Source organism: Spinacia oleracea, chromosome 4 (assembly GCF_020520425.1).
Source record: "Spinacia oleracea cultivar Varoflay chromosome 4, BTI_SOV_V1, whole genome shotgun sequence".
Lineage (NCBI taxonomy): Eukaryota > Viridiplantae > Streptophyta > Magnoliopsida > Caryophyllales > Amaranthaceae > Spinacia > Spinacia oleracea.
In genome coordinates, this window is record NC_079490.1 from 46,467,423 (window position 1) to 46,611,601 (window position 144,179).

A 144,179-nucleotide genomic window follows, 5' to 3' on the forward strand; every position below is an offset into this window, starting at 1 on the left:
AAAATTATCAAAAGAGACACCATCGGGCAAGTCTGGGATCTGTCCTGCCTCCAGATTGAAACGCTTCACATAGCTTCTTAGGGACTCGTCCTTCCCTTGCTGGATCCGTCCTAAATGCATGCTAGTTTTCCTTTCTTCCTTATGTGCCATGAACCTTGTAGAGAACAAAGTCTGTAATTCGCTAAAAGAGGCAATTGATCCTGGAGGCAGTCGTTCAAACCATTTAGACGCTACTCCCTTAAGCGTGGCTGGGAAGTACTTGCACCAAGTGGCTTCATTGGTTCCCTGTACGTACATGTGGTGGCGGTATGCGACAAGATGCATGTCGAGATCAGTGGTCCCATCATAAGCTTCAATGGTAGGGTTTTTACTTTGGGTTCCTTCGGGGCGTTCATGATCTCGTCAGAGAAAGGGGTACTCATATGCCTTAACGTCAGGTTGTTGAATCCTTGCTGAATATGATAGGTTGGCTCACGGCGGCTTGATAGCAGGCGGGGGCGCATGCTTACCCTATAGGGCGTCATCTGGGTTGGTCCACGTGTAGTGGGATAAAATGGCGGGTCTTCCATCACAGGGGTGGACCCGGTGTCTGATAGTTCAGATTCAGCCTCATAGTGCTCTTGACGCCTTGCAGCTGGTCGCAAGACGGCTGGGGGACTTCCCCTAGATGATGGTCGTATGACCGGGTCCCTTCGAGGTAAGAAGGTGGGTGGGTCACGGCCATCTTCTGAATGCTCAGGCACAGGGCTAACTCCCCTGCTTGCTTGTGGACGAGAACCTTCTCCAGCTCTCCAGACGTTGGACCTGAGCGGCATTCTGCTTATCCGATTGACGCCTAGACTGAGGGGCCTCTGCGGAGCCGTCCTCTCAGCGCAGTAGATCAACATGTTCTTCCGAATTTCATCTTGCAGTGTAGTTCTCATCTGTTGTCGGAAGGTCTGATTCATTTGCTGTTGGAATCCTGTTAAAATCTCGCGTAGGGAGCCCACTGATACTGGCAAATCTAGATTCTCATCCAACACGACGTCTCGGACGCTAGGGCTTAGATGGCCGCCTGGCGGAGATGCCTCGGTTATTGGTTCTTCTTCCACCACCACCTCAGCTTGCATTCGTCCTGGTGTGTTCCCTGCATTCGCAATTCGATTAGTCTCTTCAATGTGCCGTCTCTCTTCTTCACCAGCATGCTCTCTGTCAGGGTGTAGTTCGGCCATGACACTGTACCTCCCCACAGACGGCGCCAAATGTTGTGTGAATTTTTACGGTGCTGACGTGGCACGCGCTCCTCGGAGGTATCAAGTATGACCTGGCACGAACTTCTAGCAACCTGCAAAACAAGAATATTCCCGTAGGAATATTCCCTCCGATGCTTAAGTAAGTATAAGCTAGAGAGATAAGTAATTTGTAGAGAGAAGGCAGGGCAAAGATAAGTTTGCTGTTGTTGGGCAAGAATTGAATGCCCTTTTACTTAGGGATCTGCACTATTTATAGTGCTAGGGTTTCTCGGGAACTGGTCCTGCATGATTGAGTGTTTACGCAAGATTGGGACACGTGTCCTGCATTGGTTCTGGAGGCTTGTTTAGGCCCAATGTGGACCTCTTAATTGCTTGGGCCTGGGCCCTGTGAGGTTTGAGAAATGCCCGTAGGCAAGCTTTTGGGCTCTTTCTTCTGGGCTTTGATAGTGCAGTCAGGTTGCATTCTTTTAGGCCACATCACCATTGTTTACGGAATAAAACACACGGTTGTTCTCTACAAAATTTTCCTCTCTTCCTCTTAGTTTCACAACATAAATCAATCACATGATTTATTCAATCAGTCACAATCATCTTGCCGCTGTCCTTTCTAAATCAATCACAAGATTACTCTTGTAATTGAATTTAATTATTTTTATGTAAAGGGTAATTTAGTCTAATCATAAGATGACACTAAAAGTGAATTTACTATAATAACCTCAGCTATTCACTTATATAATAGAGATTTTACATCAATATTTTAAAAAAATTGTATGTCCATAAAAGTAATGTTTTAAAATGAAATGGAGGGAGTAGTAATTTTTTTTAAATAAATTATAATAAGTCGAAAAAACGGATGATTAATTTAAAAACAAAATTAAAAAACAAACAAAAACTGAGTAGGAAAGGACCCACGGGGTAGGAGTACAAGGTCGTACCAAAAATGAATCACTATCTCACAAACGGACAAATTATGGAGGAAATCAACGGCTTAAAATTAATTGAAATTAATAAACTCCTGATTTTTGTTTTCTCTCTCTTTTAGTCGAAATTAAAAAATTTAAAAAATTTAAAAAATATAAAAGAGACCAAAAAAGAGGAGAAGGCGGCTCTATTGGATTGCTGGAGCCAATTCTTCTATCTTTTCTTCTCTCTCCATTTTTTTTGCCCAAAAAAGATTTGCGATTGTGGAGTCAGAGGAGAAGTACGGAGATTCATTTCACGGTGTTCTTGTAATGATTGTCTACAATTATTGGCAAAAATTTGGATTTTTTAGGTATTGGGTTTAGAGCTTCTCTGAGTCGAATCTCTATTATTTTGTAAATTGCAAATTTCCAGGTAAGATTCCAACTTTCCTAATCTGGGTTTATTTTGATTTCTTCATTGAATTAGAATTTTAATTATGGGTGATTTTTTTTATCTGGGTCTTTGTGTTTTAGTGAATAAATTGTGTACTTTTTGTTGTTAATTCGTACTCGTATGGTTTATGCATAATTTTTTTTAACGCTATCTATTGATTAATCATGGGTATGTTTCTTCATGTAATTATGTTCCGTTATTGTAATTAATCTATTTGAAGTTATATTTTTTTTTGTTTGATTCTGTATTTCAGTCTGAGTGATTGAGAAACGGAGTGGGTTATTTTTTTATGTAGAAAAATGGAGAGGATTTTAGGGTGTACCTGTGGGGCCTACTATACTGTGCTAGAGTTTGATTTAGGGTGGTAGATGATAACTGGGATGATTTTGAGCATCTTGGAGAAGTTCAATTAATACAATCTTTAGTAGTTATCATGGTGTTACATTGATTGGAAATGATTTTGGAAGATTGGTGAGTTTGGGACCTTAGTAATGTATCACTTTATTCTCACTTTGGGTTGAAGATGGATAGAGAGCTTGGTCAGTTTTGAGTAGCTTGGTGATGTTCTGCTGTCAAAATATTGTGTCAGTAGCTTTTGTTGGGTAATGTTAATGGGAAGATGATATTCGTGACTAAGTGCCAGACCCAGGAAATCGGACCCCATTTGGGTTTGGTTGATTTTGAGCTAATATGCAGTCTTTTCTGTTGAAGGTCATTACGTAGTTTAATGAACTTTTGTGATTGCATATGATTCTTGGTGAATGATGATTGATGACTATTAATGATAGCAGTTGGCCGGTTTTGCGTGGAGAAGTGTCTGGAGAGGTCTGTTAAGTTTAGCAGCTGGGTGATCATTTCTGTTCGAATGTCATCTTGTATTGACTCCGTGCTACAAAGGGCGGATTGTAACTTTTTTTTAATCGCTTTTCATGTACTTTGTGGAGATTTAATTTTTTCTTATCCCCCTCCCTAAGTGAATTTCAAGCTCCACCGTTTTATTCAAAAAAGTTTGCCTGGACTATATTTGGATATAGATCACTTTGCTTTGTTGAGAGTGGGGGGGGGGGGGGGGGGGGGGGGGTCGAGTGTAGACAGCCCTATCCCTGTATGGCAGAGAAGCTGTTTACAATTTAAACAACAGAATGGTACCCAACGATAATTTGTTGCTTACAATTGATAGAAGCCACAGACAATTTAAATACCCATTTTAGATTAGTCTAATGTAATCCAAAAGCCAAAGAAGAGTGAATCTTGGATTACATTTGATATAGGTAGCAAGTATTGTTGATTATGTGCTAAACTTTATTTCGAAATACTTACCCTGACGAATACTAATCAAAAGATATCTGCATTTTTCCTGCAGATTCTGTAAGTTATTGATATGCCTGTTGGAAGTTGAGATATCAATGAGAGTCCATTGATTTGTTTATTTAGAACTGTAGAATTGGTTTTTTGGAGATAGTTGGTTAATTGGTTACTTTTGGAGCTGGTATTGCTGATTTATGGATGGAGATGAATATGCGTTCTGCTTTACCAATGCAAACGTCTAATGGAAATTGTTTCAATGAATTGAAAGTTCCTGGATCTTACTCTTCTGCCTTACCGATTCTGGCCAATCCTTTAGAAGATTTTCCAAAATCACCTGACCCATTCTTTGTATCATCATCAAGGGACATGATTGCAAGCCCTTTACAGATGCAGGCTAACCCTGGAGCTTCTCATATCGGGTCTTCCAGTAGTGATTCTCTATTTATAGGGGGATTCCCTGCAGATCTGCAATTCCCTTCATTCTCACCTCGTGAAAGCCTGCCTGAAAATGAGGCATTTATTTCTCAGTCAGTTGGAGGTGGAGCGAATTTTCCGTCAAATCATGGTACAGTGTCAGATTTGCAATCGACTGGGTTTATCAACTATCAAAAAGATGATGATGACAATTCTTGGAGTACTGGTCATCTTCAGGATTTACTTGATCTTCCTGAAGGCGTTTCCATTGTAAATGGTCAAGTGGGAAATAGCACAGAGGTAATGTCGAGTGACAACCATGTCAAGAGAATTGGCTGGCGCGAGATGGATCTCTATGCTGACTCCATCGAGCCTAACTGGAATGAGTTTCTGGCTGATTCAAATACAGTAGACCAGCAACCCAAGGTATGGTTTCTCTCTTGTCTAGATTGGTGAACTATTACTGTCTACATTTATTGTTGTCATTTATAACATGTTCAAAAGAAGCCACAAGCTTTGGTTGGCTAATGTTGTTTTTTCTGTAAGAATTTTAATATTGATTTTTGTTGAAAGACCTACCCCCCCTCCCCCACTTACCAAAAATAAAAAACAAATTTAAACCGGACATTTCTTGTAAGGATGTATGCATCACTCATTTTTCTGTTTCGCATGTGCTTGTTTCTTCATGTACTTTGCTACATTATTTTAGCTATTGAAAGTAAATATTTTCCACATGCGACTATTTTTAATCTTCTGTCACTGAAGGATGCAAACCAAATGAACCTTCTGTTATGATTTCTACTGCAGATGCCCCAGTCCTCCTCTGATATAGTAGTGCCTCAACCACAAACTCAGCAGCAACTCTTACCAGCAAGAGAAACATCTGCTTCTGCTAATCCAACATCTAGTTCACAAAATAAGCCTCGCATGCGCTGGACACCTGAACTTCATGAAGCCTTTGTTGATGCTGTGAATCATCTTGGCGGTAGTGAAAGTGCGTTCCTAACTTTCTAATGTTTATTATTAAGGGCATGGCATGTAGAAGGATTATTAGACTTACTGTGCTGACCTAGTGGTGGAATGTGGGCCAGTTTGCAGCCTGGGATGAGCCAGCTACGGGGTCAGTTTGGTTCATGACAATCGTGGGCAGAGCCAAGCTGCTCTGCGCTGGCTCAGTCCTGGGTCTGTTGCATCAACTAAAAGGGCTTGGTTAAAACTTGGCATGCAGTTCATTAGTTTTTTTTCAGCTTTTTTTTGGAGTTCCCTTGTATATTAAAATTTTGTAGTTTATACGAAAGAAAATTTGCAACATCAAAGTAGATAGTCTGAAAATTGAATTTATAATTTATACCAACAATTGCCTAAACAAAGCAGCACAAAGCAGCAAACTACCTTTTCTAGGAGCCAAACTTGGCCAGTATGCCTAATTGGGCCAAAACTATGAACTGACCAACAGCCCCACAAACTCTAAACCTAGCCCAGGTTACATGTTTGTCTAACTCTATCTTGACATTCGATTTGTATTTCAGGAGCTACTCCAAAAGGTGTCCTCAAGCTCATGAATGTTGAAGGCTTAACTATCTACCATGTTAAAAGCCACCTGCAGGTATAAGTTTGTGTCAGTTTCTTTGCTAGTTATATTCCATTGACTTCTATGACTCAGGATCTGAGTTGCTTCAATTTCAGAAATATAGGACTGCAAGGGTCAGACCAGAATCACCAGAAAGTAAGTCTAATGTTTTTTTTCTTTTTGTTTGCTAGTAGTCCTAGCCCTTTTCTTCTCTTGCTCCGTGTTATAATTTGAAATGCTGATTGCCAAGGGGACGGGTTTGCGGCTGGCCACACGGCCCATACCGCCATAGCATTATTACAGTCTTGTTTTAAAGTGATTGTTTCCTTATTTTCTGATAATTACGTTTATAATGGAAGACATTGTGACATTGTCTACTTATCCCAAAAGAAAACAGTACAAGTTGTCTTTTAGTAGAAGATGTAGAAAGAGCATGATTTGTATTTGGCGGCCTCAATGTTTCATTCATTAAGTCCTTGCAAACTCCTTTAAGTCACTTCCAGAAAAAAGTTGACAGTATGGAATAGTTTTTATATTGAAACTAAAAATAGGCGTGCTATGTGGATAGTCTTGCATAAAAATTGTTACCTAATTTGCTAGTATGATTGGGTACAGGTTCGCAATTCACTACCTAATTTGCTAAATTAGACCAAAAAGGTACCGTTTTCATGCTGTATTCGCTTTTTTGGTTCGCGATTCATGAGGTGATTAGGGAATTAGGCAACACTTATATAAACCATCATTTGCACCAAATGGTCGCAAAAAGGTGGGTTTCACGCTTCCACTGCTTTTATGTTGCCCTTTTACTTTTGTAGAAGAATAATGCCGATAATCCTCTTTCGCATTTCTAGTATGGTGATTCCTACCCTAAGGAATAATTTGGTTGGTTGGAATGAATTGAACTCATAACCATCTTAGCTCTTTGGGCATAAGCTTCTTAGCTCTAGATACGGAACATGGGCCAGATACTGCAATTTTCTCTAGGAAATGGCTAGAACAGGGAGGAGGGATATAAAAAAAAATGATGAACTAATTTACTCCACACACCATTGAATCTCGTCAACTTGGCAGATCAATTGTATGGAGAAGACAATTATTATGTAAATTTAAGACCTAGGGTTTTAGTAGTAAACTGCATATCTGCTTACAGAAGGTGTTATCTACGAAATATTATGTTGAGATGTTGGGGATGTTTTCTTTTTATGTTAAGTTGAGCAAAATGTGGCCATTTTTACTGTTGCTATCAATCTATCATGTACTTTTCTCGGATGACGGTAGAGGAAAGATATAGCAATAGGAATTGCCAGTTTATCTGAAATCACGTGGGGACTGGGGAAGGGGGAGGTAGTGGAAACCTTGTGAACTGCAGCTAGAGCCTAGATGCAAATTATTTGTGAGTTTATCTGCATGTGGAACTGGGGCTAGAGCTTGATTGCTTCGGCCTTTATCAAGTACTCCCTCCGTTCCATAATGATTTCAATTTTCCAAATTATTTCCATTATATAAGAAAAAACATATTCATCTGGGGTCTTTTTTTATTTGTTTCAATGAGTATTTTAATAATATCAGACTTTTGTAACTTTTAGCTTACGTTTAGGCGTTGCTGTATCCCCACACCCATGTCGAAGATATAGGATGGTATCTGTATTTCCTTTACCATTTAAAAAAAAATACTCTATCAAACACTTATTGTGTTCCTGTATTCAATACTTGTTCCCAAGTCCAGTTAGTGTAGATTAAAACCTGAGTTAGGTAGGAAGCCAAGCAGTTAGTAAATGAATTTCTTATATTGCGTCAAATTGAGAACATGAATTTTTCAAATTGATGACGTTGAGTGCACAATGTGCTGTAAATATGCCCCACTTGTTTATCATATTTTCTCTTGGTAAGGTAGCACGTTGACCTCTTTTGACCAAATTTTATGGTGGTTTTTTGCAGGAAATTTAGAGAATAGAAGTGGTTCTACAGAGCAGGTCTCAGCTGTAGACTTGAAAACGTAAGTGTTCATACACATTCCAAAAGAGGTTGTGGGTGGGGTTGGGGGGGGGGGGGGGTCTCCTTTGTCCCCCAAGAAAAGACACTAAATTGGGTATAAAATTAGTTTATTCTTAATGATATTTACATCAGCTTCTATGAAGTACGATGAAGCTTTGAGGTTCTTGGGTGACAATTATGATTTTAGAGCGTCATGTTAGCTACAAATCTTGAGAATATTCTTGAAATTGCAAAACATATATGCTTGGACACATTATAATAGAATCTAGAGGATATAATTCTAGTTTCTGGTATCAGGTGTCTTTCAAGGTTCAAACATCTTGGTTTTTTTATAGGCATATAGTTTTGTGCTTAATTAGTTATTATTCCCTTATGCAAGTTCCGAGCTTTCTGCCTGGTACATAGAGTTCTTCTGTGTTCGAAGTTTTAAGTCTTTCATTCTCATACAACTGTCATTCATCAAAGTTTTCTTGCCAATTACTGTTTACATCATGCGTTTCTAGCATTATATTTAGAGCTGGTTGATTCTGTCTCAACCTCTTCTTATATAAACACAAATACATGTCTTCGGCTGTGCTTTTTTTGTTTTTGTTGTTTGTCCAATATTTTCTGATGCAGATGTTTGTGGACTATATTTGGTTTTTCTGTACGACTGACCAGAACCATATTCTGATTGGGAAAATTCTATTTTTGAAAACAGGAGTGTTACAATTACCGAGGCATTGCGAATGCAAATGGAAGTTCAGAAGCAGCTCCATGAACAGCTTGAGGTATGCGCATTTCTTGGCACTCCTGTAACATGCACCATTATTAGGGAACACCCAGCAGATAATCCGGAAAATTAAGCCATTTTCAGTTTTTTCTGTTCCTATAGAATCTTATCTTTCTTTTAGGTTTTACATTACTCCTCTCTCCCATTTGATCTCCCCCCTCCTCTGGAAGGTGTTGTTATATATTGCTTTGTCCAATTCAGCTGATTACCGTCTATCTCGTCATAAATTGCTGTCACTTTTTCTCCGGAAGGTGTTTTAGTTCCTGCATCTTTTTTCAGATACAACGAAAACTGCAGTTGCAAATCGAAGAACAGGGAAAGTACCTTTTACAAATGCTTGAGAATCAGAATAAGGCGGAGAAGGAAAAATCAAAATCCTCTCCTCAAGACAAACCAGAGGCTTCTGCCAGTGAAGCTGGCGGGTCGGACTCTCCTCCTTCGAAGCGTTCAAGAACAGATGATTCGGTGCATTAGCATAAGTTATCTTCGGGCTCTTTCTTTTAGGTTATGACAATTGGTGAGGGGCTGTAAGCTGTGCCCATGATGATAAATCCGTCTGTTAGAATGAATTGTATCTTTTCTCTCTCTCTCTTACTCAAATATAGCAAGTAGAAATGGTTTTCTGCTTCAGATTTGTCTTTTTTTTTCTAGGTTCCTGATCTGTGAGAGAAATTGTCAGGTTGGATGTAAACTGATAAATGATGATTAATGAAGTATAATTTAGATCAAATTACTGTATATTACTGATTCAATCTTGAACATCAAGTGAAGTTTGATTGAATGTTCGTCCTAATATATCCTGGATCACGCTAACTAATTCACGCATGCTGCCTAGGATGTGTACAAGGAAGTATATAAAAGAGCTGTCATCTAATAATGGTCTGAAATATGATCCCATTCTCTGCATCACTTCATTAAACAGTTCGGCTGAATAATAATATCTAAATACACAGTCTATGGCTTTGTTACACACTTGTACACATCCTGCATCAAAATAAGGGATTGTTGATAATAGTATTATTGTATTAACATGATTTTCGTCTGAATTGACCTGATTTGGCCAGGAAGAACTCGAGAGTAATGATGACAACAAATTACTTGTTGAAAGTCGGAACAATTCAAACAAGATTTTACACGTTAACAACTTTTTATTTAATGTAGGCAATTAATCAAATACGGTTGTTGACCCATGATTTCTGGTTATTACTTTTTAATAAACAAGTTCAAGGAATTCTGGGACTACGAAGAAGATTGGTTTTTCACAAGGGTTGTAAGTTGGATAACGGACGTTGCGATAAGTCCTATCAGTTTTTGACAAAAAAATTGATATTTGGTCAAATATTCTCCTATTAGGATGAATTAAAAATGCAAGGGCGTTTGTTTCCCATATGTATATGGGAGTGAGACGATTTCTGATTTAACAGCCTCGATTCTCAACAAAGTATCAAAGGAGCAAGTACTACGAAGTGGGGATCTTAAAAGGAGCAAAACGAGTTTGGTGTTTTTTCCTTTTCCAGAATTCTAAGGTTTACTGCCCAAGTTTTGACAATTATTTAATTTAGTATCTACCACAATGAGGTCTTTGGCTTTGTTCTTTAGAGCTGAACCGAACAATAAGAAATAATAAATAAATGAATAATAAATAATAATAGTTACTAATTAATAATAATTTAATTGAATTGAATTAAATTCTCCTGAACTGAACTGAACTGCCAGATAAGTCCTAAAATTGCAGTTAAGCCAAAAAGAACAGAACCTTATTTTGTCTGAATTTATATTATCTAAACTTAATTGAACTTATATTAACTTATCTGAACTTATTTTATCTGAAAAAAAAAACTTAATTTGTTTGAAATGAACTTATTTGTGTATAAAAAGTCTGAATTTTTTTTAGAACTTATATTATCTGATTTTTAATTGAAATTACTTAACTTAACTGAACTTATTTTATCTGAAATAATAAGTTAAAATAAGTCAAAAGGAACTAAATCTTAGCCTAGTGGCGAAGACTGAGAACTTGTGTAATAAAAAAATTTATTCAAATGTTATAAATATATTGTATTGTGGATGCCCATTATACCCCTGACATCTGTATCCTATATAATACATGTATATGTACATATTATATTGATGATAATAAGATGATAACCGCCTGTTTTCTCTCTTCCTCTCTCCCCCTTTCTCCCTAATTTCATAACACGTTATCAGCACCATGGCTAACCGTTGATGGAAATTGAAAAAAACCGCAATTGAACAAACGAGAAAATAATTACAAGAATCATCATTATCGGTTAGTATCGCTACGTTTAATTACTATATTATTTGTTATTTGCTCGTCTTTACTTTCATGATTTGCCTTGAACAAATTCTTTGAGCGCACATGATATTTGTTATTATATACGCATGATTTTGATAAGAGTAATTATTTTACATGTTCATTGGATGTGTTGTAATTGTTTTCTAACTTGATTGATTGTATACTCAATAACCGCCGATAACCGCCAATAACCGCCGATAACCGCCAATAACCGCCGATAACCGGACATGGTATCGATTGTATACTCATTGATCATTTACATGTTCTTTAATCTAAGTGGAAGAATTTTTATAAACTGTCTACTACTCTTGATTCGATTTCCTTTTATATTTGATTATGATTAATTTTAGTATCACTTTATAATTATTTTGCATTAGCATTAGCATTTTGCATATAATAATTGTCATTCATAATTGTAATGTTTGATTCTTTGACTAATGACGGTTTCCAAAAAAAAAGGGGAATCATGATTACTGATGACGGTTTCAAAAAAAAAAAAAAAAAAATATTTGGAGTCATAATTGTCATACTTAAATTCAGTTAAACTTGTAATGTAATTCTTTGATTTGTTTGTTTTACATCTTGCGGAAATTTTGATGTAGTTACCCCCATTTTTTTGGTTGTTGTTACGAATATTGTGATGATAAAGTGGGTTTATAATCATGTATTGCAATTAAGTTATCTTCTTGCGGCAACTTTTGTGTAAGACCGTCTTACTGGAAAGACCATTAATTATATATTTATTATTAAAACTCGTAAATTCTATTAAATATAAATAACTATACTTTAAAATATATTAATAAAATTATGAATTTACGGGGGATTACAATCTACCCCTCTTAAAAGAAGTTTCGTCCCGAAACTTGACACGAAAATTCCCCCATTTCTCAAAAGTTTTCAACTTATTCCTATTGGAGAAGTACTTGTGCCACTCATGTGCACTCTTTTGCCAACTTAAAGTTACTTGTAATATTCACGAACACATTTTCTTATGCGGAGAATCTATGTACTTTGCATCAGCATGAATAAGTTGCTAAAAATAAGTATAAAAATGCATAAAAACACCATAAAAATAGGTTAAAGGCGCGAATTTCTATCGCATTCTACCCCCCTTAAAGAAAAACGAGTTACGCCCTCGTAACTCATCTCAGGGAATAATTGTGGATATTTCTAATTCAACGGAATCCTGTTCCCAATACAACAATTTCACGAAAGTCATTCCAGCAAGTGGGGCTTTTGCACTTCTTTCCATAAAATGCCTAAAATGTGACATCTTAATGCTCGCATGATAACTATTGTTGCAAGAAATTCAATCGAACCTAGGTGGTCTTCCCAATTACCCTTAAAATCCATAACACAGGTTCTCAACATATATTCCGTTAGTAATCTTAGTTTGTCTATCATTTGCATGGTGGAAAGCAATACTCATTTACAATGTTGTCCCCAAGATTCAACTGGACCTTATTGCCAAAATTTCAGACTTTTGTGCTCGGTAAGGATCTTACATGTTGCCGTATAAAGGTAATGTCTCCAAATATTTGCAGATAACACAATAGCAGCTAGCTTTAAGTCATGAGTAGGTTAATTAGCCTCGTAAGGTTTCAACTGACGCAACAACGAGTGCGGAGGTCAAATGCTACTTTAAAATTCTGGAAAGCTTCCTCACATTTCTCACTCCACTTGAATTTCGATTCCTTTTTCAACAAGTTGGTCATTGGTTTTTCTTCCTTCCAAAAGTCTTTCACAACCTCCTATAATGGTCATCTAGGCCTAGATAACTTCAGATGTCAGACCGTTCTTTGGAGTGGGTCACTCACTCACAACTTGAATCTTAGTAGGATCTACAGAAACGCTTTCTGCTCACTTTTCCTTTTTATCGAACCTCATCACGCCTTTCATGGATGTATAACTCTTGGGATTAACTCTTATCTCTTTCACCAATTCATATATTTCCCATCTTTTCAAGACAACAAATGATTTCTAACGATCCTGGACCACTAGAATCTTCTCTTAATTTTATTCCCTTAAGTAACGTAGTTTTCAATAAATTTAGTCTTCACTTTTCCGTCGGTGTCACTTATACACACGTGACTTCAAGATTTGTATACTTCATTCACATAAAACTAGATTCTTTCTAAGCGTCTCCAGAATAACTCACAAGTGTTCAGCATGCTCTCTTACACTCTTCGAATGGATCAGGATATCATCAATGAATACAACAACACACTTATTTAGGAATTCGTGGAACGTCCTATTCGTCAAATCCATAACTTATGGTAGGTTCATTGGTTAACCCAAAAGGCATTACTCTAAACTCATAATGACAATAACGAGTCCTAATGAGGTCTTAGGCCCTTATCAGCTATTCTCAATTGGTGATACTTCAAACACAAATCAGTTTTCGAGAACACACTCGCCCAATTCAATTGATCCAATATGTCATCTATTCTTGGCAAAGGATACTTGTTCTTGATGGTGTTTAGCTCCCTAAAATCGATGCATAATTCCATACTCTTGTCTTTTCCTTAACAAACAACATAAGAGCTCCCCACGGTGATGCACTAGGCCTAATATACCCCTTAACAAAACAACTCTTGCAACTGTGTCTTAATTCGCTCATTTCAGGAGGTGTCATTCTATATGGTGCTTTAGTTATAGGTGTCGTTTCAGGATTTAACTCTATAGTGAACTCAAATGCTCTAGCTGGTGACATACTCGCAATTCCACTTGGAAACACATCAATGAATTCATTCACACTGGGAACATCCTTGATCTTCACTCCAACTTCTTTACTCCAACTAGCACACTACAGAAAAATAGCTCACACTCCCTATTCATCAATTTCCTCACTTGCATTACCGAAATAACTAAGGGTTATTGGACTTCTCAAAACGTTTATATGAGGTCAACCTTCTAATGGGGTTCCTTAAACTTACTTTCTGAATTTCACAGTCTACCTTAGCCTTGTCCAAATTTAGTCAATCCATCCCCAGACTTACATCTAAGTCCCTCAGATCAAATCAGAAGGAAAACGCAATCTTTTATCTTCCAAGACAAGTTCTTAAACAACTTGATATACCCTATGGTTACACCAGCATTAAACTCTTTTCTTTTCTCCCCAACAACAATATTTTTCTTGTCCCTTCTAGACTGCAAACCATAAATATGAGCAGCTTCCCCATACACAATATCCAAAGATGTAGAGGTTTCCCCACCTAATCCTAAGGCGGCCATGCTATAAATCTGCTATAGTATTCATCGATGGTCATGCTCCCCATACTAAGGTTTATGAATTCCCTAACTTTTTGCTTTCTCATAAAAGGTAGAGTAAAACTTTCCCTTAAGGCAGTAACAATTGAATCCTAATTGAATCTCTCAACAGCGCTAAGCCTAACTCTATTCTCTCTCCACCGTAAATCGACTTCGACTTTCAAATACATGACAACTTGACCCACTCTCATATTCTCAGGACAGTTCAAAACCCCAAATTTTTTTTCTCAAACTCTCCAACCCGGTTTTCTAAAAAGGTAGGGTCAGCTTTTCCGCCAAGAGGCGAATAACAGCAGCTAGGTCATTGTTGTTGGCCATTCTAGAACGCGACTTGGAAGTAATATATATATTCTACTTTAGGTATAAAACATCACTTAATAGTATCCTATACCACGTAATATCGCCTCAACAGACAAAATTCACGTAAATCAAACAATCATTTATGAATGTGCAACAATCATTTACAAATGTGCAACAATTATTTCAAGGTAATCTCCTCGATCATTCATGAATGATATTCACACATAGGACATTCAACTGAGAAACAAGGAACAAAATCCAACCATCACGAATAACAAAGTAGCATAAAAGAAGAAAACATTCCCTTGCGTGCCCATAATAAACTCTTGATCCTTTGGATAATCAATAATCCAACCCTTTTTTATTTTTTTCCTCAAAAGAATGTTAACAACAATTTCTAAACCATAATAACGCACTTGTCCTCAAAATAAAATAAAGGTTCTATGACATAAACATAAACTACTACTGGGCGAATTATGGAATTCTCAAATTGGAAACGAATATAACTTTTATTGCTAATTCTATAAAGGTTTATTACATCCTCGAAAAGAATAAAGAATAACTCGAAATCATATTACTTTAACTTTAAACTGTTGTAGCTTTGCTACTTATTCTTTAAAACATAAAGGAACTGACTAACTATTACAACTTCAAATGTTTAAGGCATCTTGCCTATCTGCTCTTTCCTTGGAAACTTGTGGAGTGAAATCTAGATCTTCAGTATTCGTTGAACTCTTCCTCCGAATCCGAATATTCTTTCACGCCTTACTAGAGATCTCAATGGTAGGATCATGGACCTCTGGGTTAGGGTTTTCTGCCTCAATCCCTACATTCTCTTTCTCAATGGCTACATCATTTCCTTCTAGATCGTTGTTTACACCAACTCCCATAGGCTCCTCAATAAATGCGTCCCAAGCATGACTCCCTATGTCTTTACCCTCCTTGAAACCACTTTCTACTGCCTCGATAATGGTGGTCATAATCTCTGAGTCGTATCTCCACCTACCATTCCTAGTTCCATACTTGGCCAAATTTGGTATTTCATCCTCAAAATGCATGTCTCTAAACCTATCTTTGAGCTCTAGGTATGGCACTGTGTTAGGTAAGCAATGAACGATAGTGGATGCTATGGTGTCTTCCCTCATTAAGATAGGTTGGTTTTGTATCCTACCAAAATATTCACATCCAAACACGACTTTCTCTACAAATAGACCAGGAGTTTCTTCATCGATCTTCTCAAGGGATCCTATGTTTGTGTACTTGGAAAGAAGCATTTTATTCATGAACAAACAGCTTAAGGTCTCACTAATAATAACCAAACCATAATCAAAGTTCAATAAAAACAATAAGTTTGTTGGAATCAAACAATTTCTTCTATGCACATTTAAATGCAACACTCAAACATTTAACACATGCACATAACAATTAACTTCTTATGATAGAATTAACTAGCTACTAATGCACATATAATTCTATTCTATATGCCCTTTCCTATATTACCCATCTCTCATAATAAATTATAATATGTCAAACATTGAAAAATTTAAAGAATAACAAGAACGATTAGTAAGAAATAATTTTATTAAACGAATAAATAAAATAAAAGATTTTTTTTTTATTATTTCGAATATATTTAATTAAATTCGAAAAGAAAAAGAACATACTTAATTCGAATAAACGAAAAGTTTCAAAAAAATAAGTCAATTTCGAACTTACATAAGAAATATTAATATGCTTTCAAACAAAATAAAATGAATTTGGTCCCCCAAAAAAAAGTACGCATTTTTTAATAATATAGTGAGTAGGAGCTCAATCCTAGAAAATTCATTTTAGGAAAGTAGCTAGTTTAGGCGTCTAAAAATTATTGAATTAAAACCATAAGCTTCTAGATACCACTTTGAAACACCCCGACAATTCTCTCTTTTCTAAAACAACATTTTAATATAAAACGTAGAGAATTATCAAGGCATTATCGCCCGTGTGAAAACTTAATGGCTTATTCAGAATTTTGCAGCGGAAAACATAAAACTAACTTTAGGTTTATAAATAATCGATTACAGGTTTAATCCCAAAAATCATCCAACGAAAATAAGGAAATATAAATAGTACGACAAGTTTAAAGTCCCAATTAACAAACCCAAGTCAACTTAGCAAATCAAAACTAAATACAAGCTCTCTATTTCCGATCCCAATGATGCAACATCTTCAAACCTGCAGATGGACAATGCTTATTGATCCTTAGAGACTGCTCACCAAAGATTGGGTCATCACAGGATCAATAAGGCATAGCCATGATCAACATGCACAAGCAAAAGCACGTAATCACCAAAGCTGAGTACTACATACTAAATCAATAATAATCCTAACATGATTCTATTAAACGAACAATCCTAACATGGTACTAAATAAAACATAAGCAAGGATAATCAAGATATATTGACTTGAAGACTATATTTGACTGAACTAGACCTTTGTATCATTAACATTATTTTAATTGAAATAATCAATGGACCGAGTTGCTACTAGAAACTTCTTCTTCTTCACTAAGGAAGACGAGGTACGGGCGCGACTCCGTAATCCCCAATGACCTGCGATATCGAGGGACTTTTGAATAAAATAGAACCGGTGATCAATCCGGCCCCAGAAAAAGCAATAGGCGACCCATGACCCCAACTCCTGATTGTCCGTCACTTTAGACGTGCACAGTCTAAAGCTATTGCTACTCAGTTTCACTTTACATGATTTAACTTTTAATACTTGGTTATGACTCATCAAACATAAATATTATATTCAACAAGTAAACACAACTTCTTTTATCTTTGAATTAAACAAGTGATCACAACGTTCAACCAAGAGCCAATCCCAACTATTTTAATCCTTTCTTTATCCATACTTAAAAACCTTTATTAGGTATAAGGTTTAACTACCAAACAAGGTCCTCGGCCCTTATAAAGTAGTGAAAATCTAAAGAGGAACAACGATCAATAAAGATCTAGCCAATATTAAATAATATAAAGTTCCCCAAAACCAACATGCTTGCATCAATATTCCATGCTAACATGATTCAATTCTTATAAATAAAGTTCTATGCTCAAAGCATTAATTCAACGACATTGAACATGAAATTCCAACATAAGCAAGTTCATAAATATAGTCATCATATTCTCAATACAACACACATCCAAGCACACAGGTATGTACGTACCTTGTGTAAACAAACTGATAGGACACTTTAACACTTTCAAAAGTCGCCTAAAGAGAATTCTCCGCCTAAACAACCAACAAATAATTCCCAATCAATTTCTAATCGTTCGCAACCATAATAAAGTATTCTAAATACATCCTAACATATTTAGAACATTCCCCAATATCAATACTTGAGTATTTGATTTCCTAGCATCATAATTATTAAATTAATTATTGATTGAAAACTCTTCAAAGCATCATACTTTAAATTTCTAGCAATATAACTAATTTCAAACTACTCCAAAACATAATTAACGTGTTTGAAATCATAAAAACAATAACTTTAATAACTTATAATCATCCTACCATGGTTTCAAAACTATAAAAACCTTAAAAATCAATGCTTTAATAATTAAAACTCCTATGTTAACCAAAATATATAATCTGAAAATTAGAAATTTCGTTATGCAAAGCATATAATTTGGTTTCTGTATTTACACAATTAAAACCATAATTTAAAGCATGAAAACCTTAATTAAATTACATAAAATAAAATGTTAATTAGTTTTAGGGTTGAAGAAATTAACCAAAAAGAGAGAATAAAGGAAGTGCTGGCCGGCGGTAAGGTGGCGCGGCAGTAGGTTGGCGGTGGCTGGTGGCGTCGCACGGCTGGCTGTGCTCGGTGGTGGTGGTGGTGCGTCTGCAGCAACGTGAGAAGGGGAAAATCACGAAGGAAAGGAAAGAAGGAGCAAGAACAATGCTGGCCGCGGAGGCAGCATCGATGGTTGGGGCGCGGCGCAGAATGGTGGCGCAAGTGGTGGTGGCACTCGGTCGTTGTGCGGTGGCAGCACGGTGGCTGCGAGCAAGGAGAAAACGAAACAGAGCCATGGTTAAAGAAATCAAAACGAAAGACAAAACGAAAGAGATAAGAGAAGGAGGGGATGAGAGGAGTACCGGAACGACGGAGGGGGAGGAACGCCGGCGGTGGTGGCTCGACGGCGGCGGCAACAGCGTGAGGGAGCAGGAGGAGAATTTAGTTTTACGTGAAAGTGAAAGGAGGGCCGAGGGTTTGCATATTCACGTGAAGTTCAATGATGTTTCACGTGAAAATTGAAATTAGGATGGGGGGTTATTTGTTTTGGGCTTTATCAAATTGGGCTAGGATTAGAATTAAACTTTTACGTTTGAATCCAAAATCGATTAGGCTTATTTTCCAAATTTCAATGTGTTTTGGTAATTCAAATTCTTTTCAACATAAAATTCTAAAATTATTTTTAATTTCATAAATCGTTAAAATATTTAAATGTAATTAACTAAAATAAATATGCATTAATTATATATTTATTATTAAAACTCGTAAATTCTATTAAATATAAATAACTATACTTTAAAATATATTAATAAAATTATGAATTTACGGGGGATTACAATACCATGGTCATAAATGCTGAAAAACTCATGGATGCAAAAATTACTTGGTGAAACAAAGAGGAAATTGAAAAATAAGAAACGTGGCAATATAAGGACAAAACTATGATATTTATTTGTCCATCAAAGTCACAAAACTGAATATTTGATTGTTAAAGACCCACAAATTCTTTGAAGTAATCTAAAGGAAAGATACATATGACCACCAGAATGAACTCAACTACGTTCAGAATTATTTCTTGATTGAAATTATGTGGGGAGAAAATTACTAATGCAACTTTTTAAGAAAAAAATGCATGTATTGCATTTCTCATGCAAACAAAGTTGTCCTGCAGACACAGTATCGAAAAAGAAGGTAGTCCATATTAAGAAATATTTTAAACTGATATCTTGTTTTCTTGTGGGAGAGACAGATAATGAGTTATTAATGAAAATCATGAATCGAATTTTATTGGCTCAACTTCATTCCCTGAAGCGAATGTGACATCCCATATTGAGAAAAGAAAAAAAAAATAATGACCATACCAAAAGTACCGGTTGTGGCCAATTGCGTGATTGTTGATGTGGATTTATATTTGGTGGATATATATGGTAGAGATCGTGAAGATTATTTCGTGAACTCGCATTCCCACCTGAAGTGGGACTTCGAAAATGTAAACTCACATTCCTACCGAAAGCGGGACTTTAAATATGGTAAAAGTGAGAAAGATAAAAGTGATAATTTGACCAATGTATATATGTTATCATTATGGAGGTTATTTTTTTTTCGAACTCACATTCCCATTCAAAGAGGGATTTCAAAGATGGTAAAAGTGAGAATTTGTCCAATGTTGTTACCTATGTGGAGTAAAAATCATTGGTCTCATATGTGTCGCCCACCAAAACACCTTATTGAATACAATTTGTTAATCTCTTTACTACCCATGGAGGGAATAATTAAATTTCAAATGATTTATATTGATTTTAAGTATGGAACTCCAGTAGTTTACCTACGCTAATTGTGTTTTTATGTTGTGAACCTTGTAGTTGTATTATGAAAATTTTGGTTTATGAATTTAGAGAAATTGGTTTTGGACCAATTGAACATGGTTAATTGCTTGATCACCTCTCATAGAGGAAATAATTAGACATTATGTTATAAAAGTCTAAGAATGTCTCTCATATATAATGATAATAGATTATGAAGAGATATGCTTAGTGGATAGGCAAAATTGCTCTCACAATAGTTAAGAATAGAATATATGCATAAATCAGGGGGAGATAGCTTTTAATTTTACAAAATAGTGATATATGGATTAAAATGATACATGGATGGTAAATGTGGTACAGGTTTTTGTTCATAAATTATGAACACGGGTATGAGTTTATGATATTGATATCATCCTGAAGATTAAGAAAGATGAATATGTTTATTGAAATTGATATGTACCACAATTGAAACGAATACTCCAGAAGAGTATAAGCTATCTTTCCATAAGTTTTGTTAAATTGTCTTGCTATTACAAATGAGACACCAGTTTGTGTCGTTATATCACATCACAATATGTTCAAATTATAGTATTTTATAATTACAGTGATCACTTTGAGAAGATAACCAGTAGTTATCGAATGAAATATTTTATCTGATATTATATATGTATGATGTGATAATTTACGCCATCCGGGTTTAAGAACACCCGTCATGAGAGTTTATTGTCAAATAAAAGTTTATGTGTTGACACCCCCTCGTATGTTGTATATATATTCAAAGGCAAGACATATTGATGAGGTTGAGTTGTATTTCAATCGAATAGTTATAATGAATTGATTGAGAAAATAAATACAAGAGATATTAATAGCTTTGAAAACTTTTATAATGATAGGTGATATGAAGTTCACCATGATAGTAAGTGACCTGAAGTTCACCAGAATGATAGTAGGTGACTTGAATATCACCAAGAAGTTTACAAAAAAAAAAATGAAATATGATAGTAAGTGACTTGTATAATGGTATGATAGGTGACTTGAAGTTCACCATGATAGTAAGTGACCTGAAGTTCACCAAAAATGATAGTAAGTGACTTGTAGATCACCAAGAAGTTTACAAGTGTTTTGTGATTGATTTAAATATCGTAAATCTCTTGACTGGGGCAATCACAGGTCAGCACGAAATGAGAAAATATGAAAAATATACAACTGCACAGTGTATCTACTCCCTATGATCAATGTTAATCTCCAGAAGAGAACGAAAGTATGAAACATTTATTAAAATACACGCTGAAAAGTGTATTATTAGTTGGTGAAAGATTTTATGCCCCATAATATATTGAAAATATTTTCCCAACTTAGGGGGAGACGAGCTAGAATAAGTTGGTAAAATTGAAAGATAATATATTGATCTCCATATGAGTAAGTGTAAATGCCAACTGTATGTCCTCGAAGTATGTTTGGACATAAATATCTATGACTTGATTATGTTAAATTGTTACATGTTCAGATGCATAAATGTGTATAATGGTCATAGTGCTCGATGTTACTATAATGATCTTGCCAATATTTATTTAAATCACTGCACCTGAAGTGTAGATTATATATACGGTTCCAACGCAATGATGAGATATAGATTTATTTATATGAAAAGGGCAAGATAATGCAGTTGATGATATTATTGAAAAGAAAGAAAAACTAATATATAGTGTATGAAATACCATTGAAGTGGTATAGATATCTGATGTATAATAGATGGCCCATGAGAAAAGATGAATGGTACCTATTGAATAAGTATTCAGATATCATTGATAAATAGCATGCAAATTAAGTATATGTTGAATAATTTTGATGATACCGGTAGATGATGGAACCGAAATATAATGCATATGCGAGAAATAATGGATTGAATAAGGGATCATAAATCTATGTCTATATCGATGTAGATATCATTATAATGATCAAATGAGCTCATGGACCCGAAGTCCAAAAAGTTATGGATTTGAAATATCCACATTGTACAGTGTTTTGCATTTTGAGTCTTACATTCATATACATGTGTAGTTAATAGGTAAATTCATCATTCATTATACATTTAGTTTGTTTTTATGTTTTATCATGGTATGATGTAGATTATCCAGTTATAATTTCATATTACATGTTTCAAAACTATTATGATGTCGTATATGAATATGCATCCAAAGAATGGTAAGACGGATTTGCAACTTTATGAATATTATAAGAGGAGTTTCTTATTCCAATGGCGAATAGTGGCGAAAGAAGAATATATATAATGTTGATTTAACATGTTATGAATCATGCAAATAAGAAAAGTTCCTGAAGAACTTATACATGATGTTCTTAATATCTAACCCTTTAAGTTTTTCATATCAATATCACAACATTGATGAGATATTATCAAACTCTTAAAGTGTTTTTCCGATCAAACTGTCGTCTCAACCAGTAGTTTGAGTACTTCAGAATTATGAAATATACATATTAGTTTATTCACGGAAGAATTCTTGTACAATATGAGTTGATTCAAAATTATAAGATAAGAGTATATAATGTCCTTACATTGTGTTTTATTTTATGGTCCAGAAGAACCATAAATCACATTATACCCTAAGTTGGACAATGATATTGTTATTTATCATGTATTGTCATGAAAGTATGACTAGAGAAATTTTGATCAAGATTATTGATTACTAATACTTATAACCTCCAGAAGAAGGTTTACATATGTCCAATATGAAAGGATATATTTTGTAATATTATATGCAAGAATATATATATTTATTTCAGGCATTATTTTCAAAAGTCTGGTGATATAAATACTCACATAGTGCATACAAGTGAACGTTTGAAAATTCAACTCAAAATTTGGAGAATCAACTTCCAAGGAGCTTCATGTTGCTACATTTGGAAAGTTATCAACGGTATTAGATTCATTGAACTAGAAGATCTCAAGTGATGTATTCATCAGGGGGAGAAAATACGCGTTGCACTCTTTTTCCCTTAACCATGGTTTTGTCCCATTGGGTTTTCCTGGTAAGGTTTTTAACGAGGCAACATCCCAAGCGTATTATGATGAGTGTTGTACTATTTTCTTTCACTAGGTTTTTATCCCACAGGGTTTTCCTAGAAAGGTTTTTAATGAGGCATCATCTCATGTATATTACAGGGTCATTGTATTGTTTTAGATAATGGACATCCAAGGGGGAGTGTTATAAATATATTGTATTGTGGATGCCCATTATACCCCTGACATCTGTATCCTATATAATACATGTATATGTACATATTATATTGATGATAATAAGATGATAACCGCGTGTTTTCTCTCTTCCTCTCTCCCCCTTTCTCCCTAATTTCATAACATCAAATAATTAGTTAATTAGGAAGTACTTTTCATAATATCTTGTTCTTGAGTTAATTTCAACAAAATCCAAAAAAATAACATAACTCCCATAACACCAAATTATTCCCACCACCTAGAGGATGGCCTTTCAGACTTTTGACAGCTTTTTCTTGTGCATTTCGGTAATAATACAATCAATATAAAAATATGTAAAAAATTTAGCATATTTTCTCCAACACATCAGAGTTAGCTTCCTCTTCACCAACGAACAATCGGCAAGCTACTTAAAACCGGAAAGTCCACCAGAAAGTTTAGCGACGAAGAAGATGTTGTTCCAGGTGGGAGGGCAGGGCACTAGGCCCACATTCTTCGAGATGGCGGCGGCTCAGCAGCTTCCTTCCAGCCTTCGCGCCGCACTCACTTACTCCATTGGCGTATGGTTGTTTCTTAATTTTGCTTTATTATTGCATATTTCCGTCATCTATAATTCTATACAATTGTTAATTCATGAGTTCAGTTACTCGTTTGTTGGACTATTAATTGATGATTTTAGGTTGAAATTTTGAACCTTGGTTTCTAAGTGATGGGGTTTCATCAAATGATTCATTTTGGGAGTGGGGTGAAGATTTTCTTGATTATACTGATTGTAATTGAATTTTCAAATGAATTAATGAATTAAACTGACTGAAGTTTCGCGGTGATGAGGTATGATTACAAAGTGCTAGGGATTTCTAGTGTGTATTGATAATTGCTTAGTACTTGTATACCAATTTTGTTTCTGTGGTTTTTAGTTTTGGTCAAGTGTGTGATTTGTAGCGCTTGAATTATAGATGCAGTAGGTATTTAGTATTTAGTGGCGTCAGGAGTAGTATGTTTGTTTGCAGACATTTTTGAAATGATTTGTGGTTATCGGTGAAGTGATTGTATATTATTGACAAGATTTGTATGTAAAAACTACAAAGTACAATTACTTACGACGAAATATAGATGCCCATGACATTCGATAGGCGATGGTGGTATTATTTGATGGTTTCAAATATTTGGGAATGACGGTGGGATTTGCCCCGATACGACTATAGTTCCGACTGGACCTCGACTTTCCTTGTTCGAAAAAATGTTGGAAATATATTGTGTTTTCAAGGCTACACAAATAAGAAATATATGAACAAGAAATCGTTCATGAATAAACAACAATATGATTTAGTGCGTCGTAAAGATTTGGAACCACTGATTTGAAAACGATAATTCGACGCAACCGGATGCTCAATTGTATTCGCCGATTCGTTCCTTAAGGTTCACTCACCACTCTCACACTATAGATTTTTAGGGTGAGAGGTTGGAATCACATGTTTATGCCCATAGAAGAGGAATGAGTAGAAGAAAAGCTTAGGAAAAAAACGTAAGGATTATGTGTGCAATATCAATTATCCTCTTTTCATCTCTACCGATGAATAAATATGGAATAGGAGGAGAATATGAAGAGGATGTAGCTCAAAACCAATCATCAATTACAATATAATGAAACAAGCTTAAAAGCTATCATTAAAACAAGAATTGAAAAGTTGTAACCTTATAATCAAGAAGGAGAATAAAACTCAATGATACTCATTAAAATTAGGAGTTAAAACCATTAATCGACAAAGAGTTGTTATAAGAACTTGGAGACAAAGAGTTACAAAGCTCTTACACAAGAGGCGATTTCAAGAGACAAGAATGAGACCTTAAGTTTAAAGTGGGAAGCCTACTCCACGACCACCCTGCTGCCTTTCCTACTTGCCACAACCAACGTGTGGAAAAGCAAAACGAAAGGCTTTACTCCAACAGAAAAAAGTCCCACGATGCATTGACGGAACTTGTTGGCTCCATAAATTCGGGGGATGACGGTGGTGGAATTGGCCCGTGATACAACTAAAGTCCCAACTTGACCTCGAGTTATTGTTGTTCAATTGTCGGAATTTTTCGGCTACATAAAGTTGGGGGATGACGGTGGTGGAATTGGCCACCGATATGGCCATAGTCCAGACTTGACCTTGAGTTGTTGTCAAAAAATCCAACGATGCATTAACGGAATTTCCCGTGTTTGGAAACAAGAAATTCATTTCAAATAATAGAATTCAATTTGTGGAATTGAAATTTCGGAATTTAAATCCTAATTTTGTGTTCGAAAAACATGAGAATTTCGAATCCAGAATTTCAAATTTCAATAAGTTGGTTGGAAACAAAGGAACTTCAATATCTAGACTTTAATTGCATAAAAATGCTTGCATGTAAACTAATTATGTCATTAATAAAATCGAATAATCCCAAAATCAAGAACAGTGGCCTAATATGGTACGAGCATATTAGGCCACTGTACTTCCTCACCTTGTTTCTCCTTCTGACTATCATCATGGGGGAACTGCTCCCTACCTGTTCTTCTTTAAATACATTTTGTCTAACCGAATACTTATGTGTCAGATAATGATGGTGGTGGAAGTATAAGTGTTATTCCTTCCTTGACATGCATTGGATGATTTATGGAAGGTTATCCGAGGATATTCCATTGGCACCTTAATAATACATCTTTTTATCATTGCAATTCTTGACATACATTAGGTGTACTCTTTTGTTTTTGGTGTTATCACCCGGTTCACCCTTAGGGCTAATCCGGATTTTGGGCGAGTTTTGGGTGGATAGGTTCCAGTCCCCTCCCAATTGTTGTTGCGGGGGATCGAACACGGGTCCCTCCTACCAAGTTCAGTCCCAATCACCATTGAATCAAGAGGTAATTGGTACATTGGGTGTACTTTGATAGTCTTGAAAACTATCAGTGATACACTGATAAGTGTCGTTAAATTGGTGTCGCTCCTCTGTCAAAAAATTAAATGAGTTGGTGCTGCTGTAAGGGTCAGTCTTGATGTTACATGGTCAGTCTTGATGTTACATGATGCTTTTCTTGTCCCTATGGGGAAATACCATGGTCAATTTATTCTACTACATGGAAGTATGATTTCTTCTGCAACTTCCACCTTTTATGCATGTTCCAATTTGTGCAACAAGGCTTTTGGGGCTCTCACTGATGGGCCAAATGGTTAATAGAGTAAACTGTGTTGTCATAGCACTGTGCGCATAGTTAGTTACTCATTTGGTATGTTGATCAGCTTTGTACATGAATGCAAGTGTAAGAATGTTTATAATCTTGCAGGTAATGGCTTTAAGGAGGCCAATTCTACATAAAGTGTTAGACTATGAAGATGAATTCTTTGCCTTGTTGATGCTAGTTTTGGAGACCCATAGCATGAGAACTACGGGTAATCTTTCTGCGTTTTTGACATTTGTGCGTTCAGCTTACTTTCCAATGTGCTTTCACATGTATGAAGGAAATAGAAAATGGCATTGGAGTTTGTTGGAGGAGGACGGAGGGGGGTTGTGAGGTCCTGGATAGAGAACCTCTAGTGTGTGACCAAATATTTGAATGGATATCTTTTAGATGCATTGTCTTTAAATTTTGGAATAGAATTGTTTGGAAAGGTACCTAGTGCCATCATGTGGGTGTCTTTTGTTTTTTTCTAGTGTGGGCTGCCACTGTGATAGAGGGAACTGGAGTCTTGGTTTTGGATGAGGCCATTCAGGTACTCTTCGGCCATTTTCATGACTTTGAATAATTTAAACCTTGTGAGCAGAGTGCAGATTATCTTACTCAGATTTACGTGGAATTCAGGGCTTCACTTCAGGCACTGTTGTCATAGTCCCTACTTTTGGATGTATAAGGAAGGCTTTAAACTTGTAAGCACCTGAATACTGAAATGCAAAAAACTAGATGAAAACTTAAATAAAGATTTTCCATTGCATGAACAACGATAACCATCCAATGTGGATTCTTGTATTGACCCGGTTTAGATGTTTTCAGCCTGTCCATGAACCAGTTGAAACCAGTCTAGGGCTGTACCAGAGGGACACTATTAGGATACAGTGTCTGCGCCTTTGTTTTGAATGTAGATACATTGTGTGAGAGTATAGTCCTGTATGGATTGTTTTGTTTTCTTTTTTCTTTTTTGCCATTCTTCCCATTAACATATGTCATATCTAATACGGAGTACTTTGCAGCAGTGTTGTTTGACACTAGAATGTGTTGCTTTACACTGCACACGTTGCTTGCGAAGCCTGTCCACTTGAGGTGATTAATTGAACTGGTTGCAGATTATTTTTTTATTTTATTTTATACGATGTGGAAAGTATTTGTCAATGTATAGGAAGAGTCACAAACGTAAGAACTTTAAAGGCTAGGCTGTTATATTTAAGTAGGCCAGTACTCCAGGAGTCCAGGCTCTATGTAGGTGGGGCTCATTCCAGGTTGTGGGATTGATAAGGTTAGTGTGTCAGAAGAGTGACCATAGTGTTCTTGGTCGTAAGATTAAGCCTTTTGCTCAGGTGACTTTTGTTGACATTCATTTTCCTCTTAACATCGTCCTCATTATGGAGGATCCTGTTGGGGTCTTCGTTTATAAACTTTTCATTTCTTAGGTTTTCCTAAAATATTTCTTTTGCTTGGTTTATTTTCAGATGCTTCTTTCTCAGAGTCTTTATATGGCTTGCGAAGGAGAACAGTAAACTTTAAATTGAAAAAAGATGCTCTGCATTTCAACTCCACCGATGGGATTCAGAATTCTGGGATAGAAAAGCACCAAAGAGTCCTTTCAGTTGTCTTTCTGGTACGCTTTCATCTAGATCCTATAGATTTTTCAGAACTCATCTAATTCTCTGGCCTGGAGATCCAGACTGTTTGGAATCTCATCGTTGTTACATCAACTTGTATCGGTACTTGTGTGACTATTTAAAGATTGGGTGGTTGCAAGCACTCATTAACAGTGTAATTAAATTCTCATGCAATGCAATCCTCTCTAAATTGCTGCTCTTCTGTGTAGAGATGTGCATCATAAGACAACTTCATTTAATTCTATGGGGTAGGAGTACCCACTAAGTTGTACTAGTGTTTATGTACGCGATGCGTGCGTGACATGCTATATGGATAATTGTAGTTTTGTAGAAGTATAAAAAATGATCGTATGTAGTTTTAAAGTATCTATACCATATTATTCATAGTTCATATGGAGGATAATGATTAGCATTAATAAAATTAAATACTTGAAATATTTGGTTTGTTTCAATGCTGTAATTTGATTTGATTTATAAGTAATATAATTTGTAATAACTAGGGGTAATACAAGTAATTATAAGGGGACACCAAAAGGTCAAAGAACTCAGGAGTTCCCTTATAGAATAGAGATTTGGAACACATGTAGTGACCAAGTAATACCAAGTTTAGTTGGTGTAGTTGGTAGGAGTTTCACCATGTGACCTTGAAACCAACTGCGGTTCTTAAAGGTGTAGCTGGACTGACATGTGTAGCTGGACTGGGTTACCAGCGAGAGGTCCCGGCAATGAGATGCTGACATGTGTAGCTGGACTGGATACGTGCTAGAAGTCCCGGCAATGAGATGAGACTTATGAGAGGTCTGTAATCTAATATAAATATTTAAAGGGGAGTTTTCTCGAGAGCATTGAGTGTCCACATATGATTTCCATGTCATAATTTATGTATATATGTTTTTCAAACTAATTAAAAGAAGATAACGAAAAAGATATTGATATGTACCAAAAAAAAAAAAAACTTTTGCAATACTATTTTAAGATGGTTTTCTACTAGAAATGAACTTTCATGCTCGATATAGTGGTAGCCTATTTTGCTCACAATTGTCTGTTAAACAAACCAATAAGAAAAAAGGGAAAACTTTCGTCTCAGTGGTTTAAGGATAGGAATGGAAGGCAATGGTTGCATGCATCAAAGACATACCACAAAATAGAAGAGTTTAAGGATCAAGAAGCAACAATTGTGGCTGCAAATTAGATTACTAAGTATGATTTTCAAGAAGCTATTGTATTCATCGTTCAACCAACATCAACGCCAGTTCACATTACCCTTTAGACCTGTATATAATTTTAAAAGGGTAGAATTCTTCTTTTAGAGTAGTCAATGTAGTAGAGGTGTACTATCTCCATTTCTAATTTTCATTATTAATATTCATCAAACATTATCATGTGTGATCTTGTTCGATTCGTATCGATAATAAGGGATAGGTTCTTTGTTGTACAAAAAAGAAGTTTGTGTGTCCCGGGATGGGTTACTTATTTTCTACCCTCATGTTTATGTGTAAAAGAAAGCAGCTTACATAAATTAATGCACGGGTTTAAATCAAGTCAATTTCACGAGAGGGGTTCTTATTAAAAAAATTAGTGAGAGGGGTAATTTTAGGAGTAGCATTACTTTTCAGCAGTTAGTAGTTTGGGACATAAGATAGGTAGTTTGCTAGAAGAAAAGCTCTATATGTAGAGCATATTAGAGGGAGAGAGAATTATGTTGAATGTCAGAGAGTTAATAAGGAGAGAATCAAGCCTCTCGAAAGCTTGCATATCATTTACATTTTCTGTATTTTCAAGTATATTAGGTAATCTTCTCTTTTTCTAATTTCTGCCATTAATGGTCCCTAAGCTATGTTATATTTGTCATAGTGCTTTCTAAAAGCATGAATGAAGAGTTTTCTTATAGCTTATTGTATAAACAAAAAAGTAAAGGAGATAAAATGGGTTGAAATTTGATATTTCTGTACTGAGACAACTAACTGATCCATTGAAAAGAGGGTCTTCCTTTCATGTTAGTTCCTCAGATACTTGATATTGTTTGGATAGAAAAAACTGTGTCCGAAAATATAACTGTATTTCCACAATTTTCATCTTTGTAGGTTGTGTTACCATATTTTAAGTCAAAATTGCATTCAATTTATAGCAGAGAAAGAGAAAGTGTAGTGCGAGCAAGCTTATGGGGACCAGGTGATGAAAGATCTGATGATACTGACTATCTGGATATGGCAGAGAGTCCAGTTGAACAGACTAGAGCTTCTGGTCACGAAATTTCGTCAAGAGCACGCATCTTGCAAGGAGCTAAGAAAGTTATTGCTGCTTGTTACCCCTGGATACATACTAGCCATGAAGGTACTCCATATTCGTAAGATCCAAGTTGCTTATCACCTGTTGATGAGTGCATGCGATTATGTTACAGAATAAAAAAAAAGTCACTCTGATTCAGTTTTGCTTCTCTTGTAAAGGGCTTTTGCGCAAACATAAAACAGCGTAGGTCGTGAACTTGCATGGACTTTCCTTTCACTTATTGATGTTTATATATTGACTAGTCATCTGCATTTTGTCTGAGATGGCAATTTATATAGATGAAGTTAGGTTGGGTGAATGTTATGTTACCCCTTTTTTTTTAATTATAGTATATTTTTCCATATTTGAGTAATAACGTTTTGTGTAACTGATTGACTTGTGAAGAATCTCTAGTACCGTGGTATCTTTACTGATTAATCAGCCATCTAATGAATGATATTCACCATGCAGGATTAGCATTTGCTTATCAAACATTGTATCTGTTGGATGCCACTGGGTTTTATTCTCTTGGATTGCATGCTTTAGGGATCCATGTCTGTCGGGCTACTGTACAGGAACAGGTATATAATTCGCTAATAAGACTTATTCTGGAACAGCCTACGTGTAATTGTGTAGCAGAATTATCAGTATCTTCTTATGCTGAGCTTAAAAATTTCATGTCAAGGTAGATGGATGCTTCTTCGAGAATATCAAGGATGAGGAGTCGTGAACGTGAGAGACTTCGTGGTCCTCCTTGGTTAAAGGTAATGATCTATCTATTACATAGAAATGAGTAGGGGTTTAGCCGAGCCGAGCCGAGTACTGCCTGTTCCTGTTCCTGTTCCTGTTCATGTTCATGTTCATGTTCGTTTAACTTAGGGAAGCTCGGCCGAGCATAAAATTTGTTCAAGCTCAATTCGTTAAGGAAATTTTGTGTTCATGAACAAGTCTTGTTCTTATCGAGCCGAGTTCATCGTTGAGTCTTTTTCATAAACGAGTTTTGGGGTTTACCATTTGGAAATCTCAAGATTAAAATATGTTATTTTTATTATACACTTTACTTTTTTGGGAGGTTAAAATATGGGACTTTTATCTAAAAATCGAAATTGCATTATATGTTAAATTGGTGATAATATAATGAATAGTTTTTTTTCCAAAATAGAAGTTTTGTTTATGAACATAAATAAACGAGTAGTTCAAGAACTTAAATGAAAAAGTATGTCTATATTCATGTTCAAGCTCATTTATTTAACGAGGTTCATATTGTGTTACAAGCTCGTCTCAGGTTGGGGAAGTGAAATTACCATAATTCATTAAAGACAATAGCAAAAAGCTGCTCCTTTCCTAGTCACCCAAAAGAGGGAAAAAGTTGTCTATGGGAAGCATACCCGTACGTTCTCCCTTTGACAACATTGAATTGCATGCATAGAAAAAAAAAAAAAATCTTACGATGATTGTCCACCTGATATTCCGTTTGTTAGAAATCCTATTATTATGCTCACCTACAGCAGCTGAAGTAAAGGCTATTATGAAAATTGAGTTATTCATTCATCAGAAATATTTCACTTTCTGGTTTTTGCAAACCAATCAGTAATTCTTTTGACACGTAGTTCAGTACTGGAATACTCATTTATAGATCTTAGCAGAGACAGCACACTTGAATGAATATACAACCATACAAATTATCTTCAAGATAATCTGTCTACTAAAGTGGCCGAACAGTAGTAGGACTAGCAGATGCAATCCTATGAAGTTATCAGTTAGTAATACGCAGCTAAAAATGTTGAGTATCCAACACATGTTGTCAAGGTGTATTGAGGACTCTTGAGCAACATAGCTTATGGCCTGTATTGTGATATTTTTATGTTTCCATAGTTTGTTTTGGTGGGTTTCTTATTTCTTTGTTATATGGAAATGTTATGTGAAACATTTCTTGCAGTTGGTGATATGCCGCTGTATACAAAGTATGCATTAGTGATTAGACTAAGGGCTTGTTACTTGGCATGTGTGGTATTTCAGAAATTGCAAGGAGCGTTGCTCAGCTGTATGTATGCAGCACTTGATTATTCACAGACAGGCTTAATTGCGGCAGTGTTTGTATTCAAGGTAAATGTATTTCTGTAAGGTGTTACGACCGATATCTGTCAGTTTTTATACTCTTAACCCAGTAATAGTGTATTTTTCTCAATGATCATCATTATAGATGATGGAATGGTGGTACCAGTCGGCAGAGGAAAGGATGTCAGCGCCAACTATTTATCCCCCACCACCACCGCCCCCAGCCCCTAAAGTGAGCAGTTTTTTTTTTTAAACTACTTGAGCATCTTATTCGACCCCCCGCAAAAAAAAAGAAAAGAAAAGAAAAAAAAGTAGCCGGTGCTTGTCTTGTGATATTTTTAGTGTTTCCTTCTTACTCTTCTGTGAATCTGAAGTAGCTTACCCACTACTACTTTGTACAGGTGGCTAAGGAAGGTATTAAACTGCCATCAGACAGAACAGTATGTCCTTTGTGTTCGGAGAAACGTGCAAATCCGTCAGTTGTTACAGTATCAGGACTTGTTTACTGTTATGGTTGCATATTCAAGTATGTTTCTCAGGTGAGGCTGTGAACCTTTACATTGTGTTTCAGACATCAGAATTCTGCTTCAAAACACCCACTTATTACTGTCTTTTCTCTACTGTTTTACATAGAGCACTTTCTTCTGTTCTGATACGACATGCTTTATATATTTTAAAATTTGAATTTCAACAGCTTCTTTAGTTTGCTTGGAATTTTATGATTGTGAAATCCATAATTTACCATTTCGCTGGTACTTTTGCAGTATAAGAGGTGCCCAGTCACACTCATTCCCGCAGAAGTTGAGGACATTAGACGGCTCTTCCATGACATGTAGAGTATGGTATATGTTATGCCAAAATGCTTTTCTTTGGGCTTATTTTCTTTTGTTCTCTGACCTGAAAAACGCTACAACATCTATATACAAAATTACCAATTCTACATAATTTATGAATTTCGTTGCAAATCTGTGTCCCTTTGAAATCTTAGCTAAGCATATATGATTGAGCATAAATGTGAAATAGTTTTCCCTAATAGCATATTTGACTGCTGCCTAGACACTTTGTAGAGGAAGAATCAATTGAATTGGGGAGCTAAGTTGTTGATATATTTATTTGATCGCTCACACAACGATGATATATCCGTAGCTCCATAGCCCTGAAAAAGCTTGACCAGAATAACAGGAAGCATTGTAGAAGTCCCGTCTCGTCCAATGGAAGCCATGAAAGCAGGCCGGGGCTTTTCGTATGAAGAGCATAGCTTCCATTTTCCCTAAAAGTATGCGCCAAGTAAAATTACTTTATAATTTTTGGTTGAGTGAAGAAATCCAAAGTCCCTCACGAGTCTGTCTTTCGTTGCCAATGCTGAATTGATCTATCATACAATGTTAAACTCGAAGGTGAAGTATTTAGTGAATACTAAACTTTGCTTGCTTCCTAACTGCAATTTTAATTAGAAAACCCATCAATATATACAAAAGGAGACTGACTGATATTTGGTATGATATTGGAGTTTGTTGTTTGTGTCATTTTACACTCTTTGGTACTAAAAGAAGTCACGACTTGAAGTGATTCTAAAATTTTTCCAAATTTATGTTACAAAAGCCGGCCACAAATGGGTTCTCTTCCGTAATACAAAGGCCATCAATTGTTGCCATCTAGATATTCAATTCAATTATCTAGTCAGGGAGGAGAACAATAGCAGCAGCAACAAAGTATTGGAGGCCTTGGTTTCTATTCTTGAAATTGCACTTTCTTGCTCCACTGAGCTCCCACAAGAAATTGTAGTTGATCGAGCAAGCAAACAAGATGATTGTAGTAGACATGTAGAACAAGAGGATTGTCTCTTTTTTTCCGATTATAAATGCCAACTTTTAAAAAACTTATACACCAATCATAAAAATCTTTAAGTTCAATCATGGGTTCGCAAGCTCAGGGCTCGATACATGATTCTTGTCTTCCTGGAAATTTGATTACAGACATAAAACTACCGAGTGTAGACCAGTTTATAACAACTTAAATTTTGTACAGGTTAGTTTCACTAAACGTAATTACAACTGATTTCAAGTAGAACAATGACTGTAGTGCACAGTTCAATGCTTGAATACTCCAACTAAACAAACCATAATTCATATGGGAAGAATCCTGTTGTTTGATTTTCTACCGTGCATCACTCGTCCACCCGTGTGCACCTCAAACACATTCTGCACCATGTATAAAATAAACGCTTTGCACGTTCATTAAACTCGCGAATTACTTGGTCATACTTAGATTTTGTACTGATTTGCACTAATCAATCAATACAAAGAACAATAGAACACAACATCTTAGACTTGAATGGATAATCAATATAAAATTTAATGCAACTTTAACAATCCAATCAAAATAGTTACAAGGTTGGTTACACACTGTATTACACACACACACACACACACACACATTGTCACATCCACAGACCAAAGAATGAATGAAATGAAGATTTATTCAAGTGTCACACAGCTAAAACCTGTTGAGAATTGCCTTCTTTTTCGAGTGCTTTCTCTAATCTTGTTTCAAATGGTGTTGCATCCCAAATCACTTCAGCACTCTGCACATAAATTTTCAATTCACAGCAACACCCATAATCAAAGAAATTAATCCTCTAAAAAAATGATTGTGATAAAAAGACAGTTAGGTTTAGGTTAGGTTAGGTTGTCAGACAAACCTCTCTGAATCTGCTTTTGGTACTTGTTGTGCTTGATCCAGAATCAGTAGTCTGTGCAGTGTGACTCCAGTAACTCCCAACAGTGCCAATGATGGGCATCTCTTCAGGACTCTTACTAGGTGATTTTCGTGGCGAGGTAGTAGCCGAATGCTGCCGCAGTTCCTCCAAAGTTAAGGCCCCTAAAATGGGTCTATCCTCAAATTTGTTGGGTGAAACTGTTTTCCTATCAGATGGTGAGTTCCCCACTGAAACTGAGCTGTTTCTGCTGTTATTCTTGGGTGTTCCTTCTGAACACATTAGCCAGCTAGAAAGACTTGTATCAACTCCAACTTCTAGCTCTGAAACTACCGCCTTTTTAACAGGAAAGCTAAAATCTTGACCTGAAATTATGTTCTCCTTTGCTTGAGATTGATCTTTTGATGCAAGCTTTGATCTTGCCTTGATAAACTTCCACTGACTAAGATTCTCAACTGGGTTCAACACTGATTCAACGTAATTAACAGCATTGTGATCAAATTTGCCTGTATTGGACTCATTTGGAGATGAATTCTTGATGGGCATTGGGCTATTCACCTCTTTATCCCCTGTTTCTGATCCAATACCCTGCTTCCTAGAGTCTAACGACAGAGAAAACAGGGATTCTGATGACTGTTCATGTTTATCATTCTTAACTTCACTTTCCACTTCTTCATCTTCATCATCAGTATAATAATCATCATCATCATTTTCACTTTCATCAGATGATACTAAATCATCAAATTCATCATCACTATCCCTACAGTTTTGATACCGGTGATCAGTAGGGAAAGAAAATAAGCTTGATGAGCTTGAATCCGAATTACATTGGATACCAAAACCACCCTTTCCTTTTTTAATTTGCACTTCCTCTTCCTCTTCCTCTTCCTCATCCTCGTCGAAATCATCATTCACTTCCTCCTCGGTTCGAAAATCTTCATAGATTCTCACATTTAAATCAAATGTTACTTTCTTCCTCTCACTCGAATTTGCCTTTTCGAGTTTCTCTTCTCTAAAACAACACAAAAACAAAAACACGGTATCAAGAACCAGCAAATTAATCATCAAATAAACTAAAATCTTGGCAAAATACTACTCGTAAAAGGCTTACTTTGAATCAGGTGTAAGCTCAATTTGATTTTCACCCTTTTGTTCTGCTTCTTTTTCTTTTACTTCTCCTTGTTCTTCAGTCAATTGGGGTACTTGGAAACCTTCAACAGATTCATATGTCTGTAGCTGATTAAAAAACACAAAATTACAAAGTTGAATCAAAACAAACGGACAAAAAATCAACAAAAAACCCTGAATGCCAATACAAGTGTAAATGAAATAATCAAACATACATACATGATGAAGAAGGGAAGAAGGGCTGGTTTTAACAGGTCGTCTTCGACGTCGGCGAGAGCGCTTGCAAGTGCCAAAACAGGTGGTAAAACAGCCCATTTTTTATCAGAATTGATCAAAATGATTACTCCTAGTTGATCAATATCGGATGAGAAAAATGGTGAAGATTTAGAAGAGAAGTTTAATGTGATTTGGAGAGAGAAAGAGGCTATGAATCTGAGATTACGATCAGATTAAGAGAGAATTAGAGGAAGAATTACATTGTCTTTTTAGGAGGAGTAAAGTATGATTCTTCTGGGTTCAGGATTTTGAGGAAGGTTTTGGAGTTGTGGAGTTTGCTGGATTAATTTGTCTTTTTCTTGAGTTTAGAAATATTACCGTTACAAAAGTGTAGACTGTACAGGACTAGCTATTGAGCCGTTGGTGGTATGTATTTCATCTATATTCCCTTTGTTTGTTTGTTCCAGCTTAGCCCAGCCCATTAAGATTGACAATGAAGCCCGATCCAGCCCGACCTAGGCACCTAACCCGGCCCAATGAACCTGTCTAGTTGGAGTAGAGATGACCACAATTCGGACTCCTCTTTTCTTTTCTTTTCTTTTTTTTTTTTTTTGGAACTAATTATCCGGACTTTTCTAAGTTAACCACGATCCATCATCCTGTTTATCTCAGTAAATTGAGTCTGATCTAGTTATAGCCCAACACAATCAAGCTTCCACAGTGGATAGGTCGTGGTTCAAATTTTGCTCTACGGTTATGTTGTACCCATTTCCCAACCAAGACAAACCCTTCATGAACTCAGCACAACCCGATACATGACTCGATTAACCCACGACTCAGCCCAAAGCTAGGTCAGTCATTTTGAACCTACACCACCTTGCCCAAACTTTGTATGAAGCAACCACATATCCTAAACCCTCTAAAAGCAAGAAGTTCCTCTTTGGATAAGTGGATTGACTGTCTCGCCCTTCAAATTCTTCTTTGATAAAAAATTAGAAGTTTCTTAAGAAAAGTGTATTGAACTATTAACCCTTACACACTACAACAACAACTTACACCTCTACTTTTGACACCTCCCTTGCCACTGTTGTTTAGGCACCTACTTTTGTCTATCCTTTTTTTTTTTGTCTCCCATGAGTATGCATGAGTAGGGATGGCAACGAGTTGGACTTTGACATATCTGAATCTGACCCAATTACTAATGGGACCTAAAATCCAACTCCGACTTCGACCCCGAAACCCTCAAATCCGACTCTGTCAAGTCCGACTTCGAACCCGAACCGACTCGTTTCCATATTTAATCAACATTTTATATTCATTTAATTTGAATTTTATTTAACATAAAAATTCTCATCCACTGATATAAGCATAATTAGAAGGAGTTTGGACTAAAGAATTAAACTATGTAATCCAAGAAAAATTAATACTCCATAAAAATAAAAATATGCTACAGGTCACCGTTTCTAAGAAAATCCAACGACATAAATTTACATTTGAGAAATGAAATATAAACACGTACTTACTGTAAAAAAAAAATGCTCCGTAGTTGTAATACCCTGTATTTTTAAGTAATTATAATGTATTTGATTATATTTATTATGCATTTTATTATTTTTATAAATTAAAGTGGCATTTAAATATTTATTTAAATGTATTATATCGATTAAAAATATTTATTATTTTTAATTAGAATAAAATGATTTTTATTTTAGTTGGGGCAATTTAATTGGGTTTAGAAAACAAAACGATTTTAAATTATTCTGGCCCAATCCAATTTCAATTGTCAGCCCAAACAAATAAGCAAGCTCATTCTCGTTTGATGAAGCCCATCAGTGAGTTTCCTAACCCTAGCCCATCTAGGAAACGAAACCTATAAATACTCCCCTTATGTTTCATAAATCCCCCACACTCATTAATTTCATAAACCCTCACAAAATCTCTCCCTCACTTCTCTCCCTTTCACTCGGCCCTCTCCCTTCCGTCGAGCCGAGCACCCGCGCCCAGCAGCACTCGCTCCCAGCCCTCGCCCTGCCGCCTGCTTCTCGGTGCCCCGTGCCCTCGTGCCCTGCTGCTTGCCCCGCGCCCACGCCCTGCCTTCGCGCAGCGCGCACATCACTACGCACAGCACTGCACGCACAGCAGCACCGCCGTGCCTCTCCTCCTTTGCTTCTTTCCCGGTCGTCCGACAACCACCTTCCCCGTCTCCGTGCTTTAAGTCATCCGGTATGATTTACCTTCTTCCTAACCTATCTCTATTTAAATTATGTTTTCAAATTGTGATTATTTATTTGATTAATGATTTAAATTATTTTTGGGATTGGTTATGAACACCAAAGTTGAGGATTTTTGATGTTGGATTATTGATGTTGAATTCAATTATAGAAGTTGTAATTTTCAGATTTAAATTATCAAATAAAGCTTTAATTTTGGTTTTAATGAGGAACTAATGTTAGGGTTTTAATTAAACGCATATGATTAATTGATTAGCATAATTAGATGTCAATTAAATTATGATAATCAATATGAATTTTCAGAATCGTTATGATCATTAAAGTGTCCATTTTTAATGGATTTATGCATGAAATTAATTAAATTTCATGCTAGGGTTTTAAACGATTAATTAGAATTATTATTTCCATTAATAAAGATTAATTTCTAAGTAATTCAAGCGATTTAAAATCCAATAATGTTGCTGCAAATATGAACATGAAGAATAATTAAGTTTCACTTATTTTTATATAGGAGGTGATTTCTAGTCTAGTTGGCATTGAATTACAAAGTGACACCTCTACTTAGATATTCAAGGCACGTACAAGTCTAGGACGACCCAATTTAATTATGTGAATACATATCATGTTTATATTGTTCTGATTCATGTTTACTTGGATTATGGATTATATTTGAGTATGTGAGCAAGCATGTTGTTATTGTTTGTGTTTGTTGAAATTCGTAACAAGCATGTTATCCAAGTATATTTTATACATGTATGGTTTATGCGCATGCAAGCAAGTTGTTTATGCTATTGTATGCAAGGTCTAGCATTTTATGAGCCAAGTCTTTTATGCCATGTTGCATGTAATCCCCCGTAACTTTATACATTTTATTATTATATTTTAACGTATAGTTAATTATATTTAAAGAATTTATGAATTTTAGAAATAAATATGTAATTAACGAATATTTATTTGTATACGTTTTAAATATTTCAACGATTTATGAAATCATAATAATTTTAGAATTTTATGTTGAAAATAATTTGAATTACCAAAACATGTTCGAAATTGGAAAACAATCCTAATCGATTTTGGGATTCAAATTCTAAAACTAAAATCCTAATTCTAGCCCAATTGGGTGAAGCCCGAAATAATAAAACCCAAAATCCCTCCTCCCTTTTCAAAATTCACGTGAAATCAAACACCAAAACCCTTCCCTCCCTCACTTTCACGTAAAACCCCAAAGCCTCCCTCCTTCATGTAACTCTCTCCTCCCCTTTGCTCCTGCTGCTGCCCAGCCGCCGCCACCAGCCACCTATACTCTCGCCGACGACCACCGTTGTCTGTCACCGCAGCTTGCACCGCCGATAACTCCTCCCTCTCGTCTTTGTTAGGTTATGACAAATATAAAACATATATTTCATGCGGAAAAACCATAAAGCCAGAAATCCAAATTAATTGCCACAGTCAATTAGCATAATTTAGGATGCATACATTCGAAGCGTACCTTCCCTAGCTACTCCCGAACCGAACAAGAACAAGTTTAGGACTCCAAGTGTAGTCCCTCCGTAGATAGTCCACACTCCACAGCACGTTCAGATCCGCCTTAGATTCAATTAACTAGAATTTAGCCTAAGGTATTATGTTATTCGTACTTAATTATTTGGCAAATTATTAAGCTTAGTTTTTAACTTAAAACTATATGAATACTTGAGAGAATATAATGTGTATAAATTGTGATTTCCATCACCTATTTATAGGGTAGGATTATCGGAACTAGAAACCTACAAGGATTCAATTTATCTAATTCAATTAGAATTAGACTTAAATTAAATCTATAGATTTTAGTGTTTAGCTTAACAACTAACTCTAGTAGTTTTAGGAAAATAATCTAATCGGACAAATCCTAAACGCCTAAGGATTCGAAACACGCACGAACACAATGACACGCACGAACATCCCACGAGGAGCTGCTGTTCGCGCGCGGAGCTCGGCCCAGCAAGCAGCGACGCGGCCCATTGCAAGGGCGCTGCTGCTGCTAGCCTTGCCTTGCTCGCTGGGCCTGGCCTTGCTTCGTGCTCGGCTAGGCCTGCTTGCTTGGCGGGCTTGCTGCTGCTCGCTTGATGCGCTTGCGCGGGCTTCGCTAGGCGCGGGCCTAGCTTCGTGCTGGGTCTTGCGTCTAGCAAGCTCGTCCGATGTTTATTTCGTACGTCGCGCTTCCAATTAATTTTCTGATTCCGGAATTCATTTCCGAGTCGAACAATATTTAATATTTCCGATTGCGGAATTAATTTCCGTTTCGAACAAATATTTAATATTTCCGATTCCGGCAATATTTCCGATTCCGGCAATATTTCCGATTCCGGCAATATTTCGATTTCCGATAATATTTTCCGATACGTACCATGTTTCCGTTTCCGGCAACATCTACGACTTGGATAATATTTATATTTCCGATACGATCCATATTTTCGTTTCCGGCTATATCATCGTTTCCGGAGTATTCATAATTTGCCTTTTGACGGTTTCATCTCCCACTGGAACCGAGATCCGTCGATTCCGAATATCCATAAATAGAGTATTTAATTCACTTAAATACTTGATCCGTTCACGTACTATTTGTGTGACCCTACGGGTTCAGTCAAGAGTAAGCTGTGGATTAATATTATTAATTCCACTTGAACTGAAGAGGCCTCTAGCTAGGCATACAGATCACTTGATCTCACTGAATTATTAACTTGTATAATTAATTAATACTAAACTGCATTTATTACACTTAACATTGAATGCATACTTGGACCAAGGGCATTATTTCCTTCAGTCTCCCACTTTTCCTTAGGGACAAGTGTGCATTTCCTAATTCCTTTGTCGTTTGATGCTTGCTCATGAACATAAGGTAAGAGTTGGAATCCTTATTATGTCCAGAGGTATTTCTCGGTTTCAGAGTTCAACTGATCAAATAAACAGATAATCATAGCCTATGATTCATCTGAGCACGGGCATGCATTTTACAGTTTCTAGCTCTCCGAGTGGCCTTGTACAACTTTCAGCATCTCATCCTGATTTACGGGAGGACAATCCCAATCTTGCGATCTTGAGATTAGACTTCGTTTGATAGGTGATTACCCGAGATTAGACTTGTTTGAGAACTGGTTGCTTTGACGGTTGACAACGTCAAAGCAGCCAGTTCTCAAACAAGTAATCTCAAACCACTCAGGTATTGAGGATTAGTGTCTAATAATTTTAATGAATTTACATATGACAGATTTTTATCTCTTACAGTAAAGTTTCATAGGCCTGTCCGATACTAGTCTTCTCAAAGTAAGTATCTATGCAAATGATTGCGACATTGCCATGTCCACATAGTTCAAGAAACATAACTACTAGTCATCTTGCATTCTAGTCGTCTAGCGTTTTCTATGCGTCCATCTTTATAGAAAACTCCGACCAGGGACCTTTTTCAACTTTTGACATTCAAGTTCACTTGATAGACATTTCTTAGTCACAGGACTGGTCCTGACAGTCTATCTTGAATATATTGTCAAATTGAAAGGACTCATCATTTAATACTAAACCAAGATTAAATGGAATATGAAAAATACATTTCATATAAGATAAATGTTCAACCCCAGTGTTTTACAACCATGGGCCCTTAACCCATCTTTAAAACAACTAACGGAATTCAAAGCTATGCTTGAATTCCAGCGCCACAATGTGAGTGTTGTTTCTCACTTGTTACATAGGTTTAGTTATCATGCTTTGCCAATCTTAATATCCTTTTTCATCGAATGTTCTTCGAGATATGATGATAAGATCTTTTGAGTATGTTTATTTTTTTGATCTAGTTTTTCTTGCTACAATAGTGGTTCTACGCATTTTATAATGAAGAACCATCAAGGCAGCAGACATATGATCCACCCAAGTTCAGTGAAGAACTCTTTAACATAAACAGCTCTGTTTTATTGCTTCTTAGGCAATAATTACTTTTACTTCAACTGTATATGTTTCTAGTGATGCTTTGTTTTGGATTTTACTTATCCAAGCAGTTCACAGATATGTGGATGACTTTCCAACTATATCTTAGAACATAGAAATTAATATTTAATTTCCCACGCAACAACTCATGGTCTTCAATCAATGTTGCCATTTCAAAACACGATGCTCTATAGCTCGTCCTTGCCGATGGTTAACTCCAAAGGGATCTTGCTTGATCCTTTGCCGGTGTTTATGCGTGTAGCATCAATATTAGCATATCTGCATTTCCTTGAATCAAGAACTATTCCTATGTACCTTTTCAAGCACCATAGGTTTTTCTTGATCTCAATCCAGTTGATCTTCACTTAGATAAATAGAGATTGGTATTGCCGAAAGTCATACGATACTTTTATGGCGATCCTCATATTATATTATACATGATAAATTCTTTTGCAGAATAATTCCGAATTGAATTCTATTCATGTAACTTTAGCTCATCTAGTTTCAGTAGATACTAAATCCAGCTGAATTCTTTGACATATAATATAGGTTAAGAATCTCACTTAGATCCTTTGATGTTTAACTTAGTAAATGCTTATACATAGTTCAAACATCTATTACTTAGATTTATTCATATGGGTCGAATGTCTCCAATGGAGTCTTTCGTGTTTGATATAGTAAATGCCATTACTTAATCTAAAACAATATTATAAGATCCTTGTCTATAGATCTTAATACCTAGTATGTACTAAGTTTCGCCTTGGTCCATCATTGCTGAATAATTTCAAATCTAAGTCATTAGCATTTGAATGTCTTTTCACAATAGAGAGATATGTGTGATACACATAGGACCAATTAAGTTTTATGTACTCCCACTAAACTTTTTATATCTCTATAAGAATCATGTACATTTTATGAAACTAAAATACTTATTAGCTTCACTAAAATACAGTTCCAATTCCCAATTGCTTGCTTAAATCCATGCTTAGATTTCATAAGCTAGCATTCATTTCAAGCATTATTTGGATCCACAAATCCTATGACATGTCATGTACATAGTTTATTCCAACATTTGATTGAGGAATACGTTTTGTCATCCAATTTCCATATGTACCAATATGCAATCATTGCCTGATTTATAGACTTGAGCATTACGATTTTGCATGAGGTTTCAACACAATCCACGCCGTGAATTTGCTTGTAACCTTTAGCAACTAATCTAGCTTTGTGTGTGAACACAATTCCATGTTTGATGGTTTACATCCTTAAAACCATTTTGCAACCAATAGGTGTAAACCATTCTTGCAAATCAACAAAATTACAATTTTGTCATCAAAACATTGGTTATATTTTATGGCCTTTAACCATCTAAACATTTTAGTCTATATATGGCCTCTAACCATTTTAGGGAATCTAGGTTTCGTCACAGCTTTCTTACAAGTTCACAAACTCGTTAATCTACATGATAATAGTTTGACTGTAAGTTGTAGGTTTCTTCACTATCTAATAGAAGAATCTCATAGCTTCAGTGACCTGAACTCCATGTTTCTTCACTATCTAATAGAAGAATCTTATAGTTTCAGCGACTTGAACTCTATGCCTACTTGGGTATAGAACATCAAAAAATAGAATATCAATAGACACTTGAAAGTCTTTTGAATATTCTGTTTTTCTTGAAGCACTTGTGAAGTCTTCTAAGATATGTCTATTCTTTAAAGCCACTTCTAAAGTCCTTAAGGAATAAGTGTTCGGATTTTCTGAAGAACTTCGAAAAGCCTCCAGAATGTCCGTTTATGTTTGTTGTTCGCCTCGAAGACTTTCGAGGTTTATTTTCTCCCACTTGTCATTTTGGAAACGAATCTCCAAAAGGACATTATTTCGAGCAAACAAACATTATGTTCTCAAAATTCGTGGTAGAAACAATACCCTTGTGTCTCATTTGAATAAATCACAATGAAACATATATCTATACTTGGGCCTTAGTTTGTTGAATAACAAACACTAAGCTCCCACTTAGTTTAGCAACTCTTTAGATATATATATTATGAAAACATATTCTGAAATTACTTTTCAATAGCTTTGACGAATTTGGTTTAGTTTGGTGGTAGTTGAGCATTTTGTTTAGAAATTATAGGAAAAGTCTTTATGATTCATCATTGACCGAACCATGTACTAATTGACTTCGATCATTCCAACGTAGATATGCCATATATTATGGAGCTAGATCGTGAAATTACAACACACAATCATTGATGATCATTTTTGGTCTTAAAGTAATCATCGCCATGATCTTACCTAGATCTTTATGATTTCTTGCCAAGTGAATTTTATACTTCTGAATCTGTGAACTAGTCAAACATATTCAAACTTATATCACATTGAGTAATTAAACCAATGTTCACTCAAATCTAGGTGAAATAATAAAGTCATAAAATCTTTCTTTAGCTTTGAACTCTATTGTCTAGGCGTTCTAACAATAGTTCATATCTTTTGTTACTTTCAACAAGTAAGACTAGCTTGTCTTGAATGATCTAGAAATCAATCAACTTTCAAAAGTCCATCAAAATAGAGCGTTTAAATGTTAACTTGTTGACATGGTCTAAGTAACAATGCCAAAGATTAGTGGAACTCAAATCAAGAGGTTGATTTGAACCTAGTAAAGTTCTTATTGTTAAAGAGTTGTTTGTTTTAATCAAGCATATTGACTCAACCCGTAAATGACCATTTCATTCAAATAAACAAACAAACATTGTTTTTGTTTTTCTTGAATGTGAGTCTTTCTGTGTTTGAAAACAGAGATTTAGGTATGCTGATTATGGAACAAAATAGCCATTAAGTTCCAGCCTTTGAAAGGACTTAAAACAAACTAGATGACCCTACAACTAATGTAGCATTGCCATGCTTCATTTCCCACTTGTAGGCCATTAGTGAAGCCTAGCTTCCATTGTTTGAGTTATTATCGAAGTAAGAACCTCAAGCGGTATATGATACCAAGGAAGTTTGATTGCTATGACACTTCTCTTTAAACATAAACTTATAGGTAGAAACAGAATCGTAAATTCCTTTCATTTGTTCCTTGTTTTCCTATTTCTTGTACCCTTTCTTATAGTCTTAAGAATTGACTTATCTAGTGTTGACTTTTATACTTTGTTAGACATGTCCAATGTCACTCCAACAAGGTTCTTACCATTTAATTTATGTTGAATATTCTGTTTCAACTAGATGATCTTACCAGAAGCTTCTAAAGTTCTCTAAGCATCGATCTATTCGAATGTCTAGGGACTAGACTCATTCGAGAATTAAGTGGACAAAGATATAAAGTTGTTAACCATTGGTAAAGCCGAGTGTTAAACTCAATGCTTTATGATCTCAAAACTACATTGTATTTTGAATTCACAAGCACAAATCAGTTTGCCATTCGAGTTTGATACTCTAAAACAACCATAAAAGTCGCTAAAAGAAACGTACATTTAAATTGCTCACTTTCTCTCATTTCCGTGAATCGTTCTTGGATTCACTACCAACTGAGGAAATTTACTGTTACCTTCTAAAAGGATTTACTGCAGTGCAAGATATTTAATTATAAACAATAATTAAAACATACATTGAAGCATGCAAAGTCTAAACATTTATAATGAGTAATAACTTGAAAATTAAAGCAATTAATCATGCAATTTAAACAAGTCATTGCCATTTTATTCGAATTTATTGTTCCGGCAGGTGTGAATAAAATGATTCCTAGATCCTTAAATCATTGAAGAATTAAGCACATCATGTATTTAGACTCAATTCTAAAATATTTTAGGTAAGCAAATCCTTTGCTAATAGTCTAGAAACTACTCTTGGTTGATAGGTACGTCTAAGAACTTATTAGGTAAACCTATCCCATTTGCCACGACATAAAAGGACTCCTTACTTATATCGTTGAGTTTCACCAAAACTAACATGTACTCACAATTATTTGTGTACCTTACCCCTTTAAGGTCAATAAGTAACACCTCGCTATGGCGGAAAACTATTACTAAGATTGATGTTAAGGTTATCCAAGTTAGTGTTATTTTGGCATGGCACATTTTAACTCAATTTTTAAAGTTTGGAACTTAAGGCTCTTACTATGTTGGTTAGATTTTAAGTGAACTAAAATCCTTAATCATGCAACATAATCAAGCCACAATCTCATGCATAATTAAGACATATTTAAAGCAATAAATAACTTAAAGCATGCATAAGATATAAATGTGATCTAGTATGACCCAATTTCATCTTGAAGCTTCAACTCCAACCTCCGTCTTGAAAATGGATTGGAAACTCCGTCTTGAATTTCACCATGGGAGGCGCCATTTTCTTCAAATAGGATAAGCTATAATCGAAACTAATTACAACTATTTGATGGTACGCAGACCATATTTAAAATTAAAAACTTTGGTGCATTAGACCAATTTTACATTCAAATTAATGGTACGTAGACCATATTTTCTATCCTATTTGGGCCATACTAGTCACTTTCCATAACCTGCAAAACAGTGCATTTACAATATACCATTCACCCATTCATTTATCAATGAATGGCCCACATAGCTGGTTAGTAGAACATATTATGCATCACATAAATATTTGCATCAATTAACCAAGGCTTCCAATAATCTACAAAATTATTCAATCCTTATTAATTCTAATCGAGTTGTTTTAACCTTAAAGGAATGTAGACCTAATCAAGAGTTTATGACTAAAACTCTCCCACTAAAACCAAGAATTTTACATGCTTTACGAATTTTAAACATAAAAGTGTATTTCCTAGTCCAACCGGAAACTTACAAATTTAATTAAAATTTAAATATCATATAAAATATTATTTAAATCCTTTAATTTATTTTCAGTTGATTAAATTAATTAATTTAAATTTAATCAAGGTTTCAATTTTAGTAAAATAATTAGTATATAAATAAATTTATAATAATTAAATTATTCAAAATTAAATTCCGAGAAAAAATTAAATTACGAATTTAAATTTAATTAAAATCGTTTTTCAACCGAAAAATCAAAAATAAAACGAACCAATTGGGCCAAGACAAGGCCATGGGTTCGCGCCCATGCCTCGTCGAGTCCACGTAGCAGCAACGCCCAATGGGCTGCCACTCGACTGATCGTACCGCAAAGCCCGAGCGACCACGCGCAAACGCAGCAAGCCGAGCAAGCCACGCTTGCGCGCAACCCACTCGTCGCTGTGTCGAGGCATCCCTCGATGGGTTGGGCGACGCTGCTGGACGAGCCAGCCAACGCTGCCCGCGCGCGCAGCACACGAGTGCTCCATGCCTTGCTTTCCTCGCCCCTCCCGCTCACTGCTCGCAGCACATAGCGCTAGGCAGGGCTGCTGCATTGCGCGCATGTGCCACGCCCTTGCTCGTTGCATCGTACCGCATGGGCGATGAGCTCCCTTGCTCGTCGTCGCATACCCGCACTATACAACGCCCCTTAAGGGTAACACTTAGCTTCCATTGCTTCGTGCGTGCAAGATTCGTGAACGGATTTTATAAAAATCAAAACTTTTATTTATTTAAATTTATCGACGAATTAATAAATCATATTAATTTCATAAATTTTGGGCGAAAAATCGAAAATTTATTATTCAAATTAATTTCCGATTATATTTATTTTCATGGATTCAAATCTAGGTCATAAAATTTAAAACTTTTCAATTTTAACAAATTTTATGGTGGTTTTTAATCATAGGTTCCTAATTAAATTGCTAATTAATTATGAAAATCAAATCAAATTCTAAATTATTCGAATTTCAACAAATTAATTACAATTACAAATTAGGTTCTATAATTAACAAGCTTAGGCATTAAAATTGTTAAACATATACAGTAGGTCAATTATAGATTTACAAACAAGAATCGCAAATATTTAATTTAACATCCTAAAATTATAAATTTTGCGTTCGAAAAACTAAAACCTCCAAAAAGTCATAGTTAAAATTCGAATTTGGGAATTCTGGGTTCGGCATCAAATCTATGATTTTAGTCAAAATTTTAAAACATCGTTTACATGCGAAATTCACTATCAAATTATACGATTCCGACCATTATTGACTAAACTGCCGAAAATCATGCGAACATATAATTAATTAATCGCACGAATTGGCAATTAATTACATAAATCGAAATTAATCACCCCTTTAATTCATTGCAAATTTATAAAATTTAACCATGTTAACTATTATTGATTATGGAATTAATTAGAGGCTCGTTATACCACTGTTAGGTTATGACAAATATAAAACATATATTTCATGCGGAAAAATCATAAAGCCAGGAATCCAAATTAATTGCCACATAGTCAATTAGCATAATTTAGGATGCATACATTCGAAGCGTGCCTTCCCTAGCTGCTCCCGAACCGAACAAGAACAAGTTTAGGACTCCAAGTGTAGTCCCTCCGTAGATAGTCCACAGCACGTTCAGATCCGCCTTAGATCCAATTAACTAGAATTTAGCCTAAGGTATTATGTTATTCGTACTTAATTATTTGGAAAATTATTAAGCTTAGTTTTTAATGTAAAACTATATGAATACTTGAGAGAATATAATGTGTATAAATTGTTATTTCCATCACCTATTTATAGGGTAGGATTATCGGAACTAGAAACCTACTAGGATTCAATTTATCTAATTCAATTAGAATTAGACTTAAATTAAATCTATAGATTTTAGTGTTTAGCTTAACAACTAACTCTAGTAGTTTTAGGAAAATAATCTAATCGGAAAAATCCTAAACGCCTAAGGGTTCGAAACACGCACGAACACAACGACACGCACGAACAGCCCACGAGGAGCTGTTGTGCGCGCGCGGAGCTCGGCCCAGCAAGCAGTGACGCGGCCCATTGCAAGGGCGCTGGTGCTGCTGGCTTTCCCTTGCTCGCTGGGCCTAGCCTTGCTTCGTGCTCGGTTGGGGCTGCTTGCTTGGCGGGCTTGCTGCTGCTCGCTTGCTGCGCTTGCGCGGGCTTCACTAGGCGCGGGCCTAGCTTCGTGTTGGGCCTTGCGTCTAGCAAGGTCGTCCGATGTTTATTTCGTACGTCGCGCTTCCGATTAATTTTCCAATTTCGGAATTCATTTCCGATTCGAAAAATATTTAATATTTCCGATTCCGGAATTAATTTCCGTTTCGAACAAATATTTAATATTTCCGATTCCGATAATGTTTCCGATTCCGGCAATATTTCCTTTTCCGGCAATATTTCTAATTCCAGCAATATTTCCATTTCCGATAAAATTTTCCGATACGTACCATGTTTCCGTTTCCGGCAACATCTATGACTTGGATAATATTTATATTTCCGATACGATCCATATTTCCGTTTCCGACAATATCATCGTTTTCTGAGTATTTATAATTTTCCTTTTGACGATTTCAGCTCCCACTGGAACCGAGATCCGTCGATTCCGAATATCCATAAATAGAGTTTTTAATTCACTTAAATACTTGATCTGTTCACGTACTATTTATGTGACCCTACGGGTTCAGTCAACAGTAAGTTGTGGATTAATATTATAAATTCCACTTGAAATGAAGCGGCCTCTAGCTAGGTATACAGTTCACTTGATCTCACTTAATTATTAACTTGTATAATTAATTAATATTGAACCGCATTTATTAGACTTAACATTGAATGCATACTTGGACCAAGGGCATTATTTCCTTCAGTCTTTACTTTCTTTTTTTTCTTTTTTTTCTTCTTCTTCTTCCCTTAATCATGGGTTCTGTTTTTTCTCAGCCACCACCACGTGGTTGTTGTTGCTGCGTCTACCCCGTGCCGCGCCACCTTGCTGCATCGCCTTTTAGCCTCCACTACCGCGCCTACAGGCCAACTTTCTTCTTCCTGTTTGTGCTTCTTGTTTCTTGCTTCACACGCAGCCACCCAGCACGCAATTGCCACAGAGCCACCAGCCAGCCGCGCCCTGTTCGCCGGCAACTGCTACCCTCGCCGCCGCCTCTCCCCTCCGACCGACGTCCCACTCTTCCTCACTTTTGGTTATTTCTCAAACCCTTAAAACTAATTAATATAATTCATGTTGTTCTTGAATTAAATTATAGTTTCTATGAGTTAATTATGCATTTCATATTTCATGTTTTGCATAATTAAATTATTAATTTTCAGATTATACAATTTGATTGAAATAATGGTTTTAATTATTAAAGTATGAATTTTTAAGGTTTTAATAATTTTAAATCATGGTAGGATGATTATGAATTACCAAAGTTATGATTTTATGATTCTAAGCATGTTAATTTGGTGTTGGTGAAGTTTTAAAATAGTTTATATTGCTGGAAATTTTAAAAAGGAATGTTTATTGAGGTTTATGATAAATTATGGTCATTAGTGAAGTAATCACTATGCTAGGAGATTAAGTAGTCAAGTTTTGATATTGGGAAAGGATCTAATTATGTTTAGGATGGGTTTGAAGCACCCTAATGTTGCTTAAAATTTAATGTGAATTGATATGAGTCTATATTGGTTGTTGTTAGGTGGAGAATTCTCTGTAGGCGAATTTTGAATTATTAAAGTAGGTCTCGCAATTTGTTTACACAAGGTACGTAAATACCCGTGTGCTTGGGGATGTGTGCTTATGTTTAAACCATGTTGTTATGTATTTGAACTTGGTTATGTTATGCATTTGAACTTGGTTATGTTGAAATTTACATGTTTAATGTTGTTGAATGACCGTGTTGACCATGGATTTTATTATGAGAATTATATCATGTTAGCATGGATAATTGATGCAAGCATGTTGGTTGGGAACATTATATTATTTCATATATATTGGTTTAGATCGATTGATCGTTGTTCCCTTTTTAAGCATTTCACTACTTTATGAGGGTCGAGGACCTTGTTTAGTAAGTTGATCCTTTACACCTATATAGAGGTGGTTAACCATTGGTAAAGGAAAGGAAAGATTGAATTAATTGGAATGGGTTCTTGATTGATAACTTTGTGATCGCTTACCTAATTCCAAGATAAAAACAGTTGTGAATACTTGTTGATTTTATGATTTATGTGATTGTCAAGTAATAACAAAGTATTAATTGGTAAATCATGTAAAGTGAAACTGAATAGCAATAGCTTTAGAATGTGCACGTCTGAAGTGACGGACAAACAGGAGTTGGGGTTCATGGTGGTAGCCCATGGCCTTTTCTGGGACCGGATTAATCACCGTGTTCTATTTTATTCAAAAGTTCCTCGATATCACAGGTCACTGAGGTTACGGAGTCGCACCCGTACCTCGTCTTCCTTAGTGAAGACTTCTGTTTGGACAACTCGGTCCATTGACTATTTTAATTAAAATAATATTAATGTTATAAAAGTCTAGTCCATTCCAGTGTAGTCTAGTCTAGTCAAGCGTGGTATTCAAATTAATATGTTTGTTTGCCCTTACTTATGTTTTATTAGTATCATGTTAGGATTGTTCGCTTAATAGAATCATGTTAGGATTATTATTGATTTAGTATGTAGTACTCAGCTTTGCTGATTACGTGCTTTGTTTGTGTGTGTTGATCATGGCTATGTCTTATTGATCATGTGATGACCCATTTTGGTGAGCAGTCTACAAGGATCTATAAGCATTGTCCATCTACAGGTTTGAAGATGATGCATCATTGGGATCGGGATTAGAGAGCTTGTATTTAGTTTTGATTCGCTTAGTTGACTTGGGTTTGTTAAATTGAACTTTAAACTTATCGTACTAGCTACATAACTCTATTTTCGTTGATTGGTTTTGGATTTTACTCTGTAATTGATTATTTATAAACCTAAAGTTAGTTTTATGTTTTCCGCTGCAAAATTCTAAATAAGCCATTACGTTTTCACACGGGCGATAATGCCTTGATAATTCTCAGCGTTTTATATTAAAAGGTTATTTTAGAAAAGAGAGAATGTTCGGGGTGTTACAAAGTGGTATCTAGAACCTTATGGTTTTACTTCAAATTTTTAGGCGCCTAAACTAGCTAGTTACCTAAAACGAAGTTCCTAGAATTGAACTCTTACTTATTATATCATTCAAAAATGCGTATTTTTTTGGGGGGACCAAATTCATTATTTTGTCACTAGTGGAAAAACTACCTGTTGAGGGGGGCATTTTGGGCTTATTGAGGCGAACATTGCCCGCTTCGACAGACGGGGCTTCAACAGCTCACTGAGCTGTTGAGGCGGGCTTTGTTCGCCTCAACAGGCACTCTGTTGAGGCGGGCTTTCAAAAGTGAGCCTCAACAGCCCTAAACCAAAGGGGAAAAAAAGGACCTGTTGTGGGGGGCATTTCAAAAGCCCGCCTCAACAGACACCTCTGTTGAGGCTCACTTCTTAAAAGCCCCCCACAACAGACCTGTATTCTTGGCACCATAATTCATATGTTGTTGAGGCGTACATTAAAAGCCCCCTTCAACAACATTAATTTTTTTTTCCAAATTCTTTTAAAATATAAAATAGGTAGCAATACCTAAATCTAGATATATACTCCATTGAGTATTGAAACCTGTACACCAATCAATACCAGAATAGCAAAGGTATGAATCTGCTTATTTTTAATAAATAAATCATTACATTAACTTCATTTATAGTAACCCAAGCGTATAGTACGTACGTTTGCAATTTTAAACACCTAGCTAGTCTAACAAATTACAACTAATATTAACAAATAAAGACAAAAGGCTAGAGAGCTAGTCTAACAAATTTCTCTAATCCGGCCACTTAGCTCCCTTTAGATCATGCATTATAAACCTTAATTAAGGCAGTGTTGAATTTCTTCCAATCGACTCGATCCCTGCAAGATGGAAGGAAAATATACATGAGTACCAAAGTTTACACTCACGATATTATCTTTACATTCCACTGAAGCATAAAAACATATAGTTGCAGACTATAGAGATAATTAAGTTGTTGAAAACCATGCAGCTAAACATGTACTTCTAATTGCTCTGTGAGCATTCAAGTGTCCACGAAAGCTGATGCCTGTCAAACCATGATTAATTAGTTGGTGGAACAGCTCTAATTTAGACAGATCTAATGCATATTAATCATGTAATAAGAATCAAATGAGTCGTTAGGTTCTGTAGTTCAAAGTTGATAGCGGAAATGTCATTTTAGCTCTAAACATGACCTATAACGACATAATGAGCCTTAAATGTGCATAAATAGATTCGAATGAGTTTTAGCTAGTTAAAAATATGCATATTAGTCATGTAATAAGAATCAAATGAGTCCTTAGGTTCTTTAGTTCAAAGTTGGGAGCGGAAATGTCATTTTAGCTCTAAATATGACCTATAACGACCCAATGAGCCTTCAATGTCATACATAGATTGGAATGAGTTTTAGAAAGGTAAAAATATGCATACTAATCAGTTAATAAGAATTAAATGAATCCTTAGGTTTTTTACTTCAAAGTTGGGAGCGGAAATGTCAGTTTAGCTCTAAATATGACCTATAACGACTCAATGAGCCTTAAAATGTGCATACGTAGATTGGAATGAGTTTTATAAAGTTAAAAATATGCATAATAATCATGAAATAAGAACTAAATAAGTCCTTAGGTTCTTTTGTTCAAAGTTGAGAGCGGAAATGTCATTTTAGCTCTAAACATGACCTATAACAACCCAATGAGCCTTAAATGTGCATAAATAGATTCGAATGAGTTTTAGAAAGTTAAAAATATGCATATTAATAATGTAATAAGAATCAAATGAGTCCTTAGGTTCTTTAGTTCAAGGTTGGGAGCGGAAATGTCATTTTAGCTCTAAATATGACCTATAACGACTCAATGAGCCTTAGAATGTGCATATGTAGATTGGAATGAGTTTTATAAAGTTAAAAATATGCATATTAATCTTGTAATAAGAATCAAATAAGTCCTTAGGTTCTTTAGTTCAAATTTGAGAGCGGAAATGTCATTTTAGCTCTAAACATGACCTATAACGACCTAATGAGCCTTAAATGTGCATAAATATATTCGAATGAGTTTTAGAAAGTTAAAAGTATGCATATTAGTCATGTAATAAGAATCAAACGAGTCCTTAGGTTCTTTAGTTCAAAGTTGGGTGCGGAAATGTCATTTTAGCTCTGAATATGACCTATAACGACCCAATGAGCCTTAAATGTGCATACGTAGATTAGAATGAGTTTTAGAAAGGTAAAAATATGCATATTAATCATGTAATAAGAATCAAATGAGTCCTTAGGTTCTTTAGTTCAAAGTTGGGAGCGGAAATGTCAGTTTAGCCTAAATATGACCTATAACGACCCAATGAGCCTTAAATGTGCATACGTAGATTCGAATGAGTTTTAGAAAGTTAAAACTATGCATATTAGTCATGTAATAAGAATCAAATGAGTCCTTAGGTTCTTTAGTTCAAAGTTGGGAGCGGAAATGTCATTTTAGCCTAAATATGACCTATAACGATCCTATGAGCCTTAAATGTCATACGTAGAGTCGAATGAGTTTTAGAAAGTTAAAACTATGCATATTAGTCATGTAATAAGAATCAAATGAGTCCTTAGCTTCTTTAGTTCAAAGTTGGGAGCGGAAATGTCATTTTAGCCTAAATATGACCTATAACGATCCTATGAGCCTTAAATGTCATTTTAGATCATATGCAATTAGAGCCGAAAACCTGCCACTCTTGTTTACAGGTGGTGCAGGTCAAGAGAAGGGGCTAATCAATTTAAAGAAAGTGGAAGAAGCTTACAGAAGACATAGGACGAACATATTCAGCATATGCTTACTTTTTGGAAGCATAAATATTGTTTCCTGGTGTACTTGTTACTATGTTTTAAAGCTGACTTTAGAGAGAGAGTTCAATAAGTGATTCCAAAGAAAGAAAATTAGGAAAGGAAATGAGCGGTTCTGGTTCGTACATTCAGAAAACTTAAAGTGACTAACAGATAATCTATCAACCAAAATTTGATGATGATATATATGAAACCCGAAGTTTCTCATACTTCCTTGGACTGACTGTGCTGTGAAATTGCTAAAGTTAAAGACAATAACGAGCTAAGTGAATAGATTCCTCACTGTAACAACAATCTGTTCTAGCTAGTTCTAATCAGGAAGTGTCCTTACCTTGATGTCTGGATGAGTTAAAATATACTCTCCAAGGAGATGGATCTAGAGTGAAACCATTAACACCGCTTCCAGTACTCAAAACAAGCTGTAAAAACAACAAAAACTGTGATGTTTTAACCACCTCAATAAAGAAATAAATTAGAAAAAAGAAAGAAAACAGGAGGAGGCTGCCACATAATTTGATTTCTACAATTTTGCAAATTCAAACAGATAAAACAATTCAACACAATGACGGACCAAGCAAGTACGAAGGAAACAGTTAGCACACAAAATGATAATATTTTTTTCCTTGATTTGTTGCCATAGTTTACCAATCTGCTATAGTTAGCACCACAATACGTGGGCATAGATCACCGACAGTATATCTTAAGATCAGCTGAGGCCAACCTGAACTTATCGAAAAATGGACTATATTAGTGTTAAGTTAAACTGAACTAATTGGAATTCAACTGAGCAAAAGTGAAATTCTAAAGACCGTTACCACTACGGCACTACCTGACAAGCAGAATTGTAGCAGTTATTAATGGTTGTAAACAGCCAAGTAGTATAAGTAGAGGTGGAGAGGAAAGAGAAAGTTATTCAAAAAATTATAGAGAGTTAAAGAGACTTGTCACCTAATCAATCGAATTCCCCTTCTCCTATTTGTTTTGTTCAAAGTTGAGGCACGCAGATCAGTGCACAGAACTGCACAGTTCTGATCTGAGTTAAAGAGCCAATCAACCGAATTCCCCTTCTCCTATTTGTTTTGTTCTTGGTCTCGTTGTTTAGCCTTGTATTTGGGTGTTGCTACCGTGGTTCTTGTGTCTGCAGGAGAGAGTAAAGCTAGGGCTTTACACATTCTCAATCCAGAACAAGGGGAGTTTCTTTCAGATAAAATGGGTTAGAAAAAACATTCTCATCAATCTCTTCATTGCTCTCAGTTCTTCACCTATCCTATATATTGATTTTAGAGTTCAAACATTTGGAATTTCCTGAACACAACTTGTATTAAATGGCCTTTGCATGTCAGACTCAAAAACGGCTTGTAGCATAATATTCATACACATCAATAGATTTATGATAAGGTCAATTATTCACAGCAGCATATTAGTATTCACAGCAGCAGCAAGACCAGCAGATTAGTATTCAAAGCAATAAATTAGCAACATATCAGTAAATCACAACAGCAGCAGCAAGACCAGCATATTAGTATTCAGTAGCAAGACCAGCAGATCAGTATTCACAGCAGCAGCAAGACCAACAGATTAGTATTCAAAGCAATAAATTAGCAAATCCAGCAGACTTGTAATTATGGAAAAATTAAAGAACTTTACCAAATCCATGAAGATATAAACGCTTCCATCTTTGTGTCTAAACAACCTAAGTAAATAAATACTCGGTTGTAAAAAACTTAGCCCATTGCTCACGAACCACATCTATTTCCTCATCGGTATAAGGCGCATTTCTTGGAGTGTAAGCCTGAAATAAGTAACATGATAAGTAATGCTACTTGTAAATTAAGAATTCTACTACGTACAAGTACTAGTATTAGTAGTTCAACTAACATATGGTAAAAGAACGAACATTATCTAACCGCTCATCAGAGTTATGGTGTAACGTGACTATTTCATGCATGAACTTCATAATGTAATAGCCACACTCGCGGGCGCCGACTTGTTGAGCACACTGATTTGGAAACAAATCATAAATTACATGGGAATGCATGAAATGCATCGTGAGTTCTACGACACTCACGAATCATGAGCATTGAAGCAGACGGTTGGAAAAATCAAAGCAAAAGCCTCTGTTTGGGGAGGGGAGTACATGGGATTTTGTCTTCTTAGGCCAATACGGTGGGGATTCAAAGACAATGCATGCATTCTAATCATGAAATCCCCTGATAGTTTTGCAAGAAAAAAAAGGGTAACAATTAAGAAATATAGACCAAAAACAAAAAACAAGGAATCCCCACACTTACCGTCACTGAGGACCAACACAAAATCACTATCCATAACTGTTGGTATTCTGTGTGCTATCATCACAACTGTGCAGTCCCTGAACTCTGCCCTTATTAGAGTCTGGATAAGATTATCTGTCGCTGTATCAACAGAAGCAGTGGCTTCATCAAGAACAAGTATTCTTGCCTGCTTAAGCAAAGCACGGCCCAATGAAACAAGTTTTCGTTGTCCCACACTCCAATTTTCCCCATTTTCAAGCACTTCATGTAAAGCAAAATAAAATTTGGTGTAAAAAAGGCTAATTATGAATAACAGATCATAGATACTCTCAACGTATATGATTACAGACCTGGTGAATCAAGCTTTTCGCCTCTTTGACGAAGAAGGGCTCCAAGCTGCGATTTATCAAGTGCCTGCACCAGATAAAACATGTATTTAGAATAGCACACAAGTATATAAAGTTTCAGATTCCTCGAGATTCTGCTTCATGATATACAGCTATGTAGGAAGATACTATAATGGACCTAGAAATGAAATTAAACAGTGAGCTGAAAAAGGATACACACAATATTCAACCAAAAAGAGAACTCGTTGAACCTGGCAATACTAGAACTTGTTGCACTTGTAGTAAAACGCAAACAAAACAGGAATATGTTTTATCTATCTAATCCCAAAAATATGCTTTTGGAAGGAACAATATGCAAGGTTCATCAACAGCCAATGGAAGCAAAGTATTCAATCAATAATTCAGCAATGAAAGTTCCCCTTTTTATCCCCGGTTCAATATTTTTTTCCCGAAGGTCCAAAACTGGCAGTAACTAATGAACAAACTATAGCACATCTTGTTAGGACAGTAGGATGTTTCTATAGAAGGCCACTAAATGAAATGTGTTGATCATTCATTAAGCTTCTGTTGGAAGCTGAAATCTTAGTAAACGGATGCACTATATTTCTATCTTTTGGCATCTTATATATCTGGAAATGTTTCACATATGTATCAGTTAGCAAATGCCTATATACAGTAACCTTACCAACAATACAAGTTACAAGTTTACAACCCAAATCTATAGGTTTTTGTTTGTTGACCTTCTAGCCTATCATATTGTACAATTACTCTAGTGCCTCAAATGAGTCTCGCGCGTAGTCTGTTCTGATGGGTCAGATGTCTGCAGCCTACTAATTCTTGCAGAAACACACTTTTTGCTGATGTCTTATTACTGCGAAATGGTTGTTTCTAATAGATCCTTGACTACGGAGACAACTAACTTAACTACTACTCCGTAAGGGCCAAAGGGGAATTCAGCTAGATGTTTGATTTAGTTTATTGTAATACAAGAACGTCTGTTTGAAAGTGTCGAAAAAGGGGTAAAATAAAACACCGCTTTGGTTGACCAGAATACTATAGCACAAATTACTGATGAAGCTTCGAAAACTTACCAGGTGGCCTTGCATCTAAATGCTTTAGTAAACTAACCTATTTTGAACTAGAAAAACCACAAATATCAAAACCTATTTTGTAATTGAACTAGAAAAACCACAAATATCAAACCCTATTTTGTAACTGAACTAGAAAAACCACAAATATCAAACCCTATTTTGTAAATTCATCTAATATTGGAACATTAGCCTAAATTCTCTGCATAATCAACTCATTATGCTCAACTAATTGAAGGAAAACTGAATTTTAAGACCAAGCAAAACAAGAATCAATTATAAACTAACCTTGACAGATTGCGTGAAACAAAGTCGGAGATAGGAAAGACGACGGTCGGGGGCAACTACGTACTATGGAAGAGGAGGCGAGGAAGGTGGTGGTGGTGGTGGAGCCGCGCGGTGAGGAGCGGTGCGAACTCGCCGGTGATGCGTTGGAATAGAGATTTGAAAGGATTCTAAAATCTTATCTGTTTGGCGGTCATAGCGTTGTACGTGTTTTAAGTGTTTAAAATTTTGTGAAGACCTGTTGAAGCGAACAAAGGGAAGCCCGCCCCTTTAGACGGGTGTCTATTGAGGCGGGCAAATAAAAGCCCCCTTCAACTGGCTCTATAGAAGCGAATACCACAAAAGCCCGCCCCAACCTGTTAGTTAAACATTTGACCCGCGTTAACTAAGTGGTTATTGTGGCTCGCTTATATATGCCCCCCTCAACAAGGGGGCTACAACAGGGGTTTTTTCCACTAGTGTGTTTGAAAGTATATTAATATTTCTTATTTAAGTTCAAAATTAACTTATTTATTCGAAACTTTTTGTTTATGTGAATTAAGTACGTTTTTTTTTCTTTTCGAATTTAAATTAAATATATTCGAAATTAATTTTTTTTTATAAAAAAGCATGCTGCTACAATACCGTATTTAAAAAAAAAAAAAATCTTATTCTATTTATTCGTTTATTATTTATTCGTTTAATAAAAATTTCTTTCTTATTAATCGTTTTTGTTTTATTCCTTAAGTGTTTCCATGTTTTACTTATTTTGATTTATTACGAGAGATGGGTAATATAGGAAAGGACATATAGGATAGAATTATATGTGCATTAGTAGTTAATTGCTAGCATAAGAAGTTAATTGCTACGTGCATGTGTTAAATGTTTAAGTGTTGCATTTAAATGTGAATAAGAGAAATTGTTTGATTCCACCGAACTTAATGTTTTATTGAATTTTGATTATTGTTTGGTTGGGAAATCGTTAGTAAAACCTTAATTAAGTTGTTTCTTTCAAGAATAAAATGTTCCTTTCCAAGTACACAAACATAGGATCCCTTGAGAAGATCGACGAAGAGACCGCACGTCTTTTTGTGAAGAAAGTTGTGTTTGGATGTGAGTATTTTGCTAAGATACAAAACCAAACCATCTTAATGAGGGAAGACAACATAGCATCCACTATCGTTCATTGCTTACCTAACAAAATGCCATGCCTAGAGCCCAAGAATAGGTTTAAAGACATGCATTTTGAGGATGGAGCACCAAATTTGGCCAAGTATGGGACTATGAATGGTATGTGGAGATACGACTCAGATATTATGACCACCATTATTGAGGCAGTAGAAAGTGGTTTCAAGCAGGGTAAAGACATAGGGAGTCATGCTTGGGACACATTTATTGAGGAGCCTATGGGAGTTGGTGTAAACAATGATCTAGAAGGAAATGATGTAGTCGTTGAGAATGAGAATGTAGGGATTGAGGCAGAAAACCCTAACCTTGAGGCCCATGAGCCTACCATTGAGATATCTAGTGATTCAGATGTGGAGCCTGAAGCTGATGGTGAAGTGACAAGTGAGCCTCATCAAGATAAAGGCATGGAAGAAGACTCCGACCTAGAGGAAGAGTTCGACGAATACTGAAGATCAAGTTTCCAAGGAAAGAGCAGATAGGCAAGATGCCTTAAACATTTGAAGTTGTAATAGTTAGTTAGTTCTTTTATGTTCTGGAGAATAAGTAGCAAAGCTACAACAGTTTAAAGTTAAAGTAATATGAGTTTGAGTTATTCTTTATTCTTTTCAAGGATGTAATAAACCTTTATAGAGTTAGCAATAAAAGTTAAAATATTCGTTTCCAATTTGGGAATTCCATAATTCGCCCAACGAGAGTTTATGTTTATATCATAGAACCTTTATTTTATTTTGAGGACAAGTGCGTTATTATGGTTTAGAAATTGTTATTAATACTCTTTTGAGGAATAAAAAGTTAGATTATTGATTATTCAAAGGATCAAGAGTTCATTTTGGGACGCAAGGGAAATGTTTTCTTCTTTTATTCTACCTTATTATTCGTGATGATTGAATTTTGTTCCTTGTTTCTCAGTTTAATGTCCTGTATGTGAATATCATTCATAAATGTTCGAGGGATCAACTTCGTAAATAATTGTTGCACATTCGTAAATGATCGTTTATTTATGTGAATTCTGGCTGTTGAGGTGGTATGACGTTGCTAGGATACTATTAAGCAAAGTTTTGAACCTGAAGTAGAGCATATTAATTTCAGGTCGCGCTCTAGGATGACCAACAATAATGACCAAGCTGCTGCTATTTGCCTCTTGGTGGAAAGGCTAACCCATGAAAGAACTGAACGCCCCGATTCTGCAGGGGACATGTTTGAAAGGCTTGCAAAAGTTAAGCCCCATACTTCAAGGGGCAACCAGATCCGACTTTCCTAGAAAACTGGATTAGGGAGTTCGAAAAACTATTTGGGGCGGTAAACTGTCCTGAAAACATGAAAGTAGGTCAAGCTGTCCTTTACCTAAAAGATGAGGCCGGTCTGTGGTGGAGAGAGAATGGAACTAGGCTAAGTGCTGCTAAGGGATTCAATTGGCAATCATTTGTTGTTGCATTGAGGGAAAAGTTTTATCCTCCTTTTATAACAAAACAAAAAGCGCAGGAATTCATAAACCTTGGGATGGGGAGTATGACCATCGCTGAATATTATAGCAAATTTATAGCGCTGTCGAGGTTTGCACCTGAGGTTGTAGCCACAGAGGAGATAAAGGCTCAGAGGTTTGAGCAAGGGTTGACCGATGAGATCCAGTTGGGATTAGGTGGAGAAACCTTTACATCTTTCGATAATGTGTATGAGAGAACCGCCCATATTTATGGTTTTTCGTCTAGAAGGGACAAGAAAAATGTTGTTGGGGAGAAAAGAAAAGAGTTTAATGCTGGGAAAACCCAAGGGAATTTCAAGAAGAATATGAATGCGAATAGGAATGAGAGTGGAAATAGAAATTTTTAAGGAAGGAACAATCAGGGGCACAACAATAGGAACCAATCTAAGAGAGTGCATCACTGTAAGATGTGCAGTAACAACCATCTTGGTAGAAACTGCAAGGGAGAATTAGTGACATGTAACTATTGTCAGAAAAGGGGGCATAGGGAGTATGAGTGCTTCACCAAGAAGAAAAAGGAACAAAATAACAATGGGAGTGGTAACCAAGGGAAGTCAGGGTACAACCAATCCGAAAATCAGAGTTCGAAGCCCGTAGGGTCGCAAAATAACCAGGGAAACCACAATAAGTCTGCCAATGAGAACAACAACCATAATAAGGCACCGGGTAAACTGTTCGTGATTACTAAAAATGAAGCTGAACGTTTTGCAGAAGTAATTCATGGTACTTTTTCTATTAATTCCGTGCTAGTTAAAACATTGTTTGATTCAGGGGTAACTCGTTCTTTTGTTTCGTCATCTGTTGTTAAGAGTCTGTATTTAGTAGATTTTGAGGTGAATTATTTACATGTTAGTATACCTACTGGTGTAACCATACGGTGTACCAAGTTGTTTAGGAACTTGTCTTTGAAGATAAAAGATTGCGTTTTTCCTTCTTATTCGATAGAATTTAGTTTGGGGACCTAGATGTAAGTCTGGGGTTGGATTGACTAAGTTTGTACAAGGCTAAGGTAGACTGTGAAATTCAGAAAGTAAGTTTAAGGAACCTTATTAGAAGGTTGACCTCATATAGACGTTTTAAGAAGTCCAAGAACCTTTAGTTATTTCGGTAATGCAAGTGAGGAAATTGATGAATAGGGAGTGTTAGCTATTTTTCTGTAGTGTGCTAGTTGGGAGTAAAGAAGTTGGAGTGAAGATCGAGGATGTTCCTAGTGTGAATGAATTCATTGATGTGTTTCGGAGTGAAATTGCGAGTATGTCACCAGCTAGAGCCTTTGAGTTCACTATAGAGTTAAATCCTGAAACGACACCTATATCTAAAGCACCTTATAGCATGGTACCCCTAGAAATGAGCGAATTAAGACACCGTTGCAAGAGTTGTTTCGTTAAGGGGTATATTAGGCTAGTGCATCACGGTGGGGAGCTCCTGTGTTGTTTGTTAAGAAGAAAGATGGGAGTATGGGATTGTGCATCGATTTTAGGGAGCTAAACAATGTTACCATCAAGAACAAGTATCATTTACCTAGGATAGATGACATATTTGACCAATTGAATGGGGGAGAGTGTGTTCTCGAAGATTGATTTGTGTTCGAAGTATCACCAACTGAGGATAGCTGATAAGGATATACCTAAGACCTCATTAGGACTCGTTATGGTCATTATGGGTTTACAATAATTCCTTTTGGGTTAACCAATGAGCCTGCCATAGTTATGGATTTGACGAATAGGACCTTCCACGAATTCCTAAATAAGTTTGTTGTTGTATTCATTGATGATATCCTGATCTATTCGAAGAGTGAAAAAGAGCATGATGAACATTTGAGGGTTATTTTGGAGACACTTAAAAGAATTTAGTTTTATGTGAATGAAGTATACAAATCTTGAAGTCATGTGTGTATAAGTGACACCGACGGAAGTGAAGGACTAAATTGACTGAAAACTACGTTATGTAAGGGAATAAGTTTAAGAGAAGATTCGAGTGGTCCAGGATCGTTAGAAATCATTTGTTGTATTGAAAAGACGGGAGGAAATACATGAATTGGTGCAAGATCTAAGAGTTAAGCCCAAAAGTTATAAATCTACGAAAGGCGTAATGAGGTTCGGTAAAAAGGAAAAGTTGAGGAGAAGGAGTTCCTGTAGATCCTGCTAAGATTCAAGCTGTGAGTGAGTGACTACTCCAAAGAACGTGTCTGATATCTGAAGTTTCCTAGGCCTATCTGACTATTATATGAGGTTTGTGTGAGACTTTTCGAAGATAGCAAGACCAACGACCAACCGGATGGAAAAAGGAATCAAAATTCGAGTGGAGCGAGAACGGTGAGGAAGCTTTCCAGAGTTTAAAAGAACGTTTGACTTCCGCACTCGTTGTCGTGTTAGTTGAAACCTTATGAGGCTAATTAACCTACTCATTACCTAAAGCTAGCTGCTATTGTGTTCGCTTTGAGATTTGGAGACATTACCTTTATATGAAAACATGTAAGATCCTTATCGACCATAAAGGTCTGAAATTTTGGCAAAAAGGTCCAGTGAATCTTGGGGACGACATTGATAATGGGTATTGCTTTCCACCCTGCAACTGATAGACAAATTGAGATTAGTAACGGAATATATGTTGAGAGCCTGTGTTATTGACTGTAAGGGAAATTTGGAAGACCACCTAGATTCGATTGAATTTCTTGCAACAATAGTTACTATGCGAGCTTTAAGATGACACCTGTTGAGGCATTGTGTGGAAAGAAGTGTAGAAATCCCACTTGCTACGATTTTAGTGGAAATATAGCATTGGCGACATGATTCGTTGAAGTAGAAATATCCAAACTTATTCCCTGAGATGAGTTACGAGGGCGTAACTTGTTTTCTTTAAGAGGGGTAGAATGCGAGAGAAATTCGCGCTTTTTACCTATTTTTATAGAAATTTTATGAATTTTATGCTCATTTTTAGCAACTTATGCATGTTGGTGCAAAGTAAATAGATTCTCCGCATAAGAAAAAGGTGTTCATGAGTAACACAAGCAACTTTAAGTTGGCAAAAAGTGCACATGAGGGGCACAAGTACTTCTCCAGTAAGAATAAGTTGAAAACTTTTGAAAAATGTGTGAATTTTTGTGTCAAGTTTCGGGACGAAACTTCTTTTAAGAGGGGTAGATTGTAATCCCCTGTAATTTTATACATTTTATTATTATATTTTAACGTATAGTTAATTATATTTAAATAGAATTTACGAATTTTTGAAATAAATATGTAATTAACGAATATTTATTTTTATACGTTTTAAATATTTCAACGATTTATGAAATCAAAATAGTTTTAGAATTTTATGTTGAAAATAATTTGAATTATGAAAAAACGTTCGAAATTGGAAAACAATCCTAATCGGTTTTGGGATTCAAATTCTAAAACTAAAATCCTAATTCTAGCCCGATTGGGAGAAGCCCAAAATAATAAAACCCAAAATCTCTCCTCCCTTCCTTTTCAACTTCACGAGAAATCAAACACCAAAACCCTTCCCTCCTTCACTTTTACGTAAAACCCCAAAGCTTCCCTCATTCACGTAACTCTCTCCTCCCCTTTGCTGCTGCTGCTGCCCAGCCGCCGCCACCAGCCACCTATACTCTCACCAGCGACCACCGTTGTCTATCACCGCAGCTTGCGCCTCCGGTAGATCCTCCCTCTCTTCTTTACTTTTTCTCTTCTTCTTCTTCTTCTTCTTCCCTTAATCACGGGTTCTATTTTTCCTCAGCCACCACCACTTGGTTGTTGTTGTTGCGTCTACCCTGTGCCGCGCCGCCTTGCTGCACCGCGCTTCAGCCACCGCTGCCGTGCCTACAGGCCAGGATTCTTTTTCCTCTTTGTGCTTCTTCTTTCTTGCTTCACACGCAGCCACCCAGCACGCAACCGCCGCAGAGCCACCAGCCAGCCGCGCCCTGTTCGTCGGCAACTGCTACCCTCGCCGCCGCCTCTCCCCTCCGGCCGGCGTCCCACTCTCCCTCACTTTTGGTTATTTCTCAAACCCTTAAAACTAATTTATGTTTTAATTTATATTTTATTAATATAATTCATGTTGTTCTTGAATTAAATTATAGTTTTTATGAGTTAATTATGAATTTCATATTTCATGTTTTGCAAATTAAATTATTAATTTTCAGATTATACAATTTGATTGAAATAACGGTTTTAATTATTAAAGTATGAATTTTTAAGGTTTCAATGATTTTAAATCATGGTAGGATGATTATGAATTACCAAAGTTATGATTTTTATGATACTAAGCATATTAATTTTGTGTTGGTGAAGTTTTAAAATAGTTTATATTGCTGGAAATTTTAAAAAGGAATGTTTATTGAGGTTTATGATAAATTATGGTCATTAGTGAAGTAATCACTATGCTAGGAGATTAAGTAGTCAAGTTTTGATATTGGGAAAGGATCTAATTATGTTTAGGATGGGTTTGAAGCACCCTAATGTTGCTGAGAATTCAATGTGAATTGATATGAGTCTATATTGGTTGTTGTTAGGTGGAGAATTTTCTGTAGGCGAATTTTGAATTATTAAAGTAGGTCTCACAATTTTTTTTTATACAAGGTACGTAAATACCTGTGTGCTTGGGGATGTGTGCTTATGTTTAAACCATGTTGTTATGCCTTTGAACTTGGTTATGTTATGCATTTGAACTTGGTTATGTTGAAATTTACATGTTTAATGTTGTTGGATGACCGTGTTGAACATGTATTTTATTATGAGAATTATATCATGTTAGCGTGGATGATTGATAGAAGCATGTTGGTTGGGAACATTATATTATTTCATATATATTGGTTTAGATCGATTGATCGTTGTTTCCTTTTTAAGAATTTCACTACTTTATGAGGGCCGAGAACCTTGTTTAGTAAGTTGATCCTTTACACCTATATAGAGGTGGTTAACCATTGGTAAAGGAAAGGTTGAATTAATTGGAATGGGTTCTTGATTGATAACTTTGTGATCGCTTACCTAATTCCAAGATAAAAACAGTTGTGATTACTTGTTGATCTTATGATTTATGTGATTGTCGAGTCATAACAAAGTATTAATTGGTAAATCATGTAAACTGAAACTGAATAGCAAAAGCTTTAGACTGTCCACGTATGAAGTGACGGACAAATAGGAGTTGGGGTTCATGGTGGTAGCCCATGGCCTTTTCTGGGACCGGATTGATCACCGTGTTCTATTTTATTCAAAAGTTCCTCGATACCGCTGTTCACAACCTAAAAAGAAGATGTTGACAGGTCACTGAGGTTACGGAGTCGCGCCCGTGCCTCGTCTTCCTTAGTGAAGACTTCTGGTTGGACAACTCGGTCCATTGACTATTTCAATTAAAATAATATTAATGTTATAAAACTCTAGTCCATTCCAGTGTAGTCTAGTCTAGTCAAGCGTGGTATTCAAATTAATATGTTTGTTTGCCCTTACTTATGTTTTATTAGTATCATATTAGGATTGTTCGTTTAATAGAATCATGTTAGGATTATTATTGATTTAGTATGTAGTACTCAGCTTTGCTGATTACGTGCTTTGTTTATGTGTGTTGATCATGACTATGCCTTATTGATCCCGTGATGACCCATTTTGATGAGCAGTCTCTAAGGATCAATAAGCATTGTCCATCTACAGGTTTGAAGATGATGCATCATTGGGATCGGGATTAGAGAGCTTGTAATTTGTTTTGATTCGCTTAGTTGACTTGGGTTTGTTAAATTGAACTTTAAACTTGTCGTACTAGATACGTCACTTTATTTTCGTTGATTGGTTTTGGATTTTACTCTGTAATTGATTATTTATAAACCTAGAGTTAGTTTTATGTTTTCCGCTGCAAAATTCTGAATAAGCCGTTACGTTTTCACACGAGCGATAATGCCTTGATAATTCTCTACGTTTTATATTAAAAGGTTATTTTAGAAAAGAGAGAATTGTCGAGGTGTTACATTGCACTAATTAGTAAACCTCACGTGATTCGTCAATGTAGGGTATAATTTTCAGTTACCACATATGTAGGGTATACAATATTCTTCGTATTCCACACACGTAGAGTATATATTAAAGAGTATTTATCAAGGTGAAATGAATTAGGAATCATTCGTGCCCAGTGCACAACTCGCATGTTCACATGCATGTTGTGGGCTCGCATGTAGAACCATGTCGAGAAGGAACAAAGGAGTAATTTATTGGAGTCAATTGTATGTTACTCACAATTACTAAAGGATCTTTAAAAGAAGCATTGTTTGGTTATTTGTTTATTTAATTGTTACTTGATTGTTGTCTTGAGTCGGCTTTTAATAAAATATTATTAAACATAAAGTGAAATCGAATAAGCTTCCAAACTCTTGCAACGTATGCACCTCGAGTATGAATAATGGGGGAAGTACGAGACCAGAGGGAAGTTACTTCTATTTGGTGATACAAGACGTTGTATTGCTTTTTATATGCGCAGGGAATTCCGTCAACAGAGTTTGACATAAGGGTTACTATATTCTTTTAAGTGTTTGGAGGGCTTCCACACTCGTCCAATGGACATTTCTTTTTCAAGGACCCGTTCGATGCTTATTCTAATTAATTTATAATTCAAGAGTCGTGTCTTGAGTCGAGTCTTACCTTTATGATTAATTGTTTATTAGTTGGTTTTTGGATGTGATTTCAATTGTTGTTTTGGAATGAAGCATGTTAGTTTAGGAATCGTTTTAGCTTGTAAGTACTCAGTTTTTGTTGATTACGTGCTTTGTGTTTTTGGTCATGACCTTTGCCATAATGACCCCATGATGATCCATCATTTGCACTTTCATTGTTGGGGAGTAGGTTTTCCAATAAACAGGATTTCTAGAGGTGACTTGCAAGCCACGTAATCTTTCAAGATGGGATTGAATGAGAGAGTTTATTTTTACTTGCATTGTTTAAACTCTATTTATTTTATTATTAGTCTAGACTACTACTATTTCATTTTCGATTAATGGACTGTGTTAAATTGGATTTTGGTTTGGGCCTTTGTGTTAAATTGCGTTAAATTGGATTTTGGTTTGGGCCATTGTGTTAAATGCAAAATTGAGCTTATGTAACACACGTTGGTAACACTTTTTGAAATGCAAAATTACTAGATTTTTAAGTAACACTTTGGTAAATTTTTTTTTAAAATGTAACACTCAAGGTAACACTTTTAACATAGGTAACATTTTATGATAACACTTTAAAAATAGGTAACAGTTTATGACTTTATGGTAACAGTTTATGGTAACACTTTTAAAATAGGTAACAGTGTATGGTAACACTTTTAAAATAGGTAACATTTTATGGTAACACTATGAAGTGTTACCTTATTTTTTAAGAAGGAAATTAAATATTTGCAATAAAAATAAGGGCTAATCCTAAAAATCCCATATTGATAGAAAATTTAACTACTTGCCGCCAAAAGGAAAAATAGAATTTGGGTTTAATTTCTCTGAAGTTTCTGAAACCGCAAGAGACCAAAAAATAAAGGAAAAAAAAGTTGATCTTACGTTTAATTTTATGAAAATCTCTAAACTTTCCCCTTCCCCAACAATTCATTATTATATTTATCTATTTCATTTATTATTTTTTGTTAAAAATATAAATAGTTTGATGATAATTTACAAGTTTAGGTATGAGGATATTTTTCTATTTGCATTTATAAATAGATATGATTTATAAAAAAAAATTCACTTTATTTACATAAGTTTTCTAATATTTATGAGATTTTTACTATAAGTATATACTTTTTCTAAATAAAAGAGATGTCTATTTTTCTAAAACAAACAAAAAGCCCATCTCCGATTCTACGGTCGGAAACCCCCAAAATACTCCAATTAACGAAACCCCAAAATGCATTTCACACACACTCAACCCCACCTCTCTCCAATTCTACATACGGTCTCTAGCCACCATGAGTGCCCCGTGAAGCCACCAGGCCCACCACTTTTCCTCCATCACCACCGTCTTCTATCTCGCAACCATGAATTCCACCTTTAAGCCATCATTGAACTAATCAAGAATTGAAAATTCGAGTGCTCATCTCTACCTTCCCCTGTTACTTTTTACATATGGTAGCTATGGAGTCAATAATCTAACCCAATTTGCACCTTAGTTTTCAAGGTAAAATCGTCGATTTGCAAGTTTCTACACTTCTCAGCCCTAAAACCTTTATTTCTCTTTCCACTGTCCTTCTTCCAATCTCCAGGTCCAGGATTTCGATTTAATGCCTTGCTATTTATATTGAAATCGATTCATGTTTTTACTTTCCTCTCAAGTTCTGAGTTTCTAGGGTTTTAATTTTAATTATATACTTCAAATTGATTTTATTTTCAGATCTAGTTACTCATGTTCTTGATTCGAAGTTCATTGTATTCTTTTCATTATGTCGATTTCTTTTCATTTTTCTAGTTCCTTCTTTTTGTTATTTATAATTTAATTTTTGATTTTGTTTCCCTAATTTCTCTATCTCGATACCTCCCAACTTGCAGATCCTATTAGGTGCCTTGCAATTTTAAGTCTTGCCCTAGGTAAAAGTCTCCCATTTATTTTGTTGATATTTTCTAATCCATATTATATATCTTACTCTATATCTCTATCCCTCCTCCTCTCCAATGTTATACAACTTATGGCTTCTCTCATCTTTCAGATCTTGGTCTACCATCTGAAAGTATGAGTGGATTTTGCATCTTCTACCTCGCAATTTGAAGTCTTGTGTTAGGTAACATAAATTTATTTTATACGTTAACAATTTCCTTTTTTCTTTTGAAATTCATGCTTTAATATTTTGGGTTTTTATGTAATTAGGGATTTAGTTTTCTATTTGGGTGAATTTCAAGATGAGCGAATCGATTTTGATGTATCCTATTCAAAATTTTCATATGAATTAGGTTTTTTTAATAGCGCTAAATGCTTCTTTTGTGTGAAATTGATGTTAAATTGATCATATTCAACATATGAATTGTCAATAAGGAGTTCATGAATGAATGATTTGGCTCACAACATACCTCTCCATCTCTGGAATGAGTTGCATCTCAATTTAGTTACTAATCCTCTTTTCTATCAAGATCGGATATTTTACACTGTTTTATGAGTAATTGTTGGAATTCTAAACTGTAATCTCCCGTAAATTTATAAATTTTATTAATATATTTTAACGTATATTATTTATATTTAAATAGAATTTATGAATTTTAGTAATAAATATATAATTAACGTATATTTATTTATTACATTTTAATATTTTCAACGGTTTACGAAATTGAAAATGATTTTAGAATTTTAAGTTGAAAAGAATTTGAATTACGAAAATTGATTGAATTTAGAAAACGATCCTATTCAGTTTTGGGTTCGAATCATAAAAGCCAAATCCTAATTCTAGCCTACTTGGGAAAGCCCAACATCAAAACCCAAACCTCAAACCATCACCCAAACTATTTCACGTAAAACAAATCAAAGCCCTCCTCTTGTTCCCTCTCTCTACTTCACGTGAACTCAAACCTCATCCCCCACACTGCAGTTTTCTCTCCTCCCTTCACGTCCGTAGCGCCAGCCGCCGGACCACCGTCGCCTCTGTCAGCCGTCGGACCACCGCCGGTAAACTCCTTCCCCCTCCTTCTTCGATCTCCTCCTTTATATTTTGGTTTTTGTTCTTGCAAACCCTTACTCGTGGTGTCTGTCGAACCAACAACCACCGTGAGCCTCGCTGCCGCCGACACTCCGCCGCCGCCAGCACCACCCCGACCGCCGGCCCGGTAGTCTCTCCTTCCTCCTCCCTTTTTCTTTTATTTTCGTTCCTTTTTATTGCTTGTTCTCTTCGATTTTCGTGGCTGACCACCACCTATTCGCGCAGCAACCACCGCACGCAACCGCCGTGCTCAGCCCTCGCCGCGAGCCACCACCTGTTCGCCGGCCAGCCTCCTCTCTCCTCTTTAATTCTTGGTTATTTCTTAAACCCTAAGTAAACTAAATATTTTGATTTTATTTTGTTTATTTAATTCATGATTTGATTTAATAAATTTATGATTTTTAAGATTTAATTACTAATTCTCAGATTATATGTTGTCGAAATTAATTTAATTATTTTCAGATTTGTTAATTACGTTTAAATTAGGGTTTTAATTAAGTTTTATTAATTTAATTCATGTTTCGTGAATATAAATTATAAGTTTTATGATTAAATTAGATTTTCAGATTATACATTATGCTTAATTGATAATTTAATTTTCACATTACATAGTTGAATTGAAATAAGGAATTTAATTATTAAAGCATGGATTTTTAAGGTTTTAATGTTCTAAAATCATAATAGAATGATTATACATTATTAAAGCTATTATTTTTATGATTCTAAGAATGTTAATTATGTTTTGGAGTAGTTTGAAATTAGTTATATTGCTGAAAATTTAAAGTACGATGTTTGCAAAGAGTTTTCAACGAATTTCAATCACTAATTCAATAATTATGATGCTAGGAAATCAAAGGTTTAAGTTTTGATATTGGGGAATGTTCTAAATATGTTTAGGATGCATTTAGAATGCTTTGTTATGGTTGCCAATGATTAGGAATTGATTTGGGTACGTTTCTTGATTATTGTAGGCGGAGAATTCTTTGTGGGTGACTTTTGAATTCGTTAAAGTGGCCTATCAGTTTGTTTACACAAGGTACGTATATACCTGTGTGCTTGAAATGTGTGTGATTTGTTGAAACCATATTGAAATGATTGATGAACTTCGTTATGTTGAAATGATTGAGGAACTTGGTTAAGTTGAAATTGTTGATGAACTAGGTTATGTTGAAAGTGCATGTTTAATATTGTTGGATGGACATGTTAAGCACATATATTTCGTTATGAGAATTATAGCATGTTAGTATGGATGATTGATGCGAACATGTTGGTTGGGAACATTAGATTATTATATATATTGATTCAGATCGATTGTTCATTGTTCCCTTTTAGCTTTTCACTACTTTATAAGGGTCGAGGACCTTGTTTAGTAAGTTGAAACCTTATACCCATATAGAGGGGTTGATCAGTATTAAAGGAAAGGTTGGATTTAATTGGAATGAGTCTTGGTTGACATATCTGTGATCACGTACTTAATTCCAAGATAAAAACAGTGGAGAATAATTGTTGATTGTATGACTTATGTGATTGTTGAGTCATAACAGAGTTTAATGTGTAAATCATGTAAAGTGAAACTGAGTAGCAATAGCTTTAGACTGTTCACGTCTAAAGTGACGGACAATCAGGAGTTGGGGTCATGGGTAGCCTATGGCTTTTTCTGGGGCCGGATTGATCACCAGTTCTATTTTATTCAAAAGTCCCTCGATATCGCAGGTCATTGGGGTTTACGGAGTCGCGCCCGTACCTCGTCTTCCTTAGTGAAGAAGAAGAGGTTTCTAGTAGCAACTCGGTCCATTGACTATTTCAATTAAAATAATGTTATTGTTATAAAAGTCTAGTCCAGTCTAGCCTAGTCTAGTCAAGTGTGGTATTCAAATTAATATGTGTTGTTTGCCCTTACTTATCGTTTATTAGTATCATGTTAAGATTGTTTTTGTTTTAGTATGTAGTACTCAGCTTTGCTGATTACGTGCTTTTGCTTGTGCATGTTGATCATGGCTATGCCTTATTGATCCTGTGATGACCCAATCTTTGGTGAGCAGTCTCTAAGGATCAATAAGCATTGTCCATCTACAGGTTTGAAGATGATGCATCATGGGGATCGGGATTAGAGAGCTTGTATTTAGTTTTGCTTTGCTAAGTGACTTGGTTTGTTAATTTTGACTTTAAACTTGTCGTACTATTTATATTTCCTTATTTTCGTTGATTGGTTTTTGGGATTAAACCTGTAATCTATTATTTATAAACCTAAAGTTAGTTTTATGTTTTCCGTTGCAAAATTCTGAATAAGCCGTTACGTTTTCACAGGGGCGATAATGCCTTGATAATTCTCTACGTTTTATATTAAAAGATTATTTTAGAAAAGAGAGAATTGTCGGGGTGTTACATAAACTGTTTTAAATGTTATCAGGTTTAGCTGTTAGTGCATATATCTGTTTTTAATATCTCTGGTGACATTGTGAACTACATTTGAAACTTTTCTTGAATTTTCCAGAGATAAGAAGCGGAAGATGGAATTAGACTCTCCTAGTATGATGTAATATCTGTAGGTTAATTTTAATCAAGAGTTTTGTTTAATAGTTTGTTTCTTCTTTTCCTTGTTTTAAGGTTTTTATTTTTCCTTTAGGTCTTCTAAATACAGTAAGGTGGGTGTGTATCTTTAACTCACCAACTAAGTGTTACATAAGATTAGTAGTATTCTTCCTGTATAGAAGTATATAAGTTATGATTCACCAGTAAATGAAAGATAAATTAAATGGTTGTCCTGTATTTTTATGCAGACTAAAGAACCTTGAGGAGCCGAGGAACAAATTTGAAGGGAGCTAATTGCACCCTCAACAACCCAACTGGTACTGTCCCTAGCTTCCTCGCGACTCACTGCTGCTGTAGATGTTGTTGTCACTGTTGTTACCGCTGCTGCCTGCTTCTGTTACTGTTGTTGTCGGCTGTTACTGCTGTCTGTTTGCTACTGTTCGTTGCTGCATGTTTGCTAGTGCACTTACTGTTATTTTGTTTTTTTTTCTGTTTTGAAATTTGGTAGTTGACCATAGTTGACTTTCTTTTCGTTTTCATTATTAGATTGTTTAGCAAACAAAAAAAAATGGTGTTTGTGGATGTTTTTTTTAAGAAACTATGAAATTATGTCAATTTAAATTATTGTGTATCGTATATGTTAATTTCACATTCGTGTTTGTTGTACATGTTAATATTATTTTTATATTTAAAAAAGTAAAAAAATATTGCATATTTTAAATAAGCATAGTAGTAGTAGTAGTAATAATAACAATAATAATAATAATAATAATAATAATAATAATACGAAGCGAAGTGCGTGGATAACGGGTATAGTTTTATTGCTTTTGCCTTCTCTACTTTTGGAGAACTGGGGAGTGATGCCCTCGAGTTTATGTCTAGGGTCACACGAGTTGCCCAGAGCAACGCGGTCAATGCTAATATCCGCTCTTTTCTTTTTCAACGGTTATGTTTTGCTTTGAATAAGGGTGTCGGGGCGCAGTTGGTTGATAGGCTCCCATCCAACTTTGTGTAATCGCTTTGTTTTATAATAATAATAGATAATAATAATAAATTAAATAAAATTAATAATAATAATAATAATAATAATAATAATAATAATAATAATAATAATAATAATAATAATAATAGTCAAAAGAAGAAAATGTTACCTATTAATTAACAAGGTGTTACATTAGTTTGCAAAAAGTGATCCATAATATCAAATAAAGTGTTACTTTAAATTTATGTCAAAAGATGATTGAAAAATGTTACCTAATAATCAACAAGTTGTTACATTAGTTTGCAAAAGTGATACATAATGTCGAAAAAAGTGTTACTATATGATTGAAATATGTTACTATAGATAAGTAAGTGTTACATAAGAAATAAAAAGTAACACTTTAAAAGTGATACCAATGATATAAAAAAGTGTTACGTAAGAGGGTTTATAGTAACACTTTTAAAAGTGTTACTATACGTTACTCAAAGTGTTACATAAGACCTTAGTGGACATGAGCGGATGTATCACCCACTAAAGTGTTACTTATTCTCTATAGTAACACTTTTACGACTTTATGTATCACTTTTTGGATGTTACTTAAGGTTAATTAAGTACATGCATAGATACTTTGTGTTCTTATGCCTTTTGCTAGAAAATATATTTAATTGTTGCATAGTTTGATTCACATGTTATATATTAAATATTAATGAGTTAGAGCTAAAACATTTTAAACGAATTGAGAAAAATCAAATTGGTAAATGCCTTTCAATTTATATTGCATTTATAAGTAAATTTATCTACTAGATACAGATTATCTATGTCCAAGTACTAAAAGAAATACTACGTACTACATTTTCTCCCATAAACCTATTATGCAAATTGCTAGCATTTGTTTTTTTGCTAACTTTTCAACACCTTGAAAAACCGTACCACACTAGTATTACTAAAACCAAAAATACCTAGAATCAATTAGGGAAATGTACCAAAAGTATAAACATGATTTATGGAATTGAAGTTCATAGAAAAATTCACTAGAATGATATTCAAGTTTTATCTCTTCTCTATTTTATAAAGGAACTTTACATATCATTATGATAAATGACATTTTAGTGTCCCCCTATAGAATTATATAATACATTATCCTTGCTCACAATTGAACTAGCCAATTATATTACTTTAAAAAAAAGAGTAATTTGCAAGTTAAGGCAAATTTGCAATCAACAAAAAAAAAAACTAAATTAATTGATCTTTATGTACTTCGTATTAATTATTTGTTGACATACTTGACGGCTATTTAGTACTCCGTAACGTCTAAAATAGTCTGTTAGCAATAACGTTCAATTTTAGGGGATCCTAATGTATTTTCTGCTTACCTTTAAAAAAATAGCCTTCAATTTTAAAAAGCAAAAACATTCTTTTCAGGGCATAATATATTCTATACTAGTTAGCTCTCGTGCAACGCACGAATTCATTAAAAGTTTTTTAAAAGCATGTTGATTTAGAGAACTGGCATAAAAAATCTTGGAACTATTTTTTGTATCTTTCATATTTTTGTTTTTAGTTTTATAAAAAAACATAAAACCCGAAAAAATAATACCAAACCGGGCCTACAAAATTTTGATTTGCAATGCAAATGAAAAAGGAGTTGCATTTAAATGCAATAAAAAATAATGAAAATAATGTGGTCATTTCGTAATTAACCCACAATGAATACTTTAATATCATTTTTTATTTACAAGAAGAATTTAAACTTTTTGAGGAAAAAATAATTGTGCTTTAATATAATACTCCGTATATCTCTATTATATAAGTGGAAGTGCCTAGGTTATTATAGTAAATCCACTTTTAGTGTCCCCTTGGATTTCTAAAATACCCTCCACACTTAAAGAATAGAAAATATAATGACAACCTACTCAATAGGAAAATCCAAAGAAGCAATGTGGATTGTAACCTAGAAATCTCTTCTTTGTCATTTAGTTTGTTGTTGGTTCTTCACTATCTCTCCACGCCGTCGACTCCCTCAACAATGGTACCTCCCCTCTCCTCTTATCTCTTCGATTCAACAATCATGTCATTACTACTATTATAATTGTATATTAAATGTTGAATTTCTTCAGTACGAATCTAATTTAATCGACACATTTCCGATCCTAAATTAGTTTGATTCTTTGTTACTCGGAATGTCAAATGACTAGTAGTAATTATTTGCATGATGTTAGATATTAGTGGTTAAATCATTCAACACGAATGTTTAATTTTTTGTGTTTTTGATTTGATGTGGGGGTTTTGTATTGCCATGTACATGCCAATTGTGAGCTTAATTTTTGGCTGGAGATTTTTAGGGTTTATGCAACTAAATTTTGAAATTTGTGGATTTGGGTCAATTTTTAGGGGTTGTTGTCTCCGTGATTGAGATTCATGATTATGGAGTCTTTTTTTTAAGATTTGTATTTATATGTGGATACTATACGATGTTATCTTATTGGCATATATGATAATATTATTATCACGCCTCATTTTAGAAAAGTTTATGTTGGTATTAGTTATGGGTGTGTACATTGAAAAAATGTTCTAGGGTTTATGCTCAGACAATGTTTTTTAGGTTGAAATATGCCCTTGATTGAACTGAACAAAATAGTGAGAGAGTTGCAATATTTGCATTGTATTTTTTTTGTTTTTGTTATTGATGCCATTTGTTTGTTGTACAATTTTGGGTGAGATGAGTTGAGTTAATACTTAATACTTCTCATTAAAGTTGTGTAGATTTTTTCTGTTGGCTACTTTTAACTTTGAATGTTGTTGATGCATACAGGCCAAGAGAACCAAGAAGGTCGAGATTGTTCGGAAATACGATGAGTTATGATGTGATGATGTTTAAGGATGTCATATTGCATAACATAATGCCATTTGATTGGAATAGAGTCTGTGACATGAGTGAAGAAAACAAGAAATCATATATGACATTCTTGATTATTATGCATTAGATAACAACTTCATATTGAAAGGTGTAGGATAATGAGAAGTTAGTTCAAAACTTTCATGTTTAATTGTTTCTGTTTGATTATTTTGAATTAGGAGTGAGTTATGGTCTTACCTTTGTTGTCTGGTCTGGCTGAGTGGATGAAATGTATTATCACGATTAATTAGTATCATTATATTGTTTTGTTTAGGTACCCGGTATGGTGTCAGTCTGCGTAAGAAGATTAAGAAGATGGAGGTGAGTCAACACAACGAGTAATTTTGTGAGTTATGCGGAAAGGTAAAGCTCCATTATCAATCAATATTTATGGCCATGAATCAACTTAACTTTTGATCTCTGATTGCAAAACACTATGCTTGATTGTACATAAGCATATTCTTACCTTATGACTGTGAGTTGTGAGTACACACAAGCATAGTCTTACCATTACAAATTTTGAGTCGACATATACAGGTTGTACACAAGCATATTCTTACCATTAGCGTGTTGGTTATACCATATATAGCTGGTTTTTGTTTGACAATCTAATACGAATTGATAATCGGTATTTGATTTGTGTTTTTAATATGCTTGATTTCATGGATGTGGATAATGTGTTACATTTTTAATATTCAGTTGAAGCTCTCAAAAATGCAGTTGAAGGTTCATTTGCTATTAATGAAGATGATCGCTACAACTCTTGAAAGGTGATAGGGCGTTTTTCCGTCGTTGAATAGAAATTCACCTCACCAAACAAAATTTATAAAACACCTAACTAACCGGCTATATGGACTATAGCGGCAAGTATAGGGATCGTCCCATAGGAATGGATATGCTTGACTATTCAATCTATGCGTTCACAAGCTAGTTCGAATGGAATTTGAGTTTTTGAATTAATCTAATCTAAGCTAGAAATGCAAACAAATAAAGGAATTCTAGAGGATTAGGGAATCGGCAATGGGAATCGAATCAAAGAAATAACAAGGTCAAGACATTCATGAATATGCAACGACACAGCAATTAGGGGAATGAAAACAAATGACGTGCTCGCCACCTCTCGGATGGAGCACGCGAAGCAACCTAGCCTATGAAGGGCTTTCCCATAATCCTAAACTAGATAAGCTTGCATATAATAGGAATTATCATTAACTTGCACGAATTAGGCTCACAATGTCTTGCCAAACCTAATCATACATTCCAATCTAATCCAATCAAATAGCATTCGCGACTACTACTCAATTAGTCATGGAAATCCTATCACTAAATCACATTTAATCACAACATCAATCATGAGTTTTCCCAAAAATTCCCCAAATTCAATGCCAAAGCTTCATCCCTAACCTCTAGACTAAACTACTCAATTAGCATGATTAACATCAACATTAAACTAACATTAATCCTAATCATGAAACTAATTGAATTAATAAAGCTAATTGAAACAACAAAATTCAGAAAATTCAAACATCTAAAAATTGGGGAAAAATCAAGAACATTCAAAATGAGAAACTAATTCTAGAATTCAAGCATGAAATCAAAGCATAACGAAATTAATGAAGGAATTAAAGAACAAAATCAAAAGAAGAATTAGAAAAGTAAGAATTATACCAAAATTGGGGGAAAAACCTTGAAGAACAAATTCTGAAATTGAAGAACAATAGCTACGAATTTGATGAACTAAAACTGAAATCTAGTGTTTGATTTTTGTGAAATTAAAACCTAAAATCTAATCTAACAATACTCTAATCTATGCTACGCTAATCTTCGCTGCTGCTTCCCTACGCTAACTCTAATGCTCGCCTCCTAATTTCTCTACACGTCGCACACTGACTGCTCGCTGCCCTTTATAGTGCTGGCTGCGTGCCTGCTGCGTGCCTGCTGCGTGCTGCCTGTGCGACCACACGAGAGGAGCCGTGAGATCGCACCAACAAAGGCTGAGTTCCTGCCTTGATTTAGCCAATTCGTGCGCACACACGAAACTTCAGTGTGCTCGCACAGAAACAGCTCGATCGCACAGCCTGACCCATTCGATCGCACAAACCAGTTTGCTGTTTTGCGTGTTGCTGTTGCTGCTCTTACACTCGTGCATAGCTGCTGTAAATGTGCTCGTGTGTGGCTGCTATTCCTGCTCATGTACAGCTACCAAAAAGGGGCAAGCAAGGCTCATGTAGAGCCACGAACAGCAGCCAAACAGTGGCTGTAAAGCACGAGTGCATTGCTGTTTGTGCGCGCAAGTAGCTGCTGTTCTGCTCGCATAAAGCTGCTGTTCTTGCGTGTTATATGCAGTGTTGTGGCAGCTATTCCATGCTCGTGTACAGCCACTATCAAGGGGCAAGCAGGGCTCCTGAATTCGAGCCCAAGGGGCTGCTGTAAATGCTCTCAAAGTGAGCACAAAGCTGCTGCAAAGGCACGAATACAGCAGCTCTAAACTGCTGCAGTGGCTGTTGTTGTTCGTGTGTGTGTCCACTGCAGTGGCTGCCATTGCTTGCTCTTGTATGCACTACAATTGCTGTTGCTATGGCCTATTGTTGAGACAATGCAAGGCTCGTGGCAGCAACTAAATGCTTGCCTAGCTGCACACACACACAAGAGCAAAGTGCCGTAAAACATTAGTAAATCGTCAAGCATGTTATTTAAAAATCGAAAACATTATTATTAATTCGTTTATCGTTTTTTGCAAATCGTGAAGCATATAACTCGTCGACAAGCATAATGACACAATATTAACACGTTAATACTCAAAACGGACCTTACGCAACGAGAATGCGCGCAAAAGGCATATTTAGAGCAAAAACGACTAAAATATGCGCAAGACGAGAAAATGTAACGATTAATGCAAAAATGCGATAAATGAACTAAAAACGATAAAACTAAGCGAAAATAATAATAAAATGCTAATGAAATGAACTAAAATCCTAAACTAAGAGCGACATAAATGTCGCTCATCAAAAGGTTAGTAACATTTTTTTTAGTTTTATAATTTGGTTAAAAAATAATAATTCTAGGATTTTTTTATTTTAGTTTTTAATTGGGGATAAAAAAATTTGCAGGTTAAAATTGATATGGTCATCAAATTTTTATTTTTATTTTCTGCATTTCCCATCAAAAATTTTTAATTTTTTTTTCTGGGTTTACTTTATTGCGTCTGTTGTGCTATTTCTCTTCAATTTGCTGTTTAATTGGGTACTTTTTTTCGGCATGAATGTTTTGTTGCAGGATTAATAACATCGAATTTGAGGAGGTTAAAATTGATCTGGCCAAGCGTCAACATTTATCTCAAGAATTTGCAGGTATCTCTTTTCTTTTTCTAATTTGTTGATTGGTTTTATTTGTTGATTTTCTTATCCAAATTCATTGCTGAACGTATGGAAATTTAATTGGGTTATTCTGGCTTGAAATTGTGTAAATTAACAAAAAATAAATATAAGGAGGAGTGAAGTGCATACGTAGCCCTGCTAATTTGGTGGACATTCATAGAATAGGAGTGAAGATTGATCAGATTCAAAGGAGTGTGCAAGAAGCGGCCGGGGTTTTGAATGATCTTGAAACTGCTGGAAATGTCAGTGAGGAAGAGCATAGTTGTTCTAATATCAGATTTAGATTGTGGATGCTGAGGAGTTTGACGAACATTTTTATGCAAAGTGAGGAATACAATGCCTGAATTTCACCATAGCTCGGTAAGAAAGTTAATAATTCAATTTACATTAATTAAGATATTGTGTTTTGAACTTTGAAAGAAATTATATGATTAAGAATTAAGATATAATTCTTAGTTAAATACAAATTTTTGGTATACATAATACACAATTACACATCATAACTCTTTTCTGCTAGAGATAACAAGATACATGAACGTTGAAAATGTGTTTGCTGCTTTCTCCGAAGGGCAGTAACACGAATATCAATGGGAAAAAGTTTAAACTAAAGCTATGAGAGTAACATGAGAGTTTGACCCTCAAAAGTGGGTTGCTATAGATGGTACAAAGTTCAGATTATTCATGTTAATTTTTGGGGAACTTTGATAAGTTAGTCTCCGTTTGTTCCGAGGAAATTGGAATTGTATAGTGACCATATTTTCAATTAAACATGCATACAATTCTAATTCACAGTAACTCAAATTTCTCAAATTGTTTCCAATTAGAAAAAGACCTTTTAAAGTTTTTTTTTGAGTTGATTCGAAATAGTGCTTAAAATGTTAGGAGTTAAGTTTGTCCAAACGAGAAAAGCACATTCATTTTACCAATATATCATTTGTGAATAAAATTAAGCAACTTTTGTGAATTTATATATTCCAATTAATTAGTAAATATTCTATGTTGTCATTTCCATTAATTAGACTTGACAGGAATTATTTCCGTATCATTTCCATTTCTTAAATGTGTAATATATACATTGTACAATGAGCCAATAATGGCGTTTATTCTGCTAACTAAATTTCGTCAATCATGCTAACACATTAGGATACTTTGACTAACATAATAAATTACAACAATTATAATCACATAGAATATTTACTAATTAATGAGAATATACTGCCATATATTCTAACAGAAATATCAGAGAAAATGAACTTTTTACTGATTCTTTTTTGTTATATTAGATTTCGGTATAGGTAGTGTAGTTCAAATTTATTATTGCTTTCTAAATATTTGTATGTACATAATTTTATCATATTATTGTACGGAGAATTATCATTTCACTCATATATAAATATAAACTTTACAATTTTAATTTGAAATGTTATTTTGTTCTTATTCTTAATATGAATTATATTTTTTCTCACAGAAATTGCAATCGCAAGAAAATTATTTGATGAATTTTCGATGAATTAATGTATAATGGAAGCTACTGATCTCTCAACCGTTGATGATATTATCGACTCCCGACTCTCGACGACAGGTTCAACATTGTGCTTGCAGTTTTTGTCATCAGATTTTGTAATGTTGTAATTTGGTATGCGGGTTTGTGATGTGATTGTGAAGTATGATTGTATTAGGTTATTTGAATATATTAATTTCTCTCTCTTAGTCCAATATAAATCAATGATGAACTGAAATCTTCCAATATTAATATATCTTTGCACGCATCTGGCGCTTATAAGGCTAGTAGATATAGATTATAATCACTCTTGAGAAACCACGTCACTCACTTGTAGTTTATATATAAACTAAGGTGGCTTATTGGAAAATACACATATTAACTTGCTGATTAATCCATACGCACATACATCACCTTACATTGCATTCTTTGGTGGGAATTCTTGTAGTTGACATACAAAAGAGGAGTTAGCAATTGAACCTTTATTAAATTAAAAAAAACATGTACACTTTTAGAGGGAAAAGACAATTGTGCTTTAGTATAAGTAGACGCATACATTTATCCCTAGGTCCGAAGCAGTGAGTTTAATGATGAAACCAAACACTACTAATTGTTAATGCTTTCTTAAGTATGCAACGAACGAATTGTGACTAACTGACATGACCCCGAAACCCGCATTTCCATTTTCAGTAACTACCATTTATAGTAATTACCATATTAACCTGCTACCTACAATAGCAGCTGTATAAGAAAGATTTCCAAATGATCACGTTGCATTACAATTAATCCTTAAGAAAAGATAGAAGTTGCACTCTGTAGACACCTACTTTTGTCCCCATTCCCGAAAGGGAAGGTTCGATGATGAGAACATAAATCTCCACTTGGCAACGCATCTCCTATAAAATAACGAATCTCGATCACCCTTTTCATTTCACCCGAACCTGCTATTTATAGAAACCTGCTAAAAATAGTAACTGTCGTAATGGGTAGTTATTAAAGTGGCAAGTCATAAAAGATAGAAACCTGTCAGAATTAGGTGTTGCACTCCAACATAAATCCTAAATGAGATAGAAATTGCAAGAGGAATCATATTCCTAATATGATTCGAAAATAAGAGTTATGTATTAATTAAAATCCTAACGAGCCTAGAGTTCGTAACGGGCCCAGACGCATTCCGTCATAAAGTTAATACGCACTAAAAGACTCGGATAAGTCTCAAACACTCCGGATTCTAAGAGTCCAAATCTGACAAAGAACTCGGCCCAAACATCATTTTCAACGCCCAGCCCTGGGCGCTGAAATTGCCTGGATCCCATTTTCAACGCCCAGAGCTGGGCGCCGAAATCTTTAACGCCCAGACCTGGGCGCTGAAAATACCTGGGACGTGTTCTCTCCTAATTTTTCTTGGATTAGAGCTCTACAATTCTATCTTTCCACGAACTCTTCCCTATAAATACAGCCCCAAATTCGACGTGAACGGGACACACAATTCATATTCTGAGTATTGACTCCAACCCCTAAGCCTAAGCCTCACGCTGCGAAATTGATCCCGCGTTCTGTCGCAATCGATCCAAAAATCGAACACAGCGTATCCTGTCCCTTGTAACTAAAGAACTAAGCCCGGAAACTTGAGATTCGTTAAATAAAAGGAGAAATAGCAAAGCCAAAGTGGTTAGTTTTCTGAGAACCGTGACGCACCTCTCAAGGGTGCGTCGTAATGTGTCCCTTCGCATGATTTAATTGTTTTCCTCGCCCTTTTATAAATTGTTAAACTATTAAATCTGATTGTTCTATCACGCCTAATAAAGATAATATTTTGGGAAATTGAACTATCATGCTAGGCCCTTTAAAACAATCTAAATCAGATAATCACGATCGATCTAGTATTATGTGTTGCATATTGTTAAAATCAACTCAGATTAGTTTAATAGTTAACGCATGTCCCTTCAATTATTTATGCTGAGCTAGTAAGGATATCCTGCCTCTGGAGTTATCGAAGAGCGAGTACTCCTCTCGGTTATTACAGTCCCCTGAACCCTCAATCTCTACCTTGCGGGTGTATATTGAGAGTGAAGGAAATAATGCCCTTGGTCCAAGTATGCATTCAATGTTAAGTCTAATAAATGCGGTTCAGTATTAATTAACAAGTTAATAATTCAGTGAGATCAAGTGAGCTGAATGCCTAGCTAGAGGCCGCTTCAGTTCAAGTGGAATTAATGATATTAATCCACAGCTTACTTTTGACTGAACCCGTAGGGTCACACAAATAGTACGTAAACGGATCAAGTATTTAATGGCATTAAATACTCCATCTATGGATATTCGGAATCGACGGATCTTGGTTTCAGTGGGAGCTGAGATCGTCACAGGCAAGAAATGAACTCCGGAAACGATGATATTGCCGGAAACGGAAATATGGATTGTATCGGAAATATAAATATTATCCAAGTCGTAGATGTTGCCGGAAACGGAAACATGGTACGTATCGGAAAATATTATCGAAAATGGAAATATTGCCGGAATCGGAAATATTGCCGGAAACGGAAATATTGTCAGAATCGGAAATATTGCCGGAATCGGAAAATAATTCCGGAAACGGAAATATTAAATATTTGTTCGAAACGGAAATTAATTCCGGAATCGGAAATATTAAATATTGTTCGTATCGGAAATAAATTCCGGAATCGGGAAAGCGTATCGTACGAATTAGCATCGGACGAGGCTCGCTAGACGAAGGCCCAGCACGAAGCCAGGCCATCGCCCAGCAAGCCACACGCATCACCAACACACGCCAAAGCCTCGACCAGGCCCACCGCAATCCAGGCCCAGCCGAAGCCATGGGCGCGCGCGGACAGTAGCATGGGCCGAGCGCTGTGCGCTCAGCGTGGGCCGCAAGGCCTGCGCGGGTGTACGGTGCTCGTGCGATGCTCGTGTGCGAATCCTAAAGCTATCGGGATTCGATAAAAGATTAAATCCTAAACCTATTAGATAAAGTTTATTTAAATAGAGTCCTACCAGGATTCTAATTAAATAAATTAGTATCCTAATAGGATTCCAATTCCTTTTCCATACCTCTATAAATAAGGGCCTAGGGTCATTATTTATATATAACTTTTCAAGTATTCAAAGCTAGGATTTTTAAGCAGAAAAATCAGCCATAACTCTTGCCCATTTAGCCGAAAATAAGTAGTACCTTAAGGGCGATTCTAGTTGGTCAATCTTAAGGCGGATCCGGACGTGCTGTGGACTATCTACGGAGGGACGACACTTGGAGTCCTAAAGACTTGTTCTTGTTCGGTTCGGGCGCAGCTAGGGAAGGCACGCAACAAAGTGTATGCATCTAAACTATGCTAAATGATTATGTGTAAATAATATGCTTTCCTGGCTTTATGGTTTTTCCGCATGATTTATGAATTGTCAAATGTATCATAACCTAACAGTGGTATCACGAGCCTCTTATTATTTTCATAATCTAAATTGCATGAACATGGTTAAATATTACAAATTTGCAAGAATTAAAAGGGGTGATTAATTTTCGTAATTGTTAATTAATTGCAAATTGCGTTTATTTAATTATACGTACGCAGTTTTTCGGCAGTTTTTTCGTTACTCATCCAAATCGAGTGATTTTTGTGTCAATTCCGCATGTAAAAGGCATTCTAAAATTTTGACAAAAATAATAACTTTCGGCCGAACCCAGAATTCTCAAATTCGAAGCCTAACTATGACTTTTCGTAGGTTTTAGTTTTTCGAATGCAAAATTTCGTAAATTTAAGATGTTAAATTAAATATTTGCGATTCTTGTTGATAAATCTTGAATTTTTGATTGACCTACTGTATATGTTTAACAAGTTTGAATGCCTAGCCTTGTTAATTATGCAATCTAATTTGTAATTATGATTAATTTGTTGAAAATTAGAATAATTTAGAATTAATTTGATTTTCATAATTAATTATAATTTAATTAGATACCTATGATTAAAAACCACCATAAAAATTGTAAATTTATGTTAAAATTTAAATTTTTATGACCTAGACTTGAATCCATGTTAATCGGAAATCAATTGAATAATAAATTTTCGATTTTTTTCGCCCTAAAATTATGAAATTAATATTATTTATTAATTTGTCATTAATTTTGAATATAAATTTTAAATTTTTATGCGATTCGCTCATATAACTTGCACGCACAAAGCAATGGACGCTACGTGTTACCCTTAAGGGGTGTTGTATAGTGCGGGCATGTGACGACGAGCAAGGGAGCTCGTCGCCCATGCGGTACGAATGCAATGAGCAAGGCCATGGTGCACGAGCACAAGGCAGCAGCCCTGCCTTGTGTCGTGGGCTGTGTGCAATGGGCGAATGGGCGAGGGCGAGAGCAAGGCACGAGCAGTCGCGTGTGGGCAGCAAGCGAGCTGCGCCACAACGCGCACTGCCTCGCGCAAGCGTGCGGAGCCTCGTGCGCAGCGAGCGCAAGCTCGCGTGCCACGAGTGCTGCGCCAAGCATCGATCGCTCGCGCGCAGCGAGCGCTGTTGTGCATACGACGAGCGCTGCGCCCAGCGATGGCGTGCGAGCGCTATTGTGCGTGCGACGAGCGCTGCGCCCAGCGATGGCGTGCGAGCGCTATTGTGCGTGCGACGAGCGCTGCGCCCAACGATGGCGTGCGAGTGCTTGTTGTGCGTGCGACGAGCGCTGCGCCCAGCGATGGCGTGCGGGTGCGTGTTGCGACGTGCGACGAGCGCTGCGCCCAGCGATGGGCTGCGGCAGCATGCTCGTGCGTCGAGCGCTGGCGCGCGCAGCGAGCACCATGCGTGATGCTTTGCGATGGTGAGCAGCAGCGATGCGAGGCAGCGCATGGGCTGCGCGCACATGGCCAGCGATGGCTGTGTGCGTGTGGCCCATGGGCGTGCGTTGCGTGGGATTGTTGCGTTTCGATTAGATCGTTTTGAAATTTTAATTTGAAATTTTCAGTTTACGTAATTTTAATTAATTTTAAAATTAATAATTTAAATTATTTTCTTGGATTTTAATTTTGAATATTGTAATTATAATAAATTTTATTTATTCTAATTATTTTACAAAAATTAAAATCATGAATTAATTTAAATACGACTGAAATTAAATTAAACTTTGTGGATTCAATTATAAATTTATATGAGCTTTAAATTTTAATTAAATTTGTATGTTTCCGGTTAGACTAGAAATACATTTTTATGTTTAAAATTAGTAAAGCATATGAATTTATTGGTTTAAGTGGGAGCCCCTTTTAGTCATAAACTCTTGATTAGGTCTACAAAACCTTAAAGTTAAAACAACTTGATTAGAATTAATAAGGACTGAATAATTTGTAGATTATTGGTGCCCTTGATTAATTGATGCAAATGTTTACGTGATGCATAATGTGTTTTACTAACCAGCTATGTGGGCCATTCATGATAATGAATGGGTGAATGGTATATATTGTATATGTACTGTTTTGCAGGTTATGAAGTGACTAGTATGGCCCAAATAGGATAGAAAATATGGTCTGCGTACCATTAATTTGAATGTAATTGGTCTAAAGGACCAAAGTTGTTTTTCAATTCAAATATGGTCTGCGTACCATCAAATAGTTGTAATTAGTTTTAATTATAGCTTATTCTATTTGAAGAAAATGGTGCCTCCCACGGAGATTTTCAAGACGGACTTTGAAGTTAAAGCTTCAAGATGAAGTCGGGCTATACTAGATCACATTTATCTTATGCATGTTTTAAGTTATTTATTGCTTTTAAATATGTCTTAAAATGCATGAGATCAAAAGCTTGATTATGTTGCATGATTAAGGATTTTAGTTCACTTAAAATCTAACCAACATAGTAAGAGCCTTAAGTTCCAAACTTAAAAATTGAGTTAAAAGGTGCCATGCCAAAATATACACTTGCTTGGATATCCTTTACATCAATCTAGTAATAGTTTTCGCTCAGCGAGGTGTTACTTATTGGTCCTAAAGGGGCAAGGTACACACATAATTGTGAGTACATGTTAGTTTTGGTGAAACTCAACGATAAAAGTAAGGAGTCCTTTTATGTCGTGGCAAAATCGATAGGTTTACCTAATAAGTTCTTAGACGTACCTATCAACCAAGAATAGTTTCTAGACTATTAGCAAAAGGCTTTTGCTTACCTAAGATGTTTTAGGATTAAGTCGACAAACTGTGCTTAGTTCTTCAATGATTTTAGGATCTTGGAATCATTTTATTCACACCTGCCGGAACACATAACTTGAATAAAATGCTTAATAAACATTGAATTATGCATGTATGCTAGAATTTAAGTTTATTAAGAGAAACTGTGAATGGTTATTTATTTGTTTATTCTTTTCAATTGTAGTTTTAAATATGGCAAACAACAATTCATTCAACATTCGATCAATTCTCGAAAAGGAGAAGTTGAACGGGAAAAACTTCCTTGACTGGCAAAGGAACTTGCAAATAGTTCTTATGCAGGAAGAAAAGGAGTATGTCCTAGAAGAGGCGATGCCCGAAGCCGCAGGCGACGGGGTCACTCAGGCAGCCCTCAATCGTTGGATTGATGCCAACAAGGATGTGAAATGTCTAATGCTCACCACCATGAGTGCAGATCTGCAGAAAACGTTCATCAACTCAGATGCTTTCACAATCATCAGTGAGTTGAAGAACATGTTCCAAGATCTGGCTCGAGTCGAAAGATTCGAGACTCATAGGCAAATTCTTGAGACCAAGCTTAAGAAAGGCGAGCCCGTAAGTCCACATGTTCTCAAAATGATTGGACTCATTGAGAATATGAGTCGGCTGGATCAAAAATTTTCTCAGGAAATGGCTATAGACACCATCCTCCATTCTCTTCATAGCGGGTATGATCAGTTCAAACTGAACTACAGTATGAATAGTCTGGACAAAACGCTCACTGAGCTTCACGGTATGCTGAAGACCGCTGAAAAGACGCTCAAAAGTGATAAGCAGGATGTGCTTATGGTGCGTGGGGGCAAGTTCAAGAAATCTGGAAAGAAGAGGAATGCTAAGAAAGGTGGCAACAAGGCCAGCCCAACTAAGCAAACTGGCGCCAAATCTGTAAAGAGGAAGGTCAGTCAACCCACTTCTGAATCCGAATGCTTCTACTGCAAGAAGAAGGGGCATTGGAAGAGAGATTGCTTGAAGCTAAAGGAAGATCAGAAGAACGGAACAGTCGTTCCATCTTCAGGTATTTTCGTTATAGACTGTATACTTGCTAATTCAACTTCTTGGGTATTAGATACAGGTTGTGGCTCACACTTATGTTCCAATCCACAGGGACTAAGAATAAGTAGAAAGTTAAGCAAGGGTGAAATCGACCTACGAGTGGGAAATGGAGCACGGATTGCTGCATTAGCTGTAGGAACTTATTATTTGTCGTTGCCCTCCGGGCTAGTTTTGGAACTGGAAGAGTGTTTCCATGTTCCAAGTCTTACTAAAAACATCATTTCAGTTTCTTGCTTAGATGCTAAGGGATTTTCCTTTTTAATAAAAGACAATAGTTGTTCGTTTTATTTTAAAGAGATGTTTTATGGATCTGCTAGATTAGTCAATGGACTTTATTTATTAGATCACGACAAACAAGTATATAACATAAATACCAAAAAGGCCAAAAAGGATGATTCAGATCTCACCTATCTGTGGCATTGTCGATTAGGCCATATAAACTTGAAACGCTTAGAAAGACTTCAAAAGGAAGGAATTCTAGAACCATTTGACTTAGAGGATTATGGTAAATGCGAATCATGTTTACTTGGCAAAATGACAAAACAACCTTTCTCTAAAGTTGGAGAAAGAGAAAATAAACTATTGGGTTTAATCCATACAGATGTATGTGGACCAATGAGTACAAATGCTAGAGGTGGTTTCAGCTACTTTATCACTTTCACTGATGACTTCAGTAGATATGGTTATGTCTACCTAATGAAGCATAAGTCTGAATCCTTTGACAAATTCAAGGAATTTCAGAGTGAAGTAGAGAATCAATTAGGCAAGAAGATTAAGGCACTGCGGTCTGATAGAGGCGGTGAATATCTGAGCTATGAATTTGATGACCATCTGAAAGAATGTGGAATTCTATCAGAATTGACTCCTCCTGGAACACCACAATGGAACGGTGTGTCGGAACGGAGGAACAGAACCTTGCTAGACATGGTCAGGTCAATGATGGGTCAGGCCAAACTTCCATTAGAATTTTGGGGACATGCACTACATACAGCTGCACTCACTATAAATAGAGCTCCGTCTAAAGCTGTCGAAAAGACTCCATACGAATTATGGTTTGGAAAGCCTCCAAATGTGTCTTTTCTTAAGATTTGGGGATGTGAAGTATACGTCAAACGATTAATTACAGACAAACTTCATCCAAAATCTGACAAATGTATCCTTGTGGGCTATCCAAAGGAAACAAAGGGGTATTACTTCTACAATACATCTGAGAACAAGGTGTTTGTTGCTCGAGATGGTGTCTTTTTGGAGAAAGATCACATTTCCAAAATGACAAGTGGGAGAAAAGTAGACCTCGAAGAAATTCGAGTCGAACAACAAACTCTAGAGAATGCTCAAGATGACATTCAGGATGAAACTCATAGATCTTTAGAAGAATCTGGTGAGAATCATGGTCAATCTAGAAATGTTACCCCGCGTAGATCGCAAAGATATAGATCTCAACCGGAAAGGTACTTAGGTATTTTGACAAACGAGAGCTATGACGTTCTATTACTTGAAAGTGATGAACCTGCGACTTACAAACAAGCTATGACGAGCCCTAGCTCCAAGCAATGGCAAGAAGCCATGCTATCTGAATTAGACTCCATGTCTGAAAACCAAGTATGGGATTTGGTCGATTTGCCAGATGGCTACCAAGCCATTGGAAGCAAATGGGTTTTCAAACTGAAAAAGGACAAGGATGGGAAACTTGAAGTTTTCAAAGCTAGATTGGTTGCAAAAGGTTACAGGCAAGTCCACGGTGTGGATTACGATGAAACCTTTTCACCAGTTGCAATGCTAAAGTCTATTCGGATAATGTTAGCAATCCCTGCATATTACGATTACGAAATATGGCAGATGGATGTCAAAACTGCTTTCTTAAACGGCGTTTTAACAGAAACTGTGTTTATGACACAGCCTGAAGGTTTTGAGGATCCAAAGAATGCTAAAAAGGTATGCAAGCTAAAGAAGTCAATCTACGGATTGAAGCAGGCATCCAGGAGCTGGAATATACGTTTTGATGAAGCAGTCAGTGACTTTGGTTTCATCAAGAACGCAGACGAATCTTGTGTATACAAGAAGGTCAGTGGGAGCAAAATTGCTTTCCTAGTATTATATGTCGATGACATATTACTTATTGGAAATGACATTCCTATGTTGAACTCTGTCAAGATTTGGCTTGGGAAATGTTTTTCGATGAAAGATCTAGGAGAAGCACAGTACATATTGGGCATCAAGATTTACAGAAATAGATCTAAAAAGATGATTGGACTTAGTCAAAGCACTTATATCAATAAGGTGCTTGATAGGTTCAAGATGGCAGACTCCAAGCGAGGCTACCTACCCATGTCTCATGGAATAACTCTAAGCAAGACTCAGTGCCCAAAAACACTTGATGAGCGTAGACGAATGAATGGGATTCCATATGCATCATTGATTGGTTCAATAATGTATGCTATGATATGTACACGCCCGGATGTTGCGTACGCACTCAGTGCTACGAGCAGATACCAGTCAGACCCAGGAGAGGCACATTGGACTGCTGCCAAGAATATTCTGAAGTACCTGAAAAGGCACAAAGATGACTTCCTGGTCTATGGTGGAGATGATGAATTAATTGTTAAAGGCTATACGGACGCAAGTTTCCAAACCGACAAAGATGATTTCTGATCACAGTCTGGGTTTGTCTTCTGCCTCAACGGGGGTGCAGTAAGCTGGAAAAGTGCTAAGCAAAGCACCATTGCGGATTCTACAACTGAAGCGGAGTACATTGCTGCACATGAAGCAGCAAAGGAAGCTATATGGCTAAGGAAGTTCATAGGTGAACTTGGTGTAGTCCCCTCCATTAAAGGACCAATAGCCCTGTATTGTGATAATAACGGAGCTATTGCACAGGCAAAGGAGCCTAAACACCACCAGAGAGTCAAGCATGTACTTCGTAGATTTCACCTTCTACGAGAGTTCGTTGAAAGAAAATAAGTCGAGATAAACAAGATTGGAACTGATGACAACATATCAGATCCATTGACTAAACCTCTGTCGCAGGCGAAGCACAACTCGCGCACTGCAGCTATGGGAATCAAGCATATTGGAGAATGGCTTTGATATCCCAGTTTAATGTTTTAAAGTTTTAGAGTTTAAATCTTTGTAAAACATTATTGGTTAATCATTCACAATAAATGAAAAGAATTCATTTTTCCATTTAATTTGTGGTTTATTAAATAATGAGTCCCTTCAATTTGACAATATATTTAAGATAAACTGTCAGGACCAGTCCTGTGACTAAGAAATGTCTATCAAGTGAACTTGAATGTCAAAGGTTGAAAATGGTCCCTAGTCGGAGTTTTCTATAAAATTGGACGCATAGAAAACGTTAGACGACTAGAATGCAAGATGACTAGTAGTTCTGTTTCTTGAACTATGTGGACATGGCAATGTCATAATCATTTGCATAGATACTTACTTTGGGAAGACTAGTATCGGACAAGACCTATGAAACTTTACTGTAAGAGATGAAAATCTGTCATAAGTAAATTTCATTAAAATTATTAGACACTAAATCCTCAATACCTGAGTGATTTGAGATTACTTGTTTGAGAACTGGTTGCTTTGACGTTGACCAACCGTCGCACCGTAAAAGGAGGCTATAAAGGCAACGCTCAGGTAATCACCTATCAAACAAAGTCTAATCTCAAGATCGCAAGATTGGGATTGTCCTCCCATAAATCGGGATGAGATGCTTAAAAGTTGTACAAGGCCACTCGGAGAGCTAGAAACTGTGAAATGCATGGTCGTGCTCGGATGAATCATAGGCTATGATTATCTGTTTATTTGATCAGTTGAACTCTGAAACCGAGGAACACATCTGGACATAATAAGGATGACAACTCTTACCTTATGTTCAAGAGCAAGCATCGAGCGACAAAGGAATTAGGAAATGCACACTTGTCCCTAAGGACAAGTGGGAGACTGAAGGAAATAATGCCCTTGGTCCAAGTATGCATTCAATATTAAGTCTAATAAATGCGGTTCAGTATTAATTAACAAGTTAATAATTCAGTGAGATCAAGTGAGCTGAATGCCTAGCTAGAGGCCGCTTCAGTTCAAGTGGAATTAATGATATTAATCCACAGCTTACTCTTGACTGAACCCGTAGGGTCACACAAATAGTACGTAAACGGATCAAGTATTTAATGGCATTAAATACTCCATCTATGGATATTCGGAATTGACGGATCTTGGTTTCAGTGGGAGCTGAGATCGTCACAGGCAAGAAATGAATACTCCGGAAACGATGATATTGCCGGAAACGGAAATATGCATCGTATTGGAAATATAAATATTATCCAAGTCGTAGATGTTGCCGGAAACGGAAACATGGTACGTATCGGAAAATATTATCGGAAATGGAAATATTGCCGGATCGGAAATATTGCCGGAAACGGAAATATTGTCAGAAACGGAAATATTATCGGAATCGGAAAATAATTCCGGAAACGGAAATATTAAATATTTGTTCGAAACGGAAATTAATTCCGGAATCGGAAATATTAAATATTGTTCGTATCGGAAATAAATTCCGGAATCGGGAAAGCGTATCGTACGAATTAGCATCGGACGAGGCTCGCTAGACGAAGGCCCAGCACGAAGCCAGGCCATCGCCCAACAAGCCACACGCATCACCAACACACGCCAAAGCCTCGACCAGGCCCAGCGCAAGCCAGGCCCAGCCGAAGCCATGGGCGCGAGCGGACAGTAGCATGGGCCGAGCGCTGTGCGCTCAGCGTGGGCCGCAAGGCCTGCACGGGTGTACGGTGCTCGTGCGATGCTCGTGTGCGAATCCTAAAGCTATCGGGATTCGATAAAAGATTAAATCCTAAACCTATTAGATAAAGTTTATTTAAATAGAGTCCTAGCAGGATTCTAATTAAATAAATTAGTATCCTAATAGGATTCCAATTCCTTTTCCATACCTCTATAAATAAGGGCCTAGGGTCATTATTTATATATAACTTTTCAAGTATTCAAAGCTAGGATTTTTAAGCAGAAAAATCAGCCATAACTCTTGCCCATTTAGCCGAAAATAAGTAGTACCTTAAGGGCGATTCTAGTTGGTCAATCTTAAGGCGGATCCGGACGTGCTGTGGACTATCTACGGAGGGACGACACTTGGAGTCCTAAAGACTTGTTCTTGTTCGGTTCGGGCGCAGCTAGGGAAGGCACGCAACAAAGTGTATGCATCTAAACTATGCTAAATGATTATGTGTAAATAATATGCTTTCCTGGCTTTATGGTTTTTCCGCATGATTTATGAATTGTCATATGTATCATAACCTAACAGAGAGATCCCCACACCAGGGATCGCAAGGGAACCTATGGCCGTCGTGGTCAAACATAATTGCACTCCCTTTATGTCACGATAGCCGGGTTTTGTCAGTTTTTCTAATTGTCGTTAAAAACTGAATGGCGACTCCTATATTACTAGTCAATTGGGTGTAAACTCACAGGAAATCTAATTACACTTGATTTGACAAAAAGAAACGTCACACCCACGAGGGACGAGGTCACGCATTAGCCTCGTGCTTTTTCGACCCCCTCACAGTGGTGACTCCACTGGGGATAGTGAAGGAAATACTCGTGCTCGTAGGTAATCAAAATAGCCGAAGGGTGAAACGATCCTACCCCGCGTTTATTTCCCCATCAAGTTGGGACGACCTGAAAATCAGCATATTAATGTGAACGGACAGAACCGCATAACGAATCTTGGCTCCCTTGGATGTTTCATCTCGGGAGTTGGGACTAAGGATACCCATCGCCAACCGGGGGGTGCATACGCTTCGAATGTTGTCCACTCGGCACTTTCGCTAGTAGTACACCCGTCCCAAACCCAATCGCTCGCCCACTAGGTCCCTCTCATTGGTGCATGCCCCTTTGGCTTACATCGTGATTGGCCTCTTGGTCGAAATTCGTCTGTTGAAGGCACTACCTCGACCAGGGCATGTGTTGGATCTACGATAGAAGCGGTACCAAGCCGGCGCAAATACTACCCATAGAAGCCTATCATAAACTACATGACATATTATTATTTTGCCTCATGTTGTAATGTTAGTTATGTGTAGCGAATTATGTGATTGTGTGTGACAAATAATGCTAGAAAACCAATGACCTTAAAAATTTCCCAAACATTCATAAATACCAATTGGCCAAAGAGTTACACCAAAATACGTGTTCCGCAACCCCGAACGACCGCCACAAAAATAAGCGACGCTCGGGAGGGCCCGTAACGGATCCCACAACGCTGCACAACGCGTAAAGGACGTTATTAGGCAAGCACGCAAAATTAAGTCGCATATACAAAAAAATATACGCGAACAGAATACGAGTACCAGTCAGGGACGCATTTTCAGCGCCCCTGGCTGGGCGCCAAATATTCTCACGCCCACCGTTGGGCGATGAAGTTGCTGCCTGGCCTTTTGGTCAGGCACAGCAGCCTCGGTGCCCGCGCATAAAAAAAAATACGTAACAGTACAAGAAAATTCGTGAAAATTGCTGCAAGGGCGTACGAAAAGGCACTCAATTCTAAGAACGACTTATAAAATAAACAACTCTTTATGTCGTCATTAGGCCTCCTATGACGACAATGTTCGGCACCAAAACCGAGCATGCTAATTAAATGACCTTGAATATCACATGGGCAAAGTATTCAAAAAATAATGTTCAAATAGAGTCTTCAAGGAAAAATAATGTTCGAATAAAATATAAATAAATCCGAGTCTAGACTAGGCTATGCCAAAGTACAATCTAAATCCTATGTCTTAGTTGTCTTATCCATAGAATCGGTCCTAATGCTTGGTGTCGTTCTGCAAGTTAAAAGGTTAAACCATATTTAGTCTCCCTTCCTAACATTTAAATCAATAAGCACCCATATGTAATTGTCATCCCTTGCTAAGAATCTACGGCCTCAATACTCTCTCTCACCAATAAAAAGAATATATTATGTAATTCAAGTATTTGCAAAATGGAAACAGTCACATTCTGAAAATCATTCCTCCATAGTCGCACAACCCCCAAAGTGAGCCTAAGGTGTCAATACCATTGGCAAAGAAAAAATTTAATGGCCTCAAGGCTTATAATCACATTGGGTCACGACTATCATAGTCCTCTCGAGCCACTCGCTCCTTGAAATACTACTAAGTACGGACTAAAAGATTTTCCATGAATGCAACATGACCAACCATGAAAATACCCAAATCGGCATACCATAAGGCTACCATTGGGGTAAAGCAATACACACTAAGAGGGAAGCCGCACTAATGATTCTAGTCTTGCAAAAATAAAAATTCGATCTCCCCAACTAACTACCTTGCCAACATTAAGCAAAACGACGCATGACAAATGAACACCCAAGGATTAAAATCTAAAGTGTCAACCAACGAAAGTTATGGTCCAATTAGCCTAAGTCTGAAAGTTGCTTGGTCAGGTATTATAGGCTTACGCCACGTCATTATTTTGAGTCTAGGCCACCTCCTTATATTCCTACACGGGTTATAATCAGAAAAATTAATGAAAGTTCGAGTCTAAATCACAACTTCCAATTAAATCCCGAAAACTGTAAAAAATTATTTTCGATGTAATTCTTTCGTTAAATTTCAATAAAGTAAAAACAACATTTTGAATCTACGCTATTTATACATTTTAAGAAACAACTAAATACGCTTGCAAAGTAAGACAATTTAAAGGTCCACCCTAGGCCTACTAAAATTAAAGGTCCACCCTAGGCCTACTAAAATTAAAGGTCCACTATAGGCCTACCAAAGGAGGCTCACTCAATCTCACCTCGTGACTCAAACACCACAACCATCTACCTTTTAGCCCAAATAACAAAAGGGGGGAGAAATCCCAAGCAAAAAAGAGAAAGAGAAAAAGAAAAGGGAGAGCGAAAAGAGCGAGCCATGAAATACTTAGCCCGTACCTCCCAAAGTACGAAATCTACCCAAGTAAACGAAGGGAAAGAATTGAGTCAACCAATCCAAATCACGCCACAAAAACTACATGAAATTCTACGATGTCTACCCTATCCAATCCTTATGTTCTCAGACGCCTTTGCTCTGGGGCCCCTGTTCAGCTCATTTAACCCATCCATGTTCTCATTGCCATAACCCAAGAAACCATTACCTCGACTCTTGTTCTTGAACTTGTTGTCAACTGCAAACCACGTACGGCCATTGACACGTGTGTCATACCCATTATTTCCAAGGCCCAAACCTTCTCTTACACCACCATTAGTATAATGACCATATAACTTGTTTGGATACACCCTTGAGCCGTCCCCATGCTACTCATTGGCCTTGGTTGATGTAAACTCATGACACTAGCTTGAGGCTGCAAATTGTGAGTCCTAGCAGATGTGATCCTCATGCTTGACTAATACCTATACAAATTATCCTATCTCATCCGACCCGTCTTTCAAGCCGTCTTGAGTCACGAATAAAAAAAACAAATGAAAAGTACGTTCTACGCTTAACGTAAAAAAATAAATAAAAAAATAAAAAAAAAACTTTGCAGAGCGCACAAAAAAAAGAAGCATTTAAAAAAGGAAAAGAACCATTTAGCGCACAAAAAATATTCGCAAATATTTGGCACGAAACGAAAAGGAGCAGCGCAAAAAGGCAGCCCAGAACACGCTTTCAACGCCCAGACCTGGGCGCCGAAAATAATAGCGCCCAGCCTTGGGCGCCGTTCTTGCTTCCAACTCCCAATTCCTAAAAGTGTTCGTATATTTTCCTATATACATGCGGAAGAATAACGAACACTTAGGGGGTAGAAGATCGTATAAAATACGCAAAATACGCGCGCTCCAAAATTTTCGTACACTTATTTCACCCTTTTTCAAACATTACAAGCCCACTCGAACGTACTTGTTTAAAATCGGCATTCTAAGAAACCATTTACTAGGCTAAGAACTACGCAAGACCTGATTCCAAATTAAATCTATTTGAGGCGGATACGTAGGCAATCCATGATTCGGTCCAACCAATTTGCAAAAATGTTAAAGCCTATAGAATAACAAGAATAAAAAATAGAGTCCCTTATTGAAATTTAATTACTTGCAATCCAAGTCGAAAGAAAAATTTAAGTCAAAGGAAGAATCCAAGTCATCAAGATGCCAAAATGAGCACACATCGAAAAATAATAAGGGCACGTACCCTTGCCAGAAGGAGCACTCACACGCCTAGGCACTTAGCCAATACTCAAAAGATCGCCTTGCCTCAATTGAATAGGGGCTATCACGAGCGTCCATGACCTCTAAAAGTACTCGACTTGACCCTCCCTAAAAGCGAAATAACTCACTTAAAGACCTTCTTTCACCACTAGACACAGTCATAATCGCCAATAAGTAGTAAAGGCAGTAAGCTTGCAATAAAAAGGATTGTTCTACGGCGTCGCCCCATCGTTCCTTCGAACTCAGGGCACCCATTCATGGTAATTCAAATGCTTGCGAGTCTCCTTTGAAAAAAAATCAGACATTGTCAATAGGACTTGGCCCTTAACCAAGGCTCACCCTACTCAGACATATGACACGGGCATCTAAAATCGAAATCTGAAAGCATCATTAATGAGAAGACATAATAGCAATTGGGGGCTAAAAATTGAAATGAAAGAGCTAGGGAAAGAACTAAGTATACCTTGACCTTTTGTGCAGATATACACCAAGTAAATCTAAGTCAATTTGAAAACGGTTTATATTCCCGCAATGCTGGAAAAGATGGCCCTAAAAGCCCAAAGCATGTGCCACACGGGCACAAGTAATACCTTGACGCCTGCACCCTGGCTTCCAGCAAATCCTTAAACAGCATTCCAAAAATCGTAACAGTATGTAATCCTGTACGAACCCTTCTATAAGTCAACTTACATAGGACACCTCGGATTGTACACAGTAGGACTCGGACTTCAAATAATTTTCAAAGACTTCTTCAAACATAATAAAGTGTCGTTGGTTTAAGCTAAGTATGCGTTTATCTCGATGTTGCAAGTGAGTCAAAATTTTTCTAAATATGGTTATGGGTAAAGAAAGGCACCTAACTTTTGGTCAAGGCACACTTCAACATGTGACTACCTTGACCATGGCAATGTCGCACAATACGACATTTACAAGAGAAGTAGCAAATCACTATTCGAACGTACCTCGCACTAAACGAGTCTGGTTCAAACTATTCATGATCCATGTCACCATGAATGCATAAAAACATATGCCAAGCATTATAGTGTTAGGTTATGATACATATGACAATTCATAAATCATGCGGAAAAACCATAAAGCCAGGAAAACATATTATTTACACATAATCATTTAGCATAGTTTAGATGCATACTCTTTGTTGCGTGCCTTCCCTAGCTGCGCCCGAACCGAACAAGAACAAGTCTTTAGGACTCCAAGTGTCGTCCCTCCGTAGATAGTCCACATCACGTCCGGATCCGCCTTAAGATTGACCAACTAGAATCGCCCTTAAGGTACTACTTATCTTTGGCTAAATGGGCAAGAGATATGGCTGATTTTTCTGCTTAAAAATCCTAGCTTTGAATACTTGAAAAGTTATATATAAATAATGACCCTAGGCCCTTATTTATAGAGGTATGGAAAAGGAATTGGAATCCTATTAGGATACTAATTTATTTAATTAGAATCCTGCTAGGACTCTATTTAAATAAACTTTATCTAATAGGTTTAGGATTTAATCTTTTATCGAATCCCGATAGTTTTAGGATTCGCACACGAGCATCGTACGAGCACCGTACACCCGCGCAGGCCTTGCGGCCCACGCTGAGCGCACAACGCTCGGCCCATGCTACTGTCCGCGCGCGCCCATGGCTTCGGCTGGGCCTGGCTTGCGCTGGGCCTGGTCGAGGCTTTGGCGTGTGTTGGTGATGCGTGTGGCTTGCTGGGCGATGGCCTGGCTTTGTGCTGGGCCTTCGTCTAGCGAGCCTCGTCCGATGCTAATTCGTACGATACGCTTTCGATTAAATTCCCGATTCCGGAATTTATTTCCGATACGAACAATATTTAATATTTCCGATTCCGGAATTAATTTCCGTTTCGAACAAATATTTAATATTTCCGTTTCCGAAATTATTTTCCGATTCCGATAATATTTCCGTTTCTGACAATATTTCCGTTTCCGGCAATATTTCCGATTCCGGCAATATTTCCATTTCCGATAATATTTTCCGATACGTACCATGTTTCCGTTTCCGGCAACATCTACGACTTGGATAATATTTATATTTCCGATACGATCCATATTTCCGTTTCCGGCAATATCATCGTTTCCGGAGTATTCATTTCTTGCCTGTGACGATCTCAGCTCCCACTGAAACCAAGATCCGTCGATTCCGAATATCCATAGATGGAGTATTTAATGCCATTAAATACTTGATCCGTTTACGTACTATTTGTTAGGTTATGATACATATGACATTACATAGATCATGCGGAAACAACCATTAACCCAGGACAACATATTATTTACACATAATCATATAGCATAATTTAGATGCATACTCTTTGTTGCGTGCCCTCCCTAGCTGCGCCCGAACCGAACAAGAACAAGTCTTTAGGACTCCAAGTGTCGTCCCTCCGTAGATAGTCCACAGCACGTCCGGATCCGCCTTAAGATTGACCAACTAGAATCGCCCTTAAGGTACTAGAAAATTTCGGCACTTTATGAGCAAGATGTGTGTTTTAATTTTCTCTCAAAAAACTCACTTTTGAATACTTTGAAACTTGTGTATAAATTATGACCCCTAGGCCTTTATTTATAGAGTTATGGAAAAGGAATCGTAATCCTAGTAGGATACGAATTAATTGAAATTAGAATCCTACATGAATTCTATTTAATTAATTTATCCAATTAGGAATAGAAATTTAATCATACACTGACTCTTGTAGATTTAGGAATCACGCATGAGCACAAACTCACACACACACGGCAGCCACAAGGGCTGCCCATGCGCGTGCGAGCAGCAGCCCACGCAGCGCGGCCCACGCATCCGTGGCCTTGGCGCGCGCTGGGCCTGCCTTGTGGTAGGCCTGGGCGCTGCCTTGGCTGGGCTTGTGGCGCGCGCGTGCTTGCTGGGCGATGGCCCGGCTTCGTGCTGGGCCTTCGTCCGGCAGGCCTCGTCCGATGCTAATTCGTACGATACGCTTCCGATTAAATTTCCAGTTCCGGAATTTATTTCCGATACGAACAATATTTAATATTTCCGATTCCGGAATTAATTTCCGTTTTCGAACAAATATTTAATATTTCCGTTTCCGGAATTATTTTCCGATTCCGGTAATATTTCCGATTCTGACAATATTTCCGTTTCCGGCAATATTTCCGATTCTGGTAATATTTCCATTTCCAATAATATTTTCCGATACGTACCATGTTTCCGTTTCCGGCAGCATCTACGACTTGGATAATATTCATATTTCCGATACGATCCATATTTCCGTTTCCGGCAATATCATCGTTTCCGGAGTATTCATTTCTTGCCTGTGACGATCTTAGCTCCCACTGAAACCAAGATCCGTCGGTTCCGAATATTCATAGATGGAGTATTTAATGCCATTAAATACTTGATCCGTTTACGTACTATTTGTGTGACCCTACGGGTTCAGTCAAGAGTAAGCTGTGGATTAATATCATTAATTCCACTTGAACTGAAGCGGCCTCTAGCTAGGCATTCAGCTCACTTGATCTCACTGAATTATTAACTTGTTAATTAATACTGAACCGCATTTATTAGACTTAACATAGAATGCATACTTGGACCAAGGGCATTATTTCCTTCAGTCTCCCACTTGTCCTTAGGGACAAGTGTGCATTTCCTAATTCCTTTGTCGCTCGATGCTTGCTCTTGAACATAAGGTAAGAGTTGTCATCCTTATTATGTCCAGAGGTGTTCCTCGGTTTCAGAGTTCAACTGATCAAATAAACAGATAATCATAGCCTATGATTCATCCGAGCACGGCCATGCATTTCACAGTTTCTAGCTCTCCGAGTGGCCTTGTACAACTTTTAAGCATCTCATCCCGATTTATGGGAGGTTAATCCCAATCTTGCGATCTTGAGATTAGACTTCGTTTGATAGGTGATTACCTGAGCGTTGCCTTTATAGCCTCCTTTTACGGTGCGACGGTTGGTCAACGTCAAAGCAACCAGTTCTCAAACAAGTAATCTCAAATCACTCAGGTATTGAGGATTTAGTGTCTAATAATTTAATGAAATTTACTTATGACAGACTTTCATCTCATACAGTAAAGTTTCATAGGTCTTGTCCGATACTAGTCTTCCCAAAGTAAGTATCTATGCAAATGATTATGACATTGCCATGTCCACATAGTTCAAGAAACAGAACTACTAGTCATCTTGCATTCTAATCGTCTAACGTTTTCTATGCGTCCAATTTTATAGAAAACTCCGATTAGGGACCATTTTCAACCTTTGACATTCAAGTTCACTTGATAGACATTTCTTAGTCACAGGACTGGTCCTGACAGTCTATCTTGAATATATCGTCAAGTTGAAGGGACTCATCATTTAATAAACCACAAATTAAATGGAAAAATGAATTCCTTTCATTTATTGTGAATGATTAACCAATAATGTTTTACAAAGATTTAAACTCTAAAACTTTAAAACATTAAACAGAGACATCAAAGCCATTCTCCAATATGCTTGATTCCCATAGCTGCAGTGTGCGAGTTGTGCTTCGCTTGCGGCAGAGGTTTAGTTAATGGATCTGATATGTTGTCATCAGTTCCAATTTTGCTTATCTCGACTTCTTTTATTTCAACGAACTCTCGTAGAAGGTGAAATCTACGAAGTACATGCTTGACTCTCTGGTGGTGTCTAGGCTCTTTTGCCTGTGCAATAGCTCCGTTATTATCACAATACAGGGCTATTGGTCCTTTAATGGAGGGGACTACACCAAGTTCTCCTATGAACTTCCTTAGCCATATAGCTTCCTTTGCTGCTTCATGTGCAGCAATGTACTCCGCTTCAGTTGTAGAATCCGCAATGTTTCCGGCAGCATCTACGACTTGGATAATATTCATATTTCCGATACGATCCATATTTCCGTTTCCGGCAATATCATCGTTTCCGGAGTATTCATTTCTTGCCTGTGACGATCTTAGCTCCCACTGAAACCAAGATCCGTCGGTTCCGAATATTCATAGATGGAGTATTTAATGCCATTAAATACTTGATCCGTTTACGTACTATTTGTGTGACCCTACGGGTTCAGTCAAGAGTAAGCTGTGGATTAATATCATTAATTCCACTTGAACTGAAGCGGCCTCTAGCTAGGCATTCAGCTCACTTGATCTCACTGAATTATTAACTTGTTAATTAATACTGAACCGCATTTATTAGACTTAACATAGAATGCATACTTGGACCAAGGGCATTATTTCCTTCAGTCTCCCACTTGTCCTTAGGGACAAGTGTGCATTTCCTAATTCCTTTGTCGCTCGATGCTTGCTCTTGAACATAAGGTAAGAGTTGTCATCCTTATTATGTCCAGAGGTGTTCCTCGGTTTCAGAGTTCAACTGATCAAATAAACAGATAATCATAGCCTATGATTCATCCGAGCACGGCCATGCATTTCACAGTTTCTAGCTCTCCGAGTGGCCTTGTACAACTTTTAAGCATCTCATCCCGATTTATGGGAGGTTAATCCCAATCTTGCGATCTTGAGATTAGACTTCGTTTGATAGGTGATTACCTGAGCGTTGCCTTTATAGCCTCCTTTTACGGTGCGACGGTTGGTCAACGTCAAAGCAACCAGTTCTCAAACAAGTAATCTCAAATCACTCAGGTATTGAGGATTTAGTGTCTAATAATTTAATGAAATTTACTTATGACAGACTTTCATCTCATACAGTAAAGTTTCATAGGTCTTGTCCGATACTAGTCTTCCCAAAGTAAGTATCTATGCAAATGATTATGACATTGCCATGTCCACATAGTTCAAGAAACAGAACTACTAGTCATCTTGCATTCTAATCGTCTAACGTTTTCTATGCGTCCAATTTTATAGAAAACTCCGATTAGGGACCATTTTCAACCTTTGACATTCAAGTTCACTTGATAGACATTTCTTAGTCACAGGACTGGTCCTGACAGTCTATCTTGAATATATCGTCAAGTTGAAGGGACTCATCATTTAATAAACCACAAATTAAATGGAAAAATGAATTCCTTTCATTTATTGTGAATGATTAACCAATAATGTTTTACAAAGATTTAAACTCTAAAACTTTAAAACATTAAACAGAGACATCAAAGCCATTCTCCAATATGCTTGATTCCCATAGCTGCAGTGTGCGAGTTGTGCTTCGCTTGCGGCAGAGGTTTAGTTAATGGATCTGATATGTTGTCATCAGTTCCAATTTTGCTTATCTCGACTTCTTTTATTTCAACGAACTCTCGTAGAAGGTGAAATCTACGAAGTACATGCTTGACTCTCTGGTGGTGTCTAGGCTCTTTTGCCTGTGCAATAGCTCCGTTATTATCACAATACAGGGCTATTGGTCCTTTAATGGAGGGGACTACACCAAGTTCTCCTATGAACTTCCTTAGCCATATAGCTTCCTTTGCTGCTTCATGTGCAGCAATGTACTCCGCTTCAGTTGTAGAATCCGCAATGTTTCCGGCAGCATCTACGACTTGGATAATATTCATATTTCCGATACGATCCATATTTCCGTTTCCGGCAATATCATCGTTTCCGGAGTATTCATTTCTTGCCTGTGACGATCTTAGCTCCCACTGAAACCAAGATCCGTCGGTTCCGAATATTCATAGATGGAGTATTTAATGCCATTAAATACTTGATCCGTTTACGTACTATTTGTGTGACCCTACGGGTTCAGTCAAGAGTAAGCTGTGGATTAATATCATTAATTCCACTTGAACTGAAGCGGCCTCTAGCTAGGCATTCAGCTCACTTGATCTCACTGAATTATTAACTTGTTAATTAATACTGAACCGCATTTATTAGACTTAACATAGAATGCATACTTGGACCAAGGGCATTATTTCCTTCAGTCTCCCACTTGTCCTTAGGGACAAGTGTGCATTTCCTAATTCCTTTGTCGCTCGATGCTTGCTCTTGAACATAAGGTAAGAGTTGTCATCCTTATTATGTCCAGAGGTGTTCCTCGGTTTCAGAGTTCAACTGATCAAATAAACAGATAATCATAGCCTATGATTCATCCGAGCACGGCCATGCATTTCACAGTTTCTAGCTCTCCGAGTGGCCTTGTACAACTTTTAAGCATCTCATCCCGATTTATGGGAGGTTAATCCCAATCTTGCGATCTTGAGATTAGACTTCGTTTGATAGGTGATTACCTGAGCGTTGCCTTTATAGCCTCCTTTTACGGTGCGACGGTTGGTCAACGTCAAAGCAACCAGTTCTCAAACAAGTAATCTCAAATCACTCAGGTATTGAGGATTTAGTGTCTAATAATTTAATGAAATTTACTTATGACAGACTTTCATCTCTTACAGTAAAGTTTCATAGGTCTTGTCCGATACTAGTCTTCCCAAAGTAAGTATCTATGCAAATGATTATGACATTGCCATGTCCACATAGTTCAAGAAACAGAACTACTAGTCATCTTGCATTCTAATCGTCTAACGTTTTCTATGCGTCCAATTTTATAGAAAACTCCGATTAGGGACCATTTTCAACCTTTGACATTCAAGTTCACTTGATAGACATTTCTTAGTCACAGGACTGGTCCTGACAGTCTATCTTGAATATATCGTCAAGTTGAAGGGACTCATCATTTAATAAACCACAAATTAAATGGAAAAATGAATTCCTTTCATTTATTGTGAATGATTAACCAATAATGTTTTACAAAGATTTAAACTCTAAAACTTTAAAACATTAAACAGAGACATCAAAGCCATTCTCCAATATGCTTGATTCCCATAGCTGCAGTGTGCGAGTTGTGCTTCGCTTGCGGCAGAGGTTTAGTTAATGGATCTGATATGTTGTCATCAGTTCCAATTTTGCTTATCTCGACTTCTTTTATTTCAACGAACTCTCGTAGAAGGTGAAATCTACGAAGTACATGCTTGACTCTCTGGTGGTGTCTAGGCTCTTTTGCCTGTGCAATAGCTCCGTTATTATCACAATACAGGGCTATTGGTCCTTTAATGGAGGGGACTACACCAAGTTCTCCTATGAACTTCCTTAGCCATATAGCTTCCTTTGCTGCTTCATGTGCAGCAATGTACTCCGCTTCAGTTGTAGAATCCGCAATGTTTCCGGCAGCATCTACGACTTGGATAATATTCATATTTCCGATACGATCCATATTTCCGTTTCCGGCAATATCATCGTTTCCGGAGTATTCATTTCTTGCCTGTGACGATCTTAGCTCCCACTGAAACCAAGATCCGTCGGTTCCGAATATTCATAGATGGAGTATTTAATGCCATTAAATACTTGATCCGTTTACGTACTATTTGTGTGACCCTACGGGTTCAGTCAAGAGTAAGCTGTGGATTAATATCATTAATTCCACTTGAACTGAAGCGGCCTCTAGCTAGGCATTCAGCTCACTTGATCTCACTGAATTATTAACTTGTTAATTAATACTGAACCGCATTTATTAGACTTAACATAGAATGCATACTTGGACCAAGGGCATTATTTCCTTCAGTCTCCCACTTGTCCTTAGGGACAAGTGTGCATTTCCTAATTCCTTTGTCGCTCGATGCTTGCTCTTGAACATAAGGTAAGAGTTGTCATCCTTATTATGTCCAGAGGTGTTCCTCGGTTTCAGAGTTCAACTGATCAAATAAACAGATAATCATAGCCTATGATTCATCCGAGCACGGCCATGCATTTCACAGTTTCTAGCTCTCCGAGTGGCCTTGTACAACTTTTAAGCATCTCATCCCGATTTATGGGAGGTTAATCCCAATCTTGCGATCTTGAGATTAGACTTCGTTTGATAGGTGATTACCTGAGCGTTGCCTTTATAGCCTCCTTTTACGGTGCGACGGTTGGTCAACGTCAAAGCAACCAGTTCTCAAACAAGTAATCTCAAATCACTCAGGTATTGAGGATTTAGTGTCTAATAATTTAATGAAATTTACTTATGACAGACTTTCATCTCTTACAGTAAAGTTTCATAGGTCTTGTCCGATACTAGTCTTCCCAAAGTAAGTATCTATGCAAATGATTATGACATTGCCATGTCCACATAGTTCAAGAAACAGAACTACTAGTCATCTTGCATTCTAATCGTCTAACGTTTTCTATGCGTCCAATTTTATAGAAAACTCCGATTAGGGACCATTTTCAACCTTTGACATTCAAGTTCACTTGATAGACATTTCTTAGTCACAGGACTGGTCCTGACAGTCTATCTTGAATATATCGTCAAGTTGAAGGGACTCATCATTTAATAAACCACAAATTAAATGGAAAAATGAATTCCTTTCATTTATTGTGAATGATTAACCAATAATGTTTTACAAAGATTTAAACTCTAAAACTTTAAAACATTAAACAGAGACATCAAAGCCATTCTCCAATATGCTTGATTCCCATAGCTGCAGTGTGCGAGTTGTGCTTCGCTTGCGGCAGAGGTTTAGTTAATGGATCTGATATGTTGTCATCAGTTCCAATTTTGCTTATCTCGACTTCTTTTATTTCAACGAACTCTCGTAGAAGGTGAAATCTACGAAGTACATGCTTGACTCTCTGGTGGTGTCTAGGCTCTTTTGCCTGTGCAATAGCTCCGTTATTATCACAATACAGGGCTATTGGTCCTTTAATGGAGGGGACTACACCAAGTTCTCCTATGAACTTCCTTAGCCATATAGCTTCCTTTGCTGCTTCATGTGCAGCAATGTACTCCGCTTCAGTTGTAGAATCCGCAATGGTGCTTTGCTTAGCACTTTTCCAGCTTACTGCTCCTCCGTTGAGGCAGAAGACAAACCCAGACTGTGATCTGAAATCATCTTTGTCGGTTTGGAAACTTGCGTCCGTATAGCCTTTAACAATTAATTCATCATCTCCACCATAGACCAGGAAGTCATCTTTGTGCCTTTTCAGGTACTTCAGAATATTCTTGGCAGCAGTCCAATGCGCCTCTCCTGGGTCTGACTGGTATCTGCTCGTAGCACTGAGTGCGTACGCAACATCCGGGCGTGTACATATCATAGCATACATTATTGAACCAATCAATGATGCATATGGAATCCCATTCATTCGTCTACGCTCATCAAGTGTTTTTGGGCACTGAGTCTTGCTTAGAGTCATTCCATGAGACATGGGTAAGTAGCCTCGCTTGGAGTCCGCCATCTTGAACCTATCAAGCACCTTATTGATATAAGTGCTTTGACTAAGTCCAATCATCTTTTTAGATCTATCTCTGTAAATCTTGATGCCCAATATGTACTGTGCTTCTCCTAGATCCTTAATCGAAAAACATTTCCCAAGCCAAATCTTGACAGAGTTCAACATAGGAATGTCATTTCCGATAAGCAATATGTCGTCGACATATAATACTAGGAAAGCAATTTTGCTCCCACTGACCTTCTTGTATACACAAGATTCGTCCGCGTTCTTGATGAAACAAAAGTCACTGACTGCTTCATCAAAACGTATATTCCAGCTCCTGGATGCCTGCTTCAATCCGTAGATTGACTTCTTTAGCTTGCATACCTTTTTAGCATTCTTTGGATCCTCAAAACCTTCAGGCTGTGTCATAAACACAGTTTCTGTTAAAACGCCGTTTAAGAAAGCAGTTTTGACATCCATCTGCCATATTTCGTAATCGTAATATGCAGCGATTGCTAACATTATTCGAATAGACTTTAGCATTGCAACTGGTGAAAAGGTTTCATCGTAATCCACACCGTGGACTTGCCTGTAACCTTTTGCAACCAATCTAGCTTTGAAAACTTCAAGTTTCCCATCCTTGTCCTTTTTCAGTTTGAAAACCCATTTGCTTCCAATGGCTTGGTAGCCATCTGGCAAATCGACCAAATCCCATACTTGGTTTTCAGACATGGAGTCTAATTCAGATTGCATGGCTTCTTGCCATTGCTTGGAGCTAGGGCTCGTCATAGCTTGCTTGTAAGTCGCAGGTTCATCACTTTCAAGTAATAGAACGTCATAGCTCTCGTTCGTCAAAATACCTAAGTACCTTTCCGGTTGAGATCTATATCTTTGCGATCTACGCGGGGTAACATTTCTAGATTGACCATGATTCTCACCAGATTCTTCTAAAGATCTCTGAGTTTCATCTTGAATGTCATCTTGAGCATTCTCTAGAGTTTGTTGTTCGACTCGAATTTCTTCGAGGTCTACTTTTCTCCCACTTGTCATTTTGGAAATGTGATCCTTCTCCAAAAAGACACCATCTCGAGCAACAAACACTTTGTTCTCAGATGTATTGTAGAAGTAATACCCCTTTGTTTCCTTTGGATAGCCCACAAGGATACATTTGTCAGATTTTGGATGAAGTTTGTCTGAAATTAATCGTTTGACGTATACTTCACATCCCCAAATCTTAAGAAAAGACACATTTGGAGGCTTTCCAAACCATAATTCGTATGGAGTCTTTTCGACAGCTTTAGACGGAGCTCTATTTATAGTGAGTGCAGCTGTATTTAGTGCATGTCCCCAAAATTCTAATGGAAGTTCGGCCTGACCCATCATTGACCTGACCATGTCTAGCAAGGTTCTGTTCCTCCGTTCTGACACACCGTTCCATTGTGGTGTTCCAGGAGGAGTCAATTCTGATAGAATTCCACATTCTTTCAGATGGTCATCAAATTCATAGCTCAGATATTCACCGCCTCTATCAGACCGCAGTGCCTTAATCTCCTTGCCTAATTGATTCTCTACTTCACTCTGAAATTCCTTGAATTTGTCAAAGGATTCAGACTTATGCTTCATTAGGTAGACATAACCATACCTACTGAAGTCATCAGTGAAAGTGATAAAGTAGCTGAAACCACCTCTAGCATTTGTACTCATTGGTCCACATACATCTGTATGGATTAAACCCAATAGTTCATTTGCTCTTTCTCCAACTTTAGAGAAAGGTTGCTTTGTCATTTTGCCAAGTAAACATGATTCGCATTTACCATAATCCTCTAAGTCAAATGGTTCTAGAATTCCTTCCCTTTGAAGTCTTTCTAAGCGTTTCAAGTTTATATGGCCTAATCGACAATGCCACAGATAGGTGAGATCTGAATCATCCTTTTTGGCCTTTTTGGTATTTATGTTATATACTTGTTTGTCGTGATCTAATAAATAAAGTCCATTGACTAATCTAGCAGATCCATAAAACATCTCTTTAAAATAAAACGAACAACTATTGTCTTTTATTAAAAAGGAAAATCCCTTAGCATCTAAGCAAGAAACTGAAATGATGTTTTTAGTAAGACTTGGAACATGGAAACATTCTTCCAGTTCCAAAACTAGCCCGGAGGGCAACGACAAATAGTAAGTTCCTACAGCTAATGCAGCAATCCGTGCTCCATTTCCCACTCGTAGGTCGACTTCACCCTTGCTTAACTTTCTACTTCTTCTTAGTCCCTGTGGATTGGAACATAAGTGTGAGCCACAACCTGTATCTAATACCCAAGAAGTTGAATTAGCAAGTATACAGTCTATAACGAAAATACCTGAAGATGGAACGACTGTTCCGTTCTTCTGATCTTCCTTTAGCTTTGGACATTCTCTTTTGTAATGGCCTATTCCATCACAATAAAGACGGCTTGATGTGGACTTGTCCTGCTTTGATTTAGCATTGCCCTTGGACTTTCCACCTTTCTTGAATGGTCTCTTTCTAGCCTTGAGTAAATCTTTGGCTTCACAGTCCAGTACTATTTCAGCCTTTCTGACAAGGTGAATAAATTCTGCAACTGTTTCTTCTCTTGGTTCACTTAGGTATAGTTGCTTGAAGCGACCAAACCCACTGTGTAGTGAATTGAGCAAGACAGAGACTGCCATCCTTTCGCTTATTGGTGTTCCTAGTAGACTTAGGCGATCAAAATATGAACACATAAGATCCACATGGAACCTCAGTGGGACGCCTACCCTCTGTTTAGTGCGAAGGAGCTGAACATGTGTTTCTTGGACCTCCATCCTATAACACCTGTTGGGAGAACTAACCTTTAGACCAGACATTGATTCAATCAACTCATGGACGTTTAGGTCCCTGTCCTCCGTACTTCCACGACAGATATCCTTCAGATTCTTGATGAGCGTAAAAGGTTCATAGGCTACAAACCTTCTAGCCCAATCATCAGGGATATTGTTCAGCATGAGACTCATAACCCTTTTGAGATCCGCATCCCAGGCGTAAAATCTCTCAGGGGTCATGTCTCTGGCATAGTAGCTTGGCATGGGATGTGACAGTACATACTCAAGTCCATTGAGTTTGACTATTTCAACTAGCTTAGCTTCCCATTCAAGAAAATTTGTCAGGTTCAGCTTGACCATAAGCTCAGAACCCATGATGATGTTTTGATTGTTGTTTGCCATATTAAAACTACAATTGAAAAGAATAAACAAATAAATAACCATTCACAGTTTCTCTTAATAAACTTAAATTCTAGCATACATGCATAATTCAATGTTTATTAAGCATTTTATTCAAGTTATGTGTTCCGGCAGGTGTGAATAAAATGATTCCAAGATCCTAAAATCATTGAAGAACTAAGCACAGTTTGTCGACTTAATCCTAGAACATCTTAGGTAAGCAAAAGCCTTTTGCTAATAGTCTAGAAACTATTCTTGGTTGATAGGTACGTCTAAGAACTTATTAGGTAAACCTATCGAATTTGCCACGACATAAAAGGACTCCTTACTTATATCGTTGAGTTTCACCAAAACTAACATGTACTCACAATTATTTGTGTACCTTGCCCCTTTAGGACCAATAAGTAACACCTCGCTGAGCGAAAACTATTACTAGATTGATGTAAAGGATATCCAAGCAAGTGTATATTTTGGCATGGCACCTTTTAACTCAATTTTTAAGTTTGGAACTTAAGGCTCTTACTATGTTGGTTAGATTTTAAGTGAACTAAAATCCTTAATCATGCAACATAATCAAGCTTTTGATCTCATGCATTTTAAGACATATTTAAAACAATAAATAACTTAAAACATGCATAAGATATTTGTGATCTAGTATGGCCCGACTTCATCTTGAAGCTTTGACTTCAAAGTCCGTCTTGAAAATCTCCGTGGGAGGCACCATTTTCTTCAAATAGGATAAGCTATAACTAATTACAACTATTTGATGGTACGCAGACCATATTTGAATTGAAAAATAACTTTGGTGCTTTAGACCAATTACATTCAAATTAATGGTACGCAGACCATATTTTCTATCCTATTTGGGCCATACTAGTCACTTCATAACCTGCAAAACAGTACATATACAATATATACCATTCACCCATTCATTATCATGAATGGCCCACATAGCTGGTTAGTAAAACACATTATGCATCACGTAAACATTTGCAGCAATTAATCAAGGGCACCAATAATCTACCAATTATTCAGTCCTTATTAATTCTAATCAAGTTGTTTTAACCTTAAGGATTTGTAGACCTAATCAAGAGTTTATGACTAAAAAGCGCTCCCACTTAAACCAATAAATTCATATGCTTTACCAATTTTAAACATAAAAATGTATTTCTAGTCTAACCAAAAACATACAAATTTAATTAAAATTTAAAGCTCATATCAATTTATAATTGAATCCAAAAATTTAATTTAATTTCAGTCGTATTTTAAATTAATTCATGATTTTAATTTTAGTAAAATAATTAGTATAAATAACATTTATTATAATTATAATATTCAAAATTAAAATCCAAGAAAATAATTCAAATTATTAATTTTAAAATTAATTAAAATTACGTGAACTGAAATTTTCAAATTAAACATTCAAAACGATCTAATCGTAACGCAAACACCCTACGCGTTGCACGCCCATGGGCCGTACGCACACAGCCATTGCTGGCCATGTGCGCGCAGCCCATGCGCTCGTCGCATAGCTGCTGCTGCCCTATCGCAAGCCTCCGCACGCATTGGTGCTCGCTGCGCGCGCCAGCGCTCATCGCACGCGAGCTATCGCTCGCAGTGCGCGCGCGCGACATCGCTCGCTGGGCGCGCGACATCGCTCGCTGGGCGCGCGACATCGCTCGCTGGGCGCGCGACATCGCTCGCTGTGCGCGCGAGCCATCGCTCGCTGGCGCGAGCCATCGCTCGCTGGGGCGCGACATCGCTCGCTGGGCGGGCGACATCGCGCGCTGTGCGCGCGAGTAATGCTGGGCGCAGCGCTCGTGGCATGCGAGCTTGCGCTCGCTGCGCGCTCTTGTGCGAGGCAGCGCGCGCTGTGGCGCACCTCGCTTGCTGCCCACACGCGACTGCCTTGGCTCGCCCTTCGCCCATGCCCATTCGTTCATTGCTCGTGGCACACGACACAAGGCAGGGCTGCTGCCTTGTGCTCGTGCACTACGCCCTTGCTCATTGCATTCGTGCCGCACGGGCGACGAGCTCCCTTGCTCGTCGTCGCATGCCCGCATTATACAACACCCCTTAAGGGTAACACGAAGCGTCCATTGCTTCGTGCGTGCAAGTTTTATGAACGAATCGCATAAAAATTTAAAATTTATATTTAAAATTAATGACAAATTAATAAATATTATTAATTTCATAATTTTAGGGCGAAAAAATCGAAAATTTATTATCCAATTGATTTCCGATTGTTATGGATTCAAGTCTAGGTCATAAAAATTTAAAATTTATCGTAAATTTACAATTTTTATGGTGGTTTTTAATCATAGGTTTCTAATTAAATTACAATTAATTATGAAAATCAAATTAATTCTAAATTATTCTAATTTTCAACAAATTAATCATAATTACAAATTAGATTGCATAATTAACAAGACTAGGCATTCAAACTCGTTAAACATATGCAGTAGGTCAATCAAAAATTCAAGATTTATCAACAAGAATCGCAAATATTTAATTTAACATCTTAAATTTACGAAATTTTGCATTCGAAAAACTAAAACCTTCGAAAAGTCATAGTTAGGCTTCGAATTTGAGAATTCTGGGTTCGGCAGAAAAATACTATTTTTGTCAAAATTTTAGAATGCCTTTTACATGCGGAATTGACACAAAAATTACTCGATTTGGATGAGTAACGAAGAAACTGCCGAAAAACTGCGTACGTATAATTAAATAAACGCAATTTGCAATTAATTAACAATTACGAAAATTAATCACCCCTTTTAATTCTTGCAAATTTGTAATATTTAACCATGTTCATGCAATTTAGATTATGAAAATAATAAGGGGCTCGTGATACCACTGTTAGGTTATGATACATATGACATTACATAGATCATGCGGAAACAACCATTAACCCAGGACAACATATTATTTACACATAATCATATAGCATAATTTAGATGCATACTCTTTGTTGCGTGCCCTCCCTAGCTGCGCCCGAACCGAACAAGAACAAGTCTTTAGGACTCCAAGTGTCGTCCCTCCGTAGATAGTCCACAGCACGTCCGGATCCGCCTTAAGATTGACCAACTAGAATCGCCCTTAAGGTACTAGAAAATTTCGGCACTTTATGAGCAAGATGTGTGTTTTAATTTTCTCTCAAAAAACTCACTTTTGAATACTTTGAAACTTGTGTATAAATTATGACCCCTAGGCCTTTATTTATAGAGTTATGGAAAAGGAATCGTAATCCTAGTAGGATACGAATTAATTGAAATTAGAATCCTACATGAATTCTATTTAATTAATTTATCCAATTAGGAATAGAAATTTAATCATACACTGACTCTTGTAGATTTAGGAATCACGCATGAGCACAAACTCACACACACACGGCAGCCACAAGGGCTGCCCATGCGCGTGCGAGCAGCAGCCCACGCAGCGCGGCCCACGCATCTGTGGCCTTGGCGCGCGCTGGGCCTGCCTTGTGGTAGGCCTGGGCGCTGCCTTGGCTGGGCTTGTGGCGCGCGCGTGCTTGCTGGGCGATGGCCCGGCTTCGTGCTTGGCCTTCGTCCGGCAGGCCTCGTCCGATGCTAATTCGTACGATACGCTTCCGATTAAATTTCCAGTTCCGGAATTTATTTCCGATACGAACAATATTTAATATTTCCGATTCCGGAATTAATTTCCGTTTTCGAACAAATATTTAATATTTCCGTTTCCGGAATTATTTTCCGATTCCGGTAATATTTCCGATTCTGACAATATTTCCGTTTCCGGCAATATTTCCGATTCTGGTAATATTTCCATTTCCAATAATATTTTCCGATACGTACCATGTTTCCGTTTCCGGCAACATCTACGACTTGGATAATATTCATATTTCCGATACGATCCATATTTCCGTTTCCGGCAATATCATCGTTTCCGGAGTATTCATTTCTTGCCTGTGACGATCTTAGCTCCCACTGAAACCAAGATCCGTCGGTTCCGAATATTCATAGATGGAGTATTTAATGCCATTAAATACTTGATCCGTTTACGTACTATTTGTGTGACCCTACGGGTTCAGTCAAGAGTAAGCTGTGGATTAATATCATTAATTCCACTTGAACTGAAGCGGCCTCTAGCTAGGCATTCAGCTCACTTGATCTCACTGAATTATTAACTTGTTAATTAATACTGAACCGCATTTATTAGACTTAACATAGAATGCATACTTGGACCAAGGGCATTATTTCCTTCACTATTTGTGTGACCCTACGGGTTCAGTCAAGAGTAAGCTGTGGATTAATATCATTAACTCCACTTGAACTGAAGCGGCCTCTAGCTAGGCATTCAGCTCACTTGATCTCACTGAATTATTAACTTGTTAATTAATACTGAACCGCTTTTATTAGACTTAACATTGAATGCATACTTGGACCAAGGGCATTATTTCCTTCAGTCTCCCACTTGTCCTTAGGGACAAGTGTGCATTTCCTAATTCCTTTGTCGCTCGATGCTTGCTCTTGAACATAAGGTAAGAGTTGTCATCCTTATTATGTCCAGAGGTGTTCCTCGGTTTCAGAGTTCAACTGATCAAATAAACAGATAATCATAGCCTATGATTCATCCGAGCACGGCCATGCATTTCACAGTTTCTAGCTCTCCGAGTGGCCTTGTACAACTTTTAAGCATCTCATCCCGATTTATGGGAGGACAATCCCAATCTTGCAATCTTGAGATTAGACTTCGTTTGATAGGTGATTACCTGAGCGTTGCCTTTATAGCCTCCTTTTACGGTGCGACGGTTGGTCAACGTCAAAGCAACCAGTTCTCAAACAAGTAATCTCAAATCACTCAGGTATTGAGGATTTAGTGTCTAATAATTTTAATGAAATTTACTTATGACAGATTTTCATCTCTTACAGTAAAGTTTCATAGGTCTTGTCCGATACTAGTCTTCCCAAAGTAAGTATCTATGCAAATGATTATGACATTGCCATGTCCACATAGTTCAAGAAACAGAACTACTAGTCATCTTGCATTCTAATCGTCTAACGTTTTCTATGCGTCCAATTTTATAGAAAACTCCGACTAGGGACCATTTTCAACCTTTGACATTCAAGTTCACTTGATAGACATTTCTTAGTCACAGGACTGGTCCTGACAGTCTATCTTGAATATATTGTCAAATTGAAGGGACTCATCATTTAATAAACCACAAATTAAATGGAAAAATGAATTCTTTTCATTTATTGTGAATGATTAACCAATAATGTTTTACAAAGATTTAAACTCTAAAACTTTAAAACATTAAACAGGGATATCAAAGCCATTCTCCAATATGCTTGATTCCCATAGCTGCAGTGTGCGAGTTGTGCTTCGCCTGCGGCAAAGGTTTAGTCAATGGATCTGATATGTTGTCATTAGTTCCAATCTTGTTTATCTCGAATTCTTTTCTTTCAACGAACTCTCGTAGAAGGTGAAATCTACGAAGTACATGCTTGACTCTCTGGTGGTGTCTAGGCTCCTTGCCTGTGCAATAGCTCCGTTATTATCACAATACAGGGCTATTGGTCCTTTAATGGAGGGGACTACACCAAGTTCACCTATGAACTTCTTTAGCCATATAGCTTCCTTTGCCGCTTCATGTGCAGCAATGTACTCCGCTTCAGTTGTAGAATCCGCAATGGTGCTTTGCTTAGCACTTTTCCAGCTTACTGCACCCCCGTTGAGGCAGAAGACAAACCCAGACTGTGATCTGAAATCATCTTTGTCGGTTTGGAAACTTGCGTCCGTATAGCCTTTAACAATTAATTCATCATCTCCACCATAGACCAGGAAGTCATCTTAGTGCCTTTTCAGGTACTTCAGAATATTCTTGGCAGTAGTCCAATGTGCCTCTCCTGGGTCTGACTGGTATCTGCTCGTAGCACTGAGTGCGTACGCAACATCCGGGCGTGTACATATCATAGCATACATTATTGAACCAATCAATGATGCATATGGAATCCCATTCATTCGTCTACGCTCATCAAGTGTTTTTGGGCACTGAGTCTTGCTTAGAGTTATTCCATGAGACATGGGTAGGTAGCCTCGCTTGGAGTCTGCCATCTTGAACCTATCAAGCACCTTATTGATATAAGTGCTTTGACTAAGTCCAATCATCTTTTTAGATCTATTTCTGTAAATCTTGATGCCCAATATGTACTGTGCTTCTCCTAGATCTTTCATCGAAAAACATTTCCCAAGCCAAATCTTGACAGAGTTCAACATAGGAATGTCATTTCCGATAAGTAATATGTCATCGACATATAATACTAGGAAAGCAATTTTGCTCCCACTGACCTTCTTGTATACACAAGATTCGTCTGCGTTCTTGATGAAACCAAAGTCACTGACTGCTTCATCAAAACGTATATTCCAGCTCCTGGATGCCTGCTTCAATCCGTAGATTGACTTCTTTAGCTTGCATACCTTTTTAGCATTCTTTGGATCCTCAAAACCTTCAGGCTGTGTCATAAACACAGTTTCTGTTAAAACGCCGTTTAAGAAAGCAGTTTTGACATCCATCTGCCATATTTCGTAATCGTAATATGCAGCGATTGCTAACATTATCCGAATAGACTTTAGCATTGCAACTGGTGAAAAGGTTTCATTGTAATCCACACCGTGGACTTGCCTGTAACCTTTTGCAACCAATCTAGCTTTGAAAACTTCAAGTTTCCCATCCTTGTCCTTTTTCAGTTTGAAAACCCATTTGCTTCCAATGGCTTGGTAGCCATCTGGCAAATCGACCAAATCCCATACTTGGTTTTCAGACATGGAGTCTAATTTAGATAGCATGGCTTCTTGCCATTGCTTGGAGCTAGGGCTCGTCATAGCTTGTTTGTAAGTCGCAGGTTCATCACTTTCAAGTAATAGAACGTCATAGCTCTCGTTCGTCAAAATACCTAAGTACCTTTCCGGTTGAGATCTATATCTTTGCGATCTACGCGGGGTAACATTTCTAGATTGACCATGATTCTCACCAGATTCTTCTAAAGATCTCTGAGTTTCATCCTGAATGTCATCTTGAGCATTCTCTAGAGTTTGTTGTTCGACTCGAATTTCTTCGAGGTCTACTTTTCTCCCACTTGTCATTTTGGAAATGTGATCTTTCTCCAAAAAGACACCATCTCGAGCAACAAACACCTTGTTCTCAGATGTATTGTAGAAGTAATACCCCTTTGTTTCCTTTGGATAGCCCACAAGGATACATTTGTCAGATTTTGGATGAAGTTTGTCTGAAATTAATCGTTTGACATATACTTCACATCCCCAAATCTTAAGAAAAGACACATTTGGAGGCTTTCCAAACCATAATTCGTATGGAGTCTTTTCGACAGCTTTAGACGGAGCTCTATTTATAGTGAGTGCAGCTGTATTTAGTGCATGTCCCCAAAATTCTAATGGAAGTTTGGCCTGACCCATCATTGACCTGACCATGTCTAGCAAGGTTCTGTTCCTCCGTTCCGACACATCGTTCCATTGTGGTAGACATAACCATATCTACTGAAGTCATCAGTGAAAGTGATAAAGTAGCTGAAACCACCTCTAGCATTTGTACTCATTGGTCCACATATATCTGTATGGATTAAACCCAATAGTTCATTTGCTCTTTCTCCAACTTTAGAGAAAGGTTGCTTTGTCATTTTGCCAAGTAAACATGATTCGCATTTACCATAATCCTCTAAGTCAAATGGTTCTAGAATTCCTTCCTTTTGAAGTCTTTCTAAGCGTTTCAAGTTTATATGGCCTAATCGACAATGCCACAGATAGGTGAGATCTGAATCATCCTTTTTGGCCTTTTTGGTATTTATGTTATATACTTGTTTGTCGTGATCTAATAAATAAAGTCCATTGACTAATCTAGCAGATCCATAAAACATCTCTTTAAAATAAAACGAACAACTATTGTCTTTTATTAAAAAGGAAAATCCCTTAGCATCTAAGCAAGAAACTGAAATGATGTTTTTAGTAAGACTTGGAACATGGAAACACTCTTCCAGTTCCAAAACTAGCCCGGAGGGCAACGACAAATAATAAGATCCTACAGCTAATGCAGCAATCCGTGCTCCATTTCCCACTCGTAGGTCGACTTCACCCTTGCTTAACTTTCTACTTCTTCTTAGTCCCTGTGGATTGGAACATAAGTGTGAGCCACAACCTGTATCTAATACCCAAGAAGTTGAATTAGCAAGTATACAGTCTATAACGAAAATACCTGAAGATGGAACGACTGTTCCGTTCTTCTGATCTTCCTTTAGCTTCAAGCAATCTCTCTTCCAATGCCCCTTCTTCTTGCAGTAGAAGCATTCGGATTCAGAAGTGGGTTGACTGACCTTCCTCTTTACAGATTTGGCGCCAGTTTGCTTAGTTGGGCTGGCCTTGTTGCCACCTTTCTTAGCATTCCTCTTCTTTCCAGATTTCTTGAACTTGCCCCCACGCACCATAAGCACATCCTGCTTATCACTTTTGAGCGTCTTTTCAGCGGTCTTCAGCATACCGTGAAGCTCAGTGAGCGTTTTGTCCAGACTATTCATACTGTATTTCAGTTTGAACTGATCATACCCGCTATGAAGAGAATGGAGGATGGTGTCTATAGCCATTTCCTGAGAAAATTGCTGATCCAGCCGACTCATATTCTCAATGAGTCCAATCATTTTGAGAACATGTGGACTTACGGGCTCGCCTTTCTTAATCTTGGTCTCAAGAATTTTCCTATGAGTCTCGAATCTTTCGACTCGAGCCAGATCTTGGAACATGTTCTTCAACTCACTGATGATTGTGAAAGCATCTGAGTTGATGAACGTTTTCTGCAGATCTGCACTCATGGCTGCCTGAGTGACCCCGTCGCCTGCGGCTTCGGGCATCGCCTCTTCTAGGACATACTCCTTTTCTTCCTGCATAAGAACTATTTGCAAGTTCCTTTGCCAGTCAAGGAAGTTTTTCCCGTTCAACTTCTCCTTTTCGAGAATTGATCGAATGTTGAATGAATTGTTGTTTGCCATATTTAAAACTACAATTGAAAAGAATAAACAAATAAATAACCATTCACAGTTTCTCTTAATAAACTTAAATTCTAGCATACATGCATAATTCAATGTTTATTAAGCATTTTATTCAAGTTATGTGTTCCGGCAGGTGTGAATAAAATGATTCCAAGATCCTAAAATCATTGAAGAACTAAGCACAGTTTGTCGACTTAATCCTAAAACATCTTAGGTAAGTAAAAGCCTTTTGCTAATAGTCTAGAAACTATTCTTGGTTGATAGGTACGTCTAAGAACTTATTAGGTAAACCTATCGATTTTGCCACGACATAAAAGGACTCCTTACTTATATCATTGAGTTTCACCAAAACTAACATGTACTCACAATTATTTGTGTACCTTTCCCCTTTAGGACCAATAAGTAACACCTCGCTGAGCGAAAACTATTACTAGAGTGATGTAAAGGATATCCAAGCAAGTGTATATTTTGGCATGGCACCTTTTAACTCAATTTTTAAGTTTGGAACTTAAGGCTCTTACTATGTTGGTTAGATTTTAAGTGAACTAAAATCCTTAATCATGCAACATAATCAAGCTTTTGATCTCATGCATTTTAAGACATATTTAAAAGCAATAAATAACATAAAACATGCATAAGATAAATGTGATCTAGTATAGCCCGACTTCATCTTGAAGCTTTAACTTCAAAGTCCGTCTTGAAAATCTCCGTGGGAGGCACCATTTTCTTTAAATAGAATAAGCTATAATTAAAACTAATTACAACTATTTGATGGTACGCAGACCATATTTGAATTGAAAAACAACTTTGGTCCTTTAGACCAATTACATTCAAATTAATGGTACGCAGACCATATTTTCTATCCTATTTGGGCCATACTAGTCACTTCATAACCTGCAAAACAGTACATATACAATATATACCATTCATCCATTCATTAACATGAATGGCCCACATAGCTGGTTAGTAAAACACATTATGCATCACATAAACATTTGCATCAATTAATCAAGGGCACCAATAATCTACAAATTATTCAGTCCTTATTAATTCTAATCAAGTTGTTTTACCCTTAAGGTTTTGTAGACCTAATCAAGAGTTTATGACTAAAAGGGGCTCCCACTTAAACCAATAAATTCATATGATTTACTAATTTTAAACATAAAAATGTATTTCTAGTCTAACCGGAAACATACAAATTTAATTAAAATTTAAAGCTCATATAAATTTATAATTGAATCCACTAAGTTTAATTTAATTTCAGTCGTATTTAAATTAATTCATGATTTTAATTTTAGTAAAATAATTAGAATAAATAAAATTTATTATAATTACAATATTCAAAATTAAAATCCAAGAAAATAATTTAAATTATTAATTTTAAAATTAATTAAAATTACGTAAACTGAAAATTTCAAATTAAAATTTCAAAACGATCTAATCGCAACGCAACAATCCCACGCAACGCACGCCCATGGGCCACACGCACACAGCCATCGCTGGCCATGTGCGCGCAGCCCATGCGCTGCCTCGCATCGCTGCTGCTCACCATCGCAAGGCATCACGCATGGTGCTCGCTGCGCGCGCCAGCGCTCGACGCACGAGCATGCTGCCGCAGCCCATCGCTGGGCGCAGCGCTCGTCGCACGTCGCAACACGCACCCGCACGCCATTGCTGGGCGCAGCGCTCGTCGCACGCACAACAAGCACTCGCACGCCATTGCTGGGCGCAGCGCTCGTCGCACGCACAATAGCGCTCGCACGCCATCGCTGGGCGCAGCGCTCGTCGTACGCACAACAGCGCTCGCTGCGCGCGAGCGATCGATGCTTGGCGCAGCACTCGTGGCACGCGAGCTTACGCTCGCTGCGCGCGAGGCTCCGCACGCTTGCGCGAGGCAGTGCGCGCTGTGGCGCAGCTCGCTTGCTGCCCACACGCGACTGCTCGTGCCTTGCTCTCACCCTCGCCCATTCGCCCATTGCACACAGCCCACGACACAAGGCAGGGCTCCTGCCTTGTGCTCGTGCACCATGGCCTTGCTCATTGCATTCGTACCGCATGGGCGACGAGCTCCCTTGCTCGTCGTCACATGCCCGCACTATACAACACCCCTTAAGGGTAACACGTAGCGTCCATTGCTTTGTGCGTGCAAGTTATATGAGCGAATCGCATAAAAATTCAAAATTTATATTCAAAATTAATGACAAATTAATAAATAATATTAATTTCATAATTTTAGGGCGAAAAATCGAAAATTTATTATTCAATTGATTTCCGATTAACATGGATTCAAGTCTAGGTTATAAAAATTTAAAATTTAACATAAATTTACAATTTTTATGGTGGTTTTTAATCATAGGTATCTAATTAAATTATAATTAATTATGAAAATAAAATTAATTCTAAATTATTCTAATTTTCAACAAATTAATCATAATTACAAATTAGATTGCATAATTAACAAGGCTAGGCATTCAAACTTGTTAAACATATACAGTAGGTCAATCAAAAATTCAAGATTTATCAACAAGAATCGCAAATATTTAATTTAACATCTTAAATTTACGAAATTTTGCATTCAAAAAACTAAAACCTCCGAAAAGTCATAGTTAGGCTTCGAATTTGAGAATTCTGGGTTCGGCCGAAAAGTACTATTTTTGTCAAAATTTTAGAATGCCTTTTACATGCAGAATTGACACAAAAATCACTCGATTTGGATGAGTAACGAAGAAACTGCCGAAAAACTGCGTACGTATAATTAAATAAACGCAATTTGCAATTAATTAACAATTACGAAAATTAATCACCCCTTTTAATTCTTGCAAATTTGTAATATTTAACCATGTTCATGCAATTTAGATTATGAAAATAATAAGAGGCTCTGATACCACTGTTAGGTTATGATACATATGACAATTCATAAATCATGCGGAAAAACCATAAAGCCAGGAAAACATATTATTTACACATAATCATTTAGCATAGTTTAGATGCATACTCTTTGTTGCGTGCCTTCCCTAGCTGAGAACCGAACAAGAACAAGTCTTTAGGACTCCAAGTGTCGTCCCTCCGTAGATAGTCCACAGCACGTCCGGATCCGCCTTAAGATTGACCAACTAGAATCGCCCTTAAGGTACTACTTATTTTCGGCTAAATGGGCAAGAGATATGGCTGATTTTTCTGCTTAAAAATCCTAGCTTTGAATACTTGAAAAGTTATATATAAATAATGACCCTAGGCCCTTATTTATAGAGGTATGGAAAAGGAATTGGAATACTATTAGGATACTAATTTATTTAATTAGAATCCTGCTAGGACTCTATTTAAATAAACTTTATCTAATAGGTTTAGGATTTAATCTTTTATCGAATCCCGATAGCTTTAGGATTCGCACACGAGCATCGCACGAGCACCGTACACCCGCGCAGGCCTTGCGGCCCACGCTGAGCGCACAGCGCTCGGCCCATGCTACTGTCCGCGCGCGCCCATGGCTTCGGCTGGGCCTGGCTTGCGCTGGGCCTGGTCGAGGCTTTGGCGTGTGTTGGTGATGCGTGTGGCTTGCTGGGCGATGGCCTGGCTTCGTGCTGGGCCTTCGTCTAGCGAGCCTCGTCCGATGCTAATTCATACGATACGCTTTCGATTAAATTCCCGATTCTGGAATTTATTTCCGATACGAACAATATTTAATATTTCCAATTCCAGAATTAATTTCCGTTTCGAACAAATATTTAATATTTCCGTTTCCGGAATTATTTTCCGATTCCGATAATATTTCCGTTTCTGACAATATTTCCGTTTCCGGCAATATTTCCGATTCCGGCAATATTTCCATTTCCGATAATATTTTCCGATACGTACCATGTTTCCGTTTCCGGCAACATCTACGACTTGGATAATATTTATATTTCCGATACGATCCATATTTCCGTTTCCGGCAATATCATCGTTTCCGCAGTATTCATTTCTTGCCTGTGACGAGCTCAGCTCCCACTGAAACCAAGATCCGTCGATTCCGAATATCCATAGATGGAGTATTTAATGCCATTAAATACTTGATCCGTTTACGTACTATTTGTGTGACCCTACTGGTTCAGTCAAGAGTAAGCTGTGGATTAATATCATTAATTCCACTTGAACTGAAGCGGCCTCTAGCTAGGCATTCAGCTCACTTGATCTCACTGAATTATTAACTTGTTAATTAATACTGAACCGCTTTTTATTAGACTTAACATTGAATGCATACTTGGACCAAGGGCATTATTTCCTTCATATAGCACCAAGCCAATCCCGTAGCTACAATTGGGGGCTTGAGAAAAACACTCTAAAAATGCTCGAAATGACGATTCTATCGCAAATTCTCGACGCTAATGCTATACACACGTCATAGGGGCACAATCCTAAGCTTTAATCGTGTAAAACGAACCTTAGAATGGCTACAACCCCTCCCAAATTCTAAGCACTACTTAGAATATATAAAGTCACCCCACTAACAAGGGTAACTGAAAATCGCGAGTCACCAAAACTCCGATCAAACTACTGCACATAACGCTCGCCCTACAAACACCCGTTACACAGTCTACGTCGTTCCAAAGCAAAAGCAAAAGAAAAATCAACGATAAAAAAAACTGTCAAATTCTGCCCAGAAATCATTTTCAACGCCCAGAGCTGGGCGCCGATATCTTTAACGCCCCAGCCTGGGCGCTGATTCTCTCGGCTTGTCAAATTTGCCCAGGTATAAAAACAAGAAAGAAACATCCATGAATCCTCGCATCGAACGAAGTAACAAGCCGTGCACACCCAAGCAGAAGGTGCTACACTTGTTCGAGCACCTGAACGAGGCGTGAAGTACTCCAATGCAAAAAATAATAATGATATCCCAACACCTGGAGAAATGTTCTAATACATGCGGTTAGGCCACACAAGCCTACGTCGCACCATAAGTTCAACCATCCCACGGTACAAGTCTAAAAAAAAGAGAGTAAGGCATATTGCACTAATGCGGGCACGACCAAAGAGCATGTGTAAAAGAGGCAAAAACTACTTATCGCCCAAATTCAAAATGCAAGCCACACGACTTCTACATTAAGGATTAAAGGTTGCAAAACATTACCTACCAAGGAAGGGATATCCCGCAACTACACGAGCGAAACCCCAAGGCATCTTTCTCGAAAGAACCTACAAAAATCGTACGCCAAAAGGAAGCATCCCAACATGCATACTTGGGGGCTCCAAGCTACGAAATGACCATAGCAAAATAAAAAAAAAGTCTCAAGGAACGATCAAAAGGGCACGGTGCTTGAGCCCACTTCATGAATGGGCTTGAACCCTATCAAGCTTCTAAGCAAACTATTCAACATCAGTCATTGTTCCAAAAAATGATTCAAGCAAACTGATTAATGGACCGCATGCAACGGCCATTCTATGAACGCTCGTTTGCACATACATTCTAAGTATCGAACATTCACGAACACGTTCAAAAAGAAAAAATATATACGTCCAAAATAACAACGAGAGCGATCAAAGTCTTACGCCTCAAAGTATGTTCCTCGGGCCATATAGACTCGCCCAACTATTGCAATAACTGTACGCTTTAAAGAGCAACAGTTCCTTTAAATAATCGCCCCAAAGCGACAAACACCGTGGTCCACCAATCGGCTACGGCTTCTCGAGAAATCATCACGATCACTCAGCTCATTGTGATCTCTAATAAAATTCTACGTTCCAAAAATAAAGAAAAACAAAAGAGAAGAGAATACGTAGAATCTCCAAGTGAAATAAGCGAGCGGAAAAGAGGTAGATCTGCCCAATAATCAACTCCGATGCCAAATCCCACGCCTGACTTTGGGCGTTGAAGATTAATCCCACAATCGTTCTAAGCTAAGAAATGGCGAACGAATAAGGAAATAATAAACACCGTTGGTCCACTATTAGGCTACGGATTCTCGAGAAATAATTATTCACCAATCAACGGTGATCTCAAATGAACGGTTCGTTCCAAAAAAAAAAGAATCTCTAGACGTTCTGTTCGATTTATGGATCGATTGCGACAGAACGCGTGAACAATTTCGCAGCGAGAGGCTTAGGCTAAGGGTTGGAGTCAATACTCAGAATATAATTATGTGTTGTTGTGTGTTCTTTTCACGTCGAATTTAGGGGCCTATTTATAGGGAAGAGTTCGTGGAAAGATAGAATTGCAGAGTTCTAATCCACAAAGAATTAGGAAAAAACACGTAGCCAGGTATTTTCAGCGCCCAGGCCTGGGCGCCGAAGATTTCGGCGCCCAGAGCCAAGCGTTGAAAATAGGGTCTGGGCTGTTTTCTTTAGTCAGATTCGGATTCCTGAAATCCGTAGAGTTTGAGATTAATTCGAGTCTTTTAGCGCGTATCAATTTTGTGACGAAATGCATCCGGGCCCGTTACGAACTCTAGGCTCGTTAGGATTTCAATTAATACGTAACTCTTATTTCCGAATCATATTAGGAATAGGATTCTCGCAGTTTTCTATCTCATTTAGGATTTATGTTGGAATGCAACACCTAATTCTGACAGATTTCTATCTTTTATGATTTGCCACTTTTAGAAGCTACCTTTTACGGCAGTTACTATTTTTAGCAGGTTTCCATAAATAGCAGGTTTCGGGTGAAATGAAATGGGGAATCGAGATTCGTTTATTTTATAGGAGATGCGTTGTCAAGTGGAGTTTTTATGCTTTCATCATCGAACCTTTCCCTTGCGGGAACGGGGACAAAAGTAGGTGTCTACAGTTAGCCCCCACTTTGACTGAGTCTTGGAGTAAGACAATGGTCAAAGTATTAGACGGAGTGCGTCAAACAAGCCATGGTGTATGTGACCTGTTTTGCGAGGGTCTCACGAGCCCCCGAGTGATAACATTTGACTTAAGGGTCATCACTTGAAGTGTCGACATATCCCTCACGTGTCATTGGGATTTGTCAACTGATAGTATAGAAACTTCCTCACTTTGTCATTGGAAGAATCTAAAGGTGCGTAGAAACTCCCTCACTTTGTCATTGGGAGTAGCTACAGATGTTTTCGAAATCAAAGCTGTAAAGTGTAATTGGGCCTGGCCAAGCCTAATCACGAGGTAAAACGTTTTTTAAAGATTCTTATTTTCAGGGCTAGCTAAACGAGAAAAGCCCCTTGTTTATATAGGACGTAAAACGAAGGAAAATCCAGCACCCTTGTTTTTATAGGACGTAAAACGAAGAAAAATCCAGCAAAAGTTATCGCTGCAGCGACTAAGGACCTGCGCGGTTAGTGACGCAGACCCCGCCAGCTGAAGATGGCGAGCCTGTCCGCTGAGGGTGGACGCCCCGTCCGATAGAAGTGGAAGAATCTGTTTTGATGTTTTGAAAATAAGGACCTACGCGGTTTGTGACGTAGACCCCGCCGACTGAAGATGGCGAACCTTGTCCGCTAAGGGTGGACACCCCGTCCGATAGAAGTGGACGAATCTATTTTGAAATCTATTTTGCTTTTTTGAAAATAAGGACCTACGTGGTTTGCGTCGTAGACCCTGCCGGCTGAAGATGGCGAGCCTATTTTAAATTTGAAGACTTTATTTTTGTCGAAAACTGAGGACCTGCGCGGCTAGTGACGCAGACCCCGCCCGCTTAGGGTGGGCGAGCCCTGTCCGCTGAGGGTGGACGTCCCTGAATTTGTTTTCTTTTCGATTTGGGAACTCGCGCGGTTTGTGACGCGATCTTGCCGACTGAAGATGGGCAAGTTCCTATTTCTTTGGTTCTTTGTGATTTCTTTTGAGAACTTCTTTTATTCATTCTTGCAAGAGCGAATTCTTTCGAGGGGTGCTCGAATTTAGTTGTAACCTGAACGTGGTCTGACAACGTGTTCAGACGAATCTTTGTCTTGCGACCGTCCGCTTTCGTGATTTTGAGCTAGTCTTTACGGCTCGACTTGGTCTTTGATCAGAGGACCGTGCACAAGCGTCAGTGACGTCCTTTCGATGAGGTCGAACCTATTTGTTGTTCTTTTTTGAGATATCCAAACATGATATGGTGTATGGCGCAGTCCGGGAATGTGATTTTGATTGTGAGCTCCTCGTTGGAGTCTATTTTTTTCGCGAGCCCCCAAGCACTGGGGCTCATCGGTTGTTTTTCGCATCTTGTAATCATGTTTGGGGTCATGCTCGTATGTGCGAGCGACCTTCTATAGTAGTGTGCTACTTTAGCGAAGCCGTGGAGTGCGACTTTAGTTTTCAGGTGACATCCGGTTTTAGCTCGGCCTGGATTAACCCATTGACAGATAAACATTTTTTGGAAAACCAATGACTTAACGACACATGTTTTGGTGTTTCGAAGAATGACCATGATATTTAACTTGTTTTTTTTTTAAAAGTGTACATAAGCATTTTCTGAGACGAGTCTAAGTTTCGACCAAGTTTTAATGTTATTATTTTTTCTTGCTTATTTGGGAGCTAAAGGTTCTTTGGGCTTGATCCTACTTGCAATAGGGCCTCGTGTTTTAGCAACACGGTCTTAAGTCCTTTCCTGTTCTGTGTTTTGTGAAATCTGGGCCTTGGGCTGCATTTTCAGCGCCCAAGTTCAGGCGTTAAACATTTCGGCGTCCAGGCATGGGCGCTGAAAGTCCTTTCCTGGTAATATTTGATTTTCGGATTTCCTAACACGTTTCCGAATGGGATCAGGATGTCATTGGGTGCGTTCAGCTATATATAGGGGCTAGATACGTCCTTATTTTCCACCACTCTCAAATTCTTTCTCTCCTTTTGCTGTGCTCTAATTATTCACCGCTTTTGCCATGTCGATCCCTACTTTCTCACTCCAACGGACTGTTAGGCGTTGGCTGCGGGCGCTTACTCCCACAGAAAAAGCTTTGTTAAAAGAATACCACTTAGAGGCACTTTTAGGTTTACAACAAATTAATATTGATTATAACTTTCTGCATGCTGCCCTAAGCTTTTGGGACTCCGATCATCATGTTTTTGCCTTTCGGGGCAATGAAATATGTCCTTTGCCTGATGAATTTGCTGTGATCCTTGGTTATCCTACTAATGCTACTCCTGTTACCCCTGGCACTATTGAAGAGGGTAAAACAACCATAAGGGCTTTCCTAGGGCTAGATGATGACATGTTTGCTGAAATTGTTGTAGATGATAAGGTTAACTTGGCGAAACTTGTAAAACATCACTTTAGGCCTAGTAAGAATATGACCGAACAAAAATTGAACATTCGAGCCCTTGTATTTTGCTTGCTGAATCATTATTTGCTGTCGAATAATAATGGTGAGTTCGGTGACATAAGGTTGATCCCCTTGATTAGCCAGATGGAAAGTTGCTATTCTATTATGCCGTTGGTTGTTGCTGAGACTTTGCTGAGTGCGGATGAACTGAAGAAGGGCGCCAAATCTGAATATTTTAAGGGGAGCCCCCTATTGCTACAGGTAATCAATCTTTTCCTTGCGCACATGTATATTTTTTTTGCATATATTTCTTTTTGTCTGGGGCTGAGTTTCAGCGCCCAGGGCTGGGCGCTGGAATATTCGGCGCCTGGTCCTGGGCGTTGAACCTGCGCCCCAGGAACCGTTTTTTCTTTCTTTTCATTCTTTTGATTCGATCGTACCTGTTTTTGCAGATTTGGCTTGCGGAACGGCTTAGACTTTTGGAAGCTCCTGTCGATCCTAAACATTATCGCCCTATAGCTTTGGGTAACCGAAAATACTTGCACCAAGGCCAGGACGAGGCCGAATGGACCTCCTTTTTTACTTATGGCATTTGTTCTATTAAGTGGGTGGTACCATGGTGGGGTTTGACTACTATGACAGGGGGGTCTGATGTATCGGTTTATGTTTCTTTGTTGGGGCTATCTCGTCCCATTTATATTTTCCCTTACTGAGTCATGCGTCAATATGGTTTAAGGCAGACTATCCCCTTTTCTGATACGGTACCACCTAAGGTAGAGGCCTTTTCACAAACACGGGTCCTAGCGTGGGCCAAGTATTATGATGGTCTCCCGCGTTGGGCCGTAGCTACAAATGGCTTTGTGGGTCTTTCTGAAAACTACAAGTTGTGGATGAACTCCGATGACAAAGATGTGAGGACCGAGGCTCGTAATGGGGAGCCGGCTGAGCTTTTGATACCTCGTATTCGTGTTAAGTATGAGGGTCCTGATTCTGCCAAACCTCGTACCTATAGTGTTAAGACTGTGAAAGCTCGTCCTGATCGAAAGCGAAAGGAAGTTCCTCCCCGTTCCAGTTTCAGGCCTAAAAAGATGCCTAACATGAAGGGGCCTGCTGTTGTTAAAAGAAATGCAAGCTCTCGCGGAGATCGTCGCCGGAACAATGTATGGGTTAGGAAGGCTCAGCCGCTTGTAGAAACAGTGGCTAGTCTAGTTGATGATAATAACCCTTCTCCCACCATTGCCTGTGCCTTCGAGGCTGAGCGGGCTATAATTGAGAATGTTTCTGAAGCCTTGACATCTTTGGAAGTTAGTGTCCAGGAGCCGGTTCTTATGGAGATTGATATTGGGGCAGCGCAAAAGACTGTGGGGGTGGATCCTGCTAACATTGCTCTCTACAAGACTTTATTTGATGATCCGGAAGAACTAGAGTAGTGTAGTTCTTGCTAGGGTGTAGGTGCCCTTTATTTATTTCAGTTGTGTTTGTTTTTTTATTCCTAGCACTTTGTTTTCCTTCTTATTATATTTTAATAAAGGCGTATTTTTAGTTTTCATTTTCACTCTTTTATTTTGTTTCTCCTCTTTTTTATGTATTTTATACGCCTAACACTTTTTGCACAAAGAATATATTTTTTATTTGGACCGAATCCTTGGTAAGGATTGCCTACGTATCTTGTCAGAATCAGGTCGCGCGTAGTTCTAGCTTTAGAATAAGTTCTAGTATGCCGGATTTCGGTAGATATGTCCTGAAGTGGAAACATATTACTTAATCGGTCAAATGAGTGAAGTATTTATCATTATTTTCATCTGCCGTTTTTCTGTCGTAGGTTGCGTAAAATTCGACTAATTTGTATAGCTATATTCTTGTTAAACCTATTTGGATACGTACTGTACCCCCCAAGTGTTCGTTATTTTTCCGTTGTGTGCGGATAAAATGATGAGCACTTTCAAAAAGAAAACGTTTGGCAGGCAGAGAGTTTCAACGCCCAGGCTGGGGCGTCAGAAATTTCGGCGCCCAGCCCTGGGCGCGGAAAATGACTTGGGCGGTCAATTTTTGACGCTTTGCTTCACATGTTCTTGCGTTTATTTTTTTTTTGTGCCTTGATATTGTGCTTTGTATTTAAAGTTAATTTTGAGGCTATTTTGGAGGCTTTTTTGACTGTTAGCGTGAAATGTACTTTTGTCTGGATTAATTTTTTCTATTGGCGACTTGAAATAGTTTTGAAAATAGAGTTAGGGTGCGGAAGTTATGAAGATCTTTGTGTAGGCTTTGGAGGTGGGTTGTTAGTGAAGGGTATGATGGAATCTATGTTTTACGAATCTTTTTTTTTTTGGTAACATTTGCATTGTTTTAAATTTTTGATTTCCTTTGATTTTGGGTTGCATGGATTGGCTCTTATGATGACACTGGTTGGCTTTTTAGGCTTTGGGGATATGAATGGGATAGTGTGGTTTATTTTGTGGGTTTCGGGAATTGGTTCCCATGGCACTATTTCAAAACCGAGTGGGCTTTGTTTGTTGGGCCTAGAGTGGGCCGCCTCTTTATTTTTGTATTTTGCAAGTACATTTGGTGTTTATTTAGTGTTAGAATAAAATTTTTAGGAGAAATATTACGCCTTTATTGATTCGGAAAGTAAGGAAAACACACTGAAACAAAACTGACCCATATTCTAAAGGGCCTTAGGACCATCTAAAGTCTCTATTGTTTTTTTCTATCAATCTAAAGAACTACTAGGCGCTTTTTACTAATGGTGCTCTATGTGGTTCAAGCCAGGGGTTTAGTCTCATAAAACTTCGGTCCTTCACCGGTACTCATCTTGAATTCCATTCCATTTGCGTTGACCCACTGATATGTCTTCACCCATCCGTTCTCGACCTCTTCTAGTGTTGATGCAGGAGAGATTAACCGGCTTGGATCGAAACCTTCATCTTGTAAAGCTAGGGTAGTCATCACAGTCTCGTCCTCCATAGACCTCGATTCATTAAACAATGTCCATAGAGCCTGGTTGTCCAATATTTCAGCTGTTTTAGTCTCGGTGAGGTGGGGTGCCTCATCCAAGGTGTGGCAGTCATGGAAAATTTCAAATCCGGGTTTTAGCAAGCCATCCTGAACGAAGGGTTCAGGGAAATCACAGCATGGGTGTTCTTCTCCTTCCCGAATGAACATCCCGTTAAGGGTTCTTTGATATGGGGGAAGGAGGGTGGTTTGTTTGGTTTTGTTAAGGCGTAGCCTAGATAGGCGGTCGGCAATATCTTCCTCCGTTGGTTCATAACCTAAGCCAAAGGGAGTAGATTTGTTGGGAAAAGGATGAAATGTGCATTCCTTCTTCCTTATGCCCAATGGGGTTCCTGGAAAATAGCCTTGAGCTAACAGTATTCTAGGGATGACTCGGGATGCATGCGGGTCTAGGAATGCTGGATCATAATCTTCGATGAACTGGATTGTTTCTTCCATTTGAAACCCATAAAGGTCGTCTGCAGTTTCAGCCGTCCCAACCATAGTACAACTGACGTCGAGAGGAGGGGCGCGGATTTCTAGTATTACCCCGTTATGGTTAAGTTTAACCATTTGGTGCAAGGTAGAAGCCACACCTCCTAAGTCATGGAGCCAAGGTCGCCCCAAGAGGAGGTTGAAAGTGGGCTTGATGTCGATTATTTGAAACTCCGTGGTGCGTGCCACAGGCCCGGTTTGTATGGTAAGGTTGATTTTTCCTAATACAGGCCTTCGGGAGTTATCATAAGCTCGTACCCCTTGCGTGGAGGTTTGGAAGTCATCGTTTCCTAGCCCCAAGCAATGGGCGGTTCGCAATGGGCAAACATTAACCGCCGAACCATTATCTACGAGCGCTAGGGGGATGTTTTGTCCTTTGCATCCAACCACTAGGTAAAGGGCTTTATTGTGAGAACCCCCCTCTTTGGGTAAGTCTTTATCAGTGAAAACTATGGCCTTTTCCCCGGCATCTCTCATGACATGGCTAACCAATGAGTCAGGTGTGATATCTGTAGGTACTGAGATGAGGTCAAGTGAGCGAATAAGCTTTTCGCGATGTTCCTTTGAAGTACACATAAGATCCCAGATGGTAATCTCAGCCTTGGTTCTTTTAAGTTGTTTCAGGAGAGGATTTTCAATGACTTTCGCGACGGTGGCGTGCCGTCCATTCTCAGGAGTTTGCCTAACCGGGATGTCGTCCATAGGAGGTGGGTGAATATCCGGTTGGTATATCCTTCCGGATCGGGTGAGGTTGTCGACCTCGGGCTCCTGAGGGGTGGTGTCAATGAGAGCATACCCGGGCCAAGTTTCAGTGAAGAGGTCCTGGCCCGAGACTTGAGATAGGTAAATATCTTCAGCATCATCATTCCACACACCGCACACTTCCCTCTCGATTCGATCCATAGGGACCACAGCGAGTGGTGCACCTTGAGGTGTAATATACACCGTGGGGTCGAAATTCTCTGGTTGGTCGAGAGAGATGTGACAAGATCCGAGTGGGCTCTTGTTGTTGTTGGGTTTGCCAACGTTAGGGAGAGGTATCACTTCATCCTCTATCATGTCCTGGATCGTATGTTTTAGACTCCAGCAGTTTTCAGTGTCATGCCCATTTCCTTGATGGAATTTGCAGTAAGTACCTTCGACCCAATATTTGCTTTTGACAGGAGGGTCACGGGTGGGGCCTATAGGTCTCAACTTTCCTTGATTGGTTAGTCTTTCAAAGGCTTGTACCAAAGTTGACCCGAGTGGGGCAAACTTTCGGTCTCGGACCCATCTTGCAGGGTTTCTTTGGGCGGGAGCCTCTTCTACAGCATGGACTTCTTGGGCTTTGGATGTGTTACCCCGATTATAGGTGTTGGTCTTATATGTGGGTTTGCTCTGTATGGTTTTGGCGAGGTCGTCCTCGATCTTTATTCCCACATCATAAACTCTTTTGAAAGTGTCGAGTCCCAGGTACCTAAGGTGTTGTCTGTAAGCCGGGTCCAGGTTGTCAATGAATTTTTGGACCAATTCGGTTTCGGGAGGCCTATTGATTAGCTGGGCCGCCTGGTCCCTCCATCTAGCAAAGTAGGTTGTGAAACCCTCATTTTTCTTTTGGAAGAGAACTTCCAGCTCGCGCATGGTGACTTGGAAATCCATGTTCGACGAGTATTGCTTGATGAAGACATTGACAAAGTCTTCCCAAGTGGGGAAGAGCTTAGGGTCCTGGTGATAGTACCATTTGAACGGCGCAGGTTCCAAGGACAAAGGAAAGGCAGGTAAGTACATGGACTTGTCCACGCCTTTCAAGTTCATGGTATTCACAAAGCTCAGCAGATGATCACGGGGGTTGTCCGTGGCCTTGAACTTTGGTAAGTCAGATGAACTGAACTTTTCTGGTAATTTGCCAGGAAAAGGTTCAGGATCGAGGGAGAAGTATTTGCTCCCCATGGTTTGCTGTAGGACCATTTTTTCAATCCTCTTCTCGTTATCGAGGTCATTTTTGGGTTGTGCAGCCGCTAAAGCTTCATTTTCCATTTTCAGTTGGCCCATAAGTTGGGTCATTTGGACCATCTGGTCTCGCAAATCTTCGATGGACATGTTTGAAGGTGCGAATCGAGGTTGGGGAAGCGGAGATCCTTGAAATGAGGGACGACGGACGGAGCTTGGAGTTACTAAACCTGGTGTTGGCGATGTATCTTCGAGACGCACTAGCCGTTGATTCCCTGATCGGCACCAAGTGGCAGGAACAGTCCTAGGCATAAGATAAGCTAAAGTTTAGGTTCCCAAAGTTTCAAGCATTACTTAGTCTAGACTTCGACTCTCTAAATTGGTTTTTCACTTTTTCTTTTGTCGGTACACTTTTTGGTTTTTTTTTTTGATTTTGGTCATTCTTTGGATTTTCGAAACACTTGCCCGTGTGCCATTCATAGTTATTAGCACGTTCGGTTTTGGTGCCGGGTATTGTCGTCGTAGGAGGCCTAACAACGACACAAAGAGTTATTAATTTTTTTGCGAGTCGCTTTTGAAATCGAGCGCTTTTCTTATGCCCTCGTAGAAATTCTTTTTTATGAACATTTTTTTGCGCTACGTATTTTCCTTTCGCGCGGGCACCGAGGCTGCTGCGCCTGACCAGAAGGCCAAGCAGCAACTTCAGCGCCCAGCGAGGGGCATGAGAAATTCTGGCGCCCAGCCAGGGGCGTTGAAAATTCGTCCCTGGCTGGTTCTCGTTTTCTGTTTTCTGTTTATGCGACTTTGATTTGCGTGCTTGCCTAATAACGTCCTTTACGCGTAACAGCGTTTGTGGGATTCGTTACAGGCCATCCCGAGCGTCGCTTATTTTGTGGCGATCATTCGGGTTTGCGGAACACGTGTTTCGGTATAACTCTTTGGCAAATTAGTATATGAATGTTTGGGCCATTTTTAAGGTCGTTGGTTTTCTAGGATAGTTTGTCACACACAATCACATATTTCGCTACACATAACTACATTACAAACATGGATTTGAAAATTAAATATGCCACGTAGTTTATGATAGGCTTCTATGGGTAGTTTATTTGCGCCTGGCTTGGTACCACTTCTATCGTAGATCCAACACATGCCCCGGTCGAGGAGTGTCTTCAACAGACGAATTTCGCTCAAGAGGCCAACCCGCAAGTGCAAGCTTAGGGGGCATGCAGGCGAGAGGGACCTAATGAGCGAGCGATTGGGTTCGGGATAGGTGTACTACCTGCACAAGTACCGAGTGGGAAACATGCGCGGCGTATGCACCCCCCTATTGGCGAAAAAAGGTATCCTTAGTCCCAACTCCCGAGGGAGCCGAGATTCGTTATGATGTTCTGCCCGTTCACATTAATATGCTGATTTTCAGGTCGTCCCAACTTGATGGGGAAATAAACGCGGGGTAGGATCGTTTCACCCTTCGGCTATTTTGATTACCTATAAGCACGAGTATTTCCTTCACTATCCCCAGTGGAGTCGCCACTGTGAGGGGGTCGAAAAAGGACGAGGCTAATGCGACCTCGTCCCTCGTGGGTGTGACGATTCTTTTTATTCAATCAAGTGTAATTGGATTTCCTGTGAGTATATACCCAATTGACTAGTAATATAGGAGTCGCCATTCAGTTTTTAACGACAATGAGAAAAACTGACAAAACCTGGTTATCGTGACATAAAGGGAGTGCAATTATGTTTGACCACGACGGCCGTAGGTTCCCTTGTGATCCCTGGTGTGGGGATCTCTCAATATACACCCGCAAGGTAGAGATTGAGGGTTCGGGGGACTGTAACTACCGAGAGGAGTACTTCGCTCGTCGATAACTCCAGAGGCAGGATATCCTTACTAGCTCAGCATAAATAATTGAAGGGACATGCGTTAACTATTAAACTAATCTGAGTTGATTTTAGCAATATGCAACATATAATACGAATTCGATCGTGATTATCTGATTTAAATAACATTAAGGGACCTAGCATGATAATCCAATTTCCCAAAAATATTATATTTGTTAGGCGTGATAGAGCAATAAGATTAGGTTAGTTTAATAGTTCATAAAAAGGGCGAGGAAAGCAGTTAAATCATCGAAAAGGGACACATTACGACGCACGTACCCTTGAGAGGTGCGTCACGGTTCTCAGAAAACTAACCACTTTGACTTTGCTATTTCTCCTTTTTATTTAACGAATCTCAATTATGGGACAGGATACGTTCTGTTCGATTTATGGATCGATTGCGACAGAACGCGTGAACAATTTTGCAGCGAGAGGCTTAGGCTAAGGGTTGGAGTCAATACTCAGAATATAATTATGTGTTGTTGTGTGTTCTTTTCACGTCGAATTTAGGGGCCTATTTATAGGGAAGAGTTCGTGGAAAGATAGAATTGCAGAGTTCTAATCCACAAAGAATTAGGAAAAAACACGTACCCAGGTATTTTCAGCGCCCAGGCCTGGGCGCCGAAGATTTCGGCGCCCAGAGCCAGGCGTTGAAAATAGGGTCTGGGCTGTTTTCTTTAGTCAGATTCGGATTCCTGAAATCCGTAGAGTTTGAGATTAATTCGAGTCTTTTAGCGCGTATCAATTTTGTGACGGAATGCATCCGGGCCCGTTACGAACTCTAGGCTCGTTAGGATTTCAATTAATACGTAACTCTTATTTCCGAATCATATTAGGAATAGGATTCTCGCAGTTTTCTATCTCATTTAGGATTTATGTTGGAATGCAACACCTAATTCTGACAGGTTTCTATCTTTTATGATTTGCCACTTTTAGAAGCTACCTTTTACGGCAGTTACTATTTTTAGCAGGTTTCCATAAATAGCAGGTTTCAGGTGAAATGAAATGGGGAATCGAGATTCGTTTATTTTATAGGAGATGCGTTGTCAAGTGGAGTTTTTATGCTTTCATCATCGAACCTTTCCCTTGCGGGAACGGGGACAAAAGTAGGTGTCTACATCGGGTAGGCTTGTATTGTGTTCTCCCTTGAACACAATGGGAATAAAGAATATGATTTCAATTTAATTGATGTATAATTGATGTGTGTATAATTATGAGGCCCCTAGACTTATATTTATAGTGTAGGAAATAAGGAGTTTGATTTTTACTAGGAATAGAATTACCAACCCTACTAGGATTGAAATTCTTATTCAATTAGAATTGCAACTATAATTAAAATCTTAATTATTTGAATTCTAGTAAAACTAGGAATTTACCTAATCTGATATTACTTAGATCCCAAGACGAACAACCCCACATAGCCACAAGGGCCCACGTGGGTTGCCCAAGTTGCCTCGGCCCACTGAGCCGCGGCCCACGCCTCGGCAAGCCTCGTAGCTGCTGCACGCGATCTGGGCGTAACCCATATGCTGCTGCCTTGCCGCAAGCTTGGAGCGGTCCATGAGCTACTGCCTTGCTTGTAGCTTGGCGCGGCCCATGGGGCTGCTGCCTTGCTCGTAGCTTGGCGCGGCCTCATGGATGTGGCCATACGGCCTCATGGCTGCTGCCTTGCTCGCAGGTGCGGCCCATGGTACTGCCTTTGCTTGTGGAGTGACGAGTCGGCTCGCTTGCCGGCTTGTTGCTCATCGAGCTTCCGATTCGTTTTCCGATTCCGGAATTCATTAGGTTGATCACAAGTCTGCTATCTGGATGATTTTCTATTTTAAATGTGATTATCATTCTAAACAGACTAGATCATTCTATAAACATATTCAAAGATCTTTTCATCTTACATCGAAAGGCTTTCGATAGAACAGACGCTATGAATAGCAAAGTAAGATAAACTAAACCTCTCCATCGAATGAGATACAACACTCATATGCAGAAATGGAATCAAGCTTGATTTCCATGAATGTTTTAAGTATTGGGTGAAAGGCCTATATCTATAAAACATTAAATGCTTGATTTTGGGTTAGAGGCCCACAGATTGGTAAGCATTTGGTTTAAACATTTATCATTTATGAAATCATATTTCATATATCATTTAATCTTGGTTTAGTATTAAATGATGAAGTCCAAGTGATTCAAACCATTCAAATGGGATGTCAAGATGGATTCTTTGACGAAGAAACACCCATAAGCGAACTTGAATATTGAATCACAAAAGGATCCCTAATCCATGTCATTGAAAGGTTGGACGACCAATGACTAATGAAGATTAGATTGCAAGTTGATTTATAGTTCAGTTTCTTAAACTAGATGAACTAGATGTCAGAAATCATTTGCATAGATACTTATTGGATCTTGTATCGGATTGACCATGAGAACACTTTAAGATATTAAATTCATGTCATAAGTAGTTCTCATTAATGGTGATTGGAACCTAATCCTCAGAACCTGAGTAGTTATGGCTGCTTATTTGAGAATTAGTTCGCTTTAATGCTCGCTAAACGTCGCACCGTAAAAGGAGACTATAAAAGCATTTATCGGGCGTACTATGAATCAAAGTAAGTTGTTCATAAGTTACAAGAAGGGATTGTCCTCCTATCTTTGATAGGATATGGTGTTGTTATTGTACAAGGCCTCTCAAAGAGTCAGATACTGTGAAAATGCATGGTCGTGCTCAGAATGGTTAAGGCTTAACCTTATGTAAAAGTTTAACAGTTGAAATCAGTAATTCGAGAAATACTTCTGGACCTAATAAGGATGGCTTGGATCTTACCATATGTTCAGTCAGTAACACCAAGAGACAAAGGAATCAGAATGCACACTTGTCTGAATGACAAGTGGGAGACTGAAGGAAATATGTCCTTCACCCAAGGTGCAGTAGTCCAATACCAAGGTTCAGATTAATTACGAATAATTAATTCAGTGAGATCAAGTGATCGGAACATCTAGCTGGAGCAATGCTTCCGATCAGTGAGTTCTAATCTACATTAGGCTCACAGCTTACTCTTTACTAAACCTATAAGGTTACACCATTGGCATGTAACAGATCACTGGATTAAATGAATCGGAAATTCATTTAATAGATTTTCGGGAAATTAGTTCGGAAAACATAATTATACGATTAAACATTGGATCGTGAAATCGTATATCGTATTGCGTATATTCGTAAGCTAGGCAAGACGAATAATCGTATCGTACGACATTGAATCGTCAAGTACGAAACGATAAATAAATTGTCGAAGGATAATTTAGTCGCAATACGAAAGCAACCCACGAGCAGGAGCGCACAAGCGCAAGGCCTATGGGCGCAGCGTGCATGGCAATGCAGCGCTGGCCCATAGGCTTCGCTGCTAGGTGGCGCGCGGGGACAAGGCACAAGGCAAGCAGCAGCTCGCATCCCGCGGCCCATTTTGCTGTGCGCCCATAATGCCCCTCGTGGGCTTGCTGGCCGGCCATGGCCTTAGGCCTTGGTCGGTTATCTAGCTTAAATTTTTAGGTTATTCTAATAACCTAAATACATGTTTTCTACATACAATTCAGTTTATATATGAAACCCTACGGAGGAGAGAGAAACCCTAATTCTCTCTTTGTTAGGTTATGATACATATGACAATTCATAAATCATGCGGAAAAACCATAAAGCCAGGAAAGCATATTATTTACACATAATCATTTAGCATAGTTTAGATGCATACACTTTGTTGCGTGCCTTCCCTAGCTGCGCCCGAACCGAACAAGAACAAGTCTTTAGGACTCCAAGTGTCGTCCCTCCGTAGATAGTCCACAGCACGTCCGGATCCGCCTTAAGCTTGACCAACTAGGATCGCCCTTAAGGTACTTAGAATTTTCGGCTAGTATAGGAAATTGTATGACTGAATTTTTGCTCTCAAAAATCACTTTGAATACTTGAATACTCTATGCAAAATAATGACCCTAGGCCTTTATTTATAGAGGTATGGAAAGGGAATCGTTATCCTATTAGGATACGAATTAATTAAACTAGAATCCTAATAGAATTCTTATTTAATTAATTCATCCTTTTAGGTTTAGGAATTTAATCATTAGTCAAAACCTGATAGCTTTAGGATTCGTATAGCACACACACGCACGCACAGCAGCCCATTGCTGCGAGGCCCACACGCTGCCGCAGCGTTGGCGCGCGCTGGGCCTGCCTTGCGGTGGGCCTGGTGCAGCTTTGGCTGGTGCGTTGTGGCGCGCTAGCTTGCTGGGCGATGGCCCGGCTTCGTGTTGGGCCTTCGTCTGGCAGGCCTCGTCCGATGCTAATTCGTACGATACGCTTCCGATTAATTTCCCGATTCCGGAATTCATTTCCGATACGAACAATATTTAATATTTCCGATTCCGGAATTAATTTCCGTTTCGAACAAATATTTAATATTTCCGTTTCCGGAATTATTTTCCGATTCCGATAATATTTCCGATTCTGACAATATTTCCGTTTCCGGCAATATTTCCGATTCCGACAATATTTCCATTTCCGATAATATTTTCCGATACGTACCATGTTTCCGTTTCCGGCAACATCTACGACTTGGATAATATTTATATTTCCGATACGATCCATATTTCCGTTTCCGGCAATATCATCGTTTCCGGAGCATTCATTTCTTGCCAGTGACGATCTCAGCTCCCACTGAAACCAAGATCCGTCGATTCCGAATATCCATAGATGGAGTATTTAATGCCGTTAAATACTTGATCCTTTTACGTACTATTTGTGTGACCCTACGGGTTCAGTCAAGAGTAAGATGTGGATTAATATCATTAATTCCACTTGAACTGAAGCGGCCTCTAGCTAGGCATTCAGCTCACTTGATCTCACTGAATTATTAACTTGTTAATTAATACTGAACCGCATTTATTAGACTTAACATAGAATGCATACTTGGACCAAGGGATTATTTCCTTCACTCTTAGCCTCCATGGATGTGTTCTTACCAAAAAGCACAAACTCCTGAGTGACGTCTAAGCTACGAATCTCAAGACGGATCTGAACGTGTCGGTGAACCAAATAGAGGAACGACAATTAGAGTTCTTTTTTTGTGTTCGTGAATCGTTGAACTAGGGAAAACACGCTTTGAATGTAAGTTTTCTTAATTTGTACTTTATACATGCATCCTGGCTTTGGGGATTATTCCGCACATGCTAATATGTATTTAACTGTATTCCCCTACAATTTCATGTTCGGAGGCTGCGTGTACACATCTCGCCACTTCTCGTCGAAACCAAGGACTTCTTTATCCAAAGTATGGGTACTCTCATAAAGGAAACACAACCAAGATTAAAAACAAGGAAGAAAATAAACAACGTCATGAACCAGACGGTTATAAAATATAGTTACCAAAACAAAGTGTATTGCGAAGGCCGCCAGTAGACAATGGTTGATTGCCCAATATATAGTAGAAGTTAGGAAGCCAGTTACGGTTAACGACCTGTTTTTTCCTAAGACCAACATCAAGAAGGTCGCACTCCAAATACCTGTAAGCCTTCCTCTCATGACGGCCCAAACCACGCTGGTTGTACTGACCTATCCTTGGTCGAGGTTCGTGAAAAGTTTGTCTGATAGGGAATTCATCAAGCACTTGGACAAAATAAAAGCAGTCCTTACAACTAGACAGACTAGGATGCAGCGTCTTCCTTTTCGTTATAAATAGACAACCAACCGGTATCCCCGTCCTTTTTCAGCTATAATAACCGCTTGAAAGA

General features: G+C 37.6%; 5 protein-coding genes and 1 long non-coding RNA gene across 23 annotated transcripts; 4 read left to right on the top strand and 2 right to left on the bottom strand.

Annotated features, from left to right (window-relative positions):
• Window positions 1-2,331: 2,331 nt before the first annotated feature.
• On the top strand, window positions 2,332-9,385 carry LOC110803541 (myb family transcription factor PHL13). The gene is made up of 8 exons (XM_022009061.2): window positions 2,332-2,567; window positions 3,952-4,736; window positions 5,118-5,304; window positions 5,840-5,916; window positions 5,997-6,036; window positions 7,819-7,876; window positions 8,576-8,645; window positions 8,927-9,385. The coding sequence occupies exons 2-8, from the start codon at window positions 4,095-4,097 to the stop codon at window positions 9,119-9,121; spliced, it is 1,269 nt and encodes a 422-aa protein (XP_021864753.1). The 5' UTR covers window positions 2,332-2,567; window positions 3,952-4,094; the 3' UTR covers window positions 9,122-9,385.
• A 14,207-nt stretch (window positions 9,386-23,592) lies between these two features.
• On the top strand, window positions 23,593-33,461 carry LOC110803542 (peroxisome biogenesis protein 12). Of its 3 annotated transcripts, none has more exons than XM_056827252.1 (10): window positions 23,593-26,239; window positions 26,660-26,765; window positions 28,018-28,166; window positions 30,255-30,504; window positions 30,910-31,019; window positions 31,128-31,202; window positions 32,458-32,544; window positions 32,642-32,728; window positions 32,898-33,035; window positions 33,261-33,461. In XM_056827252.1, exons 2-10 carry the CDS (start codon window positions 26,663-26,665, stop codon window positions 33,330-33,332), a joined length of 1,071 nt encoding a protein of 356 aa, XP_056683230.1. In that variant the 5' UTR covers window positions 23,593-26,239; window positions 26,660-26,662; the 3' UTR covers window positions 33,333-33,461. The 3 variants fall into 3 exon arrangements, with proteins under 3 accessions (XP_056683230.1, XP_056683229.1, XP_021864754.1); XM_056827251.1 differs by having other exon boundaries at window positions 23,593-23,914; XM_022009062.2 differs by having other exon boundaries at window positions 23,593-23,909.
• Window positions 33,462-34,461: 1,000 nt separating this feature from the next.
• On the bottom strand, window positions 34,462-36,897 carry LOC110803547 (uncharacterized). 2 transcript variants are annotated; one of them, XM_022009067.2, is made up of 5 exons: window positions 36,560-36,897; window positions 36,324-36,442; window positions 35,198-36,224; window positions 35,000-35,080; window positions 34,462-34,697 (listed from the first exon to the last, which is right to left on the bottom strand). In XM_022009067.2, the coding sequence occupies exons 1-5, from the start codon at window positions 36,653-36,655 to the stop codon at window positions 34,623-34,625; spliced, it is 1,398 nt and encodes a 465-aa protein (XP_021864759.1). In that variant the 5' UTR covers window positions 36,656-36,897; the 3' UTR covers window positions 34,462-34,622. The 2 variants fall into 2 exon arrangements, with proteins under 2 accessions (XP_021864759.1, XP_021864758.1); XM_022009066.2 differs by having other exon boundaries at window positions 36,324-36,448; window positions 36,560-36,896.
• Window positions 36,898-53,293: 16,396 nt separating this feature from the next.
• On the bottom strand, window positions 53,294-59,962 carry LOC110803549 (uncharacterized). 3 transcript variants are annotated; one of them, XR_008919926.1, is made up of 6 exons: window positions 59,513-59,962; window positions 58,140-58,203; window positions 57,811-58,050; window positions 57,167-57,311; window positions 55,851-55,938; window positions 53,294-53,558 (listed from the first exon to the last, which is right to left on the bottom strand). It is a non-coding gene; the product is annotated as an uncharacterized lncRNA (long non-coding RNA). The 3 variants fall into 3 exon arrangements; XR_008919925.1 differs by lacking the exon at window positions 59,513-59,962 and adding an exon at window positions 57,417-57,518 and having other exon boundaries at window positions 58,140-59,502; XR_008919924.1 differs by lacking the exon at window positions 59,513-59,962 and having other exon boundaries at window positions 58,140-59,496.
• Window positions 59,963-77,193: 17,231 nt separating this feature from the next.
• Window positions 77,194-83,354, top strand: LOC110803544 (uncharacterized). 13 transcript variants are annotated; one of them, XM_056843338.1, is made up of 7 exons: window positions 77,194-77,341; window positions 78,125-78,334; window positions 78,483-78,529; window positions 78,929-78,978; window positions 81,485-81,558; window positions 81,697-81,945; window positions 83,054-83,354. In XM_056843338.1, exons 2-6 carry the CDS (start codon window positions 78,328-78,330, stop codon window positions 81,927-81,929), a joined length of 411 nt encoding a protein of 136 aa, XP_056699316.1. In that variant the 5' UTR covers window positions 77,194-77,341; window positions 78,125-78,327; the 3' UTR covers window positions 81,930-81,945; window positions 83,054-83,354. The 13 variants fall into 13 exon arrangements, 3 of the variants coding, with proteins under 3 accessions (XP_056699316.1, XP_056699318.1, XP_056699317.1); XM_056843340.1 differs by having other exon boundaries at window positions 81,751-81,945; XM_056843339.1 differs by having other exon boundaries at window positions 77,195-77,341; window positions 78,125-78,317.
• A 6,606-nt stretch (window positions 83,355-89,960) lies between these two features.
• Window positions 89,961-90,428, top strand: LOC130472288 (uncharacterized). Its single transcript, XM_056842881.1, has 2 exons — window positions 89,961-90,304; window positions 90,394-90,428. The coding sequence occupies exons 1-2, from the start codon at window positions 89,986-89,988 to the stop codon at window positions 90,408-90,410; spliced, it is 336 nt and encodes a 111-aa protein (XP_056698859.1). The 5' UTR covers window positions 89,961-89,985; the 3' UTR covers window positions 90,411-90,428.
• Window positions 90,429-144,179: the final 53,751 nt, after the last annotated feature.

Excerpts from the sequence above, each read along its gene's own strand:
- LOC110803541 (XM_022009061.2), top strand. The coding sequence starts at position 4,095 with ATGGAGATGAATATGCGTTCTGCTTTACCAATGCAAACGTCTAATGGA. Across the intron at positions 5,305-5,839 it reads TCATCTTGGCGGTAGTGAAA|GAGCTACTCCAAAAGGTGTC; the intron begins GTGCGTTCCTAA and ends TTTGTATTTCAG. Across the intron at positions 6,037-7,818 it reads CAGACCAGAATCACCAGAAA|GAAATTTAGAGAATAGAAGT; the intron begins GTAAGTCTAATG and ends GGTTTTTTGCAG.
- LOC110803542 (XM_022009062.2), top strand. The coding sequence starts at position 23,802 with ATGTTGTTCCAGGTGGGAGGGCAGGGCACTAGGCCCACATTCTTCGAG. Across the intron at positions 26,766-28,017 it reads CCATAGCATGAGAACTACGG|ATGCTTCTTTCTCAGAGTCT; the intron begins GTAATCTTTCTG and ends GTTTATTTTCAG. Across the intron at positions 28,167-30,254 it reads TCCTTTCAGTTGTCTTTCTG|GTTGTGTTACCATATTTTAA; the intron begins GTACGCTTTCAT and ends TCATCTTTGTAG.
- LOC110803544 (XM_056843338.1), top strand. Across the intron at positions 78,530-78,928 it reads AGAAGATTAAGAAGATGGAG|TTGAAGGTTCATTTGCTATT; the intron begins GTGAGTCAACAC and ends TCAAAAATGCAG. Across the intron at positions 81,559-81,696 it reads TTTATCTCAAGAATTTGCAG|GAGGAGTGAAGTGCATACGT; the intron begins GTATCTCTTTTC and ends AATAAATATAAG.
- LOC110803547 (XM_022009066.2), bottom strand. The coding sequence starts at position 36,655 with ATGGGCTGTTTTACCACCTGTTTTGGCACTTGCAAGCGCTCTCGCCGA. Across the intron at positions 36,225-36,323 it reads GAGCTTACACCTGATTCAAA|AGAAGAGAAACTCGAAAAGG; the intron begins GTAAGCCTTTTA and ends GTGTTGTTTTAG. Across the intron at positions 34,698-34,999 it reads AAGAAGGCAATTCTCAACAG|AATGTGTTTGAGGTGCACAC; the intron begins GTTTTAGCTGTG and ends TACATGGTGCAG.
- LOC130472288 (XM_056842881.1), top strand. The coding sequence starts at position 89,986 with ATGAATAGTCTGGACAAAACGCTCACTGAGCTTCACGGTATGCTGAAG.